Source organism: Polypterus senegalus, chromosome 1, assembly GCF_016835505.1.
Source record: "Polypterus senegalus isolate Bchr_013 chromosome 1, ASM1683550v1, whole genome shotgun sequence".
NCBI lineage: Eukaryota > Metazoa > Chordata > Cladistia > Polypteriformes > Polypteridae > Polypterus > Polypterus senegalus.
Genome location: NC_053154.1, coordinates 173,032,835 through 173,177,013, shown reverse-complemented (window position 1 = coordinate 173,177,013; position 144,179 = coordinate 173,032,835). Strand labels below are relative to the sequence as shown.

Sequence of the window (144,179 nt, the reverse complement as noted above, 5' to 3'; positions counted from 1 at the left end):
ATATAGTGGACTGGGACCCGGACACAGGCAGATGGACAACATGGTTCCACCACACAGCGTTTATTTATAAGACTTATTTACAATTTTAACGTGCACTACAAACCCCAGTGCCTCCAGCACTGATTCCCCCAATGTCCAGGCCACACAGTTTCTCTGCCTTTCTCCTGGCCGCCTCTAGTCCTCCCTCCAGCTCCGTCCTCTTCCACCCGACTTCTGCCGATGACTAGAGGGAGGCGGCCCCTTAAGTAGGAACCCGGATGGGCTCCAGCTGCTTCCCGGCACTCCCCTTTGGACACACCCCTGTGTGGTGGAAGTGCCGTGGTGTCTCCTGTCTTCTTCCCCCCCAGCACTTCCTGGTGTGGCGGAAGTGCTGGGCTCCAGGGTTCCTCAGGCACCGGGGCGCCGCCTGGCGGTGGCCACAGGCCCCCACAGGGTTGGGCTTCCAATACAGCCAGGGCGATCGTCCCCTTGCGGTCTGGAGGAGGCACAAGCCCTCCTCCGGACCTCCTGGGCGTCCCGGCCGGGTACCACGCGGGATATTCTGGCACCGGGGCGCCGCCTGACGGTGGCCACAGGTCCCTACAGGGCTGGGCTTCCAAGCGGTATATAAAGTATGTGATCTGACACTTTAGATTTAAAAATGGGACTAAGTTACTCAGTTACGGTTTATTCTAATAATCGTTCCACAGAGACTGTCAGCTGCAGCTGCTGTACATAGAAAAAAGAAATACATGTGATGTTCATAATCTGCTTCTTGTTTGTTGCTTAAGTCAGTTTCTCTTTTTAAATCATCCAAGCTTTGCAACTGACTATATAACATTGAACAAGCCAGCATGGACAAAGTTTAACAAATGATATGGCAGTGCCGGGGTTAGCACTGCTGCCCCTTGTGCCCTGGGTCGGAATCTTGCATGGTTTCTATCTGGCTGTCCCCCACACTCCTACCCAAAGCCATGCAGGTTAAATTCAAAACTTATGCAGCATTTAAATACCTCAGAATTAAAAGTAACATTTTAGTTTAAGTATTGCAAAAGTCGTCTACAGTATTATTCATTTACTGTTATGTAACAAGTCTCAGTAACACTTACAAAGCATCAGTAAAGTTGCAGTGGGACCCGCTAAGGTAACATCACTTTGGAATGGTCAGAGGTGGGAAAAGTGAGACGTATTTCTCTTGATAAAACTTACTTCAGTATGTGACCTGTGAATCCATCATATTCACAAATAATTTTACAGGCATATCAAAAAGCTTTTAATATACAACTCCTAGCTCACTGGGGGCAATGTAAAGTAGTGACATTTAAAATCCTTCATGAAGGCCTGGGATGTGACAGGATTTTGGAGGCCTTCAGTGACTCAGGGGCTTAGCAGAAGCATGCAACATTTTCCAAATTGTTTTTACTCAGTGAATATATATTTTTTTAACAATCCCTCATTTTTCCTTAATAAAGTAGATCACATAATTTGAAACTAAAGGTTGTTCAGATATGATTTTTAAAAAAAGTAATGTACAGTAAATGATTAATCAGTCTCATAAATTCAAAAATGATTTTTATATAGCATTTCCATTTTGTAATGTTTTAGCCAGCGTTTCTTCCCTGGATTGTTTATATTCCTTTTCCTTGTTGTTTCCATTCATTTTTCAGTACAGTTTATTGGTAATGATAGTTTTTGTTAACATTGTTGTCTCCAGCTATTATTTAATAGATAGGTTTAATATTTTATTGCTTTTGTTTTGTTTACATATAGTTATATATTGTCTTTTTAAATGTGGTGGAACTCCAAGAAGCATGGCTGTAAATTCCATCACTGGTAGGTATCATGATTTAGACTGAAATTTGAGATTTTACTGCCTTTTTTTGTTTTGGAAGCCATTTTGTATACTGTTGTCAGGAGGGTGGTCTCTGGGGTCGTGACCTTCAATTAATCAGCAGACAGGATTAAAGGTCAACCTTTTGAATGAGTCTTATCCATTCTGTGGATAAAACCTTAGTTTAAATTTTAACTTCTCATGTGAATTTTCTTCTTTTCTTGCCTGGTTTTCAACATCTTGACTGTTATTTGACCTTCATTTTTGCCACTCGTATGGGTTTCAGTCACATCGTTTTATTTTTAATTCCTTTTAGTTTGCCTTTTGCGTGCATCTACTGGTTTACTCTAGGAACTTTATCTGTTTTCCTGACGAGTCAGGACACGAGGGACCACCTACAGCCTGTTAAAGCAGGTTGGTCAGTGAGTCCTGTGTGGTTCATTGTTGAGGGTAGTTTGGAGATGGTTTGTGTAAGTATTGCTTGTTTCTTCGATTTTCATGTTTGCCTCTCGATTCTGCCTTTGGTTTGTTGGTTACCATTTGTTCAATAAGGTTTGCCTTTTAGGTGACTTTTTTCTGCTCATTTAAGTATTTCTGCTGATTTTCTTGTTTTGTGTTTTTTGTATTTTGTTAAAAAAAACACTTTGTAAGAAACTTGTCTAGAAATTATCTTACAGCTATTTTATTTTCTTACTGTTTCTCCCCCTGTAAGATATGGTTGATCTTCTTATATATTTCAGGACATTTCTAATTATTTCCTCAAAGCTTATTTTTTCGTAGTGTCTGGCTTCCCTAATTTTGGGCAGGTATTTTGGATCCTGGCCTGCTTTCTATGGGTATTTTTGAAGCCCTCAGAAAATTTAGTCTAGTTTGGTGCATGAATGACAACACACTGCAGAAAGAGTTTGAAAACTTTAATGATGTGTCAAGTGCTTTATCTCGTCCTTCACAGTCTAACCCTTTACTGAAATTGGTCACTATATTGTAAGATTCATCCACTAAGGTGCCATCACTAATAATACCTCTTGTTTTGTACAAGTCTGGGGGAGAAAATGTCAATTGAGGTAATAATGAAAAAATTGCTGGTTGGTAGAATTCATATTTTTCTACAATGAAACTTTGAATTCTCAGAATGCCCTATGAAACAGTAAGCCTTTCATGAGAAAGTTTTAGATATGAAAATTTTTCATCTCACAACTTGTTTCTATATAGGATAATAAATATACTGGTCAAATGTTTTAGAACACTTTAGTTTTTCCATTTTTTCTCCAAATTTAATCAGTCGAAATGCAATGAATGGCCTAAAATGGTGAACAGGTAAGCAGTAAAATGCCAGAGGTTTAAATTTAAAGTTTAGGTTAACAAAAACTGAAAAAAAGAAATATCAGAACACTACAAATAGGCCTTCCTCATGAACAACTAATAGGTTACAAACTACAGATGTTTTGCAGCAATTAAAGTATATTAAGCCTTGTAAGTTGAAGCAAACAATTTGCACCAGTGACCCAACTTCTACTGATTACTTAAAAACCCTCTATCTGCCTTAAAGCACAGTTGGAACAGACTGTGTTACTACAGCCTCTGAAGTATTACTTGGACAATATTACACTGGCATAGGACAAATAAACAATGGCAAATAAAAAAAAATGTCAAGGTGTCATTAAGTGTACAAAAATTATTTCAGATTTTTGATTCATCAAAGTATCCATCCACCTTTTGCTGATATAACAGCCAGTCACACATGTGGCATTCTTTCGATAAGAGAAATCAAATATTGGTCAGAAACATCTTCCCAGCACTGTTGCAGGAGTTCCAAACAAATGGGTTGAACTTGTAGGTTGCTTTACCTTTCACCCTTCTGTCCAGTTCATCCCAAACTAACACAATGGTGTTTAATCTGGAGACTGTGCTGGCCATTCCATGTTTTGAAGTGTACCTTCTTGTTCTTTTCGTTTAACGTATATTTCTATAGTTCTATAAGTAAGCTATAGTTCTGACATAGCCTTGAGGTATGTTTTGGGTTATTGTCTTGCTAACGGATGAACCCCTGACCTACTAGATGCAGACCAGAAGGTATTGTGTAGAGCTGCAAAATGCTGTGGTAACCCTTTTAATTCAGAATGCCAGTCACTCTGTGCAAGTCACCAACTCTGCCTCCAGCAATAGAACTCCAGACCATCACACATGTTTGACAGCTTGTGTCACATACTGAGGAACCATCCTTTCACAAATTAGATGGTGCACAAACACCCTGCATGATGAAACAAAGATTTCAAATTTTGATTCACTGGTCCGTGAGACTTTCTTCCAGTCAGCAGTAGTCCACAGCTGGTATTTCAAGGCCCTATTTTATCCTTTAAAGAATGGCTTTCTTACTGCCATTTGCCCTGTCAAACCTGCAACACAAAGTCTCCTCTTCACAGTAGAAACTAAGACTTGCTTTATCTGACCACTGTTAAGCTGTTGTGCTGTGAGGCACCTATCACACCAGCTCGTGACCCACAGGAACTTGTCTTCTTATTGGGTTGTGACTTTGGGTCAGCCAGATCTGTTCCTATTAGAGTTTCTTTCAGTTTCAAATTGCTTTTGGATTGTTTAGAAGACTGTACTCACTGACACTGGGTTTTTTTTGCAATTTTTCTAAATGAAAGGCCTACACTTCTAAGGGTAGTAATGTCTCATTTCATTTGTTAATTATTGCCATTATCTCTGGAATTTTCAACTTTAGACTGTGTAATTTTGTCCAAGTAGTACTTCAGAAGGTATAGTAGCACAATCTGTTTCAACTCTCCTTTAGACAGACAGAGCTGTTAATAGTAATCAACAGAAGTTGGGACACGTACAAATTGTTTGCTTCAACTTGCAAGGCTTAATTAACTTTAATTACTGCAAAACATGTTTAGGTTGTAACCAATTAGTTGTTCCCTGAGGAAAGCCCATTTATTATATTCTGCTATTGTCTTTTTTCAGTTTTTGCTAACGTAAACTTTAAATTTAAACCTCTGGCATTTTACTGCTTACCTTTTCACCATTTTCAGTAAGTCATTGCATTTTAACAGATTAAATCTGAAGAAAAACTGGAAAAACTGAAGTGTTCTAAACCTTGTGACCAGTAGCGTATTTCAGTTATGAAAATGGTTACATTTTTTAATTCTAATACATTTATAAAAGTTTATTTTTATGGCTATATTTTTTGTGAATATTTTGTTTCATTTTTAAAAAAATTAATTACGGAGTGCGCCTTGTGGCACGCGGCTGGGGTGGTACCCAGCCGGGACACCCAGGAGGACCGGAGGACGGCTTGTGCCTCCTCCAGACCACGAGGGGGCAACTGCCCTGGTTGTGTTGCGGGCCATGGGTACAGAGCTGGGAAGCTCAACCCTGTAGGGGCCCGTGCTTACCACCAGGGGGCACCCCAATGCCTTGGGAGACCTGGACCTCAGCACTTCCGCCACACCTGGAAGTGCTGGGGGGAAGAGGATCAAAGACACCCGGAGGGCTTCCGGGTACACAGTCGGTGCTTCCTCCACATGGGGGTGTGTCGGCGGAGCCTTATCTGAAAGCACCTGGAGCACATCCGGGGGTGAATAAAAGAGGCCGCCTCCCTTCATTTGGGGCTGGAGTCGGGTGGAAGAGGACAGAGCTCGGAGGAGAGGAGTGGAGGCGGGCTGAAGACTGTGAAAGGCATTGTGTTGGGCAGGACTTAAAGGGGTAATTGGTGCTGAGGCACTGGGGTTGTGCTCACTTAATTATAAATAATAACTGTAAGTAAACGTGTGTGTGGTGAAACAACATGTCTGCCTGCCTGTGTCCGGGCTGTACCCCACAGCCTCAATAAAATAGCACTGGAGATCTGGCTGGGTGTTAATAAAACCCAACTCTATTTATAGGCACCTATAGCACTGACAAAGCAGGCATTGTGTTGGGCCAGTTGCTTGTCTCACAGTGCAATGTATATGCCATTGAAATATTGTTAGCATTAAGTCACACAGACATTGTCTGTTCAAACCAGCCTGCAAATGAGGAAAACATTGAGGCGGAACGGCAATTATGGCAGGCAAAAATGAAAAGATCTGACAACATCAGTATCTTTCCAAGGAGAATGACAAATATAAAGCCATGGTCCACAATCTTCCAACTCAAAAACATCAAGTACACGTTAAATAAAAAGGCTGTAGCATACAAATAAATAATATGAACACATTCGATATTTATTATGGAACGAAACACACATGCAGCAGAATCAGAAAAATAAAAAGCACCCATTAGATATTTGAATATGAAAATGTCCTAAATTATATACTTTCTGTGGATCAATGTCTAAATACTTGATTTAACAAAAATGAGTACAAATGTTATTTTTATTAATAAACAATATATAAACATAGAACCAACAAATCATTTACAGCACACAATCTCAGCTGAAATCTGTCTGCATGTGGTTAACACTACATTTCATGATTTATTTCACTCAGGCTTTTCATAATGCAAGGAAAATGCAAAAAGAGTTTTTCAAGGTGGGGAATTGCTGGAACTAACAGATCTATTCAATTGGGCAACGCCTGAGCTCTGAAATGCATTGTGTGTATTTTTTTTCATGTGAATCATTTTTTTTTTTCATGTGAGCCATTTATTAAGGATTTATTATTGGCAGATTCCCCTTTCCCTGCTTATTAGGAAATAACAGAAATGAAGGACAGCAAGTTTTGTGAGTCGAGTGGAGATTCAAGGATTTGCAAATATGGTGTCTCAGTAGGTAAAAGCCACCTGGTCTCTGTTGGGTTGCTCCTTCCACTTTAATGTTTTGTTTTTTTACACATATTTTGGCCAGGTTCACAATGCACTCTGCTTGCACCAATTTGTTTGAAGCGAATTGGGACAACAAGCTGTAAATCCTGTCTTTGTCAATGACTATGTTAAAAGCTCTGATTACTTTGCTACATCTTTCTTCTCCTAAAGGTGCATTACAGTCAATTAGGCCATTGGTACTCCAAAGGATTTTACCATATTGCTTCTAATAATATAACTTTGCTTTAATCAAAATATGTTAGCATATAATGGGTAAACATGTCTAACAGGACGACCACAAATCTGAACCAGCAATCCCATAGTCCTTTGTCTTTCTTTGAGTCTTTCTTAGTCTCTGCCACATCTTCTGCATCTATGAATATCTGCTGGTCTGCACCCCCTTGATTGTCCTGGCTGTACATTTGTTGTTTGGATTATTTATTTGTCTGCCTGTTTTTTATATGAACCAATCTACAATTTCTGGTTTGTAATGGGGCCAATGTCAGATACCATTTTTAGGACAATTGTAAAATAACCTTCCACAAATTCTGCTTCTTCAGATATCAAATCTTAGCATCCCAAGAAGAACTGACACCATGGTGTCAGCTACCTGAGGCTTTTTTGACATTTCAGTGTCATGACCACAGCCAAAACTCCAGGAGCAGAAAACTAATGGTAAGCACAGTAATTTGCTTTGTGCAGTAATGTAGATGATTCTGACATTTGTGAAACTATTTCCATAAATTATATTCACATTTACCATTTGGGAAATGGCCCCATCATGCCCTCGATGGACTTCAACGCCCCTGGAATTCTGTTAGTCATGTTTGATTACCCCTTGACATGTGCTGGTAGTTGATAATTGTGAACTTTGTAACTCACTTTGAAGTATGCTAAATCTGCACATAAATGTATAAGCACTGGCATAGCTAGGGGGCATGGAGGGGGCGGTCCAACCAGGGTGGCACATTTTTAGGGGCAGAACTTTGTAATATACTTTAGTATTAGATGTTTTAGATTTTTTGACAATTTTGTTTGAAAGGGCACACAATTTGTGACACAATTTTATTGTTTAAAAATTGTTACAAATACATATATTACAAAGTTATATTTTACAAATTAAAATTTTGACCAGTTTACTGAAGACTCTCTCCATCGACTTATTCCGACCGAAAGGGATAAATCATTCAATCTCATCTCTCTATTATAAAAAAAAACTTGGGAGGAGACTTTTTTCCTGTGACGAGACGTGATCTTTTGAAGAGAGGCAGAGAGACACTTTAATGTCCCGTGAGACATGCAAGTCATGTCACGCTTACAACCTTTGGAAACAAGTCCCATGAAACACATGCAGAGCAGGTTAGCGATAACGGAAGTAGGCAAATTCAAAAGTCTCAAAAAATGAGAGTAAAGATCACATTAGCGCAAACAAACGGATAATATTATTCAGTGTAATAACAGAACAGTGAAAAGAGATTAAAAATTGTTTTTGTGGATGTCTGGGGGGAAGAAAGAGAAGGCAGTGACTTTAAAATGTTCGAAGCACCACATTAAATTCAGAGCATGGGAGCAACAGCAAACCAGCTGCTGATTGAGCACAGAGGAGGTAAAAAAAAAACTGTTATTTGATTCCCATTGAATCACCATTAAAGAGGGGTTTCGGATGAGCGACTGCATTCCATCGGGGTGTGTTCAGCCCCTCACGGTGGCATGTAGCGCTTGGTGGTGGGGAGGGGTTGGCAAGCAAAGCGAGCAGGGGGCAAAGCATCCCAGTCGTTAATATTTTATTATTCTCTGAATCTCAAAATGAAGCGAACAAAAGAGAGCATTGCTGCTTTTAGAAAAAAAAAACATGAGGGAAGAAGTATTAAAAAAGAATGAGGAGGAATTATTGAAATACCTCAATTGTAATTAATGATTAAAGATGTAGTTAGAATTTTAGTTGTTTTCATTTTTTTTTGTGATATGTATTATGTTTAATGTTGTAAGTGTGGGGATGCCTGGCAAACTCAAAGACCGCCCCGGGCAGCACAAACTCTAGCTAAGCCACTGAGTATAAAAGTATTCCCCATTCAATTTTACATTTTGTACCTTTTTTTTTAACCCATCATTGTTTTTTTGATTTTGTGTGGTAAACATGGTCAACACTTTAGATATTTTATATTAAATTTGTAAATGAATACACAAATCTGTGCTTGTAAAAGGAAATTGCGTTCTGTAACTAGAAATTGAATCTGTATGTGCAGTCTGGAATACAGTTGACTGCCAAATTCATTTTTTGTTATAGTTAAAGGCTTGAGTTGCTGTGAGGCATTGTTTGTGTAGACCAGAAATACTGTAGAGATGATGTGTAGTGAAAGCAGTTTTGTATTTATTCATTCTGTATTAGTACAGTTAGAGGAGCAGATTGTGAATTTGAGTGAAAACAAAAATATCAGAAGAAATGGGACCCCCATTTATTACCTGTACTTAACTGTGTATTAATATATCAGTTCATTTATTATATAAGACTAGAGTTCCAGCAGGCCTTGCTCCCCTCTTTTCAGAAGAGCTCACCAGTTTCCCCATATATATGACTTATTACCTACTCCACCCATTGAGTGTGTGGTGCACTTTACAAATAATTACACTGAATGACAACTTTATCAGGTAGGTGGTCCTTATTTAACCTTATAACATCCCAAATTACACTCTGAAAAATAATGGTTCTTTAATGGCCTTCTATTGTTCTTCGTGAGAATCACTGTTTGACAAAGCACTATTTCATTCTGAGAAGGGTTCTTTAAATATGAAGTTGGTTTTTGGTGTTTTGAAAAGCTTCCTAATATTTAAAACTATAACTGAAATCTTTAGTGTATGGTAGGCAACCTAGCCAGACACTAACAGGTTAAGAGAACTTGGACTTAGCTTGTGGTACTATTATGTGTAGAAAGAGTCCTTTTAAAATGATGACCCATTGATATTTCAGGAATCTGATACCATCTATTCGTGGTTATTTGCTGTATAGACCCTGTTACTTATCTAAATAAATAAAGTTTCTTTCTGGATCCTTCATGTGGATGGGTGTTTTGGGAACCAAAAAGAGTTCTGCAGTGGCGTCGTTCTGAGGAATCACTCTAGCATCTTTATTCTTAAGAGTGAAGTCCACCATTGACGCAGCAAGAAGTCAAAGCACCGGCTCAGAAATGCTGGCCCATAGTGTAAACAGGGCCCCTCTGATTAGCTGGTGGTCGACTCGGCTCTAAACAGTTTCATGACTGGATTGAGATCTGCTGACTAAACTCAACTACAAGCACATTTCTATGAACCATCCCAGCACGTTCACCACCATTGTGTAAAAAAGTTTGGAATAATGGTTCATTTAAAATATGTGCGGTATAGCGAGTCCAAGGCTCAGAAGAAAAGCCCAGTTTTTAAAAAGATAATTGCGGCTTATACAGGTAGAGGGGGCGTGGTAGTGTGGCTGGAGCGATTCTTGGATGGTGTGTGATGCGGGCATTTCCTCGCTTAAGTTCACAGGTGAGGAGTCGCCCGTAATTGAAGCCAGGAACTGCGAATCGCCACACCTGAGCAATGTACCCATTATATATAGTAGGAGCATGAGTGTGGAAGAGGGATAAAAAAAGAAAGAAAAAAAAAGATCGGAAAGAGAGAATGGAGGTTAAAGGAGGAAGAAAGGGAGGCAGGAAAAGAAGGAGCCAGTGTGAGCAAGTGAGAGCAGGCTCCCCGCATCAGGCCGAGGAAGGCAGCAGGAGTCAGATTTGGGATCAGAAACCCAGCTTGAGTGCCCTGGCCATTGGTGGAACCCAAGTCTTGGCCCGGGTAGTGGTGCCGTACAGATCCTGAGGACGAAAGGCAACCGGACGGAAGGACAGCTGCAGGTAGGGCGACTAGGTGCACAACCCGGATGGAGAAGCAGGGAAGCCGCTTTGTTTTGTTTTTAAAAGGACTGCTTCCATCCAGCTATTTTAACCTTGTTTTTATTGGAATTATTTTAACCTCCACATTCCACTTGCTCATCTGGTTATTGACGGTGTTGGGTTTGAGAGGCTCCCTGAAAAGTAAGAAGGGAGCAAGGAGCTGAAGCCACATCTTCACAATGTGATCCTGATGTGGTCCTAGTAATGAGGTGAAAGATAAAACCTGAGTTGAGCTCACAGCTTTAGTGATTCTCCTGTTTAATCCAAAATAAAAGCTCATTTCAAGTTTCTGCTGCCTGATAAATACAGCAGGTCCGTAAGCAGCCACTTGTCTCTAAAGCATCATCAAGTAGAATAAAGAGACTGTAACAGTCAGTTAATATACAAAAATGAACACAGTACATGCAAACCTCTCTGAAAACATGTTGTAACTTTGTCATTATGGGTTATTGAGGGTGGCTTGATGGGCACAAATGTATCCATTTAAAGTTAAATCAACAACACAATAAAGTGTGCATAAAGTGAAGGGCTCTGAATACTTTATGGATTCACTGTATGTTAACAGTAAATAGGAAGATTAAAAAGTTTGGAATTTAATACCACACTGCCTTTTAATAACAAATGTAAACTCCGAACTGAGTTTTGATTAAATTAGCTATTTCCAAACTTGGTTCATTAATATTTAATGTACGGCTTGAAGCCAGATTTCTGTTAAGTGCTTTGCAGGTCGTATTTAGTGGACAGTTGACGTGAAGTGGGGTGCTAGAGGGGCCCATGAGGCTGATGGCTTCTGTAACATGCAACTTCAGAGATTCGATTTGGTTTAGATTAAAATGTTTCCTTATTTAAATGTGCTGTTTTGATGCATCTCTGCTTGGGAATTCTGCTACTTGTGGCACAAAAAATACACAGAAGATGTTTCTATGTGCTGCACTTTAGATTTAGATTTTTTTTTCTTTCTGAATATCTTTAAGAAATCACTTCATAATGAACTGTCATTGGTTAATAAAATGATGATTTAATGGCACATCTTTTTTGTCCTGTTGTATATACATTAACTAAACAGCTTCTTTATTAAAAAAAAAAAAAAAAAGAAAGAAAAGAAAGCAAGATCTAAAATGACAATTGAAGTAACAAGTGGTTAAAGCTTTAAATTTCAGTCCCCCTGATTCGTAAGTCTGTGCCTGTGCTCCTGCTATAGACTAAATGCATGGTAAACTTCATCTTTATATATTACATAAATACAAGCTATGCTACCCATCCTAGACAGGTTGAAATCTACATAACAAACATATAACTGAGAGTTAACATTTGCAGTGCATCATGGAATTCCTATTGTGATAGATAAGGAGTCCCCAGACCACATAAACAACTAACAAACAGACAGTCCTGGGTTCAAAAACAATTATAAAATACCTCACAACAGGTTTCTTGGTCACACAAGCACAAATACACAGTACAGTCTTCTTCTTTCTTCCCTCTAGCGAGTGTTGCCTTCTTTCCTCTCAGCTCTGACTCTCTGGATGAGGCCTGACGGCTTCCTTTTATGTCAGACCTGAGAGTACTTCTGGTGCCAGGGCATAGCGCAAAGGAAGCAGAGGGCCAAAAAGTAAGGATCTCAAATTCTTACAGCAACCCCATAGTGACTTGCATGGGATCCAGTAGGGCTGACTCTTCCATCCTGCCCCGCTCAGTTTCACATGGTTACAATGGTCCTGGGATGTTTCCATCTAGCAGTTGTGGGATGAAAATATTCATATTTTAGAAGCTTTCCTCCACTGTTTGCATATCTAGTCCGTCCATCTGAGTAAGGGTCTCATATTCATCCCGTCCGGGATGCCAGCTAATCTTGGTTGGTACTTACAATATATCTCTGTTATTTGCCACTTAGCATGAGATTAATAAAAGCAGTGTTTATGCTTGTGAGGGACCATCTGTTGGAATGACAAGTGCAATGCATTTTATTACTAAAAGCATTTTCTGATGCACCATCTTTGAAATGGCAAAACATGGCAACTTGACGAACACACAGCTAGACAGGGATCCCTTTTATTAAGGGGGATGTATGTCTGTATGTTCCTTATACAATCCTAAACCCTTTCACCAATCTGGATTAAATTTTGCATAGTTACTCTCTACAACAACAACATTTATTTATGTAGCACATCTTCATACAATTAATATAGCCCAAAGTGCTATACAAGACTAGAAAAAGATAGTTATATGAAATGAAAAATAAAAAAAAGATTTGGCCATAATACTAAAGAATAAGTAACAAAAGAAAAAGGTAAGGTCAAATAGGATCATATGGGCAACATACGTTACCATGACACCTGAGCATCCCACCACCTTCCCCTGATTTCATCTCCTTGATGCGTGAGTACTGTAGGTAATGTTTCTTTATTAACTGATTTCAACCAAAATTGGTACCTGGGTTTCTTCTGAGTTGCAGATTACAAATCTGTAATTGTTTTTTCTAAATTCAAGATGGCAGATCCAATATGGCAGACCAAACTCTTTCCACATTAAAAATGTAGGAACTGTATTGGGCGGGGGGCACTACTTATTTTATTTTCTTTTTTAATTTAAACACTATTTCATAGATGTGGTTCTTTCATAAAGTGTTTTTCAATCCACACTGCCCCAAAAAATGTTAAAAACATGTTGTCTGTTGGGGTCTCTTCTCCATACCACCGACTTCACACTGCTGTTTAAAATGCACCCAAAGGTTCACTTCATTACTGATTCTTAACATTTGGATGTAGGTGACATTCAGATCACTGATGCTTCTGTCTATAACACCTCTGGGCACTTCCCTCCACTTCTCACCATGCTTCTCAGCTCCCACCACTTGGCATAGACTGAAAGCTTTGGGGCTGTTGGAGGCTAATAAGGGAAAACCAAAAATATTATACTTCGCAAGCAACTGATTAAGCAATTAGCCATATTGCAATAATACATATATTTAGTTAGTACAGAAGAACAAAATAATACACTACATGAATTTGTAAATGAAACATCACAAATTCCTGTTAATATGTTATTGTTTCGTTTTCACATTTCCACAAATGCTAATACTCCAGATCTAATCAAACAAATCACCAGGACCAGATAATATTTATCCTTGTGTTCTTAAGGAGGCTAGTGAGGACATATATAAACCCTTGACACATATTTTTAAGAAGTCACTGTACACTGGAGAGATTCCGAAGGACTGGAAAATGGCAAATATCTTCCCATTATATAAAAAGGGTGACAGGGCAGATCCAAGCAACTATAGACCAGTAAGCTTAACATGCATCACAGGAAAATCACTGGAAGGAATTATTAAGGATAAGATTGAGCAACACATGGCAAGGACAGGAGTTATTCTGAACAGTCAGCATGGGTTCAGAAGGTGAAGGGCATGTTTTACTAACTGTGACAGATTAGGGCTTTCTCCGCACCCTTGTACCCTCAGACCACACGTCAGACACCAGATAAAAGTCCAAATAATTGATTTATTATTATAAATAAGTGCACAAAGCACACACCTCTCCACAATTCTCAATAAACAATACCCCAAAATCACAATCCTCCTCTCCCAGACGTTTACCCACCCTGCCTCCCAACTCAGCTCGTCTGTCTGGGACCTCCCACAGTCCTTTACACTCCTCGACCCGGAAGCGTTTCACCCTCTCTGTCCATATGACCTGGAACACTTCCGGGTCAGATAAAAAATCCTTTTTTCTTCACCCAGGAAGCACATCATTCTCTTTGTCCGTGTGACTGTGATGTACTTCCTTAGCGTAAGGCAAATAGTCTCTGGGCCTCCCTGCAGTGACTCCTGGCGGCCCCAATGGTATCCAGCAGGGCTGTGAATAAAGACTCCAATGTCCATAATGCCCTGCTGGTCTTCGGGGCACCTCCATACTGCAGGGAGGGCTCCACCTGGCGGCGTGGGGGTATTGGCCAGGATGAACAGCCGGCCATACATCACATAACATACTGGAATTCTATGAGGAGGCAACAAAAGGATACGATCAAAGTGGAGCATATGATATTATTTAACTGGACTTTCAGAAAGCATTTGATAAGGTGCCACATGAGAGGTTGGGCATCAAATTAAAAGAAGTGGAGTTCAGGGTGATGGTTTTAAATGGGTGCAGAATTGGCTCAGACACAGGAAGCAGAGAGTGATGGTGCAAGGAACCTCATCAGAATTGGACAATGTTAAGTGTGGTGATCCACAGGGGTCAGTGCTAGGGCCGCTGCTATTTTTAATATATATAAATGATTTAGATAGGAATATAAGTAACAAGCTGGTTAAGTTTGCAGATGATACCAAGATAGGTGGATTAGCAGATAATTTGGAATCTCTTATATCATTACAGAAGAACTTGGATAGCATACAGGCTTGGGCAGATTTGTGGCAGATGAAATTTAATGTCAGTAAATGTAAAGTATTACACATAGGAAGTAAAAATATTAGGTTTGAATACACAATGGGCGGTTGGAAAATCGAGAGTACACCCTATGAGAAGGATTTAGGAGTCATAGTGGACTCTAAGCTATCAACTTCCCGACAGTGTTCAGAAGCCATTAAGGAGTCTAACAGAATGTTAGGATATATAGCACGATCTGTGGAGTACAAGTCCAAGGAGGTTATGCTCAACCTTTATAATGCACTGGTGAGGCCTCATCTTGAGTACTGTGTGCAGTTTTGGTCTCCAGGCTACAAAAAGGACATAGCAGCGCTAGAAAATGTCCAGAGAAGAGTGACTAGGGTGATTCCAGGTCTACAGGGGTTGAATTATGAGGAAAGATTAAAAGAGCTGAGTCTTTACAGTTTAAGCAAAAGAAGATTAAGAGGTGACACGATTGAAGTGTTTAAAATTATGAAGGGAATTAGTACAGTGGATCGAGACTTGTATTTTAAAATGAGTTCATCAAGAACACGGGAACACAGTTGGAAACTTGTTAAGGGTAAATTTTGCACAAACATTAGGAAGTTTTTCTTTACACAAAGAACAATAGACACTTGGAATAAGCTACCAAGTAGTGTGGTAGACAGTAAGATGTTAGGGACTTTCAAAACTCGACTTGATGTTTTCTTGGAGGAAATAAGTGGAGAGGACTGGCGAGCTTTGTTGGGCTGAATGGCCTGTTCTCGTCTAGAGTGTTCTGATGTTCTAAGAAGCCCAGACAATGCCAGATAGTTTAAGCTAATAGAACATACCCATTGTTTGTTTATGTCACGGAGATAAGTTAGAAAGAGCTCACACTAAGATTTGTCACCCTGGCTTGCTTATTTTAGTGTTTTTAATTTAGCAATAACAACAAAGGAACCAGCAGTTCTCCATATAACTTGTTGCCATTTATATCTGTGTGTACTCAGCATCAGATTGAATCAAATATTTGTAAGGAAATTCTAGAGAAAAAAGTGAAGGACTGAGAATTATACATCTGTTTAAGGCTTCAAACCATTTGGATGATATCCTTGGAAAGGAGAAAACTGAGATATAAGAATGACCTGACATGGCAGATTTAAAACAGTAACAAGCCATGAAATAAAATAAGATCTGTTATTGGCAAGGATTGTTTTCTAATTATCAGCTGGGCTGGAACAAAAACCTGTAGTCACGTTGAAACAAGGACTGACGTTGCTCACAACTGTTAGAACATGGGTCAATATTCTGTATATACTACTGAATGTAAATGCTCTTCTAGACCCTCACCACAGAACTCTTACTATGTATGTCCTGTTGCCTGTTTTAAACACTTGCTTTTGAGGATTCTCAATTAAATTGCTTGTTTAAATTTAGAAAAGGAGTTTGTAATCATGAGTAGCATGTGTACTCAGTCGCAATGCAGCATCATAACACTTGAACTCTTAATCCGATTCCCAGCTCGGTGTTTCCTGTATGTGCACTGGTGTAGTAATGGATTGTGCAAATTGTGCAAAGCACAAGGCCCTACAAGCTTGGGGGGCCAGTCAGGGCTGTATAGATTTTTTTTTTTATTTTAATTACTTAACTAAAACAGCGGTTTCACAGACTCAATGCAGTGGCTTCAACATTCCATGCCTTGTTACCATCAACTCTGACCTGAATGGCTGACAACAAACTGTATGGTGCTGCCGATCTTCTCATTGAACGCTATAACACCAACTTTTCATTTTCTGCTCGATTGTTGTTGTTAGAATAGAATCGGGGCCACGCTATGGGGATGCCTAAGGGGTCCTAGATGGCCCAAGCTCCCTCCCCATTCAGAAGCTTGACCCACCCAAATCATGAGTCATTGTTAACTGAATACTGACAACTAATAATATTAAAAGAGCTAGTAAAGTTACAATGGCTGATCCTGCACTCTGACCTCCAAAGGTCATACGAAAAGACCATTTCCCCACGGGGATTAATAAAGTATACCAAATCAAAATCAAAAAGTCAAACTGTTGGTGGTCCAACTCCACACGCAACTCAGAAACATTGGAAACTTGATGTTCTTAGTTCAACTCAGCCATTCCAATGTGGCAGCACTGGACAAACAAGCCGCATAATCAAGGCTGGTAAAATTTCTACTTAACATAATATTTGGAAAATCCTTCAGTTTTTCTTCTTTCTGGTATTTTAAGTATGACTGACTGCAATACATGGGTAGAAAAGCAGTATATTGCAAATTGTTGTGGCCAGGAAGCCTCCTCTCTGGGGCAGAGAGCATGCAAAGGGCATTACTTCCCTTGGAGTCCTAGATGACAGCCCCCATGTGGTGCAATGATGTTACAAAATCCCACAGGGCTTCATGGGATTTAGAGTTTGGCACAGCCCTGTTGGATTACGTGGGTGCCGCCAGGGGTTGCTGCAGGGACTGTAGAGCCCTACTTTGTCGGGCTTCTGCCTCACCCAGAAGTGTTTCCGGATCACGCTAACACCGGTGCTGGATAAAAGAAGACCGTTGCCACTGTCCCAGGAGCCAGAGTCGGGAGGGAAAAGGCAAAGTTTGCTGGAGGAGGAGTGGAGGCAGACAATGAGACAAGAAGAAACAGTGATGGAGAAGAGAAAGGCATTGCTCTGTGCTATATTGAATTTTGTACTGTGCTGTGGGAAACTTTTGGGAAGAGTTTCTCACTGAATAAAGGCAGTGTGTGTTGCTGAACTTGTGTCTGCGTCTGTCTGTGTCAGGTTTGCGGAGCTGGTGTGCTCACTGCAGGCCACACTGTGTAGACATTTTCCCTGAGATAAACAGTGGTAAGCAAACTGCATTCATGAAAGATGGATTCAGAGATTAGAAACATCTCTAGGTTAGTAAAAGGCACATGGATGTGCAAGCAAGTTTTGATGCAAGGATCAAGCACAATTTTAATTCAACTTCAAAGATATTGTCAGCTATTTTGTACTAACTGGTTAGCAGTGGTTCACCGTTTTTATAATGTGCTTTTAACAAGAGTTCTACAACTTCATTCTGTGGTTGTAATTTGTGGCTTGCCCACCCAGTTGTTTCCAGGGCCCTCCAATTTGCAATTTGTGGCTTCATCTCTGGATTGAATAAGCTTCTTAAGTAAACGTAGTCACCACGATCTTCGTTAAACATATCGCATGGCCCAGGGACGAGTTTGTGAAAACTGCTGTAAATGTAAGGAATGAGTTAATCTGGGCTAAAGATACAAACTAAACAAAATAAAAATGGTTCTGGGCCCTTCTGTGTTAGCGAAACCACCCAACACAGCAACTGCTGACAAACAATTGCAATGTGGTGCTTCTTTGCACTCAGTTAAGAATCTGCTTTGCTTCCCAGAAACCATCCTGTCTATAACTAACTTTCTGAAAGTACTTGTGCTGAAGCAGAAGCCATCCCCAAGCTGTTGAGTAAGAGACACCATTCACACACACCGGCATGAGTCATGCAGGACTAAAGAGATAGTGCACGGCCCGTGGAAGATGAAATCTCACCAATAACATCTCCCAGTGGGCAGAACAGGCAGGCTTTACAAGTTTAAAAAAAAAGCTCATTCATCATCACGCTGAAGCTGCAGGCAGCGTAGCAGTGGGCTTTCGGCATGTCACTTTCAGCCTGGTGCGTGGGTTTTCCCTGAGTACTCCAGTTAACCTCCCACATCCCAGAGATGTGAATGAGAGGTTAATGGCTGACTCAGAAATGGCCTGCTATGAACACGTGTAGGTGTGGGCTCGGCAGTGGGCTGGCATCCCACCCAGGGTTGGTTCCATCCTTGTCTCTGATGCTGGCTCTCACTGAGTAAAAATGGATAGATGACTGATACCACATTTGACATCCAAAGCCATTCAGTGGCAATTTTTATTGTCACTCTGTAAAAAATAATAGAGTGTTTAACCCTGAGGCATACTTGGAAAATGCTGCAAACTGAATTGATAGTTATGACAAGACACAATAAGGTATAATAGGAGAAAATAAAGTAAGTAAGTAATATAAGTCAGGTACTGACGGATATGTAGACAGCTGCAGAGGCTGACATTTTTCCAGTACTTCTCCTTATGATAATGACAATAATAATAATAATTCTTTACATTTATATAGCTTTTTTCTCACTGCTCAAAGCACTTTACATAGCGAGGCACTGGATGATGCAACAGCAGCAATTCTGCACCAGTAGCTCACCACACATTAGCTTTTAGGTGGTGAAGGGGTGAGAGACAGTTAGCGAATTAAAGACAGGGGATGATTAGGGGGCCAGAATGACTGGGCCATGGTGGGCAATCTAACCAGAACATCAGGATACACCCTACTCTTTAGGAATGACCACAGACAGTCAGAACCTCGATTTTACATCTCTCCTAAAGGATGACACCATTTTTGCAGCACAGTGTTCCTGACACTGTTTGGCTCCCACATTCAGGCCTCAGGGTAAGCGCCTGCTGGCCTCTCCCAAGTTTTCCTTGGTTGGTACTGGCCGGGCCTGAATATGCTTAACTTCAAGTGGATTACGTGTTTTGAAGTGCATGTGGTATGGCTGCTGCCTATAATAGCAATAACAATACGTTTTATTTATATTGCATCTTTCATACAGTCTTGCAACTCAAAGCACTTATTACAAAAAGGAGTAGGGTTATTAACAATAGATAAATAAAAAAAACATAAGAAGCATAAAATTACCATATATACTCACATAGAAGTCGGGTCTTGAAACCCAAAAAATCGATCATAATAATCAGACCCTGACTTATACGCCCATTCAAAAATGCGACACTTATTTATTTTTTTTACATCTTCGTGCTTCCTCCAGTCTCGCACCAGTTTCTCCGACACATTGAATTTTGTTGCAGCAGTGCAACTACCAATTCCTTTCACCACTTCAATGACTTTTAATTTAAAATCAGCTTCATGTTTTCTTCTGATTGAACACTCCATCGTAGATAAGGGATGCTTTACAATAAAAGTGTATGAGGGTGTGAGATACAAAAAACACAAAACAGTGCAAACGTCGCTTTGGAATAATTTGGGTATTACCGTGTGGTCACGTGGGCACCATACATTGAAAAAAGGCAATGTGCTCCGTGGTTACTCTCTCGTTCGCCAGGAGCTTTGTTGGGTTGGACTGGCGAGCTATGTTACGCTGAATGGCCTGTTATCGTCTAGATTGGTCTAATGGTCTAATCTCTTGGACCAATAGCGTGAGTTTTCCGTATTTGACTTATACGACCAACATTGTAAAATACTGGAAATTATATGGTAAAATCAAGCCCTGACTTATCTGCGGGAGAACTTAAACACGAGTATATACGGTAAGAATGAATAATGTAACAGTGAGCCAGTGGAATGAGGCTATTGACTGAATGAATTGGTGCACATCAGAAGCATAGCCAGGAATTAAAGTCAGGGAGATCAGAAAGCGCAGGAATCCTAATTCCCTCTGATCAATCATTTGGAACTGTCATAAAATATACATCAAGGATTTAAACCTGGAATTCCCCACCCAGGCTACACTTATGGTACACACCAATACATTTATTTGGTATATTAGCAGGTCCTCCTTGTGCTTTTCATAGATTGGCAGCCTCCTGGTCTGCAGAGATTTGACTTGCTGAACTGAAGAACGTTCCTAAAGCCCAGGAAGGCACTGCTTCTTCAGTATGAAGAGGCAACCAACCAATGCTATGGATTTGTTCTGTGAGTATAAATATCTAAAAATAATTTTATCACTTTAAAGGGTGTCTGAAATGGATAGTTCAAAATCGATGCATTTACAGTTACTCATATTGTATGTCATTTCTCTCCAAAGCAGTAGAGGTCAAGATAAGGAGTCTAACGAGTACTTTGAAGGAACTGTTACAGGAAAGGGTGACAAATGAACCTTTTTCGCACATGAAGAGCTCATAAACACAAGTGATTAAAAAAAACAAAACAAACAACTCTCATCTACAGTCACATGGCATCTCCTATTTCTTGTGCATCATGTAATGCACATTTATCCACTAGAGGGGTGTTTGCTGTTGCTGCTGCCACACAGCTCGACTGCCAGGCTGGTCCCTCACTGCCCCGTGGGGTATTTGCATGTTCTTCCCATAGCTAAATTGTTCTCCCTCCCTCATCCAAAAGATGTGCAGTTTGGATGAAGTGGCAGCCCTAATGTGCTGTGAGCATCTTCTCACAGTCCTGACAAGCAGATTCAGGAAAATGGGTGGAGGAAATTTTTAAATGAATTAATACTGATTTTAGGAAATGGTAAGCATTTTATGAACACTATCAAATCACTTCATGTCTTTTTTATGCATCCACTCTTGCCTCGTGAAAATCCCCATATTTGATATACCATTTGACCCATCTTGATGTCTGGTTATGTGGATCAGTAAAATTTGAACATGGAGCGTCATTTTGAGGTTGCTGGTCACAAAAACGATAATATTTTTGATATTTGATTCCTTTTCTAGTGGACCTAATACTTACTCCCAAAAGGTTAAAAATTTCAAACTTAAGCATGTGGGGTATCATTTTAGACTACTCCCAGGTTAATGATTATGAATTATGAATATTATTTTTAATTTTTGATCCTCTACTAGAGGTATAGATCTTATGGATCTTCATCAGAAGGTGGAAAATTACAGATTTCTATTAAAATTGAGATTTTTTTTTTTTTACTTTTGAAGTGAATCAATACAATATTATGAACACCCTGAATTAGGGTGGGTAACAATAATTCCCAGTTTTATTACATTGTAGATAAGTATTTTTGATTGTGAATTCTCTCTGAACTACAAGATACTGCCTTGTCTCTGATGCTGGCTCTCACTGAGTAAAAATGGATGGATGACTGATACCACATTTGACATCCAAAGCCATTCAGTGGCAATTTTTATTGTCACTCTGTAAGAAATAATAGAGTGTTCAACCCTGAGGCATACTTGGAAAATGCGCGTGATTTAAAGGTCTTGGACAGGCAGTTGGTTCTCCTATTTTTTTGGTATTTCATTATCATGTCCATGTCCAGATCTCAGGTACATTTTGTATTTATTCATTCCCTAATAGGACAGTTGCAATATATGATTACTTATCAGTAGTGTTCATAAAAATGGGAATGCAGCAGTTTGGGAGCATGTTATGTGTATATGGGGGCTACGACATTTGTGCCTCCCTCTCCTTCATTGTGCATTGCAGTTTCCTGCCGGCTCTGAGATATGAGAGATTCCCGTTTTGTCACCAATGTCATCTCCTAAAAATACCCTGAAATCTAAGCTGAGGAGATGGAGAACCACTAAGTTGTTGTGTTTACTTCACCAGCCTCAGATTAATCCTAAAGTTTGGTCATTTTATTTACTGCAGACACACTGGAAATTTGTCTGATCAGTTCATGGAGCTTCAAATTGGATCAATTGTTACAGCAGGTGCAGTGGAAGAAAAAGATGATCCAAAGAGTTAAAACTGTCGCCACTTGTGATACATTAGCAGTGCTCAGGAGTGTTGCTATCGAGTCCTAAATACGCAGCATTATCAAGTCACAGCAGACATTTATCATCCTCCACACTCATCCAGTCAGTACAGAAGCCATGCATGACAATTCTTTAAAATCTTTCAATGCACTAATCATTCAGGCCAGTTAAACCTTTTGTAAAAGCAGGCACCACATTTCTCTTTTCTCGTACAGTCATTTGAATATGTGTATAATATTTCTGTTTTCTAGTGATTCACTTGTTCCTTTTCAACCTGTCACCCCCGTCCTGCCTATCTCTCCTGTTAAAAATGTCTTGTTTAGAAACATTAGGCGTCATCCAAACACCCCAGAGATCCATTTGTGGACAGATGGCCCCAGGTGCAGAGAAAATCCAATTAATGCAACAAGGAAAAGGTTTGGTTAAAAGCGACGCCACAATGTACTGCTGAGCGAGGCAGAGGTCACAGAGCACGGATGTCTTCTGCTAGTGAGCCATGTGTGTTGTCTTAAAATAAGCAATCAATGCACAAAATCTTCATTAAATCAGCATAAAAGCAGTAATGGGAGTAAACAAAAAGCAGAACAATCTAATAAAGATAGGCACAGAAATGCTCACGGCAACTCTAAAAAGTGACTGACAGCATCCTCATCAGAAATCTGGAAAGTGATAGACATCACTCAGTTCAGGAAATTTCAGTGAGTTATGTTATATGATTGGAATCCAAATATTTGTTGAATTGTAATTGGTGCTTTGAGGAGCCACTCCTATCCATCAAAAGCATAGTGTACTTATTCCCCAAGTTTCCAGTCTTTAGAGATATCGGAGAGTGATTACTGATGACTTGTGTTAATTGATGAAATTCGCCAAAGCATTTTTCACAGTGAATAAGCTGTGTTCACCAGTGACCTTGGAGCAATGGCCGTTGTTTTTTTTTTCTCAATTGCATGAATTTTATCATCTAAACGCATCTCATTGAAGGACAAAATCTTATGATATTTGACAATGAAAGGAAAGGACCAATTAGAAACATGCACTGCCAGTAGGGGGCGGAGCCTAGGCACAGAACAGATGTGATAAATACAGCAATGATAGTAAAGGAAAACTAGCAGCTTTTTGGAAAAAGAAGAATTACAGCAGAACAGATAGAGAATAGGAAAAGACAGCATGATTTAAGACAGCTAAAGTAAAGTATTCTTGAAGGAAGGAAGCTGCCTGAGTATTCCCTTAGTGGTAGGGTGAACTGTTTTTATTCTTTCATTACCTGGACAAATACCATCAATCTACGTAGACTTCTCTGCTATTCCATATTTCCAATAATTCTGTGGATTTATCAGACTTGTTCCTAATTAATTTTGACAATTTCACTAAGGATTGTTTGCTTTTGGCCGTGTGTTGTATTTTTGTGGTCTTTTTGTATTTGTTAAGTATTGGTGTGAGTGTCGCTTGAGAGGTATTTGCTCTAAGGTTTGTTATTTTATTTTCATTCTTGCAACTCAAATATTTAGAATCAGCTTTTTTTGTAGTTACAGTTTGTGTGGTATGATCTGTGCTGTTGTGTTGGTTGCCTGTTCTAGTTAATATTTGTTTGTTTTTTTATATATAATCATATCGTTTAAGGATCAGCACAACCTCATTTGTCAAATATTTGCCTGGAAATTTGCTGTGTGGCAAGCCTAATGGAACTTTTTTTTTTTTCTCAGCACCCCATACCTCAAGATGATGTGCAAGGACAGCATGACATCAGAAAGCTATAGCTGCCAATGTTGAATAGATCAGCCCCCCCAACCATATAACACTAATGTTAGAAGTGGGCTGAAGATGAGCAGAAAACTGCAAATACATTTAAACACAACACGCACATGAAGGAAGCTGGAAATGTTTTGATCTATTTGTGTCCTTAAGGTAATGCTTTTTTGTACGTGACCTGTGTGTGTGAGCCTTTCCCTTTAATAATATATACCCAGAGTGCTATGCAGTTGATACAAACAGGAAAGAGTGAACAATACACATGCTTATTTAGTAGCAGTGTCAGTGAACAAGTAAAGGCATCAAACAAACATGCTTTTCAATTTGAGAGAGAGGTAAGTACCTTCTATCAAATCTGTAGTGGGCAAGTCTTAGTGTATCCATGCTTCCTATTGTCAAAACATTTTACTGATCATTAACTGTATTCATTTTATCTCAGGGAGGTGCCATGCCACAGTGGTTAGCATTGTTGTCCCACAGCTCAGGTTAAATTTGTGGCTGCAATAATCAGTCCAGCATGGTTGGCAGATGCTTCTCTAGCTGTCAGAGACAATTAAAAGACCATGGCTCCATTACAAATCCACTCAAAACCAATTCACTTTCCCCTTCTCCATTGACTTTGATACTTTCCATTGAGTTTGGTCAAGTTCCTGAACATTTATGTGATTTTGACAATCACAAGGTGAAGCAAATTCAGTGGAGTCATTAAAGGTCCAGGGATGGGGGAGACAGTTGTTGGAGAGGTATGTGGAGTAAGCCTGGGGTCACAGGTTACCTTCTGAGCCAGCAACATTGGAACAGACAGATATGAGAATCCCCTGGGATTTTCTACAAACACCTCCTTTCCCTTTGCACACACATTTTATTAGATCCACCAGTGATTCCCATGCAACTGACTGATCAGTAATGGGTGCAGACAATGATGCTTAAAAGTGGTAGACAAGTACCAGTGCATTGTCTTGTGTGGAGAATGTGCAAAAGTAAACACTGAACGGCCTTTTAGTGGAACAGGCCAACGGGCATGTGGTATGTTCGCATGTGTGTATCGGGAATAGCTGGCCTATTGATCATCACCATGGAGAGCTCCATATTAACACTTGTCAATAACAATCATCTTCGAAATGCACAGCCAACTCCTCCCCCACCTCTTAAATGGTGCCCAGCTTCCAGCATCTAAGACTACATTCACACTTGTTTAGGTGGATGCTGTAATGTCACACAGCATTCAAGTTTTAAGTACTTTAACTTTTGTTGGAATCCAGATGTGGAATAATATTTATAAAAAAGAGACAAGGTTTTTGTGTGAGGCCCCTTCTGTATTGATAGGAAACAAGGCATCTTTCAGAGTAGCAGTCCAACTTCAATATTTTTCTTCATTTTCCTGCATTAGGCCAGTCCAGGTATCACCAAATTAAAAAAAATCACTGCAATGCTTGCACATAAATGATTGTTTTCATTTCAATGTTCCTCAATACATTTGTCTAAAAACTGCAGTCGGTCCTGTGCTAAGTTTCATTGTGCTGGCCCCAGCCACCCAGTGAGTGGCTGCACTTGTTCTTATTCGTATGTGTTGGTGTACAGATGCAAATTGGGATCATCCATGTGACAGTTTAGCGGGAAGAGCTCATAAAATGGCATCTGAGGAAATGCAGTCACTATGGCTGCACTAGTTCTTCTTTGTATGTGCCACAACGCAAATTGTGGGCATCCATTGCGACAGTTCTGAGGTGGGGTCATAAATTGGTATCTGGGGAAACACCGTCACTAACTACCTCTTCCTTTTCACCTGCAGCCTTGGACCATGAAGCCCACTGACACCACTTCCATGCAGACCCAGAAGGTTCCAGCTGTTATGTCAAAAATTAAATTTAAAAACCAAAAGTAATGGAAGTTAACATTTAACATTTAATTGGTTAAGAGAGGGGATGGAGCTCCAAGAGACGGAACAGAAAAAACTTAGGAAAAGGCAACACCGGACGGGCAATGCCCACAATTCCTTTTGTTTATTTGGATAACAATTTTTTATTTTGCCTCAAAATTACCTAGCTCATTCAAACAGATAATTTTATTTTTACCTTGATTCTTACTTCAGTAGTGCGGAGTTCGGTTCTCTATTAATTTGTTCAAACATATTATTATTATTTTTGCAGTCCATTTCTTATTACGGAGCCCCATATTTTTTTCCTGGCATACAGTTCAGTGAAGTGTAAATGAATTTGGAAGACCACCACGGTTAAAACGGTTCTTTTGAGGAATCTGGAAATGAGTTTCAAACACAGGAGAAGTTATAAGAATTAATGTATGGAATTTTCTCCAAGAATGTGATATTCTGGAATCAGTGGTGGAAATATTAATAGAAGAAAAGGTAACTTTCAAATTTAGCTAATACCATGAGAGGCACTGAACAGTGTAGAATAGACTGAAAATATTGGCTTGCAATATACTCTTCCGATTCTGGCTCACTAAACGGCATGCCAGGAAAATTAAAATAAAATAAGAAAAAAATGAAAAAAATCCATTTGAACAAATTACATAATTCAACAAATGAGTTACTTAAGTTGTTCAAACAGATTTTTCTTTTTTGCCTGACACCTACAGAGCCCAGTAGATCCCCATCCATACATCATTACCTTATTATAGTGTTTATATGTACAGAAAAAGAGAAAGACAGTTCATTGATAAGGATTTCTTTGCTATCACTAAATTAGACCAGATACATCCTCCCTTATGTAACTTAAGTGCAGCGGAAGAAAACAATTTCATATGAAGAAATCACTTAGAGATGTTGAGACAGTCAGAATGTGAGAACTGCCTCAGCATGCGCAGTTAATTTTAGAGAACTTAGAAAAAAATTTACCAAATTCTAAAGTGTTCCTCCAAATGTCCGTGTATTTCTTCTAATATTAAAACATCAGCTATCAAAGAATAGGCACATTCCTAAAACTTGTGACTCATGTGGCTGACAACAGTGGATGGTGCAATTTTGACCGCAAAAGATTTAGAGACATGTACTTTCTAAAATGCAGTTTGTAGGAATTTTCGTAAAATGTGGAGGATGGAATATGGTAGAAACAAATTAACAAGCATTAACACATTTTATCAAGTCTGCGTTATTCATTTATAGGAAGAAAAGAAAAGGAATATTAATCTGTTCAATAACATAGCAGTGCCAACATTTTTCTCTATAAACTCAAACTGAACCAGTATTTAGTTGTACAAAGGATGTTCAAAATGTTTCTGCACTTTTATTTAACTCGTTAGTTTATTAAGAACTAGCAAAATACCCACACTTCGCAGCGGAGAAGTAGTGTGTTAAAGAAGTTATGAAAAAGAAAAGGAAACATTTTAAAAATAACGTAACATGATTGTCAATGTAATTGTTTTGTCACTGTTATGAGTGTTGCTGTCATCAAGGATTTGATTATCATTATTTCTTTCAATCAGGTTCGTCTTTGGAGGATGTGTTGCGTTCAAGTTACATTCCGTGTTTGTCAACCATTGTAAAGATAACAGGTTTCATTCATCGAAGTGTTCACTACCCAAATTGGTAATCGTGAATCTAAGATGTTTAACAGGCATTCCCTGTATTAAGTTGTGGATTTGCCTGCGAATATTTAGTGACAGTGTCTCTATGAACTTGTGGATCTGCCTGCGAATATTTAGCAACAGCATCTCTATTAACTTGTGGATTTTTCTGCGAGTATTTGGTGGAAGCATCACAAAGTTGTTTCCGTCTAGCTGCATCAGAAAATGTACCACGACGTCTGACACACCTCTTTTTTACTGTTTTCTCACAGCTTGGATTGCTGCTGTCATAATCGGTTTGAGTTTCATGGTTTGTTTCAATTACGTTAGTATTTGCAGGACTTGTGTTGAAGTGACATTCGGCATCTGTCAAGCGTTGTAAGCATACAACCGGCTTCATCGATAACTTTGCATCCAGCTTTTGAGAGTTGAAACATTCATAACCATCAAAGTGTCCACTACTGAAATCCTCACCTGTGAATCTAAGATGTTTAAGAGGCATTGGCAGTTCTCCAAAGGTGTAAAATATTTGGCCATTTCGGTACACTTGAATGCGACAACCGAACAATTCAGCGGCAGCCATCATCTCACATGCAGATCCATAGGTGAAGGGCTTAAGCATTTCACTCTTCTAGTGCTCCTGTGTAGTATAATTATCTCCTGTACTGTCATCAGTCCACACTTCGAACCTGTCCCAGTCATTCAATACATTCAATGTTCCTCCGGATATCAAGATTGAGCCTGATATGGCCGTGCAATATGTAACACAGAGAATGGAAAAGGTAGGTGCCATCTCCGGGCATGGTATCCACTCGGTAAGTGACAGTTCTTTGATCGATGGTGATCACCACAAAAGACATGTTAATGGGGGTATGGTTGGAACGTTAAAAGAAATGGGTACCTGAACAATGTAAACTAAGTCTAAAATACCTACACAATAACTATAAGCGTAATAAACGAAAAATAAAACAGCGGAAAAGCCGTGGATTAAATAAAAAGGCAGCAGTTATCAGCAAGGAGACATGAATACTGCGGCGAAGCAAGGAAGGGAATGAAGAGACCAGAGCGACGGACAGCCTTATATGGGCAGGCAGCCAATTACGTGGGAGGCGTGGGGATGGGGGACACAACTCCGCCTCACACGGTGACCGAGCTGCAGGCTATGGACATATATATGTAAGTAAGTAGGATTCAGTTATGACCATTATGTGTAGAATTTCGAAATGAAACCTGCTTAACCTTTGTAAGTAAGCTGTAAGGAATGAGCCTGCCAAATTTCAGCCTTCTACCTACACGGGAAGTAGGAGAATTAGTGATGAGTGAGTCAGTGAGGGTTTTGCCTTTTATTAGTATAGATTACAAAAAAAATTACGAGTACTTTTCTACGTAGTCACCTTCATATGCGATGCAATTTTCCCAGCATAATACCAACTTTTTAATACTACTTTTCCCGCCTTCACCGTTTCCAGTGAAAAAGTGCTGAATCTTTTTGAGTATAACCTCGTATCTATTTTTCCTCTTCTGCTTATGGAAAACTCTTCAAGTATTCTTATACAGTATATTCAAACTGATCCATGATCCCTGGTATACAGTAAATAGGCCAAACACTGTAGTATGAAAAACATCTGCACACCATGACTTTTGCACCACCATGCCTCATTGGCTTGAATTCAGAACCCGGGGGTCATCTGACATACTGTCAAACACAAAAAGAACAGTTTTACTCTCACAGAATGTTACACCATTTCTCTTTGAACCAATCAATGTGTTCGTGGGGAAATTTTAAACAATTCTGCACATCCCGGCTTTTTAACCATGGTGCATTATGGGGGCTTCTTTCTAATAGATTAGTTTCGATTAAACATCTTTTGACTGTAACAGTACTTACAGGTAATTTTTGATTATCTTTCTGGCCAAGGGGTCGCCCACGTAACACCTGGCTGCGGCAGATAGGGGGTCATTTCCAGAGGGTGGGACTGGACCGTGTGTCTGCCTGGGGGGTTGCAAACCGGGATCCCGAGTTGTTTCGCCGTGTAGTGGGTGCAGTAACGCACTGTACCAGTGCATGCTCCCCAACTGGACTTGACTTTCTGGAGGTGATATTGGCAGAATCTTAGCCATTCTGACTTTTCTTCTATCTATTTTACTAGTAGTTGCTAATTTCCTTCCACGTGTTTTGGGTTTTTGTTGCCATTTAAAAGCATTTGAGTTAATTTTAGCTGAGCATCACATAATTTGCTGCATTTCTTTATATGTTTTCCCCTTTCCAATCAACTTTATAATCAACTTCCATTGTTCCACTGAACGATGTTTGGAATGGCCTATTTTACTTAGCAGTTCAGAAGGAGACGTAGTGTATTTTATAACAATGTGTCTGTGAAGCATTTGCTTCCCTTCTTCCTTAATAAAGGACAATTAATGACACCTGTTTTTTTCACAGAATGATGAATTCTCTAATTAAACTCCACACTGCTATTATTTTGGAACAATGAACGAGTCGATTACTCAGATCAAGCAGCGTGCACTTCATGACAGTTGGATGTGTTGTTTTTCTACTACACTAGTAAATTATTTGCCATGCGGAAATATCACGACTACTAATAACAGTGGTTCATCAAGTTGCTGATGTTGTACTGATATTTTTTAACACAACTGCATATGCAACTTTTTTATTTTATTTTGCTTCCTTTAATTTAATAACTCAGTTTTGATTATTGGTGCCGCTTCATTTGGTATATAACTGAGTACTCCAGCCCATTTTATCCTCCTTTTTAGGATGGTACTGATATGGTGCCTTCAGTAAGTATTCATATCCTTTCACTTACTGCACCCTTTATTGTGTTGTAGGTTTATTTTTAAATGGATTCATTTACATTTTTGCCCAACAAGCTGTACTCAGTAACCCATAATGACAAAGTAAGCCAGGCTGTTTTTAAAAACAGCTTTACAAATTTATTAAAAATCAAACACTTAAATGTCTCATTTATATACGTATTCAAAACCTTAGCTGTGGCATTCCAAATTGTGGTCAGGTGCATCCTGTTTCCTTTAATTATCCCTGAGATGTTTCTAGAACTTGATTGGAGTCCACTTGTGGCAAATTGAATTGATTGACTATCATTTAGAAAGGCACACACCTGTTTATATAATTCACACTGCTCTTCAGGACAAAAAAACAAACCATGAAGTCTCAAGGAACTCTGTGTAGACCTCTGTGATCAAACTGTGGTGAGGCTTAGATCAGAGCAAGAGGAGACCATTTCTCAAGCTTTGAGTGTTCCTAGAAGCACAGTGGCCTCAATAATTCTGAAATGGAAGGCGTTTAGGGCCACCAGGACTCTTTCTTCATTTGGCTGCCTGGCCAAACTGAGTAATCAAGTAAGAAGGGTATTTAGGGAGATGGCCAAGAACAGAATGAACAGTCATGCTAACTAGGCTTCAGGAGTCGTCTGCTGAGGTGGGAGAAACTACTGGAAATATTAGCATCTTGGCAGCACTCCATCAATTACGCATTTATGGTAGAATGGCTGAACAGAAAAGGCATATAGCAGCTGGTTTGGAGTTTACCAAATGGAGCTTAAAGGCCTCTGGGAGCATGACAGAAAAAATTCACTAGCCTGATGATGACACAAAAAAAACTGCTAAGAACAAAACTTAACTTTTAGGGACCAGACAATATTGTGACGAACCTCCATAGCAGGAATGTGGCACATTCCTCTAAGCTGACATTTGTTGCCACACAGTTCTGTTACCCTAAACCGGAGGCCTGACATTATATGTGCAGACACAGCATCATCCAACTTCTGATTTAAGTAGGCTGAATACTTTGATGGATTCCCTCTGTGACATTAATTACAATTTAGCATTCATTGTGGCTGATAAAAACAGAGGGAGTTATCTGCAGAGATTAAGACAATGAATTTGGCATACTGACAATGTGGTGCTTGTATTCCACTAAAGTTTTCCATTTTTACTTAGTTTCCTCTTTTCTCATTAGAATGGCACGACGGTGCAGCAGTTAGCATTGCTGTTCCCAGGCATGTCCGCTAATGGAATGGTGCAATGTTAACTCCTACCTTCAGCCTCTTGCCACTAGGGAAGGCTTTAATATTCCTGCACCCTAGTTCTTGAGGAATTCTAATTCATGAATTTCCTTTTTTGTATTCTGTACCTTCTGCGTTCAAGCCTACTTATATCTTCATCAAAAACTGCTCCTCTTGGAATTATTTTGCAATTTAAAGGAAAAAAAAACATTAGCTGTTCACTTTAGTGAGTGATGTAATCAAAAGTGACCTCTTATAGTGCTATTACGTGGTCAGCACACCCTTCAAAATTCTGCCAGGGCACAATGCCCATACTGAACATGAGGGCTGCTGTGCATTCATTCTGCACTTTCCAGCCAACAAAGTGTGGTTAAGGCAAAGTCATTTTTATCATTTGTGGAGTAACATTCAGATTTCTCAGGCTCAGGACACTTTGGTTTTATAATCCAGGTCTCCTATTCTTGGATAGCCAAATGCCACATTAAAACTGTACAAATCAGTAAATAATTGCTGAATTGATTCAAAATGGATAACATTTCTGCAGCTGGGGTCTGTTAATGCTTGTCTGTTAATTTAATACTGCCTTGGAGGTCAAGAAGTGGGCATGATGGCACAGAGCTTCAGAATTCATATGACCCCAGTGGAAAAGTGCACATCTACTACTTGCTGAAAGTGCTTTGTGTATACTACCATTCCTACAAGCAAACGTAATCAAAGTCAGAATAGACTGTTGAAGACTAGGTAAGGTGGAACAATCCAGAGCTACAAATCGTCAGCAAAAGAAGAGGGACTGCAATAGGAAAGGCCGTCCCACGGATGCGATAGCAAGCAGGCACCCAGTCATCAGGAAACAACAAGTGAGAGAAGAAAACTTTAAATCTGTAAATACTTTAATAAAAATGCATTTCTGTAGCTTAGAATCAGAGTTAAGATGATGTGCCATTAAAGGAGAATTTCAGAGTGTTTTGCCTTACTGGATGATAAAGCTTCTGAACAGTGGAAGGTTTTTTATTTTTTTAATTCCAGTTTTGATTCACCTAAAACTCATTTTAAAAAAATCTGTGCAAGGCTCAAATTTTTTATTAAAAATTTAAGTGGAGAAAAAAAATAAAAGGAGTAACTCATATCCATTGCAGTAGCCAAAAGGTCTCAAAACCGCTTCAGGGTCAAGGTGGGTACAATACATTCTTCACCGGACAAGGGGAGCAGCATGTGGAGTAGCACCTCAAGAGTGATGTTTTGGCTGTTTAACTGCTTTGGATATTTTACCAAATACCAAAGGTCCACCCAGCATTACTAAACAATTCTAGAATATTTCCTTAAATTAGGACAACTTTTTTAATTTGAAATGGCTATCAACAAACCTTGACTTTCAGAAAAGCCATCATCTACACCAGACATTAGGAGAAACTTTGGTATTACTTTAGATTAGGTGTCCCTAATTATGCTGTACCTTACCATGTAATCAGCTGTATAATTACAAAGTAACTAGGTGTTATTACCTTGTATTTACTGTGTAATACAATGTAATGCTGTGGTTAAGCACTCAATTGAAATTGTTATTCCACAATTTATACACATACATACTTATAAAAAATGTGGAATAACAATTACCTTAAATACTTAATTATAGTATTACAATGGATTATATAGTAAGTAATAACAGTTACTCTGTAATTATGCAGGTAATTACATGGTAAGTACAATGTCATTAGGGATGCTTAATCTAAAGTGATACCGAAACTTTAATATGCAGCCAAGGAAACATCAGCTTGGGCTGGACGTATCCAGGAGGCGAGAGGATTAGGATATACTGCATGTTTAGTGGCCCCTTTATTAGGGAAACCTGTAAATAGCCAATCACGTGGCTGCAACCCAATACAAGGCCAAGAAGTTTCATTGTCATTGACCCAAACATTAAAATGGAGGGGGTGCATGATTGTGATATGATTGTTGGTTCCAGAAGTGGTGATCACAGCATCTCAGAAGCAGGCACTACAGTCATTGTGGGAGGGTGAGAAGGCTGGGAACACAATGTTTTAATGCTTTTAATGATAAGTTTGGTAATTTTCAAGTTGAAGTTATTTCTTCACAGACATGCTGTATATATGTGTTCTAAAGTTAATTTCTTTTTTCAAAATTTAAAAAAATATCTCGCCTGCATCAGTACCTAGGCTGTGGAGCATGGAGGGAAATCTTACCAAATATGTCAATTTTCCAAGCCAAGACAGCTATCAGTATTGATCATGTCTTGCAATTACACACACACTAATATGGTTATGACTTTAGGTCATTTTAAAATAAAGCCAGCCATTCGTGATTTCTTAGCACTTAGTCTTCCTGTGCAACAAAACCCCCCCCAACCTTCCCCCCTGCCCTCCCCATCTTGGTTTGGTTACTTCTCCAGAGATCAAATTACAGTGAACATTTGGTAACACTTCAGTTTAGGTACTTCAAAAATGCATTCATCACTTATGTATTCCACTTGGATTGTGTCTCTCAAGGTATTTTGTTAGATAGATTAGCCTCTGTTGAAATCAGTGCTGTTTCCTACAGTTGATTCGCTTCATATCTCTCTGGTCGTTCAAAGTTTGTTCAACTTAAGAATTTTAGTTCACTGTCCACCCGTCACTAGTGGTGTTCCTCAAGGCTCTGTTTTGGGCCCTCTTTCATTTCTTTTATTCATTATCCACCTTCTACCACTTGGCAATATTTTTAGGAGATTTTTGTGCCAAGCCTAATTCTGTCCTTCCTCCCTTCATCCTCTCCGATTGCCTTACTGAAGTAAAAGCGTGGTTCTACACCAATTTTTTCTAAATTAATAATGATAAAACTGAGGTTCTCTTCATTGGTACTAACTCTGCTCTTGCTAGACTTGACAGTTTCTGTTTGATAATTGATGGTTCTACTATTTCTCATTCTACTCAGGATAAGAGCTTGTGTGTCATCCTTGAAAGCATTTTATCTTTCCAAGCACACATTAAAAATATTACCCGGTCTACATAATAATAAACCATCTTCGTTCATTTCTTACACCTAATGGTAATGCTAACCTTGCACATGCTCTGCTAACATCTCGTATAGAGATTCTATACGGGTTGGCCTTCCTCACAAGCTTTTGCATTGGCTTCCGCTGGCTCAGAATTCTGCTATTCATGTTATTACCAGAACCACCTCCATAGAACACATTGCTCCAGTTCTATTTGAATTCCACAGGCTTTCTGGTCAAAATCATATTGATTTCAAGATTTTGCTATTAACACATAACCTGGCACCCCAATATCTCTTGGATCTGTTACATATACGCCCGCTTGTACTCTTAGATCTTCTAATTCAAACCTCCTTGTTATGCTGTCTGATCATTTATCTATCATGGGGTAAAGATCCTTTAGCTTCATTGCTTTTTGTCTTTGGAACTTCCTCCCTCAGTGCATCCACAGCTTTGCTTAATAATAATAATAATAATAATACATTTTATTTAATAAGCGCCATTCTTAGCACTCAAGGTCACCTTACAAAGAAATTAAACAACATTATTAAAATAAAAACAAAGAGAATGATCAATCAAAATGCAATAATTAGCAAACAAACTAAGATAACAGGCAGTAACAGTGGAAAATTTACAATTTGTATGCCAGTTTGAAAAGTTAAGTTTTGAGGATAGTTTTGAAATGTGTTATTGAATCGAGCTGATGTATATGAGAGAGAAGAGAATTCCCGAGTTGAGGAGCACAATGAGATATGCTCGAGCTCCCATAGCACAGAGTTTGATGTGTGGTACAGAAAGTACAGCTGCAGATGAGAATCTGAGTGAGCGAGAGGATTGTCAGTCTGTAGGAGATCAGTGAGGTTGTGGAGAGCTGTAAATGTTAAGAGCGGTATTTAGTATTGTATTCTGTAGTTAACAGGGAACCAGTGAAGTTGAGAGAGAATAGGTGTAATATGTTCAGTGGATTTAGAACAGCAGGTTATTACCCTGGCAGCAGAATTTTGAAGAAGTTGTAAGCGATGGATGCATTTTTGTGGGATGCCAGATAGAACAGCATTACAGTAATCTATACATGAGGTGACGCGGGCATTAACCATTACTTCAGTATTGTGTTGCATAAAAACAGGATGAAGTCTAGAAATGTATCGGAGATGGAAGAAGGCAGCCTGAGAAATGTTACTTATATGGAAAGAAAAAGAGAGAGTAATGTCAAGAATGACGCCCAGGCTCTTCACCTGGGTAGAGATGTTTGTGTTAATATTGTTAATTAAAATAGAAGAATGGTTAACCTTAGCAAGTGTGGATTTAGAACCAATGAGGAGCACCTCAGTTTTATTGCTGTTTATGTCTTGGAGACATGCCATAAGAGTATCTGGAGGAAAAACAGAAGTGGATTTAGTGGATAAATATAGCTGCATGTCATCAGCGTAACAATGAAATTTAATACCATGATGCCGGAAGACATTACCTATTGGGAAGATATACCGTATTTTTCGGACCATAAGACGCACTTTTTTCCCCCCAGAATTGGGGAAAAGTCCCGCGCCTTATGGTCCAATATAGCCTAAACATGTGCTGTAAAAAAATTTTCAACTTGCCCGGCTCTGTGCTCCATTCCGCCGCGGCGCCCGCCCCGCCACTGGAGTCAGGCGCTGCTGCTGCCCTGTGGTAGTAGTAGTACCGTACCTGCTTCCATGATCATTCCTGCTGGCTGCAATGCTCCATTCCCGCCCCCGCACCGCTCACTGGAGTCAGGGGACTGGACTCTAACTGGTACAGTGTAGTGTACGGTGACGGTCCCTTCCTTGATCCTGCAGTCTGCATGCATCATCATTCATCGATTCCCATCCGCCTCAGCTGGTGTCCGCCCGCTTCGGGATCGGAACCAGCGTGAGCGCTATGTGACCTCCCTCCTGTGAGAACACAGGCGCCTCACGCTGGTTCCAATCCCGGAAGCGGGCGGACACCAGCTGAGGCAGGACAGGAGTTGCGAGTCGAGCGCCACCACCGCACACACCAGTGAAATACGAATAGAGGTAAATGACAAGTGAAATGACTGAGTGAAGGTAAAAGCGCAAGAATATGCATACAAATAGAAACCCTAATACAATTAAAAATACAACTGAATATGCATAAATAGAAACCCTTAGGCCTTGTTCACACGGGTGTTAAAATCGAGCGTTTTTTTGTCAGTGGCGTCCGTGAGCGGATCAAGCACCGAGTGTTTTCTACACGTAGGAGTCAATGAGAGTGTTCACATGGGCTTTGGTGACGTGCGCTTGTCAGGCAGCGCGTTTATACGGCATCAAAAACGTTGCATGCAGCTTTTCTTGGCGCTCAAAACCCAACGAACGCAAGGAAACCGCTTCTAGTTCGCTTTTCTGCGCTTATTTTACGCTTCGGAGGACCGGATATATATAAGTTTACATGTTGTATATGAAAAAATATTAATATTTTTATGTTTTCATATACAACATATATATATTCATATTGCTTATTTTATTTTATTGTCTCATGTAATTTGTAAACCATGAACCTATTAATTTATGTTCTAATATAATATTTGATAACGATTATGTAGGGGGCAATCCATTGCTGAGGGGCATTTCAGTGCATAACACCGGTGTAAGCGCACACTCGACTACTGTTTCCTTACCTCAAAGTGACAAGCAGTCTCTCTTGGGCTAACACCAAGTCGCATATTGTTGATCGGCGTGCAATGTGGCATTGCACCAGCTGCAGCAGACAATCAAAAGTGGAAACCGACATCCGACAGTAATTAAAAAACTTGCGCGGAAATTTTCGCATTTCTTCATAAAGCACAAAAAAACTTCCTTTAACCCAGGGTTTCTCAAATAGTGGGGGCGCCCCCGTGGCTCCGTCAAGGGGGTCGCGTTTGACCTCGGGGAACATGCTTTTTATTTTTCTTTTAAATTTTTTTTGGAATTTAGAATGCACTTTAAATCTTTTCTGTTACATTTAATAAAGCTATTCTTTGTTGTAAATTGGTCCATATTTCTTTCTTTTTTTATTCTCTTATACGTTAATAAGGATACAGTGTTATGCAGAGGTGTACTTATAACAATTTTATAGACAAATGATACTATTTATAGTCGCGGGGGCGAGATGTTTTCTTCTTCCTAGGGGGGGCATGACAGAAAATAATTGAGAAGCACTGCTTTAACCCGACGTTGTGCAGTCAGAGGATGAACCCAGTAGCGGCGGCGATTTTTCTCTCCCTACGCCAGATTACGAGTATTTTTAAAACAAGAAGATTAATATCTAACATAGCAAAATGGTCCATATTGAAAGGAGGCACCTCAAATAAAACGACAAGGGCTTTCATATCCAGTTCCCGACACTGCCTCCACAGGTTAACACACAAACTACAATTTGGGCTGCAGGCTGGCGTTAGACAGAGACAAACAAACGCCGGTGTAGAAGTCAATCGATCGCCACCACAAAATGCAACATAAACGTCTAGGACGTTTAGAGCAAGTTCGTTTATCCAAAAACTTAACGCCCGTGTGAACAAGGCCTAATACAATTAAAAATACAACTGAGACAAATTCAGAACTAGTAGTGACAGACTGTCACAGTCTCAGTCAGCCTGAGCCTGGAACAAAATGACCATACATATCATGGCAAATAACACTGAACTTTGCTGACAGCTTTTAGCCTTGTGAGAGGCTGGAAAGTGTTTTACACTGTGGGACAGTACCGTAAATGTTACCGCTATGGTAAATCACAGAAAGTCTCTGCATACAGTATACGGGCAATATTGTGAACTACGGTACAGCTTGCCCCCCACTATACTGGTAACAGTGTTTAGGCCTGATAGTAATAAAATGTGTGTGTGTGTGTGTGGGGGGGGGGAGATATGAGAGCACTGGATGGAATATGGGGGAATTAAAAGACACTGTATTGGTATTACTGACAGTTCTTTAATTACGATTTTGAAGGTTTTGCAGAAATACTGTACCAGTACCACCTCCTCACTAAGATGTCCAAGCAGAAGAGATGCACATATAAAGTTGGTTTCAAACTGGAAGTTATAAAATATGCCAAGGAACATGGCAACAGAGCAGCAGAGAGACACTTTGGACCACCTCCCTCTGAAAAGATGATTAGAGAGTGGCGGAAACAGGAGGATCAGCTGCAAAAGTTGGACAAAAGTAAGCAAACTTTACGTGGGCATGCTGCAAAGTGGCCAGAGTTGGAGGTGGACATAAAGGAGTGGATCACACATCACCGTGAAAATGGCTTCTCAGTCTCCACAAAATGATCATGAATAAAGCCAGACTCATTGCTGTAGAAAAAGGAATTCAAGATTTCACTGGCTCACCATCATGGTGCTACAGATTCATGAAGTGATCTGGCCTTGCTATGCGCACAAAACAAAAATTGCTCAAAAAATGCCCAACGAATACGAAGAAAAGATTTTGTCTTTTCACAAATTCGTCATTGATGCCAGAAAGAAGAATCAATTTGAACTAAGCCAGATTGGAAATATGGATGAAGTCCCGCTTACTTTTGATGTACCATCCAATAGAACAGTAGACCACAAAGGAGCAAAAACTATAACCGTTAAAACCTCAGGGCATGAGAAAACCCATTACACTCTTGTGTTGTCCTGCTGTGCAGATGGTACTAAATTGCCACCAATGCTCATCTTCAAAAGGAAAACTTTTCCAAAGAAGCAATTCCTCGGAGTCGTGGTGCATGTCCATGACAAAGGATGGATGGACGAAAAGGAATGAGGCTCTGGATTGAAAAGTATGGTCCAAACGTCCTGGTGGGCTTTTAAAAACCATCCTTGTTAGTGCTTGACCAGTTCAGAGCACATATCGCGACACTACAAAAAAGAACTTTAAAGAAGTCAAAACTCATTTAGCTGTAATTCCCGGTGGTCTTACCAGCCAGCTGCAACCTCTGGACGTGTCCATCAACAAACCATTTAAAGTGTTTATGAGGGAAGAGTGGAACAAATGGATGGCTGCTGGTAATCATGATCTTACACCTACTGGAAGAATGAAAAGGCCCACTATTACCCAAGTTTGTGAGTGGGTGAAAACCTCATGGGACTCAGTTAAGGATGAGATCATTGTACATTCCTTCAAAAAATGTGGCATCAGCAATGCCTTAGATGGGACTGAAGATGATATGTTATATGAAAATACCGGTACCAGCACCAGTAGTGACGAAAGTCCTGTTAGTGATTGTGAGGATCTGAGCTTTCTAGATTCTGACTCTAGCGATGAGGAGTTCTTGGGGTTCTCATAAAACAAGCAGAACCTAAAAGAGTGTAACTGTTCAACTTTATTCTATTTTATTACTGAAGTCTCTCGTTATTGTGTTTTACAGTAATTTTGTCTTTTGCTGACTGTATTTGTTAATAATGGTTCTAAATGCTGCTGTTCACTTTACAGGGTTGATTACATGTGTTTATGACTGTGATGTTGGGTTTTAATGCACATAAAATGTTTTAAGACATCAGAATCTTTTTTTTCTTCATTTCCCTTCTCTAAAAACTGGTGCGTCTTATGGTCCGGTGCGTCTTATGGTCCGAAAAATACGGCAAATGAGAAAAAGAAGTGGCCCCAAAGCAGAACCTAATGGGACTCCCTGAGTAACGACTGCATTCTCAGATTTAAAGCCCTTAATTTGAACAAATACACATCCCAATTTCAAATTCAGAATTAAAACTTACCTTTTTAGACTTGTCTACCTCACTGATTTTGCTCCTTGACTATATGGTTTTTGCATGTTTGTTATTATATTTACATACAATTAGGTCCATAAATATTTGGACAGAGACAACTTTTTTCTAATTGTGGTTCTGTACATTACCACAATTAATTTTAAATGAAACAACTCAAATGCAGTTGAAGTTCAGACTTTCAGCTTTAATTCAGTGGGTTGAACAAAACGATTGCATACAAAATGTGAGGCAACTAAAGCATTTTTAACACAATCCCTTAATTTCAGCGGCTCAAAAGTAATTGGACAATTGACTTAAAGGCTATTTCATGGGCAGGAGTGGGCAAGTCCATCATTATGTCATTATCAATTAAGCAGATAAAAGGCCTAGAGTTGATTTGAGATGTGGTGCTTGCATGTGGAAGATTTTGCTGTGAACAGACAACATGCAGTCAAAGGAGCTCTCCATGCAGGTGAAAGAAGCCATCCTTAAGCTGCGAAAACAGAAAAAACCCATCTGAGAAATTGCTAAAAAATTACAAGTGGCAAAATCTACAGTTTGGTGCATCCTGAGAAAGAAAGCAAGCACTGGTGAGCTCAGCAACGCAAAAAGACCTGGACGTCCACGGAAGACAACAGTGGTGGATGATCGCAGAATCCTTTCCATGGTGAAGAGAAACCCCTTCACAACAGCCAACCAAGTGGACAACACTCTCCAGGGGGTAGGCGTATCGAAATCCAAGTCTACCATAAAGAGAAGACTGCATGAAAGTAAATACAGATGGTGTACTGCAAGGTGCAAGCCACTCATAAGACTCAAGAATAGAAAGGCTAGATTGAACTTTGCTAAAGAATATCTAAAAAAGCCAGCAAAGTTCTGGAAAAACATTATTTGGACAGATGAAACCAAGATCAACCTCTACCAGAATGATGGCAAGAAAAAAGTATGGAGAAGGCGTGGAACACCTCATTATCTAAAGCATACCACAGCAGATGTAAAACACGGTGGAGGCAGTGTGATGGCTTGGGCGTGCATGGCTGCCAGTGGCACTGATACACTAGTGTTTATTGATGATGTGACTCAGGACAGAAGCAGCCGAATGAATTCTGAGGTGTTCAGAGAAATACTGTCTGCTCAAATCCAGCTAAATGCAGTCAAATTGATTGGACAGCGTTTCATGATACAGATGGACAATGACCCAAAACATACAGCCAAAGCAACCGAGTAGTTTATTAAAGCAAAGAAGTGGAAAATTCTTGAATTCCAAGTCAGTCACCCGATCTTAACCCAATTGAGCATGCATTTCACTTGTTGAAGACTAAACTTCGGACAGAAAGGCCCACAAACAAGCAGTGACTGAAAGCCACTGCAGTAAAGGCCTGGCAGAGCATTAAAAAGGAGGAAACCCAGCATCTGGTGATGTCCATGAGTTCAAGACTTCAGGCTGTCACTGTCAGCAAAGGGTTTTCAACCAAGTATTAGAAATGAACATTTTTATTTCCAGTTATTTAATCTGTCCAATTACTTTTGAGCCCCTGAAACAAAGGGATTGTGTTAAAAAAATACTTTAGTTGCCTCACATTTTTATGCAATCTGTTTTTTCATCCCACTGAATTAAAGCTGAAAGTCTGCACTTCAACTGCATCTGAGTTGTTTCATTTAAAATTCATTGTGGTAATGTACAGAACCAAAATTAGAAAAAAGTTGTCTCTGTCCAAATATTTATGGACCTAACTGTAGTGTTATTTTGATTGTTTTTATTGTATTGTTTTATTTTACTTTTGTAAGGTGTCCTCGAGTGCAATGAAAAGCACCTTTAAATAAAATGAATTATTATTATTATTATGAGGGACGTTTAAAAGGTTTCAGCACTTTTTTTAAAACTCTATTTATTAAGCATTTTAAAAACAAATTACATCACTTTCCTACATAGTCACCTTCCTTTGCGATATCATTTTCCCCAGCCTCGTACCAACTTTTAAATGTCATCAGCAAAAATATTTTTAGTTGAACGCGTAGCCACTGCTGCTTTCACATCATCATCACATGAAAATCTTCTTCCCGTTAAAGCTCTGCATCCGTCACACTAGTACGGCCATTTTCGAACATTTCAATTCACTCAGACGACTCTACGAGCGAGAACTTTATCCCCATACTGAGCACACATGTGGAGATGAATTTACGCTCCCGGCACACCTTCTGCTCACAAAAAGCATATGACAGAACGCTGTTCCTCCTTGGTGGAATTCTATAAGTTTCACAGCCATCTTCACCGCAGGATGACAACTCTTATACTAAACTGCAAGTCAGCCAGCTTGCCGGGCAGAACTAGTCACATGACACTCTCAGACACAACAAATTACCATTAAAATATAAAAGTGCAGAAACTTTTTGAATGTCCCTCGCATTATGATTATTATGTAACAAGACCTTTTGGTGCTTACTGTACAAAGCAGCAATGATTTTACCAGCATTTCAAATGCCATACACAAGTGAGACGAACAGCCACTTACTGATGCCACATAACCATAATGAAGACTAAAAGAAGCCTTTGTTCAGGTCTTGTTACATTATAGTAAATGAGTAATAGATGTATTTTTGCAGTACCTAAACTAAAGTGCTACAAATGTTTTGTGCCACATAGTTCTGGTTATGTTCTGCTTTACGTCCATATTCAACAAAAGAGAATAGAAAACGTATCCTCACCCTAAGAAAAACAGCACCGGGAATATGCAATAAAATGAGGATTTTCAGATCCTTTTGTTGTCACAACAGTGTCAGAAACACAGAAGGCGCGGATTAATATTCAACAACTGTCTTGGCTTGAAAACGTTTTTAAGCTCTATCTCTGTGCTACATACCCTTCAGTGTAAAGCGTCAGACTGGGCAAGAGAATCTTTGAAATTTATAGAAACAAAGCACTTCATTTTTTTAACACAATTTTGCAGTGTAAATTCATATGTGAAACTTTGACTTGAAAAATACCGAACTTCACTGCAAAAAATACATATGCAAAAACTAGACAAAAAAAAACTTTAAACTGGAGTTGTTTTGCTTATATTTAGCAAAAACAAAATCTGGCAATGTTGTAAGCAAAATCCACTCGACAAGATTTCTTAAAGTAAGCTAAACAATTGTAGATAGAAAGTTTTTATAAGTCAATAATTCTTACAATAAGGAAAACAAGATTTAATGTTATAACATCAATACTTTTCCACTTGCTTAGATTTCATTTTTTGCAGTGTTGTCCATTAAGCAGATGGGCTATAGCAACAGACCACCATGTTGGGGCAGGTAACAAGAACAAGAAGATGTGACTACTGTCATACGGCAGTTAAAATGACATTGTGCATTTCCAATGTGCTTTACGGTAGACATGGGGGAGTAACCAAAGACGGGCTCTAGGTGGGGTTGTGTGTGTACGCTGCAAGCACATGCTGGTACCTGTTGCTATTAAACACTGTTGAAATTCAGTGAAGCCTCTCTGGTCATTTCACAGCTACAAGCTGGATGACTAAACATTGGAAAAACGTTGGCTGTTCTAATAAAAAGTCCATTTTTGCTGCAATACTCAGGTGGAGTGTGAATTTGACAGCAGGAATCCCTGCCTCCATCCTTGTGTCGACGATACCGGCTGGCAGTGTTTGGATGAAGGGAATGCTCTTCACACATCAAGGCTCTTCGTACATCTGAATTCTGAGTGGACCAAGGCATTGATGCAGACCATAGGCCTCCCCTTGAGTTCACAGCAGACCCCTATTTCAAATTTGACACTTTAAGCAGAATAACGACACGATATGTCACAATATGCATCATCTCAAGTGGACCGAGACCTTAGTTTACTCCTCCACATCCTAATTCAGTAGAACATCTTGGAGATAAGGCAGGACAGGAGGTTTGCAGCATGAATGTGTGGTCACAAAAACTGTAGAGCAGTATGATGCTATCAAGATAGCAGGGGTGAAAAGCCCTAAGGAATGCTTTTAGGAGCTCATTGAATCCATGACTCAAAGAATTTGTCTCATTCTGAAGGGTATAAAGGGGGTCCTACCAAGTACTAGAGGAGGTCTGCGCACTAAAGTGGCTGCTGACAGTATTTGTGAGAGAGAGCAAAGGCCAGTAAATGTTCTCCATTTGAGAACGCTTCATTTTTGACACTACTACAAGCTCTTATGGCTGATGGATGATTTTTTTCCCCTTGATGAGGTTTATTTGTATCTGAATGCCTGATAAAAACTTTATTAACCAACCCATCTCCATGGAGCCCTCTTTCAAGATTGACGGAGATTGTGGCAGTCAGACAGGCACCACGGCCTAGACGCATGAAGTGTCACACTGTGCACATTTAAAGACAAATCTCATTCAAGCGTGGCTTTATCACAACACACCAAGGTGTTAAAGATGAAGCCAAAGGAGCCATCTAGGAGCCACAATGACCTCTCATTATTCCTTGACACTTGCACAGGCCTCAGGGGTTGATTTCTTTGGCATTGCTTAATGGCAGCCAAAGTTCACAGAAGACAGGCCTCTTCTGACCCCTCCACGCTTTGTTTTCCGTTTCAGACTGTAGAGTTTAGGCTTAAAAGCGCCATGCTGAGACAGCAAAACAAATTTACTGCCTTTCATTCCGCACCAAGTGAGCTCCATACAAAGGGTCCTCAAAGAAAAACTTTCAAAATGTAGCAAATGTTAATGCCTGAAGATCCAATAATGCGCACACAAGCAGATGAGATAAACTGGTTCTAATGCAGAATTTGGATCAAATTCATTTTCTTCAACTGAAAGCAATCCATAAAACTGAAGAAAATCCCCAAGTTTCCAAAAAAAGCCTTTCACAGATGGCAATATTTATTCTATTTAAACACTGCATGCCAGAATTTGAAGTGCTAGATAATCTAAGAAGTGGCCTGGAAATACATTTTGATGGAGCTGCTCCTCCTAGACTGAGAAAGTGGCCTTCAATTTGTCCGTGGAGTGGATTATATTAGTGTGTGATAGAAATTATGAAGTCCATGAAATTATTTGATTGGACCCCATTTAGTATTGCTGGGAAAAATGGGGTAAACAGTTAAAATAAATAACAGAACACCAGTCCACAGTGCCCTCCCCAAGACAATTTAGTATTGAGAATAAAGAGGAAAAAATGGAGGTCCCAAAGGAAACACTGAGACACCATGAGATTTAAACGTGGTTTGGAAACCATGGGAGTGACATCAAGTCAAAAAGTGAAAACTCACTTGAAGTTTGGTTTAAGCCAGTAAGTGAGTAGCATTTGTGCTCCATTGACTCGGGCCTTGTGCCGACAGTGCAGACCACGTGTGTGCATTATGTATGATAAACCCCAGTGATGACGTTACCAGCCATTGTCTTCTAGCTGGAATGACTAATTTACTTGCTTTCTATGAAAAGCAGGGAGGTTAAAGTAACCACAAGGATCAGTTTAAATCCCAGAGGGTGAATGTGCTTCCCGGCCATTCAGGAGAAATCCATGAGGTGCAAATCTCACAAAAAGTTGCACCTTCAATGGAAAGGGAGCTTACAGTTGGCTAATAAAAAAGAAACAAAATCAATCTGCATAAAGCAAGAGGACTAACATCCTGCCTGGCAGAATAAACATCACAGTCTAGAAATGGGAACAAACTGGAGTACAGTAGAAAGGGAGTCTATGAACTCCACCGGCTCTCATAAGGATCTGCCAGATAAATGTAAGCTGTATAATTCCAAATCTTACAAACTCCTTTAAGATACTGACATATTCTGATTACATTGTCCTGCTAAATATTTAATGAAAGCCTGCATCACCTGCACTCCGCAAAGATAAGACGTTCAAGTTTCCACTCTCTCCACTAATGATGGCTCTGTACTCGCAGTGAGCTCAAGGACATAAGCATGGCGCATTCTATTCTTTCACTTTTTTATGACTTGATTGTTTCTATCCTTCACCCTTTCACATGAGTTTAATGGCAAAGCTCATCCTTGTGTAACGATTCTCCACACCCCAGGAGCACACAACTTGCTTGGGAATTCAGAGAAACACTACAGCAGGCATTTATTTCTCTGGAGACATTTTCCCCTCCCAGGTTCGTTTCTTCATATGTCTAATGATTTAATTTGGACATCAAGAAAAAAAAAAAAATGGCCAGTAGATATGGGAGGGAAAAGAAAACAAATCTAAGTTGCAGGTTTAATGCTGGGTGAGGATCAATGTCTAGGGCGAGTGGTATGTGTACCATAAAAAAAAAAAAAAGAATTCAGATAACAAGTAAAAAGTAAATTAGGATTACTTTGAGTATATACTGTATGTGTAAATGTGTGCATGTATATATAATATATATATATTATACACAGTACAATTGTTAATATATACTGTATGTGTGCATTTATGTGTGTGTGTGTATATAATATATATACAGTAGAGTCTCGTTTATCCGACATAAACGGGCCGGTAGAACGCCGGATAAGCGAAAATGTTGGATAATGGCAGATATTAAGAAAAAGCCTATCAAACGTCAAACTATGTTATAATTTTACACATTACGAACCTAATAGTCATGTTTTACAACAACAGAATAAATTAACTTAGTTACAGAATTGTCTGAAGTTAAATACAGTATGTATTGTACTTAAAAAGTTCAGTCCTGTGATGATTTAAAGACATTTTTGATCGTAGTCTGCTTTCCTGACGAGTGCCGTTTCTTCGCTGTGAAGTCTTGCCATCTTTGCAGCATCATTATGTCGTTTCCTGTAGCTTCTTCTTGTTGTTCAATGTAATTAATTGCAGTTTCTAGAGCCTTAACTCCATCACTCATATAGTCAACATCCATACGAGCGTATACTGTATTGTACAACATTGTGACTGCGTGTGTGTGTGTCTGTGCTGTGACGTTCGAGTACCTGTCTTGCACCCGAAAACACGAAGCTGAGACTCAATACTTTAGCAACTCCAGCTTTATTAAGCTTGAAACAGCAATAGCGTGGTTATTTATTGTAGCGGGATCTGCCATTCTCCTATACACAGATTCGCTTTTATGGCAAACTGCTACAGCGCTTGGAGCCTGCGGTTGCTTCAGGATGCTCTTCTGCGTGTCGTCCCGTTGGGTTGAATCCCACAAGAGTTTAGAAACTCACTCACACCAGCCATGATTCTTTTCAAAGGTACAGTGCAGGTTCATTTGCTTTATGTATTTTTACTTTATATTTTGTATTAATCATTTTTATATGAATAGTTTTGTGTTGTGGAACAAATCATCTGAGTTTCCATTATTTCTTATGGGGAAATTCGCATTGATATACTGTACAAGTGCTTTGGACTGCGAGCACATTTCCAGAACAAATTATCCTCACAAACTAAGGTTCCATTGTAATTAGCTGCGGTAGAGTCGGGAGCAACAAAAACTAGACTACGCTCACGCTCGCAACTTGCAGTTCTTGTTGCTGATTGATGCGTTTTTTTTTTTTTTTGCGGTGGGACGTCGGATAATACGGAATGTTGAATAAGTGAAGGTAGGATAAGCGAGACTCTACTGTATATAGATATATATATAAAATTTATATGTATAAAAATTCTTGTTTTACATTTATCTATTACAAAAAAAAAACTAAACACTTTTAAAAATGTCTTACTCAGCCAATAAGTATCACATGAATATGTTGTCTAATCCTACTGGTTAAGGAACCCTCACATTTTTTCTTAATCTTACTAAATATGCCCAATTTCAGTTATGTATACAGTTGCATTTGTGTAGCCTTTTCTAAACACTTCAGCCAACCCCAAATGTGTAGCATCCAGCTGGATTATGTGAGGAGAGCCATTCTTTTGTAAGTTCTTAGGTCGTGGGTGGGAGGTGAGAGAGATAGTTAGCCAATAAGGTGTGAGGGATAGCCTGTGCCCTTAACTGGCCAGGATGCCCTCTTGATGGAAGAACCTGGGGAGACAGCATGCACAGGGCATTATATCCCCTAGAGTGGTAGATGACAGCCCCCCTTGGTTGTAATGGTGCCTTGGATTTCCACAAGGCAGCATGGGAAATAGAAGTCTTCGATTCAGCCCTGTTTGGTTCCATGGGTGCCACCAAGGGGTGCTGCAGAGACTGGGGAGCCCTACTTCATAGGGTTTCCATCTCTCTCAGAACTGCTTTCAGACCACATCTATGGAGAACCAGAAGAGGGAGAAAAAAGGAGCTGCCTGCCACACATGGATAAGTCAAGAGTCAGGAGGATGGTGGAAAACACTTACGAGGAGGAGGCAGTGACAGAGAGGAAGAAGACAAGGACTTGTACCTGCGATTTATTGTCCTTCTGGCTGTAGTGGTGAGAAACGCTTTGGGTGTTTGGAGAGTCACAATTGTACAGGACCTGATTAGAGGGTCAGAATGACCAGGCCATGGTGTTCAGTTCAACCAGGACATCAGGATATACACCCTACTCTTTGTCAAAGGATGCCCAGGGATCTATTATGACCACAGAGACTTAGAGGGCCTCTCATTCGAAGGACGGCAACATTTCTTGAGCACTATGTTCCTGTCACTGCACTGAGACATTGGGATGCACCCAGAGACCATAGAGAAAGCACCAACTGTTGGCCTCATCAACATCTCCTTCAGCAGCAACCCAAGCTTTCTTGGATGGTCTCTCATCCAAGTACTGGCCAGGCCTAACACGCTTAGCTTCAGATGGACCACCTGTTCTGAACCGCAGCTGATAATCAGGAAATTGATCTTCATGGAGGCTTCTATCTGTGGCTGCTAAAAGTGTTTGTGAAGCTAGGCAGGCATACAAAGAGCAGCGGACAGGCACATACTACAGAATCCTTAATTGTAACATAGTTAAAGGTTTACATGGCCACCAAACCTATGAACATTATTAACCCGGTTTCCCTAATCAGAAAATGGGTTTTCCTTGTCATTTTGGAAACCAGGTTTCTGTGAATAACTGGGTTATTAATGGTGCATGTAAACACACTGACTGATGAGAGGTCTCCACCATAAGATAAATCTAAGTCCATGTTAGGACAAAATAACACCAAAATGTACCATGAACACGGGCTCATAGATATTAAATTATAAAGTTTACAAGGTTTCTGACCAGTATTATTTACCAGAATAAAACATTTAAGGTTATTTCAAGAGGTTTGGATCCCTAAGAGAAGGTTAATGGATGTAGTGAACGAGGACATATGGAAAAGATGATCCACTGTGGCAACCCCTAATGGGAGCAGCCGAAAGAAGAAGAAGAATCTAGTGAGCCAAGTGAGAATACTCCGATTAGCATTTTAGAGCAGGGAGACTCTTCAGAAAAGCAACCTATTTTACTCCTATTGTGTTCGTTACTTGTGTCTTTTTTTTTTTGCCTTTTAAGAAAAAATGTATCAAATGCATTAATAAGGTACAACTCTCTGAATAACTACAAGAGCTTGCAAATCCACTGACCACAAGGCACCATTTAAACCTTCTAAATCTTTGGAACAGTTTACTGTTTAAGTGTCTCTTCAGTGCATTATGGGTCAAACACTCAGACCTTTAATCATCTCAGAGCATTAACATAAATAAAGAAAAAAAATAACCATCCAGATTACTATTATTTAATTAAAAATGCATTTAAAACTTTGAAAACTTAATACAAGGGAATTGTTTAGCAGCTTCTCTGTATGAACTTGCATTTTCTCCAAATGAAAACAACAATGGTACAAACTAAAATTGGATTTGGAAAGAGAGTCCATAGAAGAAAAAGGAAAAACAAAAAAAGAGGTCAATGGGCCACACTTTCACAAAGTCCATTTGCTTTTCGCAGTTCATGTCACAACAGGATCAAATGCATAAAAGCAACAGGGGATATAAACACCCCAAAAGGAAGACTAGATCATATCATTTTTCTTTCAATCAAAATATTCTTCAGTGTAGACAAATCTGAAATTTTGGAAGTATGCTGGTGTCCCACAAACCTCACCATCATGGCAAACCTGTGAACGTTTGGTAATTTTTTTAATGATGTTAATAGTGAACAATTAAAACAGGAGCATAGAAAGATATTAACAAGTTGGGCTGCAGTTTGTGCCAATTGGGAATGTGTAAAACAACTTAGAAAGAAAAAAGGCAAAAGGACATATTTGTCCCAAATCAACAAACACGTGGCATTAAAAAGAAAAGGTGAAATCTGTCTATGAAGCCAATTCATTTGGGTTTTTCTACTTAAACCTCAAAGAAAACTGTGAAGGCTAAACTCTGCATAGTTCTACAGTTCTTAAATGAAGGCATCGCTTACAAAAATAAATAAAGTCCACCATTCATTCCTTGCAGAGACTTCTGCTGGCACAAGTTCACTTCTCTTCACCTGTCTAGTTACCAAATGTCAATGACCCGCTATTTTAAAGATCAGGCCAGGTCCAGAAGTAGATTTTTGATTGCCAGAACAAATCCTTTTTGAATAGTGTCAACTGCAAGGCAGGACAGAAGCCGCTGATACCCACCGTGTGAAGGTCTGATCAGATGTGACACCGCTGGCGTAATTGTTTAAATCACACATTGTTGTGGGGCTGAAGCAGACAGCAGCATTGTGTTTAACATCTAAAAATGGCTCAGTGTCACAACTCTACACCTCCTTCTGTGAAGAAATCAAGTAATCAATGACATTTCTATCCCAAAGCCAAGCCAAGCCACTGTGAAAGTGTTACAGCATTATAGCCATGAGAGAAAGTGGCATCTCTGGCACCGTGAATCGTTACATTTCAATGACATTTTAGGACTGTAAAAAAATATAAAAATCAAAGTAATTGCAGCTTGATAACATTCTGCTTTGCGTGAACTCAGCACTGATGGCCAGTTTCCTTTCAGGGCCAAAGAAATGTAACGGCTTCCATCAGAATTGTCCACCTCTGAAGATTACAATGACTGAAGCTGCATTTACAATCAACAGCAACATAAAAGACAAGTTCAGTGCAACACTTTTTTTTTTTTTTTCATTTCTGTAAACTACAAGCTTCCAAATGTTTCAAGCAATATCATCCCTTATGTATTTGGTGACGCAACTCAATGCTGGAAATATTTGTTTACAAGTTCCAAGTTCTCCAGTTAAAGAGGAAAAAAAAAAAAAACAACAAAATAAATACAATTAATTGCATCCTGAAAAATTTTAAGAATGCATCTTCGTGCCTTCAGGTAATCTAAGCAGTTAAAAAAAAAAATAAAATCTAATGTTATATGACCATCATCATTGAAAACAAACTTGCAACAAGTCAAATAAAACTGAAATCTAATGATTGTTGACACAGTTAAAACCAAAAAGACACAATATACTCAGAAAGATTGTTTTGACATCATTTTCTCGTATTCGGCGTTAAATCTGTGTGGAAACATGGTTTGTGAATACTGCAATACTTGAAGCAGTAACTGGCTGCACCAACTCAGACATGATGAGACGTCTGCACTTGGCTATTTCACATGATTTGGAAGTGAAAACATCAAATGGGTGCACATCAAAATTCAGCATCAGGCTTAACTTACAGATCTATACGTCCCCTGAAAATCTCAACTCACCAAGTGTTTTGCTGTAAATGTGAAAAGAACAAAATATTGAGAAGGTGATCCTCCTAGCGCTTCTTAAGCATGCAGTCAACCGATCTTTAGCATCTTACACATCAGATAGCATCCTTAAGAAGGAGCACCATCTCAAAGAAATAGTTGGAGGGCCTACTTTGCTACACGTTACTGGAAGCAAAATATGGGCACCCACTACTATGCTAAAGAAAAACAAAACTGTGGCGTTTCGCCTAATGCGCTATGTGCACTAGTATATCTAATCTGTTTTAATAAGTCCTTTACTAGTCAAAGATGGCCTACTGTGCAACTAAATACTTTATCCTTCCTGACTAGCAAAGCAAATGATCTCTCAATTTTTACCTTTTCTTTTACAAATATTTAACTGTATGGAATAAAGCCGATATAAATCTGAATACTGTGAAAAAGTATGGTGAGGAGCAAGCTTTTGAAGAGATCTGCACATTCAAAATAAAAAAGCATACATTAGGAAAAAAATAAATAAAACAGTATCAGTGGCGGCTCAGCTCACGAGAGGGGCGACAGAACTGTTTAACACATCTGATCATTAGACTAATCATTTTTAAAAAGTGCAAGTTGTGCTTCAAACTACATTGAGAAGCAAATTCAGAGCAAACTTGACAATGGTAACTTCTTCACTGGAGTGAAAACATAAATAAAAAGCAAATGGGGATCGCCATTAACTAGAAAAACAGGCAAAATGGTTTGGCAACAAAACACAATGTTATGGGCAAAGGTTTGGGTTGTCATCGCAGTGGACGGAAAACAGCAGTATTAGATTCTACTACAGGGTAAAAATAAATAAATAAAAATTAGAAGGAAGGTTGGCAAAAGTATATTAATACCTACTGAGGGAGTGTATTTAAATGTGTGTGATTCTGCAAAAAAACAGCCTCTTTTGTTAAAAAGCTGTTTGATACTCTTTATGAGTCGTTACTCAGTGTGCACAACCTTTACGGCTTCTCTTCATCAAAGAATAACAACCTACTGACTGTGGCCTCATCAACTGGGTGACAGTCCAAAATGTGCGACCTTTATGTCCTTAGGCCTGCCACCGGTTTTCAATAAAGAGTATTTGATAGGTTGCTTTCAGTGTAATTTATTGGTCACTATCCAAAAGTCTCTCTTTGGTACATTCCAGTCAATCCATTATAGAAAGGTGGCTGATGACTTCATCACATTATGATTTTTGAACCCTGAATTCTCTCTATGCAAAACAGTGTTTCCCTATCCAAAACTGTGAGCCTTGTCCCATGATGCTTGGTGGGTAGCAGCCTTTAATTCTTCAACACTAACAGTTTTAGAAGCAGGAAATGTCTGCCATTTTTTTCACCACACTGTAGTCAGATTGCGGAGCTTCACATTCATTGCTTAAATGTTACAAAAAGGGGGGCATGTTAATGGGAAGAAATTCAAAAGGCAATGAGATTTGTAATACATTCTGTTTTGGAGAAAGATTGGAAAGAATAGCACTTTTCATAATGTTCCACAATCTGCTTACTTCTCCCACACTGAATCTGCTCTCCAGTTCACAGCAGTATCTCCGCTTCTATTACATTCACCAGTGATCAAAGATTTGTCAGCGGCAGCCCCACTGGGCATTGAACAAAGTCAAACTGGTGCAACTTTTAAAGCAAGCGGTGCCACAGCTCCCCACGTCACCCAGGGAGTCAGGCCGCTATCTCTGTCTGCTTGGCTCAAAAACTGCAGTAATCAACAGCTACGTTTCCACACAATTATTGTTTACAAGGTACAATCCACATTAGTTTTTTTCTATCATTTCCCTCCATTCTTCTGTGGCGTTTTGTTCTCTGTGCTGTGATTTTAAAAAGTGCTCCTCTCAGACACAGAAAGGCAATCAGGTATTTAAAAAGATTAAAAAATATTAATCGTCATCATCCTCCCATAAAATGGGAAAAGTAACACAGCATTTGGAAGGATTGAGTGGTAAAAACTGTGCAACCCAAGGTACTGAAAGACAGACAGTCGGAGAAAGAAAGAAAGAAAGAAAGAAAGAAAGAAAGAAAGAAAGAAAGAAAGGAGTGAGGCTGACTAGACCTTCTCCCGATTACGAGATTTTAGATCAAAAATGACAGCTCTCACTATTCAGTAGTCAGCAATTTCCTCTTCACCGACTGCTTTTGTTGTTTTGTTTTCAAGAGGTGGATGTTGTGAGAAAATAGGAACAGTCAAGAGGACATGACAAGCAGGCCAAGTGGACCACACTATTTAGGAATGAGACTTTTTTAATGTAACACTACCAGATATTAGCAAGTGGTGCCAGTGGAGATGACCTTTAAGAGAAGCCAAGTGGTACCTGATGTCAATTTTTTTTTAATCCGGTCACACAGCTGTTTGGCTGTGACAGTAAACCTGTCATGCCATCTCCTCCCCAGTAGACATACTAAGTAAGAGCTGCAGGAGGCTGAAATTGGAAGTACAGTAACACGTTGGCCACACTCTCTTTACAGATGACCATGGGACTCACTTTGCACTTGTTGTCCACTCTTCTTGGCAACATTTATTTTAGAAGTAGCACAAACAATAGATAGCAGACTTATAAGAGGAACTCTGGAGAGCTTCTCCCATCTTTCATGCCTAAAATGGTATTGTCCGTCATGGATATTCTTATCACCTGTCGGCCAGGGAATATTGATCTTGGAGGCTAACTAGACACTGCAATTATAAAATGTCTGTTGGACAAGCCCATGCAGACAGCATCTGTTGCTAATTTGTGGCATTTCACAGTATTCCCCAACGTGCAACTCGAGAAGTGATCACCACTAATAAACTTAGAATGACTCAGATGGTCACCAGATGGTTGTGCACTCAAAGTCCCATGGGACATCACGATTTAGTATGGGAGACAGAACCCCAGTCTCTCCTCTTTAGGAAGTGCAGTGGATTTTCTTATGTTCAAAAGAGGTCCTTCCTGACAGACTCAAGGATCTCAACCACATTTGTAAGCACTGATGTCCTTTTTGGATGATAGCCTGTAGGCAAGATTACAGTTTTAGACTGTCAGGTTTGGTTTTTTTTTTGTTTAGTCTGCACTTTTATAAGTAAAAAGGCTGGGGCAGCCAAGCTACATAAACATATTTACTAGTAATTTTATGAAAGTTAAAAGCTTTACTTTAAAAAAAAAAGCCGCTGCATGTGCTGCATCTCAAACACTACACATCAGAAAGTCCTCAGCATTTCTAAATCCTTTTTTTCTAGCCATAATGGTTAAAGAAAAGTTAAAAAGACTTTCAAAAAATGACTAGAAATTATTACAAAATATAGCTGATGGTCCAGCATGATGTAAACTAGGGTGTATTAGAATATAACACCATTAACCTCTGCTACATGTAAATTAAATTCAAAATACTGTTGTTGCACATAGTAAACATTTAAAAAAAAAAAACACAGAGAAAGCAAGACGACTGAATACAACTGGCTAACAGTGTTTGTGATTTTAAAATAAAAAAAAGAGAGATGACTAGCTAAGAACAAATATACAGTACCTTGGATTGCACATCAGAAAAAGACAGATATAAGGAGTGCAAGAAAGAGAGAGAAAGAGAGAAAAGTAGGCCATGAGGCAGAGTGCCCTTGTGTCTGTTTTGTTTTTCTTTTTTTGTCCCTTTTCACTACATCATACTTTTCCTATAATGACTCTGGTGGGGGCTCTTAAGCTTTCCTCTCACTGGTGAGAGAGGCTGGGTCTTGTCCAGGTCCATTTGCCGATACAAAGCCCTCAGTTCTTTCACCTCCTCCAGAACATCTTTCGCCTGACCCCAGTTAGAGGCGGCCTCTTGAAGAAGCCTTTCTGCCTCTAGACGGCTGCTTTCACAGTCCAATGCCTTACTCGCTGGCAAGTCCTTGGCTTTTCCTTTCCGTCCATGTTCCTGCACTTTTATCTCGGCAAGCAGCTCCTGAGTCCTCTCCAGTTTCTGATCAATAAGTTCCTGCAGTAGTTTCAGAGGTGCGGTGGTAGTACTCCCCGTATGCACACCCGAGTCGTTTTGTGAGAGAATCTCCTCTAATGAGGCACATCTATTTTTCTCAGTTGGGCAAGGTTTTTTAACTACTTGCGGGGTATATGGTCTGCTTTCACCCTGTTTTTTTTCCCAGGAAATTTCATTCTTCCGTAGTAGGCCATCCAACTTCACTACACTGGCATCACTTCCTTCGGCAAGTGGTTTGGAGCTTTCACTGTCTGATCTTCGTCGCACTGATGCCATCTTGCCTACTGACTTGTCAAGGTCCACCCGGAAGCTTTGTTCACATGTTCCATGGTCCTCAGAGGAAGAATCTTCTTCCTGGATGAGGTCTAAGGTCAACATGCCATCTGACGTTGAGGTAGATGCCTACATATAACAAACAGGAATAGAACACAAGAGCACATATAAAGTGAATGTCTGTCCTCAGAGGAGGATATTGAGCTATTCAGACCAAAAATATTACTAATCCTATGAAATTAATATAAAAGAAAAAAATGTTTCAATAGAATACAAATTCATAAGAATTAAAACGTATCTTAACAGATTTAAAAGCCATCTCTTTAAAAGTTACACTGTTAATGTTTTGTTTATAGTTCATATAACCAAAGATTACAAATCAGTATGCAAAAGGCAGCATTACCTTAAATCGGATTCTAGTTGGGGTTCAACTTGTACAGTGAAGTGGCCACAATGAACTGGGCAAATGTTAATAAACATTTGTGGATGAGTAATCCACAATGGACTGGTGTTGCAAACAAGCTGGAGATTCTCAGACATTCCCAATACAGGAGAAAGTGGCTCTAACATAGGGTTGGATTACAACAAAAAATACGTCTAGAAAACGAAAGCTGTGTTGTATGGTCAAATTTTGAACTTTTAAAAATGTGTGTATGGCAGCTATCCTGAAGAAGAGGACACACATACCACAGCCATGAGGTGCCCCCGAGTGGGTGGGCGTCTGATGTGCTGGATCTTGGCGCGGTCCCTGGTTGGATGGGCGAGGTAGCTGTCCTCTTCTACAGTGACCTGCCGAGTTAGAAACATCATCACCACACAAGTCATACAAGTATAACATATTATTACTTCACAAACTTCACTGATAAGATTGTTTTTTATCAAAAACAATTAAGGCGTTAAACATTTTCTTACATTCCTTTGAAGGACTTACAAACCTGTGAAAAAGGTATTTCATCTGAATTTCTGCATGACTTCATCTTTTTCATAGTGAATGCTATGAAGACCAAACATTACATATGAGAGAAACCAAGTAAGATAAATTTTTCATATTTAATTGAAGTCATTTGTTAAATAATGTTATGTTATAACCAGTGCCGTGTGTAAAAATTTAATTACAAATAATTATTGATTGTGAAAGTCTGTGGAGGGAAAGCCAACCTCTACTCTGATGAAATCTTTGGGGAATCATGCATCAAAACCTCTCTCTGAAGATCCCTAAATTTTGTTCTAGGGTTCTTTTTGACATTATTGATTATTTTACACCTACATTTTGGTGACTCCTATAAAGTCTGTTGCAACCTTTTTCCATTTGGACAATTTGGCCATGACTATTGTCTATTGTAACCCATAACCTTAGTCTATGTCCACATTACCCCCAGCTTTTTTAACCCTGAAAAATGAAGAATTTTGAAAACTCTCTTTAGTGCTGTATAACCTTGAAAATGTTGGCTTGGTACTGCAATGTTGACAGGTGAAAAGAGAGACTTTTGAAAGCATAGACTCTAATCACCTCTGATTTTTTTTTGTTTATTATGTAGCCCTTTTCTGATTGGATCCAGCTCATTACAATATCCAATCCCTTGACTAGTGACCCTTCATGAAAGAAACGTATATTCAAACATAGCAGATAAAGAACAGTTGCTTTCCATAGCACTTGTTGTGTTGCTTACCTGTATGCATGTAAATTGTGTTCTGTACAGTTTCAATGCTGCATACAATTGCAAAAGGCAAATAATTTATATTGGTCAGTACAGTTTTGTAATAAATTCCATGGCCGGTGTCATTTTGACCCATCAAGGATATTTCCCTTCAATGATTTTTCTGGCCAATGGATGCATGTAAGTGAACGTCTGCGTCATAAGCATTTTCGATCACTTAAAAATTGTAAAAACAATAATATGGATGGAGATCATTTTCATTTAAAAACAAATCTTTGAAATAAAAGCATAGTATTGTGGATGTAGTGTTAGAAACGATTCTGTAAATCTTTGCAGATTCCAGACAGAAAGGCATCAATAAACTTTTTCAAGAATCTTATTTGTGCCTTTTGAACTTTTGTGCTAACATTTTCATTCTGATGGTAAGGACCAAATCATGAAACGGAGAGTACCAATGTAAATTTGATCTGAATGTGATATTTAAATGAAATAGCTATGCAGCTGACATATTTTATAAATGAGCTGCAGGGGCACAATAACTAATCAGATTTCTGTGACCGTGTAAACCAATAAATGAAACAGACATTAAGAGTTTTCTCTCCCTCAGGCTTTCTCACCTGTTTTTACAAATCCAAAATGACACCTGGCCACTTCAAAAAATATGCAAATCTGAAGCAAGCAAACACTTTTTCCCAGTCTTATATTTGCAATAACAATGCTCCACTCACTGAAAATGCAAAAAGAACATAGCCGACCTCACAAACACATAGGCTGAAATGCTGTCTTATTTTAGCACTCACTTCATGACAATGTAATATAAAGAAACTTGGCATACAAGTCGCCGGCCAGTCATGAGTCTCCACCTTTATTATGCAGCTTTGCATAAGAAATCAAGCATCTTATCTAAAAACAATATGTGTTAAAGGAAAACACGTGAGAGGAGGAGGAGGAAAATTCTATTCAGAAAACCATCCATCATGTTCCTGTATTGCCAACTAAGAACTGAGGATATTGACCAAAAGGAGACATTGTCCAAGTCTGTTTTGCTGATTTGACTACGAGGTAAACTCCTAGGGTAATGTGACAAATTTTCCAGCAGTTTAAACAGCATCACCACAAATACAGTAAATGTTTAGCAAGAAAGTAATTTGGAATAAATACATCCCAAGCCCAGTCCTCCTTCTGTAACCATCAATCTCAGAGGTATCATAAAAAAGTTACCACAGAGTCAATGAAATTAAGTAGCGATATAATCACCTTATTATTATTATTATTATAACAAAAAGGTAAGTGCCAAGTTACACAGCTGGTCACACAGGGTTACCCTACCAGGCTAAGCAGCAGGGCTTCCATCAAAACAAATGTGTTTCTAGCACAGTACTGTTCTTAAGGCAGCTGAATTTTAAATCAGCCCAACAATGCAGCCTTCCTATTTCATTTTCTGCACTCCACTACTCCTTGAGGTGCACCAAAAATCCTTACGGTGTCCTTTCCCTGGTTTGGAGTATAATAAGCAGGCTTCATAGAAAAAAAGTCCATGTCAAAAAATACTGCTTATGGTTTAACCTGCAGTAAAAAAAATTGCAAATAGGTCTTCCAGTCCATTCACAGGTTAGGTAAAGGTTTGTACATATAAATATTCACAATATTTTTGACAAAAGTCACTATCCAATAATTACAAGGGAACAACTGCAAGTAAAAAGCTGTTGCTGAATTAAGCCACATGAAAACCACACAACTACTATAGTCAATAATAATAAGACTATTTCTCTTCCAACTGGAGTTATGAGAAAAGAGACGTTACCTTACTTAATTAATTAAAGAGTCTGCTGCCATACAGAGGACTGGTAAAACAGCTTTATTAAAAAGGTACAGTGTTTCCATACATAAGTAAAATGTGAATATTTTGTTAAATTATTTCTATTTTTTGGGTTGTCTAATACAATCATGTTTTGGTTTTATTTTTAGTAAGATGACTCAATTCTCTTGTTACACTTGTTTTAAATTGTGTCATATGGTAATGTGAAGTGATTAATCTGGATCGTGTCATATTTTAATACGTAACAATATAATTAAAATATGAAATCTATCCTTATCACACATTTCTACTTCTCAGACTAAATATTAATCAAGTAAATGTAGAAGTGGCATCCAAATAGTGTGCTATCAAATACTTTATTTGGACATTTTTGAAGTTACAGACTGACAAACAGCGTATTACTTTACATTTAAAATCTTGCCATTGTCACCTATTCAGTCTGAGATTTTAAAAGCACTACAGAATTAGACATCAGTACTTACTTCATCAAAGATGCGGTTCTTGGCTCTTGTGATTGCTCCATTCAAAGCATTAATCCAGGACTCTTTTTCTTCAGGACTGACAGCCAAAAAAACCAAGTTAGGGACCTGCACAGGTTCAATGAGACAGAATGAGAAAACAAACATGAAAGAAATTTTCTCATCATAAACACACTTTACATGAGGATGCAAAGTCCTAGAAATTTTCAGCAGTTAATATCCCTGTGGAAGCACCCTCAATAACCGCACAGGCAAATACATTTTCATTCAATGTAAAAGGTGGGCATCCAGATTTGACCAACTACTGTGGTATTACTGCTGCCCACTGCTATTATATTTTCAGTAAAAGGAAAATGAAAGGAAATTTGAGAAGAGTTAAAAGGATAATTCCGTCCCCTTTTGGTGTGTGAGGCTATCTTTTCATTTTATAAAATTAGCTGCACTGCTAAAATCAAGAGAACACAGCTTGATTAAAGGATCAGAAAATCAAATTCTCAGCTTTAATGAGCAGAAAGATGCCTGAAATGTACTGTACTGTCATACCAGGCAGAAAAGCATGCGGCTAGTAGATGCAAGTGACTGCTATGCTGTTGACAAATGCAAGGAGGGAAACGTTCAATGGCAGAAAACATGTTTTTAATTCAAACCGTGACCACTGCAAGGCTTTGTCCAGCGTGGAGAAGATCTGAGCTGTCAGCACAAGCCTATCACTTTTTTAGAAGGACTGGAATGCTGCATGAAAAATAGCAACAAAGGTTAGGTGGGGAATAATGTGTATTTCTTCCAAAAGTCTTTAGTAATGAGAGATTCTTATCCAACAAACTCTAAAGACTCGGCACTATGATACAGTTGTACCTTTGATATAGGCTTATAAATCATAGCAGAAGAATTTTTTCAAAGGACTTGTTCCTTGAAGAAAGTGACTCATCAGTATCTGGCTATTTTCAGAATGTTCACTCTAAGAAAAAAACATCGCTTTCTACTTACTTATTTTTTAAAATTACCAGGTGCTTATTAATAAAACACTGTCTAGAGTTTCCTTCCTACACATTACTGGTATATGTTAAGACTGCACTTACAGAATCAGAGTCAAGGAGACAACTGAAAAAAAGAAATGAGACCACAGAGACATGACGAGTGCTGGGTATACAGTGAACAGGACTTAGGTAACGAAATGTAACGCTTAATCAATAGCACACTTCTGAGCTTGACCCTTCAACTTACAAGAATCAGTTACTACTTTCCTTTATATCTGCTTAATTATTTTAAAATATTACAGGTTTCAGTGTTCTGCAAGTGAAAATTTTCAATAGTTAAATATAAGGACACATTGCTTTTAGAGGAAAACCCAAAATACAGCCACAGCAAAAAGGATTCTGCACTCATACGCAAAATAATATTCCCTCTTCTCTTCAGTACATCACAGTTTCTTCACAAACTGACTGGGTGCTAATTCTGATAACAAATTGCTACCCTCTGTCAAATTTTGCAAATATGACACCATTGTTGCTTCTGATCATGCTTCACTTATCCTGAAACTAAGAATACCAAGCACTACTAATGAAGGTATAATCTGTGACTTAATTATTATTACCAGACTTTTTGGAATGAAGTCCCACGAGACGAAGACTTTTAGTGAGAGATTCTTTCAAGTCACACCCTACTTACAACTATTTTCAAACAAGACCACGGTCATCTATCCTCAGTTGTGTGAATGCTTTTGGCAGACACACTTCCTGTTGTCTCAGCTCTTATACATTTTATCAGGACAATAATTTTATACGTTCTAGATGACACGTCAATGACTAAGCGAAGAAGAAAGAGCATGGACAAACATTAGAAAAAGTTGGTTTATTTATTAGAGAGAAAGAAACGATATTCACTCACGGGCAGTTATACATTGCATTGTCACGATGCAAGTCCAAACACGGAATCAAAATTCAATGCGATCTTGAAGAAAAGTTAATTCCAAATATTGTTTTTACTGAAGTTTTAAAGCAAAAGTGAAAATAATGCATATGTAACAATTCACATGAAAATAACAATCTCTTTAAATTGTATATCTGGTTAACCAAACCCGAGGGTGTGCGGGTGAATTGAGCAGGGGGCGGAGCCCCCTAGTATATTTAAAATGTACGTTTACCAAAATAATCTTAAGTTAAACACAAAAAATAAACAGCAAAGCAGAAGGGCAACAGAGTTAATTAGGCATATCTTCAAAATCAAAGATGATTATGCAAGATTGCCACCTCTTCTAAACTGCATTTTCTTCTAATTTAATCAACTAATCAGTTTAATATATTCTTCAATAAGTGATTATTAAAATATTTGTTTGGTGCAGCATTTGATAAGGATGCAAACAATGGAACATCATTGCTTAGTGAACAACCTATTGTGATAGCTTACATGATGATGGCATATCTTATCTTATTCAACTGTAAGAATCCTGACCCACTTGGTATCACACTTTCCTTAAATTAAAAAACAAATCACTTTCTCAGGAGCCCTTCAAAAGTTTTCTTTTTAAAGCTTGCAGGCATTTGTTAATTAAGTCCTCTTTTAGCTGAGCATAATGAACCATAGCAAACCTTTTGTATACTTCAGTATCTTTTGAGTGATAATTGACAACTTCACTTTAAGTGTTCTCCTTTTTCTACTTTTTGGGGAAGCATTACCAGCTTATCTGGTTGGATAAGATGTAATATTTTATATTTTACTTACTTATAATTTTCTTCCTACAATACAGTCCTTAAAAATCAATAAAATACTGTATATTTGAAATAAAATGAAGTGCAGTAACAATAATTTCAGCATTAACCCTTCTTTGAAAGGTGATCCCAAGATCACAAAAGAACTTGTAGACAAAAGGCAGGAAACAGTTATGGAGGACTGTTGTGCTGAATGAGAGCTTTCTGAAGGTTCCTGAATGCGAGGTACTGCAGTTGTCACAATGGCTGCTTCGTATTGTAGAATTAGTTATTATTGGGCACATATGTATATGTCATTATCCTGTATTTTCTTCCCATTTTTGTCTTTCTTGAAAATGTTTATCTTTTGTTAGTTGTTTTTAATATGTAATCATCAATATCCTCCAGTATGAAGGCTGCAGGTTTCAGGATATCTGTCCCCATTGCCAAGGGATGTGGTCACAATTCTTGACACTGAACAAGGCTCATACACCCACACTAATTGCACTGCATTGCTTTGCAAGTTACTGCCAGATTTCTCAACACTAGATGGATGTTCCAGGACCTGAGCCAAAATGGGTTTTGATTTTTCGTTTTAATTGTTTTGATCACAGTTGTATTCTAAAGTTTCCCTGAGCAAAACTCTTCTTTTTGTTGAGGTGACTACTGCTCTAGATCTGTGGTCTACATTTTTCTCCTTCACTTTTTTAAAGAGGTTTTTCACAATTTATGAGCCCTTATACAATCTGCAGAGTCTGCTAGACTAACTTATTCTTTAGGCCCAAAGGATATTTAGAGTAAAATACGGAGTATTCTGATGAGGTGCAATGTGCTAAAAGGAATGAAGTTTTGTTAAGGCTAGCACTACATTAGTTTATCTGTGTATTCAACAAAACACTTACAAGTCTCCTAAATCAGAAGTTCAGTGCAGAAACTGCCTGCATGGATCTTAATGAACATTATGGGGTCTGTGCTTAGTGATGCAAGACTTTATACAGAAACGAGGTAACAGACTTGACAACGTAGTTAGACATCCATCTCAACCCCGAACGCCACATTAACAAAAACTTCTGAAATAGCAGCCTGCACAAAACTATCGAAAACAACAGAGCAGCACAGTATCAGAACTGTGACTATCTATAATATGTTCACACTAAACAACATCAGATTCTCATGCTATTGCAACATAAACATAAAACAATACATATTTTAACTACTTTGTGATTTAAATGAAATGGATTTTTCAAAAATATCACAGTTTACATATTTTGATTACTCCAGAGTTCAGTTACAATTTTTAAAATGCTCCTAAACAATATTAAACATTGTTGTTTGTTTAATGTTAACAGTTTAAATTTCACCTTAATTATAGTCTTGTTAACTATGAAAACAGGGTCAACTTGATTTTGGGATCAGCAAACGTGCAGTCCCCCCTTCTCAACCATGCCCCCAAAATCTATAGGAAGCAGGGGGAGACAGAAATATACACTTTTGTGCAACTAAGTGTGAACCAGAAGTTAATTTAAAGGGCGCATTTCAGGGTGAAATGATGGAAAATAAAACTCATTCTAATACAATGTGAAAAATATGAAAGTCATTAATGATGCTTAACAAATACCAAACTATTTAATAATCCATCTTTATTAAATAGTGCATCTTTTACATTGCACATTAGATAACCATGGAAAAAAAAATTATGAAGCCACTGCTTCATTTTTTGTATCAAAAAAGACCATGTTAGTAATCACTGTATATGAATGATACTCATGGGTTTAAGGAAAATTATGATTAATGTTTCAATCAATATCTGGCTTATCTGAGCTCATGAATCAGTAATAAAAAAAAAATTCAAAAAATGTATCCTTTGTTAGTGCAAAACACTGAATTAAGTGTGTAACAAAAACAGATGGAATTAGGGGATACCATGCACATAATACAGCATTTACAGTATTAACAACTCTCTAATTACTTGCAGCAGTTTATTTCAAAATATACTGACAGGCACCCTGGGAGTAAACTCCTTTTCAAGTAAGGCATTTTATTAATTGGCAGCTGAATAAATACAGGTCTCAGTGAAGCATGGAGGATTATTGGAATCAAGTGTAATATACAACTTCAACTTCATACTGCAGTAGTTTCCTTATAAAAAAAAAAAAACACTTAAAATACTATATATATATATATATATATATATATATATATATATATATATATATATATATATATATATATATAAAAGAGTTTTTTAAAATTACTCAGAATTTTCATTTTTTGCTTTCTCTCTGTCAGCGGAAATATGTTAATAGTCTTTCTGTGATTATAGAAGTGTCGTGCAGATTACTAGGTTGCCATCTTTCTCAGATTTCTTCACATTTACTGTTTCTAATTAAAATAAACAAATAGTTGATTCCAGCTGCTCCAGTGATTTATGATTAATCTTATTCAATTGTTTCTGCTTTGCAGCTGTGGCTCATAATGAACTTATTTTCAATATACAACAAACCAAACTGGCAGGGCTTTTTTTAGTGCATGTCTGCTTAAAAATGTGGGAGCTGACTTTTGCATGAAGTGGTGTAGTTTTACTACAAAAGCACGTCACATCAGTTCTGGTGCAAGAGATGCCCAGGTCAACTGGGACGTGTGTGTCAAGGAGCAATACAGGCATGTTAAGATATACTGCTTTCATCTTGGGAATTGAAAGCACGTTTAATATCCAGCAATCACTCCAACAAATGAATAATAATATATTAATACTGGTTACTGCGGTGGGCTGGCGTCCTGCCTGGGGTTTGTTTCCTGCCTTGCACACTGTGTTGGCTGGGGTTGGCTCTGGCAGACCCTCGTGACTCTCTAGTTAGGATATAGCGGGTTGAATAATGGCTGGATAATACCGGTTAATCAGTTACCAATGGCAATTTCATTTATGAAATACACTAATTTACTTTTGAATTTGTTTATGCATTTTTCCCCAAACATTTCTAATTTTTAAATGGATATTTGCATAATTGTATGGCGTTTATAAGCTTGTTCGGGGTAATCTCATTTTAACAGACTGTGTGAATTTCTGCATGGTTGCCAAACCTGCTTTATAATTAGAACCTAATTTCTTTGCAAATGCACTTTCTCTCTCACTCACTCACACACACACACACACACACACACACACCAGTGTAGAAGGGTTTGCCCACTCTGGCAGAATTAATGCTAGATTTACAGACTAATGTCTTCCTACAGGTCCCTTGAGAGGAATCTGCTTGATACAGTATGTCATTTCAGAAGACGGGAATCCCCCTTACAAAAACCACCTTGTCATTTTATGCAATCAGATGAGCATCTGCTTGAATTGTGATGGCCTTAGGGAAAGGGTACAGGGCAGTTATGATTTGTCATCTGCCATTGTTTTAATACATTCAATGTTTACCAATTTCTTACATCTAGGTAAAATAAATAATATGCAGAGGAGAGATGCTGGGTATATTGGGAGAAGGATAGAGCTGCCAGGGAAGAGGAAAAGAGGAAGGCCTAAGCGAAAGTTTATGGATGTGGTGAGAGAGGACATGCAGGTGATGTGTGTAACAGAACAAGATGCAGAGGACAGAAAGATATGGAAGAAGATGATCTGCTATGGCAACCCCTAACGGGAGCAGCCGAAAGAAGAAGAAGAAGTGAATTAATAACCATGTGACAGTTGTCATAATACTCACTCAGACATTTTACAGTATAGGTGAATGTCAAACTAGGCAAGCCATTGAGTGTCATTCTGGGGAAGATCACATTAAAATGTCAGGCTTGTCTAAAAAGGTAGTGTGTGATCACATTTACAAAACATGCAAAAAGGCAAAGGAAGCCATTAGCACTTGAGGAGACACCCTAAGAATTGATTTTAGGACACCAGGAAGCACAGGCCGGAAATTATCACATACTTACTTCGCAAAAATGCAACAGTTTTATAAGTATCCATCCTAAACAATGGCACCCTACTCTCTTTCTCTGGTACATTCAGTGTAACTTATCTTTTGCCATCCCATTACTTTGCACAGAAAATTAACCTACTGTAGCTGTACTGGACAAAGAAGATCAATATGTGAATGCTATAAGGTAATTAGAGCAGACAAGTGGTGCTACACAATCTGACCTGGGCATTGCTAAACAATTTTGAATGAATCAGCAGGTAGAGCATCTTAGCACAAGGTCATGATGCTATTAAAAAATTAAGCTCTTTATTTTGATTGATCACGTTGAAACAAGGGTAATAAAAGTAATAATGTCTTTTCAGGTATTACCTGGATCAAACAAGCTCAAGCTCAAGAATACCAGACATACAAGAAAAAAAATATAATGGAAAATAAAGGAAACTTAAAAGCAAAAACTGATCATCAAACACAAACATGTCAAATGGTCAATGAATGTGTCATTTAGTCATTTAACGGGTAGTTTCATTCTGGCACAAAACAGCAACCATGAAGATTTAAGTGTTAAGCAGTGCACCACACACCATTACACACCCAATGAAAAAAGATCAAATTGTAATTGTCAAATCAGGCAAATCAGGGTGAAGAGCACGGAGCAGAACACACAGTAAGTAATACAATAAAGGCTCACAAAATTCACTGAATGATTTGAGAGCCATAAGCTTCAGTGTTTAAAAATGGACATTAAACGCTCATCAATTTTGAAGTGTAAAATCAATCAACACAGAAAAGCAATGGTGAATCTATACTGGATGCTACAATCGCTCGCTACGCAATTATTACAGATAAAGATACTGGACCAGACAGCACATTCAAAGAATCTGTTAAATCCAATAAACCTGTGATACAGTTGCAGCATACCTGAAGATTACCAGTCAAACAATAAAGGGAAATTTTTGAGCTCTGTGAACTCATAGTGCAGAATTTACAATTTATCAATAATTTCATATAGACTCTTTAGGTTTCAACTGAACCTTGTTTTCAGTAATGTAGCAGAATTATTTTAAATTGCCTGTAATTTTAAGTTATTCAAAGTAAATTACTCTAATAGGCAGGCCTTATGAATTCTCTTTCAAGCCCTTTCAAAAGGAAAGATATTTTTATACTGAGGCTTTGTTAACTAGGCTCTTCACACTGGCAGGCAGAGTTTAGTATATACGGTGAAATGTTGCCCAAGAAAATGAAAAAAAAAATTGCGAACAGAACACATAAGGTTGCTCTAGAGCAGAGGGCTATAAACAGATTTTTCACAGAGAAATTAAAGGATTCTACCGATTGCGTCCTGTCTTGTGAATGAACTTTGTCTCCATGGCAAAGCTCAAAAAGATGATTTGATTAGACAGAGCAGCATTTCACTAGGTGTTAAGGTGAGGCAAGTGGACCATTGAAAATGCTTACTCTAACAGCCACTTCATTTCCTGACTAAAGCATATGTGCGGTATTGATAATTGTTCAAAGCAGCCATGGCTATAGTTTAACTTCTGTAGTCGGTCCATAAACACCACATCTGATTGGATTCAATTTTTGCCATTATACCTTGACGCACAATGAATAGTATTTGATTTTAGCCCCAATGGTATAAAAACTATTAACAGTGCAACAACAGCATAGCACATGGTGCAGTCTACTTAGTGGGACAGACAGAGATTACTAAACAAAAGCTATGACCATAAATAGAACCAATATATTACTACAATTACTAGGACTACTATCAATAAATATGATTGTATAGAATTGTTCAGCACTCACCAGACAGGACAGGTACATAGAAGGCACAAATAACTGGCCTAAAGACAATCAGTAACTTTGTATCTGTTGTGTATATTGACTCCTCACACAATAGTCTCTTGTTGACAGGTCAATGAGATAACTATATGTGTGTTAACATTTTAACTGCTTGGGGATAATAACTGTTTGTGAGTCTGCTGGTACAGCGTCTTAAGTTTTGATGTCGCACTGGGATTGGTGAAGAGATGGCAAAGAGTTTACTGCTAGGGTAATTGGGGTCTGGCACAATGGCACTTGTTTTCATAACACCTTGTCATACATTTTATTGGAATGATGGGAGCTTGGCTTGGATTTTCATCACCTGTTGCCATACTAAGCTACCACTATGCTTTCTAATGATCATCAGAATCCAGAGAGAGCAGACTGACCTTTCTTAGCCATCACAAAAAATGAAGATGCTTTTGAACCATATTTCTTTATCTTTTAATTGTGAAAAGAGTGGAGACATCACTAATCTAGCGCTGTGTTGGGGGAACAACTCAAAACACCTAGAATCAACTCTGTTGTGATGGACTAAGCTATGCATAGTGAGCCCATACCCTTAACAGCCTCATTGATTTTTTGGTTTCTGGGTTCTTCCCCCAACTCAATACTAGACCATGATGTCACTGGACCACTGTTTTTGATGATTTATGTGAAAACAGCTGCATTGCATTATGCTGTCTTTTTTACAAACATCTGTATTAAACAGTACTTTCTACTACTAATAATTAAAAAATGTTGACTGGTCAAAAGCCACCATACCATGACAGGGACTGTGGGACCATTCAAGATACACACTGCTGTGAACTATTAAGTACCTAAAGCCACTCACGCTTTCAATCCCAACAGCATTCATAAGTATGTGACCACATCCAGTTCTACTGACAGAATGTTCAAAGTGAGAATGTTACATGTGGATTAACTAAATCTGCAAAAGTGAGATCTACTAATTGTGATGTCCTGGATTCAGTTACACAGGGCGGTGTTCAGTCTAAGGGCTTCAGTGGGATGATGATCAATGCCAAAGTAAATTCAATGAATAGCACTCTCTCACGAGTTTTCAGGACGGTTTAGTGCTCCATCTAGGTTTATATGACAGGTAAACAGGTAAGAATCCAGTTTATGGTATACAAACATGGCAAGGATGAATGCCACAGGTTAGTTGTATAGTAGCACATGTGATTGCAGGTTTCTCTGGCAGAAACTTATTACAAATGTCACAGAAAATGATCACCAGCTGATCAACACATTTTCTATTGATGTCATCGGGTCTTGCAGGTTTTTGTGTGTATACTTTCTTCACCCTCTGTGTTGTTTGACTCAAAATTAGCACATGATGTTAAGCTCTTTGTTTTGATTGCTTGAAAACATTAACCAACATGTCTTTGGTCCAAAATGCTACCAAAATACTTTCCTAGCTAAGCTGGGAAATTGTGTTTTGTGGCTTTAATACCAGCTGGGTTGTTCCAAGCTGCTCTTTGCAACTTCATGTTATTCCGTTTAAATACTGCATCACTGTTCACACTGTTTCTTCATGGTTTCAGATTAGGTGGTGTCTTTATTTCTCTCTCAGAACATTTCCTGATATAATCAGTTAAGGAGAAGGAATATTCTTCTGTGTCCCATTGGCAGCTATTGCTTTCAATATACTTTATTCAAAAAACACAAGACACCCATGTCTGCTTGTACTGTATGTGTAGGCTGGTTTAAACGGACAGTAGAGATGCTATCCAGTTGTAGAATACAATCTGCTATTCCTTTATAAAGCCAGGCTTTTATAAATATTGAAATATAGCAGTCATATTCAACAATGTACAGAATGACTTGGCCTGTGCTCATGCATTTAACTTTTTTAGCAAATAAATTTTAGTGAGAGCTCTAGGCAATGGCAGTCTTTCAGAACTGTCCACTAAAATCACTTGTAGCTCTGCAGACTTTTTACCTCCTTCACAAGAGTATTCTCTTCATCTTAACCTTTCTGAAATGAAATGTCCTCCATTTTCAAAAATAAATACATACATTTTACATTGCTGTTATTTCTTTATAGTGCCCAAAACTGTATTTTGTATTTTTGTTTGAAAGACACCTTAAAAATGTACAGTATATCATTCAACTATTCATTGTTTTATTTTTGGATTCAAACATGTAAACATTCAATAACAAAGCAAAAGCATTGAAGTGAGCATGAAGACTGTGATGGTTATGGCCATAAATAAGAGTACAGTGCCTGAGATGGCAGAAGTCAGTATATGTGCTGAAGACATCATGAAGAACAGAAAGAGAGAGAAACACTAAACTCTGACAGTATCAAACAGCAGAAAACCAGGCCTTGTAAACAACAACAACACATATCCTTCTCCCCTGCAGTATTTCGGTCATCAAGAAGGACAATGGGGCAATTAGCTGATTAACACTCATTGCACAACAAGAACACACCACTTGTGCTCTATCTGTAGAGCTTCTAAGCTTTAAAAAATATCGAGAATTTGATTTTACTGGCCTAGTGCTCTCACATTTCAGGTCAACATCTCTTTCTCCTAAATCTACCAGGGTCTAAAAAGATTTGAACACAAAGACAGGGCCCTGTTTTTGCCCTTGCCAAACATGGTTTCAAAACCTCAATCCTAAATCATGCACTCTCAGTTTTTCATAAAACCTCTTTCACATGGCCATGCCACCACTCTCAAATTTTTCCATACACTGACTATAATCATACCAGCAACTCACAGTGTTTCCAGGCTGTTTTGATCTTAGTAAAGTAAACTTGCTATGATTCTTTTTGCTTCGGCTCTTGGATTTCCGTAGCTCTTCGGACTTTTCATAGTCTGACAGGTCAAACACCTCCTGGATTTTCTTCTCATCTTTGACCTGTGAAGAGATGAGATTCCAAATTAAAGATCCACTCTGTAAAGCACAGCCAAACCCCAAGATCAGAGAAACATTCATTACCAAGCTTTTGTAGTAATATTCATCTTAAAAGAGAAGTATAAGAATATTTTAGTTTAAAACACCATTCCATACCTACCTGTACAGGTCACGTTTTAATGAATCAGAACATGCGTTCAAGACTGATATGTAATTCAAAATTGGCTCAATGATATTCTTAGTTAAATGTGTTATGCAGATGGATCTCAAAAAATTCCAGTTTATGGTGTCTTAAAAGGATGTTAGCTTAAGCTGAGGGTCCAAAAGCTATGAAAAAGCAAACCAAACAGATTAACCAAGTGGGGAGTCCTCCAGTATCATTCCATTCATCTGCCGATACAAGGTGCCATCATGCTCAGATCCTAAGTGCAGCCTGCCACTTTCATTCCATGAAGGGAAAAGCGTCAGGTAAATTCTTATCTATGTAACTAGTGTATATACTACTGTAAATGCCACACGGCAGCAAAGTAGGCACAACTAAGGGCAGCATACTAAGATTTTGCTTTGGATAAATTAAATTCAAACAGTATAAGATGGAAGGAAAAAAAATTCCCAACTGAATACGAAAATGTTATAACAGCATTAGTCATGGGGTAAAAAAACGGCAGGAGAACACAGGCTTTAAGAATCTACACCACATGAACTGCTAAAGCTTCACTTCATCTAGTCAGCGAAGCAGAAAGCCACTGGTGAATAAGAACATCTGCTCTTTTACATTTATTGTAGATAAAGCATCAATAGGTTCAGGAGCTTTAGTTCTAGCAAGCTCAGCAGTTCTGTGCATGTATATGCTGTTTTATTCTGGGATTTTGGAGGCTTTAGGATGTCATCAGAGCTCACCCTATTGTTTTATTCAGAACAGAAGCTAATAAAAATATGAAAAATGCAGTCCCCAAAGCTTTCTATTGCTACACAAAAATCTGGGACAATAGTATCAACCACTTTATACACCCTAAATATTGCTATATCTGTAGCAACTGGGATTTCCTCTTAAAACTTGACTCTACCAGTTCACTATACTCCATCATTATGAATGTATAATTCCTTACATTTCCATCATTAAATTTCACTTTAGTTTAACCTCCTAAATAACATGCAGAGAGATAAAAGGAGGCTAGCGTTAGCTATTTAACATTAACTTTAATTTACTGATAGACAATCATGTCTATACATTTTGCAATGAGAAATAAGGAAGCAGATTCTCTCCCCTCTTTTTTATTCTATTTATTTTTATTCACTTATTAATGTATCTATTTACTTATTTTTACTAGTTTCAAATTTTACTCTCCTGGCCTAGCTCTCTTTCTCATGGGTGGGGGTTGATTTGTTTTGAAAATAGTTTTGTTAAACTTAACTTGCTTGTATGGAATGCTATTTGATTTTATTAAGATCTATAAAAAAGTTAAAAAAAAAAGGATTTTCACAAAGACACCAAACAGTAAAATATCATCTATGGGCACTGCAGCACTTTGTTGCATCAGACTGCATATCCATTTGTTGGTCAGGACAAAAGTGATGTATAACATAAGGATAGAACAACTCCTTTGTGAATCCACGCTACTGTCCAAAATTGGATAATTAGTCAAATGATTTAGATTTATCTGGGCTCTCAACCTAAAATAGAATTCTTAAGAAAGTGAAACATGTACTATACAGAATATATGTTTTGTTACATAAACACTCTACTGCCCAGCCTACTCATTAGTACTGTCCAACATTTCCATCCAGGAGCAAAGCATTTGGTAGAAATGATGCAAAGAGCTTGAGATTTCAATATGTCGTAATATGTCTATAATCTGGTTTACCCTGGAATTTATCTTATGCACCACTAGATCATTTATCTGAATAGTGAAGTATACACACAGTGCTGGTTTTGGAAATGGGACTTGTCCTTCAAGAAATGAACCAAATCAAGCTATTAAAGGTAATACATAAAATAACACATCTTCTGCTGATCTTGGCTCACATAAGCTTGCACATCTACTCATTTAACACACATGCAAAGAGCACAAGATTCCCATTTAATAAATGCCATACAATAATTGTACCTTTAAGTTCATCTCCACATAGCCGTATTCCCCAATTCTTAATATGAAAACATCCAATACACCTACCACTTAGTCATGTGTAGCACACACCAAAGCCACCATTATAGTGCCTGTAGTGGCCAAGGTTACTATAAAATAATCTCAAAACTCCAGACACGTTTGAGGGAGACTTAGCTGGGGAATGAATGTTATGGCAATTATTTGAAATTGCTTTATACAGTATAATGTAGGTAAAATATGTGGCAAAATAATATGTAAAATAAGGGAAAGGAGCTGGATCAATGGGCACATGAAATAACTTTATGACAAAAATAAGTAAAATTCTTAATAAAAACTAAATACATATACACATCCTGTAATGAACAGCAACCAAGCCGCCATAGCTAAAGAGTAGCTTTAAAAGAGGAGCGGATTTGATCTGGGAGTGAGGGGAGGTGGACATTGTGACGTATAGTTATAAAAATCGTCATGATGTTCTTAACCATAAACTTTATTTGCTAGATGCTGATGTATGCAAGTCCTTGTGAGAATAACATTTTTAACTACATTTTCCTAAAAATGACAGCTGACCATACATTTTAGTCATAAATTTAAGTATGTCATGCTGTATGCTTTTAAAGAAAAAAAAAGGTAAATAAAAAACATAGTTTCTTTAAACCATTCAATTAATTCAAAGCCACGTGTCTATTTGATGTTATCACTATACAATAACAATCCCTCCACTGCAAAAGACAGATACATCATGCTGAGCAGGAGATTTTGCTATTCACCATTATGTGTCACTTAATGTAAAATCTGACAAATGGTAATCTAACAGACATTTTGTTGTAGGATAGATAATTTGTGCACGGTGAGGGTACAAAGTAAACAATACAACCCAATACATACTGAAAACATATCTACAAAAGCAGCAGCATAGTTAATCTGTCAAGTCTAGAATCTGGGCTGCTACTATCAAATACACTGAACTTAAGAAGAAAGCACTAACATGGGATGATCCATTTGGAATCGTCTGCATCATGAACACTATCTTTCAAGCTAACAGTTGATACTAGTTGTAATTTGAGAGAATGGGCATATTGAAAGTAAACACTCAAAGCCATATACCTACAGTATATGGAGAACAGCTTTAGTGCAAGGCCAGCCTTCTCCATTTATCCAGGTCTAAAGCAGGCTTTTGGGCACAGTTGCGTACAGAGTGCCGTTAAGATTCAACCCCACCCCCCACATAAACAACACAAATTGGATATCAGGCCAGCTTTTGGATTTAAATAGCAGCTTTCCTCCCTCTTAAGCACATTAACATGCCAGCCTGCATTGATCTTTCGGTTACAAGAGCTGTTTGAGGCCTGCAGCTTGAAAGCCGTTGAGCCCCATGATTTTAACACTGCTTAATTTTATCCCCGTTTCTGCCTCAAATTTACTAACTCTTATTTCTTCAACATGGTACCAAAACCCTAGAAGCAATATTAGAGCAGAAATGGAGAAGCTTGTTTTTGTACATGGCAGGAACCCGAATGGGCTCATCGGCAGTGCATGCGCACGTAACAATCTTCATCCAACAATTAGCTTACATATGCAGCATTTGAAAGACTTTAAAATAAAATAAAAATAAAAACTGGGAGAGCATGCACAAATCATTTCAAAGGCATCTAAGAACACATCTCATAAGGCTTACCTTTGGTTTTTCACACTTTTGAAATCTACTTGCTTACTAATGTTTGGTTTTGGTGGGGAGAAATCTAACACTGACATAGGACTCAAAGTTGGCAGAGCCTCAGACATAAAACAAACAAATAAAGATAATAATTCACAAACCAAAAAATGTGCACACACCTGTGAGGTATCTGTTAACAAATGGATTACTAACGCTTCTTCATCTAAATGAGCACAAGCAATCTAAATGACTAAGTTATGAAAGGATGCTTCCTGCTATTCTAAATGTAGTGACTATTCATTTTTCAAGTGGCGTTTGGGGAACACTTGTCTTTGAGTGCAGTGTTCAAATATTAATAATTATTCAACTTGCAAGCTATTATAATTAGAGAGGTCTGTATCCATTACTAGAACAAATCATTAGCAGTGTATTGTAACATATACTGTTTTGCTCCAACATTTTTTTAAAGTATGCAGTGGGTTGGCACCCTGCCTGGGATTGGTCCCTGCCTTGTGCCCTGTGTTGGCTGGGATTGGCTCCAGCAGACACCCGTGACCCTGTGTTTGGTTTCAGCGGGTTGGAAAATGGAAAGTAAGACTGAAAAAAATAAAAACTTATAGCTTATTATGATCATGCAGATAGCAAAACAATTTCTTATCAAGATAATCTGGAATCTAAAAGTAATAATAATAATTTCAATTTCAATTAACACAATTAATTATAATTCTCACATGAAGTATAGCCTGCATGTTCTCCTCATGTCTTCCTGGGATTTTCTCTTGGTTTCCTTTTGTTATGGACATATACATGAATGTGCCCTGGAAATGGTTGGTTGGTGGGTTCCTCCCCTGAACCCTATGATGCCCAATAAGGTACCAGCCCTGAATTGGATAAGCAGATTAAAAAATTGGATGGATGGATGGAGGTCTCCACTTCAAGACATAAACTTTCCTACTAGTTGTGCCAGGCTTGTTAAAGAAATCATAACCCTTAATTTAATTAGATATTGGCAGTGAACACTAGCCATTTATCCTGCAAACCTGGGTAAAGAGGTTGGTCTCTCACTCTCCTCATTATTTGTCAGCTACAGAGCTACATCAGCTACAGAGACAGGACTGTGATATGCATCCTAGACCCAAAATATACCATATTATAATTTTCTGTTCTTTCTCCTAATTAGATGAAAAGAGTTTTGTGGACCATTCTAAATTTTAGCTTTTTATCTTAAAAAACAAATTACAAAACAGAGTTTGCCATTTTTTCCTCAATCATTTCTCTTTCCCTGTCTTACAAGTTCCCAGCTACTCTTTCATTCATGCCCCCATGTCAAAGCTCTGTTTAGTTACAATCAGCTCTCCTAAGCCATTTGGTAGGTGTATGTGTGTGACAACAGCCAGCACTCAACTAGGATGTATCCTTTATACGGAAAGTCCAAATTTCATTTCAATTTATTCATTTAAAGAACTTCAGTAAATAGCCAAATTTCCCCCTGGGTCAAATTAGGGATTTCCTAAAATCCTGTTTCTGTTTCTATGGGGTGCTCATATAAGAGGGAATATTCAGCCATTATTGTTTTAGATGAGAATAAAAAATGTTTCAGCTACTGTAGAGACTGACCTTATCACATTTTTATTGATGAAAGTTAATCGACAGTATTCCACATAAGACATCTTAACTGCAAGGGTTAAAGGTGCCCTTTTTGTAAAAGAAAACCCAAGTCCAGATGTCAGTAAATGTCCTGTAACTGTAGGAGATAAGATGTACTCACACACAATACAATACAGTATTACAGCCACTAAAAGCAGGTTACCATAACAACAAAACCACTGAACAGAATTCAACTGAAGAGGAAAAAAATAAAGTGTTCTGATAAGCAGATACATGTAAATCTTAGCTACATGGAAGAGGCCACTCTATACTTCCCTAATTGCAGCCACAAAAAGGACAGGTTAACAATACATGTAAAAGCCACAGTAAGTTAAAGCACAAATAAGTAACTAAAAATGCAAAACTGACATTGCTTTGTAACAGCTGAAAGACAGGAAAGCTAGTGGCAGAGCACTGACATGAAATAGTAACAGCCACCAGTACAGAATGTTTGTTCTGAGGGAAAGATGAGGGTAGCCCAGAGGGTCATACAAATAAAAGAAGAATACTGTTAGGACTGCATACAGTTCATTTTACTGCTGTAACAATGTCACTTACACATACAGGTGCTGGTCATAAAATTAGAGTATCATGACAAAGTTGATTTATTTCAGTAATTCCATTCAAAAAGTGAAACTTGTATATTAGATTCATTCATTACACACAGACTGATGTATTTCAAATGTTTCTTTTAATTTTGATGATTATAACTGACAACTAATGAAAGTCCCAAATTCAATATCTCAGAAAATTAGAATATTGTGAAAAGGTTCAGAATTGGACACCTAGTGCCACACTCTAATCAGCTAATTAACTCAAAACACCTGCAAAAGCCTTTAAATGGTCTCTCAGTCTAGTTCTGTAGGCTACACAATCATGGGGAAGACTGCTGACTTGACAGTTGTCCAAAAGATGACCATTGACACCTTGCACAAGGAGGGCAAGACACAAAAGGTTATTGCTAAAGAGGCTGGCTGTTCACAGAGCTCTGTGTCCAAGCACATTAATAGAGAGGCAAAGGGAAGGACAAGAAGTGGTAGAATAAAGTGTACAAGCAATAGGGATAACCGCACCCTGGAGAGGATTGTGAAACAAAACCCATTCAAAACTGTGGGGGAGATTCACAAAGAGTGGACTGCAGCTGGAGTCAGTGCTTCAAGAACCACCACGCACAGATGTATGCAAGACATGGGTTTCAGCTGTCGCATTCCTTGTGTCAGGCCACTCTTGAACAAGAGACAGCGTCAGAAGCATCTCGACTGGACTGCTGCTGTGTGGTCCAAAGTTATGTTCTCTGATGAAAATAAATTTTGCATTTCCTTTGGAAATCAAGGTCCCAGAGTCTGGAGGAAGAGAGGAGAGGCACAGAATCCACGATGCTCGAGGTCCAGTGTAAAGTTTCCACAGTCAGTGATGGTTTGGGGTGCCATGTTATCTGCTGGTGTTGGTCCATTGTGTTTTCTGAGGTCCAAGGTCAACGCAGCCGTCTACCAGGAAGTTTTAGAGCACTTCATGCTTCCTACTGCTGACGAAATTTATGGAGATGCAGATTTTATTTTCCAACAGGACCTGGCACCAGCACACAGTGCCAAAACTACCAGTACCTGGTTTAAGGACCATCGTATCCCTGTTCTTGATTGGCCAGCAAATTCGCCTGACCTTAACCCCATAGAAAATCTATGGGGTATTGTGAAGAGGAAGACCCAACAATTCAGAAGAGCTGAAGGCCACTATCAGAACAACATGGGCTCTCATAACACCTGAGCAATGCCACAGACTGATCGACTCCATGCCACACTGCATTGCTGCAGTAATCCAGGCCAAAGGAGCCCCAACTAAATATTGCGTGCTGTACATGCTCATAGTTTTCATGCTCATACCTTTCAGTTGGCCAACATTTCTAAAAATCCTTTTTTTGCATTGGTCTTAATTGATATTCTAAGATTCCGAGATACTGAATTTGGGACTTTCATTAGTTGTCAGTTATAATCATCAAAATTAAAAGAAATAAACATTTGAAATACATCAGTCTGTGTGTAATGAATGAATCTAATATACAAGTTTCACTTTTTGAATGGAATTACTGAAATAAATCAACTTTGTCATGATATTCTAATTTTATGACCGGCACCTGTACAGTGAAATTTTCAATCAGTAACAGTGGTACAGTAGTTAGGACTCTAGTCCCTCTGTGCTTGCATCTGGTCATTATGGAGTTAGTCTGCTCATCATAAAGACTTGCAAGTTTGATTAACTGGCAACTGGCTAGCACTTCACCCCAAACTCCAACAAAATTAAGCAAGTTTGAGAATGTTATGTTTATGTTGTTATATTTTGAATAATCCATAATCTATAATCCTTAAACAGTGTACAAACAGCCAACTGAACAAAAAACAAGAAAACAACACATTAGCTTCTCATTTCACCATCAATCACTCTTTGTGACCACTGTTTTAGACTGTTTAGAAATCTGACATTGTATTTATAACATATTGCCTGAATTACAATTTATGTTGTGTCCAAACCTTTTTCAAATGGATGTAATGCACACTCATTGAGGGCAAGAATTTTGAGTTGTCCATCTTCATCATCCATTTGCTCCTTTAATCTAACATATTTAGTTTGGATGATTTCCTTATGCTTTGGAGTTCACACCATAACACAAGTGTTATTTACTTTTGTTTTCGTTTTTCTATTTTAAAGAGGCTTTTTATAATAAATGCTGAATATCATAGTCAAATTCAGATAAATAGGGAGGAAGGAAAGGAGAGTTTTGTGTAAAGTGTAAAAATGAGAAAATAAACTAAAGAAAGGAAAATCAATAGAAAGACTGGAAAGCAAATCAAACATCCTAGAATCCTAGAAAATCAAACATCACGTACAGCCCCCAATTTATTAAGTGATTTAACTGAAAGGAACTGACTCAAATTAAAAAATGAAGACTTAAGAGAGAAAAAAACAAACATATGCATGAAAAACATGGAAAATACACTACAAAGTGTCCTGGAGTCAATGAACAGGCAGTGAGACAACAGCATGAAATACCTTTAACAATATCCTGCTTATTCATTTCAGGGTGTCATTTTTCACCTAATCATTTAGAAATTTATAATGCACATACATGTTTATTTCCCTACAACTTTTAATCATTAAGTGATGAGCAAGTGCATCTCCATTGGAGATCTGTTGATGCAAAATAAAGAACAGCACTGTTAATAGACATTCATCCATCCATGCTTTGTGCAAGTCTCACTGTTTTAAACCGTTTCCAAATTTTGTTGTTGTTTTAATTTTTTTTCATTAACCTTTGTTAAGACACAAAGACGATCATCCAATTTGATCATGTTTTATTTTCCTCCAAATGCTGATTCATTACAAATGCTAAACTCTTAATAAGCCAAAGAAGGGAGTCTTTCAAATAAAGCTCACAAACAAAAAGAAACAATGCCCCTTTGTCCATGGAGCTCCAATTTTCAGCTATAAAAGGCTGGTAAGAACCATGTTGAGTTTTAATCTCAATTTACCTAATATTTTCTGTGCCCCACCTCTGTTCAGGCTTGCTTACTGCACAAACAAGGAGATCATTCAAAATAAAAAATAAACTGTCCATTGTTATAAATTTCTAACAGCGCAAAAAAAGCACTGCATGCAATGCTTTATACTTCACAAAGCATTAAAAATAAATCTCCTTATTTCCAGAAACTTTAAGCACACATTTTTGGTGTCTTGAAAAACTAAGTAATGCCACAAAACTCCCAGATAAAAATAACTGGTGCCACAAACGGAAATTCTCAAGCACTTGTACATTGGTACAGTAGGGATGTGTAACACATCAACAGCTAGTGGATTCAGATCTGAAGGGACATCAGATGTGCAGGGCAGTATGGCTTAATGGTGTGCCAGTAAAGAACCACCACCAGATTACCCTGGCTAGTGTGCCCATCTGAGCACACTGAAGCTTTAACTAGGTGCATACTCGGGAATTCTACTGCATTTCTACTGAAGGAATTGTTACTAAATCCTGTGGCAGAACTTTTGTGGAACCACCAGGTTCATCGGCATTCAACACAGAGCTACTTCTCTCCTAAAACATTACATTTATTTTAGACTTAAGATTTTTGAAGATGGAATTACGGTCAAGCAAAATACAACTTGCTGTTAAAAGGTCCAACAAAATGTTAAGTCAAAGACTAATATATTATATTACACTAGAAGAGAGATTTGAATTTCACAAAACTAAGTCTTAGATGTCAGTAGAAAGCATAAATACTAGGTAATCAACTATTGCTGGTGGGCCTCTCTGTACATTTATATTATTAGTAATCTGGATGAGAAGTCACATGAAAGCATGATATATAAAAACAAAACAGCCCGTGTGGAGCCAGAGCGTGGTACTTTGGCCTTAAGATATAAAGTGGTACCTTGTCTTTATTATGACCACTGTGCAACATACTAATGTCAAATCAAGTGAAATCAGCTAATCCCACTAACAACACACAAGTGACCAAAAGTGTCTAATATTCCAATCTCCCTTCTCTCTGACAAAGTCTTCCTCACTATTCTCTGTTTACAGGACGTTTGGAGCAAAAAACAGACATGGGCTAGCTCAACTACTGTAATATCTTCTGTAAAGGAGCAATACAACTAAATTACCATAAAGCTTAGAAAAGCAGATGCTGAAACTATTTTTTTTTTCTTGTGAGCGGCCAATCTGTTGATCACAGAGTCTTTCTGTAAAGAAAACTGTCTAGATTTAAATCAGCGGCCGATCAACTGGTGCACCCCATCCTTACTCTTTGCACAGTATGATGGGTAAGTTATAATTGGGTTACAAAAGTTGCACTTGTGTCACAATATGCTTCCTTTTTCACTTATGAAAACTATAAATGATTAATGTTTTCTTGTTTCTTACAGATTCTCCTGAGGTAATGAAGGAACTGAAACAGGAACCTAAAACCAAAGTGCAAACCTCAAAATTTCTGAACCATTGCTTAGTTAGTACAATTACAGACTGGTCCATAGATAGAAATTTCTAATGAAAAAAAGAGTTAAAATAACTGACATTTCCGAAAAGACTTTTATATTTACCGAACAACCATCCTCTTTATGTGCAATAAAGGTTCTCACAAAAGGTCATGCATGGAAAAAAAAAAAGTATTGAGTGACGTGCTTTAATTCATTTTTCATAGAGAAAGTAGAATGATGGGGTGGCACAGTGGTAGCGCTGCTGCCTCACAGTTAGGAGACCCGGATTTGCTTCCCGGGTTCTCCCTGCGTGGAGTTTGCATGTTCACCCCGTGTCTGCGTGGGTTTCCTTCGGGAGCTCCGGTTTCCTCCCACAGTCCAAAGAAAAGCAGGTTAGGTGGACTTGCGATGCTAAATTGTCCCTAGTGTGTGTGTGTGTGTGTGCCATGTGGTGGGCTGGCGCCCTGCCCAGGGTTTGTTTCCTGCCTTGCGTTGTTGGCTGGGATTGGCTCCAGCAGACCCCTGTGACTCTGTAGTTAGGATATAGCGGGTTGGATAATGGATGGATGGATGGATGAAGTAGAATGATGCAGAATAACACTGAGGAAGAAACATCTCCAAAGAAAAGGAAGAGGACAGACTGAGTGCTCAAAAACTGCTTGCTTTGTCCCACTCAACAGACACTAACGGACTTGCACAACCACTGCTTTTTAAGCTGAAATTTCTATAGACATTGTACTGCGTATTACTAAATATACAAGGTACACGCAAAAATAATTTAAACTGTGCCAAGGGTGCAGCATGTATGACACCAGAGATGATGTTAAGATGTTGGTACATATATCTATAATTATTTTCTAAGTACCAGTTTAGTGTATTTGTTACAAGTAAGACACATTAGACTTTCTAAAAGAACATGTCAAGCATATCACACAGAGCAACACAACATAGTGTCAGTGGGCCTTGTGAGACAGCAGACCCCATATCTGCTACCTGCATCCTGAAACATGTTAAAACTGTGAAAGAGCTTTCACTGAGATGTACGCAAGACGTCATCATGATGCACCATTAAAGTAATGATATTGCACACATTCGCACCAACAATCACCTTGTACACTTCTTGCACAGTGGTCTTCCTCAAAAATCTGCTTAAAAGACACCAACACTGTGTTCTTTTAAATAATGTTAAACATCTGAAGCACTAAACTGTAATTCTGTAACTAATCCTAGACATGTGGAACTACAATAACAGCATTACTAGTAATCATTCATCTTGTCACAGGCACCATCTCTACCATGCAGTCTGCAAAGTTATTTTATTTTGATGATATTTTGTATATTATATATATAAATCTCTATGTTTGGAAAAAGAAAATTAAAAACTACTTCAACAATGCAGCTGCAAAACATTAGCAATTGTGTCCAACATTAAATTCCAGCATTCATGACATAAAAACATAACGTCTACTATAATAATAATACCTAATTGAACAAGTTACCCATGTATCTGTAATAAATAAGAGCACAATACAAACCCTTCAAGACAACAGGGAAATTCTCTGTTAACGTCAATGTCAGCATTCTACCCAAGCTGCTTATCCTGTGGTCTCTTGTCTCCATTGTAGATCTTTCCATATCCATCTATGCAACAGTTTTAGCTTTGTCCTGCATTTCTAGTGAAGTATACAACTTCATTTTGTCTCTAAGAACTACAGAATTACAGTGTAGTAAATGTTAAATGATAATGTCAATTTTAAAGGACAAAAAAGTGAACTAGTTGCCATAGAAAAAAATATTAGATGTCTATTTACAAAACCTCTCACAGTTTAGGCAGCTTGAGTTTATTACAAGTAACAGCTGACCAAACAATGGGAAAAACCAAAGCAATTGCCACAGCCATGGCACTCTCTTGGCCACCATACATAACTTTCAAAACACAGCGAAATTTGCTAAAGCACTACTCAATCATGAATGACATGATGCTATGGCCCTGATGTTCTTAGGAATGAACTGTGGAAAGATAAAAGTCAGACATACTGTTCACCAGGCAACAGTTTTTATCACTGAGGAGTGTGGGCTTACCGCATGTCTCTCATTGTGGAGGATTAAGCCTCACTAATGCAATTAAAATTAGAGGTGGGTCACAAGAAAGCCAAGCCTGAACATAGCAAAACTACACCTGTGCTAACAAAGGAATGACTTCTTTTCTCTTAGAAAACAAAGCAGGAAATCCGCAGTCATGTTATGTTTACTGCAAAGAACACTACTCTTTCACAACAGGAAGAGTCCTAACATTTTCCCAAGCTACAATTACTTAAAGGAAGAAAAAAAAAACCCGGATATCTTTCATTCATTTATATATAAAACCATAAAATAATATGAATATATTAATAATACAGTATTTGCTATATATTTACATATTTATATATATATATATATATATATATATATATATATATATATATATATATATATATACATACATGCACACACCCACACAGACACATTTATTTATTTTATATCTATTTATATAACAGTTTTTAAATTGGCGATAAACTTTACAATCTCTTTTGAAGGTGTAGTGTGACCTGAAATCTCTGGCCTTTGTTATTGCTGTTGTTATTCTTCTAGAATTCTGAAAAAGGGATGAGATCATGGGTAGAAATGAAACATGAAACTGTGACACTTATGTCAATAAAAAAGTTAACACAGGTTTGGCAAACATGAAAAGGAAAGTAAAAATCAAAGTAAAACTTTTGAATCCCAAACACACAGTGGTACGCCATGTAACCTCTACGTCACCAATAACAAAAGAAATGAAAAAGTTAAATATAATGCTGCAAATAGCTAAAACTGACTTCTGGTAACTATAGAAACCAATACATGCTGTTCTGTACAGAGTTTCAGTAGAATGGCACCCGGATTATTCTGTTACCTAGACTTGATACAAATAATTCTGCAATGTATCAAAGCTGTTTTTTTTTTGTTTTTTTTTAACTAAGGCTATTTTCAATTCTTAATGACAACTCAGGTTGGCTTGACACACCATAACAAATTGATAAGTAGAGGTGGTGATCCCTTAAGAGACAGAAGATATTAAGTTCCAGGGAAGCTGTCTTCACTAACTGATCTCTTCAGAAAATGTGATCAAATTAGTCCTTAAGATTTATTGGGCAGCTTTCCAAACAAATAAAAATATGGAATATGAAGGATGCTCCACTGACAGACCAAAAACAAGATAATGCAAGCACAAAGCAAATGCTAACATTTTTCTTGGTTACTATAAAAATTCTGAAAGTTGTCATGAAATGTGATTCACAAGTGGTGACCAAAACCCAAACCCAAAGTCATTTTTCAAGATGTGCATAGCGAGAGAGAGAAAAAAGATGGCGAGTAATTTTCTGACACTTCTCAGTTTTTTGTCTGAGTCAGAAACCAAATCTGAGCGAGACAATAGACCATATCAGCACACTCTCACTCGTATTAGAGCAATTTTGAGTATAACGTAACAAGCACATCCTTCAATTGTGAAAGGAAAACAGAATACATGAAGATTCATGAGAACAAGCAAACTTTTATTTAGAGAAGTCATCCACCTCAGCGTTTCTCAACCTTTCTGGTGTCACGTTCCACTTTTTCCTTTGTAAGGCAAACTAACAAACTATTTTAAAACTTTGTACAGAAATCTGTACAGTCCGATATCTACCTTGAATTCCATAAACATCACAACATGGCTAATGTAAAACACTTATAAAAAGGACTATATACATACAGGGCTGTGGCGTGGGAGCCTAACTAAATGTAAATTGTAATAAGATATGTTAAAATTTAGAATTTCACATACAGTATACTCATTTTTGATAAAAATATGACCTCTTTTAAGTAAGTTTTTTTCTTCTGTTTACTGCTACTCAATGTTTGTAACTTCTTTAATAAATAATAAAAAAGCCACAATGGCAACACTACAGCCTTTTTAAACCCACACTTTAGCAGTTTAGGGTACTAAAAAGTGGACTTATGATTAAAGCAGGCAGTGATGAAATTCCTTGTATCTTTTATATTATGTGCTTTCAAGTCATCATAGTAAATATCCAAATCTAATTACAAACAGAGCAGTCAGAGTCATAGTTGGGGCTACCATAAATTGAGGAGTTGGAGTCGAAGGTTTTGTGTACCGACTCCACAGCCCTGTATAAATAAATTCATTAAACTTTCCAGCTTTAGATCACTTTAACCATCTTCACTATGTAAGCTTTTAATTTAGTTAGCTGATAGCAGAATACTTTGAAAATGTGGTTACAAATTCCAACTCATATATTTACAGTATCTTCAAAACACTTTAGTTTCTAGGTCCCATAATCTGAAAAGGTATTAGTGTTGCCTCATTACCCTCTATGGTTAAATTTGAGTGTTTTTTTTTTTATTCTAAGCACAGTGAAGGCCCATTAAAACTGATAAGGCTGCTCATACTTGCTTTTACAAATTGTGGTAATCATTGATATTTATCTATTATTAAGTCTTCCGCCTTCTTTAGCGCTTCTCAGTGCTCTGGCACTGTAATACTGCAGTGCACTTCATCTTATCCAAAGTATCTGCATTTCTATATAATGTCTTGGAAGGCCACAGGATCATTCTGAATTCACCATCATATTTCTGGAAGCATTCAAGGGCTTTTAAAGACTTCAGGCATGGATGCCTATCCTGATGAAAAAGGCCATTCGCAGGTGGGTGCACTGCTACACTGAGACATGCTAAAGATGCATCAAAAACCACCCCATTTCTACTGAGAGATATTTTTGGCTAAACTATACAGATACTCTTGCAACCACAATCTGGATATAACTCCACTCAAATTAATGGGATTTAAGTGGATCTGGAAATATAAATCTGATTCCATAATCAGAGACAAAATTTTTGTTGCATTGAATTTCGCAATACAAAATATTACCAATGCAAAATGCAGCCTTGTATCATGCATTATATAACATTACCACATGACTGAAATGGGAAAAAAAATAGTAAATAAAAACATCTTTCATCAAATGCAGGGAATTTTAAAATCTGATTAAAAAAAAACAATATGTGATGTTAACAATTTCTATATTGATAAAAATGAGAAACTTATTAGCACATAACGTACACATCACTGTATATAAAAAGTGGGACAGCAGGTTAAGTGCTTCACACACACAATTTAGTGAGCTGCACCCTCAGAAGAGTGTCATAAATCATAAATACACTAATGCACTTACTAGCTTGTTTTCAAATGAAGCTCTATTGAAACCGACTGTAAAGAGCAAACATCATCGTATTGGAACAGTTCTCGTATTACTCAAAGGCTACTTAGGAGCAACAAGCTGCAGTTATCGCAGCTCTCACAAACCAAAGAAGTGAAAACAAGTATGCAAGATAGTAATACACCTTTTACTGATGCTGAAATCTGAAATAGTGGTAGATTACATTGTGTATACACCGATCAGCCACAATTTTAAAACCACTGACAGGTGAAGTGAATAACATTGATTATCTTGTTGAACCTGTCAGGGGGTGGGATATACTAGGCAGCAAGTGAACAATCAGTTCTTGAAGGTGATTACTTGGAAGAAGGTAAAATTGGCAAGCATAAGGAGATGAGTGACACAGATAAGAAACAACTTGTGTTGGCTAGATGACTAGGTCAGAGCATTTCCAAAACAGCAGGTGTTGTTGGGGGTTCCTGAAATGCAGTGGATAGTACCTATCAAAAGTGGCCCAAAGAAGAACAACTGGCGAACTTGTGTTATAGGTGCCCAAGACTCACTGATGCATGTGGAGAGTAAAAGCTAGTCTCTCTGCTACAATCTCAGAGAAGAGCTACTGTAGCACACACTGCTGAAAGAATTAATGTTGGCCATAAAAGAAAGGTGTCAAAACACATAGTGCACTGCAGCTTGCTGCACATGCGTCTGAATAGCCACCGATTGGTCAGAATGCCCATATCGACCACTGTCCACCACCGAAAGCACCTAAGTTGGGCACACGAGCAACAGAACTGGACCACAGAGAAACGGAAAATGGTGTCTTCATCTGATGAATCGGATATTTCCTAAGGGCAGTGGCTTCTTTCAGCAGGATAACTCTCCTTACCACCCTGCAAAAAGTGTTCAGGAATAATTTGAGGAACATCAAATCAAAGAATTCAAGGTGTTCACTTGGCCTCCAAATTCCCCAGATCTCAATCTGATCTATCATATGTGGGATGTTCCTAAAAAGACATGTCCCATCCATGGTAGACCCACCTTGTAACTTATAGGAGTTAGAAGACATGCTGCCAGTTACCATAGGACACTTTCAGAGGTCTTGTGGAGTCAATGCCTCAATGGGTTAAAGCTGTTTTGGTGGCATGAGGATGACCTACACAATATTAGGGAGGTGGTTTTAATGTTGTGACTGATCGATAGCAGTGGATTTTGCATTGTTCTCTTTAGCAGTTCTGTAGGACAGTAGCAAGAAAGTGGCAAAATTCCCAATGCTTGCTTTTCTGGTCAAATCACACATCTGTCCCGGCTACTTCTGGATCCAATGAGTGAGTGTGAGTTTTCAACTGCAGAGGATATTGTCACAGCAGGAAGGTCTCTGCTTCAGGCAGAATGTTGACATTGTCATGTTCCTCAAAAAGACATATCCTTATATTATTTTGCTTGTGTCTGTCTGTTGCCACAACTACTATATTCCTCCACAATAATAGCGGGGAATCCATGTTCCTGCCAGAGTTTTGGTCTTTGGCTTATCTTCAAGTCTGCATTTCTTCAATGTGACCAATTATTGACTGTGGTATTTGACTGTTTATTCGGTCCATACTTTGTTACTGACTGAAACTGCATTATGAGAGTACCATTTTACACCTTCTTTTTCCTTCACTTCAACGTAAGCCTTCCGATAAAATGAAAAGACACATACAGCCTATACTGCCAGGACCGCTGGGAGATGTACGCATTTTTAAGTGGCGCTGCTCCAAGAGTACAGTGAAATTCCTACTTGCATGTGCTAATTAATATGCAATACATCACGTTATTGCAATTCAAATATTTCATGTTAATACTGAAGATTATTTAAAAAAAAAAAAAGAAGCTTGCAAAAATTTACAAAAACTTAAGTATATGCACACTGATTTTAGTTTAGTTTGTTTCTTTATTTATGAATGCCTAAATAATAGGTAACATTAAAAATATTTTTTTTTTTATTTCATGCCGTTATATATCTATATAGTTATATTTAATACAAATCTGTGTTTTATTAACTGTCTTTTGTAATTAACATTTAAAGAACACAATACACAGCTTATTTTGTATTTTTTAAATATTGTGAGACTATATCTACAGGAAATGCACACTGATGGGTGTTTCTCTTATAGGTTATTTTTTTACAGGTAGTCATCATAACATTGTAGAAATATGCATCAGTCACGGTCCACTGCATCCTTGTAATAAACAAAAGCATCTGGAGACATGCATAATGACTACAACAATAAGGAACAGTAGAGGCTTTGTATATACACACTGGACTGATATCAAAAACCAGCATCCCATGTTTTCCCATGGTGAGGTTTTAAAATGGTATAAATGAGAGTATTTAGTAGGGTACATGGAATCTGAATGAAAGAGCATCAGTACAATACTACTGCTACATACATCTTGAGCTGTGAAGCACAAGAGGCAATGTTACCTGTGAGGGTGAGCAACACTTTACAGTGCTATCAAAGGTCTCATCAACAAAAAACAACAAAAAATAGTCATGCCCTAGCAAGAGGTTGGTACTGCCTGAAGGCAGTCACTCAGGAAGGAAACTAGTGACTATTTCAAATATTCATATGCCCACACACTTAACATAAACAGCTTTTAAATTAACTTTGAAGGTAGTTAACTTTAAAAAATGTAAGATCTTTACTGAAAAGGGAAGCAGCATTTTATATACAGTAATTAAATTTACAAAGTTTTCAAACTAATATCAACATTTGTATTATCAACATAATTTGCTTAACAAATAATACATCGACCATGTCTGACCATACCAGACTAAATTTTCTTAATCATATTTGTATGCACTACTTGCATGTTAAGAAATCTAATTTCCAATTCTTTGCTTTCAGGAAGTTAGTCTGCTACTAAAACCAGACAGTAAGTTCATCAATAGTTAAAGCATTCATGGCCCAGCATTCATTCACCTATACCTACAGACTAGCCAGCAGTCAGTCATTCACAAACAAACATAATAGTCAAAATTTGTAAATCACACTTCGTTTATCTGTCTTCAATCCATTATTGGCTCTAAAACTGCCACCAACCTAAAACCAAAGCCTTTTGTCCGCTAACTGAATGATGCTGAGCTGGAAACACTGCTCACATTATCATTTGGCTCATTTAGGATGGATTCTGGACTCACTTGTGTTACATTTCTGTGATAATAAAAATGTAAAAGCTGTATGTTCAGTAACAATAATATGAATCACAAAACATCTGTGATGAAAGGCAGCAAGGATAAAACAGAAATAAAGTATGCCTGCCAACTGATATAACCACAAATGGTCATTAAACACATTTACAGTAAACTGTATCTGGAACAAATACTCCTAAATCACAAACGTTCAGTGTATACTATAAACTGATCTGAAGTGAATCTATGAAAGTTAAAGATGATAAGCTGTATAAGCACACTTCTAAGGTCACAGCAGTGCAACATTTGTTTAAATATTAAAAAAGAAAAACACTGATAGACAAAGTTCAAAGACTAGCTACACTACTAGTCCTATCTCAGGAATACAAGAACAACTTAACATATAGGGACATGGTAAACCAGAACCTATCCAGGCAGCATCAAACTGTAGGCAAGAACCTAAGAGGTAGCAACAATATATTCAAGAGAATTAGGAGATGTTCATCAACAACTCCAGTCAGTGGTCCAAAAGGAGTGGGAGGAACCTCCAGAGGAATGGACAAACTTCACAGAGACCCAGCCCAAATGTGATGTACAGTAAATTATGAGGCCACCGTACTAACACTTTGGTAATTTGATGAAATGGAGAATAAGAGGTGGCTTGACAGAACTGTACACCTGTGATGGTATTTGGGGAAGGGGACGCTAGCTATTACTTTAAAATGAGTTAACACAAGTAAAACAGAGCAGATTTGGATGAGGGTAAATTTCCTTGAAATGTTAGAAATTCTTCACACTGAGGATAACAGATACATGGAAAAAGTTACCAAGTGGTGCATTTGTAAGTGATACTCTTAGGCTATCAAATCTAAACTTTGCATGTCTTGCATGTCACATTAATTAAATCTGGCAGTGTATCTTAGAAAGAATGGCCTATTCCTATTCTCATAGTCAAGTTTTATTTTCTTAAGTCTGATGGCTTATATTGCTCTTTGTGAACCAGTCCCAGCCTAAACTCAAAACACTGATTATTCCACCTCAGCACAGACCACATCTGGACACCAAGTGAAGAAGACAAACTCAAACTGCTCAAAGGTAACAGTTTATCTTATTGTATCTAGCTTTTTGTTATGTGTATGTCTATGCAACAGAAGGCATGTATGAAAAATGAAATATTGTAAACTAAAAAGCAATGTCGACCTTATTCAGATACTTGAAAAGCTTAATCACAATGTCAAAAGTAAAATGAAACATAAAGAAAAATGTAACATTACAGGACTCACAATTGGTGGTAATGCTTTATTACTGAGGTGCTTCCTTTCACATTAGTACTCTTTCAGGACTGCTGCTGATTGAGTCTTTCTATATAAACTGATTAATTATTAAGTATTGACTTACACTGCAATTTCAGAGATCTCGCTTTTACTGCCACTACGTTCACCTGAATACCTTTAACCTCAACACATTAAAGAAAGACAAGGGTACAGAAGTGGGCCTTGCATTCCATTGAACATCAACCCGACTGAATGGTGGAAGAAAACTGTGGTGGTGTTGCCTAGTCTTGCTTCTCTCGCCACAGCCTACCTATTTGTCTTTGCTGCTTTATGGTTAAGAGTATGGTGGTTTTCAACTGTTGGAAAACACTGTAACAGCATACAGTTCTCAGATTCTAGCAGAAAATGCAAATCTGATGGTGGTTCTCAAAAGTTATTTAATGCTTGGGATGGCACTGGAATAACAAAAAAAATTGAATTTGTACAATATTTGAAACTACAGTAAATCTGTGTGTTACACATACTATAACCACTGAGTCCCCAAATCCCAGACATACTGATCAAATTAAGCCCCCAAAACCCCAGCCACAGTAATGCCCAACACAGTTCTGGGTTCAAATATGGGATCTTTTATTGATCACCAATATTTTTTAAAGTGCACACAGCCACATATACATAATTACATGGTAAGTGTTAAGTTTTCTCTCCTTCCATCCTCCTGGTGATTGTTGCCCGCTGCCTCCTGACTCTCTGAGGCAGCAGGCCCCTTTTAAGCAGAACCCAGGAATGTTTCTGGCACCATGGTGTGTCCTACTGGAAGCACCTCCAGGTCACATGGTAAGCAGGGAAGTCCTCCCCCGACAGCGCCCTCTAATAGGGGACCCTGACAGGGCTGCACTTCCATGGACCCCATGTGGGTGTCCAAACTGAAGTGCCTCAAGAGGACCACTGTCATCTCCTGTATGGGAGATGGAACTGCCCCTGGACTCTGGCTTGTGCTGGTCCTTCCCTTATATCCTTCTGGCCAGGGCTGAAGTCTTTCTATCGTTCAGCAATGATGCTCATTTGTCCTCCATGACACTTACACTGTATATTAAGTTATTAAAGCATTCTGTCAAGTATGAATTTCATCTCATATCACTTTCTCCTAGTGAGCACTTTTAAGATTGCTATATTGTATTTACTTTTATTCATTTTCATTACCATGATAATTTAAATTATTGCTTTTTTGGGTACCCTTTAGACTTAATTGTTGATACTGTCACAGTATTGAATATTGTGATTTAAATCAAACTGTAATCACAGCATAACATTAACAATACTAGGAAAGCGGTGAATTTTGCACAACCTCAAGCTGCCCCCTCATGTATCTTTATATGAGTTCCTGACTTTTCCCCAGAAACAGCAATCAAAATATTTTGACGTCCAGGAAAAAAAAAAACTGCCTGAGCATTTGTTTACAGACGTTCACTTGTAATAGACTCACAGTAAAAACAATAATAAAATGATGTATACAGGATTCTGACTATGCAATATGGAAATAATCAGTTATGATAATGAGAAATGAGATAGGAAACTTAATTTCTGTACTTCAGTTGATTCTTAATAAACCCATTTCTGTACACTTGGTAGTATCTGTTTATACTGCAGCAAGAATCAATGAGAAACTTTTGATATATCACATTTATGCATTTTTATGTTATGGCATGATTTGATGCAGCATTTCGTGTATAATGCTTCTTGAGGAACATCAAAATTCTACCATGTCACACTGATTTGTAATTATATCCGCATTTATCAGAGAAAAATTAAAATGCATCAGACCTTTACCTGGAAAAGGCCCATTTCCCCACATCTCATATATACTAATATGATTAGATATGCTAGGAATTCCAGTCTTTCCTCTGGTTGACAAAATGGGCTCACAAAGGATACTTTGAGTGGACACTTTTTTCCAGGTACACTGCCCTTCACATGTAGCCAGTTTCAAAATCAGTGGCAATGTCAAATACAGTATGTATTGAAAATTATGCTTCTTAAAGCAGGAATGCACATACTAGAGCCATTCCATGTCTAAACAACCAATGGCCCACACACTTCGGACTCAAAAAATTCTGGAAAAAATACCAGGTGTACCCCTTGTTAACCAGAAGACACCCTGTACATGTTTTCTGATGCAAGATTAATACTTTCCAAGATAATGCCAGTTTACCGAGGCAAGAGGGTGTCGATTTCATCCGGCCTCATTTTTTCATCAAATTTCCCAAGTCCATAGCTCAAGAACTGAACCAGTCTGAGCAGGCTCACACTTTGCAAGCTGGTACATTAATTCCAATAGTATGTGATAAAATTTAAAAAAAAAGTGGACCAGATGACCCTGCATGAAATTGACCAAAATTTAATTTGGGTTTTTGGCCTAGCTACATTTAGGCCTCCCTCAGAAACACATAATTGTAACCAACACAGACTTTTGATTTTTTTCCTTATTCAGATAACTATATAGGCTTCCTGAAAAAGCAATAAACAGGAAAGTAACTGTATTAAAAGTTTGAACAACAGATCTCTAAAATCCAAAAAATCATTTTGGATTACATTTTCAGATCACCCTGACGGCATGTGGGAATGTGCAGATTATTTAAAAAATATTTTCATTTATTCTGCATTGTCCCTTCTTTATCAAAACACAAATCTTACATTTCTTATGCAAATCTTTCATGTTTATTTTCCACCCTAAATACAGACTGACTGTCCCATGTGTAAATAATGGTAATCATTGAGTTTTCAATCAGTAAGTTATGAAAAAAGGTCAAACATTTGTTCATATCAAATGATGATGTCTTATCTCATGTTGCTGAACAAAGAATGTGATTCTCCATGGCCAAAAGAGTACCTGGTACTCGAGAATACCATTGTTACATCCCTACAGAAGATGGCAAACTCAAAGTCAGCCGGGTGTCTGGTGAAGACAGTCAACTGAATGTCTGAATATTCAACACTGAAGCGGCAGCCGAGATCCTGCCCTCTCATGATCACACTCGTGATGGATCAGCTGTGTCCTTCACATTAGACCATTGTCCTATTGGTGGTTATGTTGGTGCATGTAGGATGAAAACAGTTGGACTGATGTAATTTGTGACAAGAGGAAAGCAGAATCAGACATCCTGATATGTTTCATGCATCCAAACTATCCTGCACTGTCCTTCCATTGGCCACCTAGTGACTATATTTGTTGGGTACCATTACAGTGTGTCATTACACTGCTTAGTGCACCTACAATAGTCAGTGGTAGGCAGCACCATCTTGATCGCTAAGACAAAGATGCCCTACAATCTGAACTTTGATTAAAACATAAATGAAATGGGTCACATTCCTGCTGCTGCAATACCAAAATGTTAACATTTCATTATAACTAGTGTATTTAATGATAAATCAAGCTGCCGTTCTTCGTGTGTTGTGTTTAATGTGCCTTTGGCGATTTATCTGTTTCCATTAATCCTATACCCAAGTTAGTGATGATTATCATTACTGATAAATGGTGTATGGAACTCATGTTTAGAATGGAAAATAAAAATGAAAGATTCATATAAGAAAAGTAAGACTTGTTTTTTCAGAAAGAAGGGACCATATAGGATACAGGGAAAATAATTTTAAAAATGTATGGATATTACCCCAGTGCATTAAGCTGGTCTGAAAATTTGAGCCAAAATGATTTTTTTTTTACATTTGAGAGGTCTGCATGTCAAACCCTGGTGTAGTTCAGCAGGCTGTATCAGTTAGAAGTCTACTTTCTGAAAGCCTAAACATGGCCCAAGTCAAAGATGCAAAATCTTTTGTTCCCCATTTTGGAAGGCCTGCTCTTACCAAGTGGTGTCATCTGGACCAAATATTTTGCTTCTGTTGTCTACTATACCTATAATGGTACCAGTATGCAAAATCTGAGCCTGCTAGGTGGTTTAGTTTTTGAGATATGGCCTTGTGAAATTAATGAAAACATAAAGCCGTGTCAAATTTGACCCCCCCCCCCCCTCTCTCTCCTCACAAAATTGTCTGCATCTTGGGATGTATTGATCTTATATCAAATTAATTTTACAGGGTGTCTTTTGGATAACATGGGTAACCTGGTATTTTTTTCAGAATTTTTTGAGACTGAAGTATGTGGGATTTCTGGAAAATCATGTTGATTTGACATGGAAGGACCCAATGCCACATTGCCAATTCAGAAAAATAAGACACATAGTAGCTGTCACATGCAACTTCATAAATGTAACAGGAATAACAACTATGATTGAATTTACTCTCGTGGGTGTACTGGGAATGAGTCATTACCCAAAAACCTCCAGCCAAACATGGTCCAGTGGTCTGAAAGACTGTTAATGAATGGTGCCAAAGAAGACCAGCACAACTTGTGTTGAGCACTTGAAGAGAATTCTCTTATCAGTATAGGCAAGGTATGGTTTTATTAGGTACGGCCAAAAAACGGTACATCTATTCTGTATAAATCAGTTAGTTCTCACTATACTACTCTCCCACTGTCCTCTGCCAAAATCTGACCACACTTAGCTGAGATACTACAGCTTAAAAAATGGGGCATCTTTCAAGGTTGTGGACAATGTGTTACTTGGCCTCATGTATACAAACAGTGGCACAGTACCTTGCTACAGATGAAACACTTTTCATAATCTGGGGAAAATTTCTTTTAACAGTTTAGTCAGGTATTTTGTTGCAGAGGGCGGCACGGTGGGTAGCACTGCTGCCTCGCAGTTAGGAGTCCTGGGTTCGCTTCCCTGGTTCTCCCTGTGTCTGCGTGGATTTCCTCCGGGTGCTCCAGTTTCCTCCTACAGTCCAAAGACATGCAGGTTAGGTGCATTGGTGATACTAAATTGTCCCTAGTGTGTGCTTGGTGTGTGTGTGCCCTGCGGTGGGCTGGAGCCCTGCCCTGGGTTTGTTTCCTGCCTTGCACCCTGTGTTGGCTGGGATTGGCTCCAGCAGACCCCCGTGACCCTGTAGTTAGGATATAGCGGGTTGGATAATGGATGGATGGATGGATATTGTTGAAGAATAAAAAAAAACATTGACAGGTTACAAAAATACCTCACGTAAATTTGTTGAATATTTACTTCAATATATGAGGATTATACTTGTTGAAATCTGAGGACTGATTATGTCAGAATTCCTAATGACCACGCTATGGAAAAAAAATCCAGTTCAGAAAGCAGACTGAGAGATGCAGCTTCTGCACATCAGGCTGTGGTTCAGGGACTGACCAGTTATCACACTTGTATTTGGTATGATAGTCACCCGTGGACTTCACTGAAAAAGTGGTCTGAAATTATGTGGGCCAATTATGGGGTACTGGGAGTTTTCACATTTGAGAAAAAAATCAGCCCTAAAGTAACTTAAGTTGCAAGTAAGAAAGGGTCATATTTACCTTTCTTTGTAGTTTGACAGTATATTCACACCTAGAAGCAACTTTCTTCAATGGTTGTAGATGAAAGCTATGATAAGACATTCCATTAGGATTAGTTTAACAGTACAGTAAATTCCGGGACTTATTTTTCATAAGTAGTTTTGTTATCTGATATCTATTTACTACAGAAAGAATACAGACAAGTACGGAGGGATGGCGGGGCTCACGCCTTCTGCCACCTCCTTCCTTGTCCATCCTCCATCACTACTACTGAAGTTGCCGGGATTTTCCTTTAACTCCTTCCGTGCACTATCATCCAACCTGTCTACACGGTTGCTCCACCAACTTCTCCTTATATCTCACTTTAGGTGAGAGGCAACATCAAATACCTCACCTTCCCAATAGCCACCAGGTTCGACACGCCCAGGCCAATGGATTTCAGTAGAGGTGAAGCACCACCTAAGCATTTGCAGGTAAGTGCCATCTATCTGCAGCCCCTCTTCCACGCTGTGCACTGGCTTTTTTCATGACTAGGTGCTGCCCCCAATCATTTTACCACATGGTATTTTATTCTCTAGCTTTTACCCTCTTTAAAAAGTGCATTTCAGTTTCATGATGAAATTGTTTTACCTTTCATGGTATTAAATTTATTAATATTAACTAAATTATATTCATTATAAAAATAACCACAGTACTCTTGAAATAATTAAGCACTCATGAAAAACTATCCTGTTTCACAATATGCACAATGTCAGTGACAGATGATGAGCATTCTGTCTAAGAAAGCTGCACAGTGAATACCACAGCACTCTAATAGACTGGTACTTGAATTTGCACATCTGTCATAGCGCATTACAAAGGACTTTCATTCACAGAGGATTTGTTAACTGAAGTATTGCTGTACTTGTCTTAATAAATCTTGATCCCAGAATTACTGATACAAATGTACAACTGAGGAAGTAACAACTGCTGCACAAATGAAAGAGAATGGGGCAGTCAGAGAGATCTGTGATGACCTGGTGTGCCAGACCCTGCCTTTAACTAGCTAGTAATCAAAAATAAATTACAAGAAAGGCAATAGCTCTACCAGGATCTTAGAATTAAGTTTACAATGTCATTTAGAAATGCACACAACAGTATTAAGATTTAAATACAAACAAATCTAATCTAGAGGTGTCTCCCTGTTACTTGCCTTTGTTATGTGAACGGAGATCTATGCTTTTAGCACCCTGATTAAAAAGGTTTATATTCAAAAAAAAGCTCTTTAAAGTGCACTTCCAGGCAATACCCTAAAATAAATTAAAAGTATTTTAGCAACAAGAATCTGTTTCTAACTATCACATTATTACAATAAATCTCTAAAACACTGAGAAAAGAAAAAGTACAACAAATCTAATATTCCATCTTGAATCCACTTAGGAAAGTATCAAGCTCAAGACGTAATCTTTTAAATATTCCTATTGCTGCAGTTTTAGCTATATTTATTAAATGTGTGCACTCTTTCAGACTATCTCAATTTGCTTACATAGCAAGTTCAAGCTTAGAAAGGATGATTGCTAAATAAGAGCTCCTGCAATACAGGAGGTAAATTTAGCAAAGAGTACCAAACAACAGATTAAGCAAATAATCAGGATTACAGTGTCTCGGTTCATCTAGAGATGGCATTTGCCATGTAGTAACCTGCCGAAATGCCGTCTTTTCAAATGGTGCTTGTACCCCATTGTCTTAAATACTATGCATTAAGGGCTATCAATGAACAATTCAAATAAGATCAAAATATGAATCAATAACACTTTGGGGTCCATTTCCTGTAGTAATCAATATCAATTAGATTAAAAAAAGCATTTTATGGAGCAGTCAATTTCACTTAAGACTGAAACAGCACTTCCTACAGAAACCAGTATCAGCTCGTGAGCAGAAGGAACACCTACACCTCCATATTCTCTCAAATCAAATTGGAATACCTGACGTACGAGTTTTAGGTTGAACTAGAAAAGCCTCTATGAATTATTAATGGCTGCAATAAAGTGGGCCCTTGGAGAATCACCATCATCTCTAGTCACAGATCATCTGCTTAATTAGGTGACATTTGATTTGACTAGATGTAATTAATCACAATCATCAGTGCGAGCAGTGAACAAAACATTTTCCACAATAGCAGCAATAATGATTTGTACATGTATATTAAGGTAAAGCAACACATCACTCAAAATATTTTTATATGTTACTTACTCCATGCAGTTTGTTGTAATGTCCAAGAAAATTTTGTAATTGTGTGTTTTCATGGAAAAAAAGAGATAACAAATGTTCTAAGGAATTGGTGTCTGTGGAAACCAATGCCCGACCACAGCAAATGAAAGAACATCCATGAAAAAAATCTTGTGTCATATAATCCACATGTTGTGTCATCCAGTCATATACTCACAATAAGCAAAACATATAACATTTTGTTTCAGCTAAAGCATTGTTACCAAAATACTTAAGGAAAATCTGAGCTTTTGAAAAGAAGACTTGATTCTGCCCCTCATTCACTGGTCAAGAGTCTGGTCTTCAGTTCAAAAGCATGTTCCCATCTGAATGCCTTCCCTCTCTGTGCACTGCTTGGATTCTATCTCTCTGATCTCTATGAAAGCATAACGTAAGGTATTTTTCTCAGGCATCAGTACAAGCTACAAGAGGTGAGTAACATAAAAACAGTATTATTTTTGGGTGGAGTATTCCTTTAAATTGAAACCAGTACAGTCTTTCAAGAGTCTACATATAAAGAACAGTAACAGTTATAGTTAGCTTTAGACTTGTATCTAAAAATAGTTGGTAGACCCATCCATTAGCCAGTGTGTACTGTGCCATTACAGACTCTGGTCTTATATTTGGATTACTCTTGAAATCACATGTGGCAAATTATTTATCAGTTGACTATAACACTGCAGATGTCACAGACAAAATTCCCAAACAATGGAAAAACCAGAGTCAGTTTCCATATTTAATTAAACTTCTCAAGTGTTTGTTATTTACTGTTTTATAGTCAAAGTCTTAAATCTGGCTCTTCCCAAAAAAGAGGAACTTGTCTTTATGTTATTTCATCAGATCTCACCAAACACAAGTTAAAACCAGGCCTGACAAGTTTATATGCTAGCTAGATGAAGAAAGATCATGTGGTTTTTGCAAAGACCTGATATTGAATCAGACTTTATTCTAGTGAAAGCAGAATTTTCTCAATGACATCAGTATATATTTTCTGCCAACTTTATATATTTGTCACTCCAGGGCTAGTGTGACATACAGTATAAACTACTTGTCATTACACCCCGGTAGGCAAACAGAGATATAAAATAGTACAGGAATTCAGAATACTGAATGCTGATATGATTTTACATTTTAAAACCAAACATAGAGGACAAAATACTTACAACACAAGTCTTCATATTTGGTTGCATTATTCTGTAAGAAACATTCTTGACATTGTGGCTTTAAAATATTCTGCCAAAGCAGTCTGGTAATAGCTCAGGGAATAAATGTGTGTTTGAATTAGGGCTTATTTTGCCAAAGTATAATACTGACATTTGGGTTAAGCATGATGAGGAGATGGATGGATAGGTGAATGGATGGATGGACAGAATTATTAACTAAGAAAAAGAACATTTAGGATAAGTTCTCAATAGCATTTCCCCACCTTAAAATTGAGCAAGACAGCATAGCCTACGTGAAATATGCTTTTTTCTTTATAACTACACAATTTATAACATAGATGCTTCTTTTTAATCGCAACCACTTAACCAAATTTAGATACTAAAAAGACTGACTAAACTGTTTTTTTCAGAAACATCCATAAGATTTAAGCTAAACACAAAGTTTAAAACAACAGAATTTACACTGGAGTTCTGTGCCTAAAAGCTGCCTAGCTAATGCACTGTATTTTCAGCATGTAAAATATATGACATAACATTTACTTGAGAGAAAAAAAAAGTTAGTTTAGCTGATAATTTGAACATTAACCTGGTATACTGAGGAATACCTACAGTTTTCTGCAGAATCCACTTATCTGTTTAAAATGCATGGCCCCCAATCCATCTGACAAATTCTGTAAATGCTTTCCCAAAGTCTGGGCTACTTTCCTTTTAACTGCAACAAACCACATAAACCGAAAAGCACAAATGGCTGTCTTTGCTCTCTACAGTGCAACAGGGCTATTCATTTGTTTATTTTTAGCAAGTGGTGGTTCACTCCATTTTCTCAACATCCTTTGCAAAAGGAACAAAAATGTGTTTAAAAGCTGATGCAAAGGGAAATCTTGGCACAAACACCATTACTCCACCAGTTAGAGCAGCTGTAAATAAAATAGTTCAAACTACACTAAGTTGTAAAGGTAATGGAAAGGCAACCAATTTCCATGCCTCTCAATCTGCACATACCATTGGCCTTACTGGCTGTCACTTGTGGTTAAAGTTACTTAGTTAAAGGTTAAAGTCTTAGTTCTTAATGGATCTAAAATATTTAGACCTGTTATTCACTGCATTTGGAGTGACGACCAAGAAAAATGTTTAAATTTGTATCTTCATGGAAAATGGAGATAACAAAATTCCTAATAATAACTTAATTTAACTAACATTAAACATATTGAAACTTAATGAAGAAATTCCAAACTATGCAAGATGCATAGTCCAAACATCAGGTATCAAGTTGCTTGTTCATAAAGTCCCAAACACATGAATTTTGACTAAAATATTGTGAAATAAAGCCTTGCCAGAAAATCGTCACATGCAAAGCAGTGAAGTATGCTTAAATCACGCTTTAAATCTGGCTTATTTTAAAATACAAATATATATGTTTGGTATCATTCTTTTCAGGATTTATTGAACTTTAATGTGAAGTTAGATTTTCAGATGCTTATTCTATTTTTAAATGATAAACTAAAAAAACATCACAAACTCAAGTCCTGCGAGACGAGACTTTGTGCCAACAGATTTAACCATGCGCGGGGCCAGAAATAAAAGACCAAGAGTAGACGACAAAAGCAGCTGCTGTCCAGGCTTTTTAATGTTCGTAGCACCGCGCGAGATGCAGATCACACGGCACGGCATCAAGAAAGCAGCTGATCAAGCAAAGAGGAGGTTAAAAAAAAAAAAACTATTTGTTTCCCATTGTATCACCGATTAACAGGGAGTTTCGGAGGAGCGCCCACGTCTCCTTGGGGTGCATTCAGCCCCCCTCTTCACAACACAAGCGGCAGAGATGCAAACTGGCTGGCATGTAGCGCAGGCCATGGGGGTTGGCAAGCAAAGGGAGCAGGAGGTCAGTCCCCTAGTACATCATAAAGTTTACATTGCCAGACACTTCAGCACTCCATGGGATTTGTAAAACTGGCAATAATGTTTACAGCTCTAACTAACAACCCAACTAACACAGAATCTATAAATCTTTGTAGAAAAGTGGATGATGGCAAAATTGGATACCAACACGAAAAAGCCCCGCCATTCCCTCCAAGAAGTCCTCTCTTGAAGCACTTCTAGCCACGGGCGCATTCCACTATGGTGTGCTAAGAAGTGCCTCTGGGGGTCTTTTCTGTCCACTGCTATCATACAATTCAATGCTTCCAACTGATGTACACATTAAGTTTATTTTTGTTTATTTCTTTACTTATCTATTGATTGACTGGCTGTTACCTGTCCTGCGAGATTGTATCCTTGTTTTTGTTATGTATCTGTTGCGGTATGGATTAATACAGTTTATCTAATCCATCATTTTTATAGTCACAGGAAACCAAACACTAGCCTAACAGCACTACACATAAATCAGGGATCAAACTTGGATGAAATGCAAGTCCACCATCATACAAACTGAGTTCCATCAGGCCATTGCAGAGTAGTCAGCTGACATAGGAGAGAGAAAAAAACAAAACTGACAAAAGGGCAACAAGTAAGCTCCACACAGAGAGTGACATGTCAGAATGTTATTGACAGTATACACTTAACAAAACCCTGCATTGCCAAGACATTCGATATGCTAATGTTGTGCTGTGGCAGAAGCCTTGTTTCTTAGTCTTAAGATTTCAGAAAATATTTTTTCAAATAGCACTCATGCCTCATACTACTGTCTTTAGATGATCTACAAATGTATTGTTAACCAGAAGATTTGTTTAGCTGAAACTGACTTTATTCTACAATGCGGTTTAACCTGGATGGGTGATAAAAAAAAATGATGACTTTCCTTATTCTTATCAATTTCTTTGATGAACATTTGTTGTACACAAAGATATACTTGGGGAGCACTGTGGTACAAAATATGAAAGAATTGCTGGGATCTCACAGAAGGACAGGCTCTGTAATCCTGATAGCTAGCATTGTTGCACCTCAATAAATAGGTTTATTTAAGAAACGGATGCTTTTAAGTCACTGTCAGGGTATAGGACTTCACTACCACCAAGAACTTTCTCCAGACCGCAGTTCTGTGAATGCTCTTAAAGTAAATTCTAAGGCCATATTACAAAAGGTAAACAAGAATGGGCCAACTCTGGGTTTGCTACTGCCTTGCATTCAAATACTGTTACTACAGGTTCCAGTCCCTCCATCATCTTGAATGAGAATATAATGAGAATATACTAAATTAAAAAAAGAGATTATCTGATGCTTTACCTTAGCTGTTGAACCTTTTGGAAGTGTCTTCTTAATATAAGTGCTTACTTTGTATATTTGATCTATCCATTTTCATAGCCAGCTTAGCCTGCTACACTGCCATGTGCAATCATTCCATGTCCTATATTATTAGTAATAGTTTTATTATACTTATGCAACAGTATAAAACTGTACAGTACACATTATTATTCACTAAGCTGATATCTTTACCTAAAGTAACCATATATGTACATGCAAGTATTTATAAAATCAGTCATATACTGCATGCCCTTGGGAAACCCCAATTGAGAAAATATTTACCCAGAATTGCTCAAAATCGATGGATAATGCATGCTATTGTATCTGTACAGTATCATTTAGAAAATGTACTGCTTTTAAAACTTAAAACTTGGCTGTGACTATATCTTACTTATTTTTACCTGCTAAGACATAAATCATATATTAAGCTTTTAAGCCTCTTTATAATGTTAATAATTGTGGGGTTAAACAAATGCACTCTAAGTTCTTATTTACAACAAAATGGCTGGAGCAATGCGACTCTGTCCTGATGCCACCCTGTTTTTTCAATTTTATAATATTGCCATTTAGAAATTTTGACACATACAGTACATGTGCATCATTAGATAATATAACACACATATACCTTCCTTACAAAGGAACTCATTTCAATTGCAATATTAACTGCAGATCTCATCATTAATAAGAGTGTACCAACATATATTTGGTGCAAAAACACTAGTAAATAATGCAGCCTTGCATGCAAATAAAAGTGTATGATGTTAATTGGGTGTAAAAATACTTTAAAACCTTTAATTAAAAATCAATTGAAATTGTATGAATTTTGTGTCTCAAATCTGTGTATTTTTGATAAACACCTCTTAAATTGTACAGCTATCATAAATTAACAAATGAAAACCTTAAAATTGTATGCTAATGCAAGTTATATAAATGGAATGAACATAAATAAAAGTACTTTACTTGAAAAAGGTAAGACCCTATATTAGAGTAACAATTAACCAATTTATTTTTTCAATAAATATGGCCAAGCACTTCATGAACAGGAAGTTGTTAGACACATTGTTTCATTAATTTGTACAGGTACGTACCACGCCAGCACATGGCTGAGAATGTTTCACTGCCTGCCACTTAAAAATTAGATGACTACTCAACTATGTCAATTTTAAACATCAAACTTATAATCAGCAATGGAAATTCACACTACATTTTTTATATACTATTATAGACCCATTATTATTAATCATGTAGTAGTACCAGGCCAGTCAGAAAATCAACGGCTTGAAGAATGGATAGGTGACAGCGACTCAATTTAAATTTCTTACTTGATTTAATACTACAACCCAAACATTTCAGGATCCTGATGAGGGTGCAAAAGCATGACCATATCACCCCAATCCTGAAAACCCTTCACTGGCTCCCTGTCCCACTCAGAATAGAGTACAAGGTCGTTCTCCTCACCAATCAGTGCATTTATGGACATGCCCCCCTTTACTTACAGGAACTCCTTACCCCTCATACCTCCACACGCACCCTCCGCTCTGTACACACTAACACTCTCCAAGTCCCTAGAACCAAGCTTCGCAGTATGGGTGATAGGGCTTTTTCATCTGTGGCGCCGAGACTATGGAACGCCCTCCCTGACTACCTTAGAGCCCCACAGTCGACTGATGTTTTTAAATGGAATCTAAAAACTCATCTTTTTAGAAAGATATTTTGTTAAAGTATAAATAGATTTTCGTGTTTTATCATTTTTATTTTTTACTTTGTAGCACTTTGAGATTGCCAAAATATAAAGTGCAATATACAGTACAGGCCAAAAGTTTGGACACACCTCCTCATTCAATGCGTTTTCTTTATTTTCATGACCATTTACAGCACTCCATCACTCTCCTTCTTGGTCAAATAGCCCTTACACAGCCTGGAGGTGTGTTTGGGGTCATTGTCCTATTGAAAAATAAATGATCGTCCAACTAACCTGACTTCTGCACAACACAACTGCTGGTCCCAACCCCATTAATAAAGCAAGAAATTCCACTAAATAACCCTGATAAGGCACACCTGTGAAGTGAAAACCATTTCAGGTGACTACCTGTTGAAGCTCATCGAGAGAATGCCAAGAGTGTGCAAGCAGTAATCAGAGCAAAGGGTGGCTATTTTAAAGAAACTAGAATATAAAACATGTTTTCAATTATTTCACCTTTTTTTGTTAAGTACATAACTCCACATGTGTTCATTCATAGTTTTAATGCCTTCAGTGAGAATCTACCAATGTAAATGGTCATGAAAATAAAGAAAACACATTGAATGAGGAGGTGTGTCCAAACTTTTGGCCTGTACTGTAAATAAAATGTATTATTATTATTATTATTAGATTAGGTTAACAGGAGACTCAAAATTTGCAAATTATGGATGTTTTTTCTCCATTCAGGGTATTCTGTGCCCCTTTATAGGCTTTATTCCTGCCTTATTCATGATGGTATCATAATAGGCTCCCCACCATGAAACAGAATAATCAACATTGAAAATAGATGGATGAATAAAAATGTTTGTCTTCCCAAAAATGACCTTGACAGAAACTCATAAGCAGAAGCAAATTAAAACCATTTGGGTAATATGCTAGGTATTGGTGAACAGAACAATCTTTACTTATGGATTTAATGTCACAAATTAACTTAATAGCACATACTTGAACTGTCAGAAGAAGTCTGTAGTAGAAATACACACAACTCAGGAAGTACTCAAACTGAGATCTAATCATTTTCCTTCTGCCCCCAATTTATTACTAGTATTTGGTAAATGCTTTTACCCAAGGTGACTATAAGATCAGGATGTTATATATATATTTACTGTATACAATATATTTACAATGGGAGCACAGGATAAGTGTCTTACTCAGGTACAACACAGTTAATCAGAGGCAGGGACTGAATTGACCAAATGATGATTTAAAGTGCAATGTCCTAACCCCTGAAACATTAGCTTTAGGACTTTGGAATGGGAACATACAAACTTTAGCAAAGAAGCATAATAGTCAAAATTCAAATTTAGGTTCAAATGGCATCCAGGGCTTATCTGAAAGTTGAAGTCCATGGAAGGTGGAATTCTGTTTTTACATCACTTCCAGATCCAAATTCGACAGTCAAATATATGACAGAAATGAGGATACAGAATACAAGTCTTAACAGAATAAACATCAAAAAGGTGCAACAGCAAGGCAGACTGAGAGGATGTGGCTTTGCTAAGCTCAAGTACATAAAAGATGACAAGACTATTTTTATATAGGACAAAAATAAATGTATGTGCATTCATTTCTGACTCTAACAATCAATATAAAAAATGCATGTCACCCCTTGCTTATCTCAGGACTTTTCATTATCATTTGCTTTATAACATGCTTCTGTGCAGCATCAAAGAACATCTGTGACAGATTTATATGCATTGCAAATTTCAGGAATTGTTTTATTTAAAAAATGCTGACTAATTTTTAAAAGGCCGTTCGTTAACTGAGCATTTAGCAGCGTGAATAAAGCTATACAAAAAACAAGGTAAATTAAAATGTCTATAAAGTAGAGCAATGATGACCAAAATATGGCAATGACATGTGGCATTTCAGTTGCATCAACAAGTGGTATGCATCTTTTCATGAAAGAAAGATTAGAGAGTTATTTCTAGGTGTACATGAGGGTCACGTTAAAACATACTACTTTTAAACTAGGCCTGATAGCTAGTAATCAGGAAAAAAGATAACCATGGCCCTTAGCTTTCTACATATATTTTTATTAGACTTCAGGTGGAAAAAGTGATCTGAACTGAAGGAGAAAAAGAAAATGCATCAGCCACCTGTGGTTATGTTCAATTTAACAGAAAAAACAATCTGAATGTTAATAGTGGCTTAATATTTACTGTCTTCAACAAACAAAAAAAAAAACAATAGTGGCCTGCAAGGTACAAGTATTATAAACAAGACCTATATAACAGGTCTGTGATACCATTACCATTTAGCCCTAGATGACAGCTTCAAAGTTATGTATAGCAGAACAGAGGAACAGTGAAGGAACAACAAGCATTTCAGCATTACAATGGATGAAGTTGCAAAACTAAACTTATATATTGAAGAAAGAAGAAAGAAACTGATCTTTAACTTAAAGGTTTAAGCCAGTATCAAACTGGTTGCTCTCTCTTACAAAGGTGCATGGTGGCACAATGGTTATCAGTGCTGTCCCAAAGTTCAAGCAAGACTTGATTTGAACCCCGGCTTGTTTGCTGTCAGCTTGCAGTTTGCACATTCTCTCTTTGTCTGCATGGGTTTTTCTCCAGGTAAAGTCAGAGAGGTGAGATTGCGTTGGTTTAGACATGTGCAGAGGAGAGAGGCTGAGTATATTGAGAGAAGGATGCCAAGGATAGAGCTGCCAGGTAAGAGGAAAACAGGAAGGCCTAAGAGGAGGTTTATGGATGTGGTGAGAGAGGACATGCAGGTGATGGGTGTAACAGAACAAAATGCAGAGGACAGAAAGATATGGAAGAAGATGATCCGCTGTGGCAACTCCTAACAGGAGCAGCCGAAAGAAGAAGAAGAAGAAGACGACGATGACTCTGGTTATCCCACTGCATCTTAGAGACATGTCTTTTAGGCTAGTTATGGAATGTAAATTACTTCCTACATTGTGTTCAATGCATCTGGGATACTAGCCTCTGTGATTCTGAAATGGATTATGCATATCCAAAAATGAATGAATGAATGAATGAATGAATGAATGCACCCACATTAGCTGTAGTCATATTTACCATTCCCTTTTGATTGCTAGTCATTGCTACTAGACAGGTAGCACTTCAGACCAACAAGCAAAGAAAGGTGTTATTCAAGCTGCTAAATGAGAAGAAGATAATAAGCAAAAGCACTGTCATCTCACATTATTAAAGATGTGATGAGCAGCTCCAGAGCAGATAGAACAAAAAAGCTCTGCATAACTTTTAAATAGGTCTGAGCAATATATGACCGCTCTTTACCGGTGAAGAATTGTGGAGATGGCAGAGACAATAGCCACATGCTTGCCTGTTTAAACTTGTATTATTTAACATGAACTATGTTAACATTCTAACTCATATTTGGACTGAATTTAGAGATTAAACATATCCAGGCTTTATGACTGTGAACTGTGTGTGACAGAAACAAGTGCCTTTGACAGTGATACATTAACATGCAAAATACCATAAAACACACTTTCCCTGAGCTATCAAGAATATCCATCTATGCATTCATCATCTAAACTTGATTAATCTGGTTCAGGTTCATGAGAAGCTGGGGTGCATTCAAGCAACACTATCCATAAGACAGGTACCAACCTTGCATGCAGATCAGAGTTGGCAGTTGGCCTTATATGCATGTTTTTGTGATGGGTAGAAAGTTAGAGCTACGAAGCATCGGCATTCACAACTGTGCCACCATGCTACTCTCTCTTTAGAATAGAGAAGTGCTTTATATAACACACAACATAATGAGGAAACAGAAAATATAATACAAGAGTGCATTTAAACTTGTCAACAATCAATTCTTAATGCAAAATTACACTTCTGCTAATGTCCAGGCAAGTCTAGATTTTATAATAGGATGCACTGTAACTGACCACTCCTTAGGTTTTTTTTTTATTCAAAAATGATTTTATGCCCTTAGAAGGACACAAATTTTCTAGAAAGAAGCTGTGAATATCTTTTGACCTGTCACTGGCACACATACAGGCCTCAGTAGTGCGCAGGTAAGCGGCCTGCGTTAAGACACCGTTCAGGCACAAGGAGCAGTAGGAGCAAATAAGGTAGTAAAGTTTTATTTATTTGTTTATTTTAGATTAAACAGTCCTTAGCGGTCCAGAGGCAGAACAGTTAAGTGGGCGACAGTGTATTGGTTCATTAATACGGGGGAATACAAACAGTGCGAGTGAAGAGCTTATAAGTAAGAAGAGCGCAAAGCTAGAAGAGACAGAGAAAAGTAAAGTTAACCTCATAGAAAGGCAGGCAGCTGAGAGGGAGAACAGTACAGGAGCTTAAGGGGGAAAAGGTGTAAAATATCTGTAGCAGATCTTAGTGTTACCATTTAAGTTAAGGAGCAGCTGAAAGAAGAAGAAATTTAATTTTAAGAAAAAAAAAAATATATAGTTAAGGCAGCTTAGTAATCCCAAATCAAATTTTAATAATGAGGCCAGTGCAATGCAAGTCCTGTTGGATGTTGGACTTTTAGATGATGGTTTGGAAGAGCCAGTTGTCTATGAGGGCTACATCTGCAAGAGATGCCAGCTGATCCAACACCTCGAGCTCAGGGTCGCTGAACTGGAGGAGGAGTTGGCTGACCTGCGTTGTAATAGAGAATTGGCGGACTTGGCCCAGGTGTCCTTTAGAGAGATAGTGTGCACCCCTAAGGTGGCGCGGGAGGAGATTCCAGACCAGACAGGTAGGAATAGGTGGGTCACGTCGCAAGGCGTAAGGTAAAGGGTGCACACTGTCCGGGGCATCAACCCCAGAATTAGAAGTGTCTAACCGTTATCATGTCCTGGCGGAGCTGGACGGTGACTCTGATAATTCTGAGGTGGTAGGCAGGGTTGAGGAGCCCCAACGGGCCACCTCAAAACCAGTTCCCAAAAAGAGAGAGGTAGTGATAGTTGGGGACTCAATCATTAGGGGGATTGAAGCGCAGGTGTGCTCCAGAGAGAGAGAGTCTCAGACGGTGTGTTGCCTTCCGGGAGCACAGGTGGGAGACCTCCTGGAAGGGTGGATAGGCTCTTGGCCAGAGCGGGGGGATCCAGTTGTCATTGTCCACGTTGGAACAAATGACATACATAAGGGTAGTCTGTCAGTTCTGCGATCCAAATTCAAAGAGTTAGGTACCAAGCTGAGGAGCAGAACTGACAAGGTAGTCTTCTCCGAAGTTCTGCCTGTGCCACGCGCCAGTCCAGGTAAGATTGAGGAGATTAGAAGGCTTAACGCGTGGCTCAAATCTTGGTGCAGGGTAGAAGGGTATAGGTTTATGGGGCATTGGGACTCCTTTTGGAACAGATGGGACCTGTTCCGCCGTGACGGGTTACATCTGAACCGGAGGGGCACCAATGTATTGGGGAGGCGTATGTGTAGGCTAGTCGAGGATTGTTTAAACTAGGGAATGGGGGCAGGGAGTTTAGGACAGGCCAGATTTAGATCTATACATGGAAGAACAAACAATGGTGTAGAAATAAAAATGCATAGTAATGTAAATTTTAAGCAAACACGTAAAGATAGAAGGATTAACACATTAAAAATAGCTTGCCTTAATGCTAGAAGTATCAAAAATAAGGTAAGTGAGTTGGAGTTGTATGTAGCAGAGCACAATTATGATATTATAGCAATAACGGAAACCTGGCTAAATAACAAAGATGGGGATGAGTGTAACATAGAGGGATACACATTTTTTAGGAAGGATAGACAGAACAGAAAAGGAGGTGGGGTTGCTGTTTATGCCAAACAGGAATTAAATGTAAGTCATCTTCAGTTGGATGATGAGCCCCATCTTAGTGAGGACATGTGGCTTCGCCTGGAAAATATTAGGGAAAAGGTCTCATTTTAGGAGTGTGTTATAGACCACCCAATTCAGACAGTAATTTCAACACACATCTTTTAGTAATATCAAAAGGCAAGTTTACAGGGGATATTATAGTCATGGGGGACTTTAATTATCCAAATATTAACTGGGATAACCTTACAGATGGAGGAGCACAAGAGCAGGAGTTTTTAGAAGTAATCGCGACTGTTTTTAACACAGCATGTTAAAGCACCAACAAGGGGTGAAGCCTATCTGGATTTAGTATTCTGTAATAATCAGGATAGAATTGAGGGTGTAGAGGTGATTGAACCACTAGGGTCAAGTGACCATAATGTAATACAATTCTCAGTATTTTGTAAGAGTACAGATGCAAAGACTAAAATTGTTAAGTTGAACTTTAGTAGGGCTAATTTTGAGCAGATGCGACAAAGTCTAAGTAGGATAGACTGGGATAAGCTTTTAAATGTGGAGACAGTCGAGGAGCAGTGGAACAGGTTTAAAATGTTTTACATGTAATGCAGGACAGATACATACCTAAATTTGGAAGTAATAGGAAACTAAAAAATCTCCACGATGGATTAATAAAGATTTAAAAAGAAGTTGCAAAGGAAAAACTGCTGTATAAGGCATATAAGACTAATGACTGCAAAGAGAACCGTAGCGTATGAGAAAATGAGGGCAACCATTAAGAAGGATATCAGAGAGGCTAAAAGACAGTTGGAGAGGAATATAGCAGATAAGGCGAAAGAAGACCCCAAGAGATTCTTTCAGTATTTTAGTAGTAAAAGAACAGTTAAGGAGGAGGTCAAGTTCATCAGGAATAGTAAAGGGAATTAAAAGATACAGACAATGAAATAGCAGATGCCCTAAACTTACATTTTTCTGAGGTGTTTACAAGTGAGCAAGTGGATAACCTGCCAGAGGTAAACACAACTACTAAGGAGGTACTGAGGGATTTGGAAATTGTAGAGGGAGAAGTGCTGCTCAGATTAAATAAGATGAAATCAAACAAATCACCAGGCCCAGATAATATTTATCCTCGTGTTCTTAAGGAGGCTAGTGAGTACATATATAAACCCTTGACACACATTTTTAGGAAGTCACTGTGCACTGGAGAGATTCCAAAGGACTGGAAAATGGCAAATATCATCCCATTATATAAAAAGGGTGACAGGGCAGATCCAAGCAACTATAGGCCAGTAAGCTTAACAAGCATCACAGGAAAATTAATGGAAGGAATTATTAAGGATAAGATTGAGCAACACATGACAAGGACAGGAGTTATTCTGAACAGTCAGCATGGGTTCAGAAGGGGAGGTCGTGTTTTACTAACATGTTGGAATTCTATGAGGAGGCAACAAAAGGATACGATCAAAGTGGAGCTTATGATATTATTTATCTGGACTTTCAGAAAGCATTTGATAAGGTGCCACATGAGAGGTTGGGCATCAAGTTAAAAGAAGTGGGAATTCAGGGTGATGTTTTTAGATGGGTGCAGAATTGGCTCAGACACAGGAAGCAGAGGGTGATGGTGCGAGGAACCTCATCAGAACTGGCGATGTTAAGAGTGGTGTTCCACAGGGGTCAGTGCTAGGGCCGCTGCTATTTTTAATATATATAAATGATTTAGATAGGAATATAAGTAACAAGCTGGTTAAGTTTGCAGATGATACCAAGATAGGTGGATTAGCAGATAATTTGGAATCCGTTATATCATTACAGAAGGACTTGGATAGCATACAGGCTTGGGCAGATTTGTGGCAGATGAAATTTAATGTCAGTAAATGTAAAGTATTACACATAGGAAGTAAAAATATTAGGTTTGAATACACAATGGGCGGTCGAAAAATCGAGAGTACACCTTATGAGAAGGATTTAGGAGTCATAGTGGACTCCAAGCTATCAACTTCCAAACAGTGTTCAGAAGCCATTAAGAAGGCTAACAGAATGTTAGGTTATATAGCACGATCTGTGGAGTACAAGTCCAAGGAGGTTATGCTCAACCTTTATAATGCACTGGTGAGGCCTCATCTTGAGTACTGTGTGCAGTTTTGGTCTCCAGGCTACAAAAAGGACATAGCAGCACTAGAAAAGGTCCAGAGAAGAGCGACTAGGCTGATTCCAGGTCTACAGGGGTTGAATTATGAGGAAAGATTAAAAGAGCTGGGCCTTTACAGTTTAAGCAAAAGAAGATTAAGAGGTGACATGATTGAAGTGTTTAAAATTATGAAGGGAATTAGTACAGTGGATCGAGACTTGTATTTTAAAATGAGCTCATCAAGAACACGGGGACACAGTTGGAAACTTGTTAAGGGTAAATTTCGCACAAACATTAGGAAGTTTTTCTTTACACAAAGAACGATAGACACTTGGAATAAGTTACCAAGTAGTGTGGTAGACAGTAAGACGTTAGGGACTTTCAAAACTCGACTTGATGTTTTCTTGGAGGAAGCAAGTGAATAGGACTGGCGAGCTTTGTTGGGCTGAATGGCCTGTTCTCGTCTAGATTGTTCTAATTGTTCTAATTGTTCTAGTGTTTTTCTAACTCCATTTCAAATGCGAGTCCCTACAGCCATCTAATCTCCTCTCTCTCACCTTTATTTTGACTTGTTTATCTTGGCACCAGAGAGTGACAATGTGTTGCAGACTAGCTGGACATGCAAGTAAGAATTTCACACGTTACAACACTTCTACTAGGATATTTCAAGACAGCTTCCTGCGTTTCCAGTAGGTGACAACACCCACAAAACATCAGTAATATACGCAGATACATAAAGAGGAGCATTGCCCACAGACTGAAATCACATCCTCATTTTTAAAGTGACAATGATAATACTGAAGAATAATATACATTGTGAAGTTCAACCTTAAACACTTGGGCAAATGAAAGGGTGAGTGTTCCTTATGTTTCTTAGTTTTCATAATATAGCTTTGCCACTTTTCAGGGATATCAAAAAATAAATCAGAAATCACAACCTAACATATTTCAGAGTATAAGGAGTCGCCACACACCCACTGCATATCCACAGAAGATAAACTAACACTGAGAGAAGCAGGTGACTGGGGTAGAAGGCTACATTATGTCTTCAAGTTGCCTGCTAGAGTGCAATTGTTTTTTCCTGCGTACAAAAAGAGCATTTTGAACTACAGTAGTGAGCTGTGTCCAGTTTTAACAATACTTAATATTTCTGCATACATAGCAAAATTATGTCAAGGGCACCTTGTTAGAGATTATGAAGTGACTACACAGAGTTGGTGGGTCTCAAAGTTTGGTGGATGAAACCTCATTCGTCTGACTGCTTCCATACCCAAGGTCTGGTTGAAGGTAATAAGGGAGTGGAATGCACAAAATACATTAGGAACTGTACAGACAGCCAAGCAACCTGAAGATTTAGTTTATTAATACAGACTAGCACTGTTGCTTTGTTGATCCACCATCCTAGGTTTGATTGTTCTAGAAATGTCCATGTGCTTTTGGTTCTTCCCTACATCCTAAAGACATGCATTCCAAACAGGTCCATATATGAGTGAGTGTACATTTCAGTGAGCCATGCAATGGACTGGCATCTCATTTTTTTAAATTACGTTAATTGAGCTTAAAGTTCACATAATAATTTATAAAATAAACTTGAATTAAGTTTCAATCAGCACATCATAAAAAATACAACATGTTAAATCACAATTAAAATTACAGTCTAACACCTATCCAGTTTGGTGAGCTATGTGAACAAAAAATCCTTGATACTGTATGTTCCTCATATACATTAAAACAGCTAAAGAAGAACAGAATGTCAACTCATGTTTTATGCCTCATGCTACTGGGAAAGGCCTCAGCTACCCAATACCTGACATGGATTAAATAGCTCTGAAAACAGTATATAAATTTGATACATTTTATTTAAACATTTTTCACTTTTTCTGTACTAAACATTCATAATTCATAAATTAATCCATCCATCCATTTTCTAACCCGCTGAATCCGAATACAGGGTCACGGGGGTCTGCTGGAGCCAGTCCCAGCCAACACAGGGCACAAGGCAGGAACCAATCCTGGGCAGGGTGCCAACCCACCGACATGCATAACTTCCATGTCCTACTACAGGGTCAAGAAGACCAAGCATTCTAATATGACCATTAGGCTTAATGCACTCCCTTGAATTCACAGAAAAGCTTTGTAATGTAGAGGGCGGCACGGTGGCGCAGTGGTAGCGCTGCTGCCTCGCAGTTAGGAGACCCAGGTTCGCTTCCCGGGTCCTCCCTGCGTGGAGTTTGCATGTTCTCCCCGTGTCTGCGTGGGTTTCCTCCGGGCGCGCCGGTTTCCTCCCACAATCCAAAGACATGCAGGTTAGGTGGATTGGCAATTCTAAATTGGCCCTAGTGTGTGCTTGGTGTGTGGGTGTGTTTGTGTGTGTCCTGCGGTGGGTTGGCACCCTGCCCATGATTGGTTCCTGCCTTGTGCCCTGTGTTGGCTGGGATTGGCTCCAGCAGACCCCCGTGACCCTGTATTCGGATTCAGCGGGTTAGAAAATGGATGGATGGATGGCTTTGTAATGTATTTTGTTTAAATCAATAAAATACATGACAAGAATAACCCAACTACTACCCTTAACAAACCCTTCAAAATGGGTTCATTGGCTCCAGAGATAATATTTGAGCGTTTACGACATACAGGTAGACAGACATGGTAGTAAAGTGTAATTTTACTATCATGTCTGTCTACCTGTATGTCGTAAATGCTCAAATATTATCTTTGTTTCAAGAAAACAAACAAATAAATTAAACAACTTAAAAATCCATGAAAGCATTACTCATAGTGTTGTGGTGGTAAATTATGATGTAATGTTAGTATTGGTAGTTTAAGTCAGTATCAACTGGCATGTAATAAAATGGAATATTTCCAACATATCCCAGAAGAGGAAGAAGCAATATTCTAACGTGACAGGCATTTGTCTTTTCTCTTGCAGTAGACAACTTTATTTCTGCTCACAATCCATAAGTGACTAAATAAATACAGACTGTGTTGAAGTAACTAATGTGTAGAAAAAAAACAATCTTTACAAAACCCACTGTGGTACATGACAGAACATAAACATCAATAATAAAATGAAATCAAACATGATAAATTATTAACTGCTCAACATAATGCAGAAATATATTTTTCATTTAAGAAAAAAATAGCAAATTACTGTTCAATGATCAGTTTATAAAATAGATAATGTGCAGAAACATCTATTGTAAAAACATAACCATTTTGCATGGCTGTAAAAGAGCTGAACTTGGTGTAGAGATTGGAAGCATCTATTCAGAATTCTAATCATAAATTTGAACTTGAGGTTTAAGCGGAGTACTGTAGCGTAGCTCAAAACTGAGCAAGAGCTCATTGTTTTATTTTGCCCTGTTTCTAAATGTGGAAAACATTAACTGACATGGTCTTCTCATAATACTCACTTGCTTTCTCTACACTGCTCAAAGTGATAGAAAGTAGCTGTGAGGATACATATTTAACTAAACCAGAAAAGAAAATATTATAGCTGTGTCAGTTAAAGTATTTGAACAGAAAATAAAGTATGCTTCTCTTTGACATTAAATGAATGTGAACAGGATTTATAGAAAAATGGCTAACAACTCTTAATCAGTACAGTACATAGAACTTATAAAGTATATATACACATACAAATTAACTCTGAATTGGAAAATTCAAATATTCTAAAAAAATATTTTTAACATTTATACTAAAAATTTAGTTTTAATGATAAAACCTTATGTTGTGTTTAAATGATTTAGTCATGTCTGACTCTTGGTGATCAGAAGGACGTTTCTATCAATGGTGATGTAGGTAATTGAATTTTTAGTGTGGTGCTTTAGAGGTTCCCATGCTTGTTTTTATTCTTCGTCTACTAGCTACGAAACTTAGTATCAGTACCTCTGGTTAAAGATTACTTTAAAATATTTACCCTCAGTATGAAATTAGGTTTCATAAACCTGGAACTGATCATTTTGCCCCTCTTATAGAATATCATTACGGTGGCACGGTGGTAGTGCTGCTGCCTTGCAGTAAGGAGACCAGGAGTTTGCATGTCCTATCCATAGCTGCATGGGTTTCTTCAGGGTGTTCCGGTTTCCTCATACTGTCCAAAGACATGCAGATTACGTGGATCTGTGATATTAAATTGTTCGTAGTGTATGGCTGGGGTAACGTGCCCTCCACTATTTAATGGCACCCCTTATAAAAATGTTAATTTTAAAAATATTTATTTCTTGATAAGAGCTTTGTTTTTCTTTGAATGAACTTGTTTCAATTAAAAGTCAGATGTTTCTCATTTTTGCAGTGCAAGATGACGGTTCTTCAGCAATCAGGGATTTTTTTTTTTCTAACCCTTCTTACTAATTTTTACAAGGGGTGCCAATAATAGTCCAGGGTTTGTTCCTGTCTTGTGCCCGATGCTACCTCAGATAGGCTCCAGCATGCCTCATGACACTGTTCAGAAGTAAGTGGGTTAGAAGCTGACTGAGTGACAATAATCCTTACCTTCACTGTTCAAAGCTGTTGGTTTTATTTGTTTTCATGGATTCACATTCTCTTGAATATACTATAGACCTCGAAAAATGATTGTTGCATATTGTTCTCAAGTCAATTTCAGCATTTCATCTTTTTCCTATAAAGTCCTATATGCAACTTTAGTACACACAAATAACTGCTACTATTTAACTACTGTCACTTGAACTGCCTTGGTTGTCGTTTAACCATCAGAAGGCCACCATTTTAATTTTCTTTTCTTCTTCTAGATGTTTGCAGAATTTCCTAATTTTCACTTCTTAATGCCATCAGTATAACTAAGCTTATTTATTAGGTTATCCAGAAAAGCTCTGACATCAGTTTTCTGATTCTTCCAAAACAACCTCACTTGTAACATTGGTTTTGTCCTGTTTTGTACTTTTTCTTTCAATTATGTATAACTCTGACTGTGAGTTCATGGTTATCATACACCACAAGAAATTCAGGAGTAGATCAAATGAACTGAAATGTGAACTGAATGTCTTTCAGTGTGTTTCACAATTTGCTACAATCAAAATACTCAAACTCATTCCTTTAATCTAGGAATTAGGAGAAAACCTTTTTGAACTTTTCTGCTTTCTCAATTCTCTAGAAATGTTTCAGTTTCTTCTTGGGACAGCTCTTGACAATATACAAATATATTATTAATAGAAAAAAATTTGAGCTTTACTTTAATGATCTGTATGATCAAGACAACTGTACAATAACTCCAGAATTTTGCAAGACCAGCCTTCCATGATAAAAAGAATAAATCCATACTGACTGACAAGCTAATTTAATCAAATGGAAGAATGCCACTGGTATTCCATCAACTCAAATTGCTTAATTACTGACATGGTAGTACTTGAAAGCATATAATGAAAGATAAAGCAACTTGAACATCATAAGAAAGACCACACCAGAATCTAGTTGAGCATATCCTTTACAGGAAAAAGTTTTATTCTTCTTCTTTAGACTGCTTCCTTTAGGGGTTGCCACAGCGGATCATCTTCTTCCATATCTTTCTGTCCTCTGCATCTTGTTCCGTTACACCCATCACCCACATGTCCTCTCTCACCACGTCCATAAACCTCCTCTTAGGCCTTCCTCTTTTCTTCTTATCTGGCAACTCTGTCCTTAGCATCCTTCTCCCAATATACCCAGCATCTCTCCTCTGCACATGTCCAAACCAATGCAATCTCACCTCTCTGACTTTGTCTCCCAACCGTCCAACTTGAGCTGACCCTCTAATGTACTCATTTCTAATCCTATCCATCCTCTACACACCCAGTGCAAATCTTAGCATCTTCAACTCTGCCACCTCCAGCTCTGTCTCCTGCTTTCTGGTCAGTGCCACCATAACAAAACTGGTCTCACTACCGTTCTTTACAGGAAAAAGTATAGAAACTCAAATACAGTATGTCCACTGAAAAAGGACTAGGATGTATGTAGTAAAGACAAAGAACTTCTAATATTGACATTTCGTATTAAATGGAAGATGGTGATGACAGGCCAGTACAATATGATCTCACCAATATTACATTTACTATACGTAGAAGGTGAACAAATTTAATGTTGAAAATGTCACTAAAAGTCACTTGAAGAGCACGAGAACAAATCAAGAATATCACAACAAAACAAAAAAATCCCAGTCTATTAAATAAAGACTGCTGCTAAGTAGTGACCTAATAAAACACTGAAGAAGAATTGCCTTGCGATAGCCTTTCCAAGTACAATGCTGAGTTTTTCCAACATGCAAGAATTCTGAAAAACCTCTGGTAAAAAAGAACTGTGAAGAAATAGGAGTGAATAATTGAAAGAGGAGTAGAAGGTCAATGGAGCTTAATTTTCACTAAAGAAAAGATCATTGAAAAACAGTGGTGGAAAAAATTTGATACATGAAGACTGAATAAATTTGACAATTTTAAAAAGATACAAAGAACACTTGAATGAAAAAGAAACTCAGTGATGAGTTGGAGATTCAGTTAAAAGAAAAATGGCAACAGCATTAGAAAATGAATGTGGTAGGAAGAACCTAACGGAATAATGCCACATGTGCAGGTGGAAAATCATCAGCATAATTTTAAAATATAAAACTGAATGTAACATGCATTATGAAGGGGAAGGTGACATTGAACTGTTTCAATAAACTGCTAAAAACGTTTGAAAACTTGGTAAATCTGTGGCAAGCCAGTTGTATAAGTAAATAATCAAAAGAGTTTTCACTTAAATGGAATGAAGGAAAAACAATACAAAATCAGCAAAAGTGACATCTTTTAGTTAAAGTCCTCCCAGACATACAAAAACAACTACCTGCAACATAAATGGAACTTTCCTGGCTTTAAGGCATGAAAATGTGTAAAATTCATTTTCATAATACTACCTTATGCTCCTTTCCTGAACTAAATGCATTCTTCCCCTTAACTCCAGTATGAGGTATTGTCTATTTTATATAAAGATTACAAGAGTATGTTACTGCATAGGATTGTCCCAAAACTAAAACTGATTATTTGTTATAAATAATCAAGCTTAGCAAATGATGTAGAAATAAAACTGGAGCCTTAGAAAACAGAGGCTTTTGAAATTACACAATTGCCCTTAATGTGACATTTTAAGAAGGACCCCCCCAAAGCTGAAATGCTCAGACATTACATACCAATCCATTGTCCCATTCCCGAATCTACTATATTCAGTATCTGAGTTACTGGGCCAGAGTGTACTCCAGCAACAACTGAAACAATACAGGGGCCAACAATGGATGGGGCATCAGACCACCACAGGGCATACACATCCCTAACTCTACACTTCCTTACAAAGGGCCAATTCACATTTATCAATTAACCTAATGTGCACTGTGGGAGGAACTTGCTGGTACTTGCATCCATTAACCCTGTCAGCACAGTGAAGATAAAGCATCAATTAAGGAAACTAAATTTATTACTACTATTTAGCCCCAATATCTCATGTGAAGAGAGCTGCAAACCATACAAAAAGCATTTCCTGCCACCTTTATAAATACAAGGCACTGCTTTTGAGCTAACCTTTATATATACACAATGTATCTTAAAATAATCCTTTCTCGGAGACTACAGTGCACTAATACTTCATTAAAGGATTAAAGGAAAACAAGGAAAATGTTCATCATTTTTTTAAATCCATCTATCTAGTTTCTAGCTCCCTCTTAATCCACTTTAAGGGTAGGCGGGGACGTGAAGCATTAGAGACAAAGTAGGGATGGGTTGGCACCTCTACACACACACACACACACACACACACCACACTCTCTCACACACCAAGACAACTGAAAGTGGCCAATCAGATAACATTTAAAAATAATAATGAAAACGCCTCCCTAACAGAATGGGTATGTGGGGAGCTTTGATCTGTAGAAGAGTACTCACGTGTATGAAATGTTACACTGTATTTCTTGAACCTCATAGCAGTTTAAATCCTTCCTTACGCTCTTAATGGATAAGAGTAGTGCCTAACATGTTAAGCCCTATCTGGTCTGCTTTTGGACACCACCTCTTATTGAAAACAATTCTGTCTGTCTGTCTGTGTGTATGTATGTGTGTGTGTGTGTGTGTGTGTGTGTGTGAGCCACGTGAATACTGAATCATGATAAAGATGCAGAGAAAAGGCTTAGCAACAGGGAGGTGTTCTATTTTAAACATGCGATAAGACAGCAGCAAAGGCAGCATGCTGTTTAAGAAGCAGCCTTAAAAAAAAAGACATATTTTAACTCATGTCAACTCACAGATTTCGAAAGCAACATTTCTCTGATCATTTGAGTTCCAAACCTATAATGCAGATTATTATTTTTGGCGAGACCAATAACCAAACTTTTATACTATATTTGAATCTTCTTCTCTGTCATAGCAAATACTCAAACAATTAATACAACTGAAAACCATTTTAACTTTTCCCTGTAAAGACAGACTACTTTGCTAATCATCTCATTGTTTTTAATATGTACAACTACAATGAAATTCAAAACAAAGTCATCAATTCACATTTAAATAATGGATACATAAAGCTGCCTACTAAATTTCAAGCAAAAACAAGTAAAGAAATGTGTGTTCTAAGCATGCAGACTATAAATCAGATTTGGGGCTCATAGGTTGAGTGTTCTTCATGATCTACCAGCTTGTGAATCTCCCAATGAACAATTTAGGTAATTTTTAAACAGAATTAGCATTCTGATATTTTTCCAAATGCAGATGGGAAAACTATCCCGGACAGTTTTTACTGCAGATATAACAATGAATTTACACAAAAAGTCATGGGTATTTCAGAATTTCTTAACCCTTGCTGACAAAGGAATACTGACCTACTGCCACAAATTAAAGATAAAATAAGTTTCCACTGAGGTGGTGGAATTTCTGGAACGTTTCACTGTACAATGAAGCCAGTTGCACATTGCTAAAACACAGCCATTAAAACAACTCACTTGTCGGGTACTTTCAAGCAAATCATAAAACAAATTGGATACAACAAGAGACTCGCTACGCTACTTAATACAAGGCAAAATCCTTAAAATTTCTGTTTGTTGAAAGTGGGCATTATTAGGCAGACAAACAGAAAGAAAATTATTACCTTGACACGGGGATGTATTACAGTTTGCCTGAGGTATGATTTATATCCATATATTTAGAATTACTATTTTTCATTTATAAGTTGATATCTGTATCTGCTGATTGATGGGTTGGGGTAAAACAAATGAGGCAGGGAGGGATGGATTTATAAACGTTTACAAGTTTAAAAAAATATATTAAGGCATAACGGTTAAAAAACAATTATTTATGTATAATGTTGTAGAAACAAGCATATTATCACATAGAGTTACTCTGAAATCAGCTATTAATAACAACCATGGATGGCTACATGCATTTCACATTTACATGTTTAAAAAGTAGCAGAGGATCAGATCACTAAATAAAGTTCAAAACAAACCTCTAAGTGCGACAATCTTACTTTCACAAAAAAAAATTCCACATTCGTCATCAAAGTTAAAAAAATGAACAATGTTGAAACAAAAACCACAAATTGCAACACAAAAGTAGGAACTTCAAAAAAGGGCAGCAAAAGGCTAAAATGCAATTGTCCCAAGGATTCATAAACATTATTTTTAAACGTTTTGTAATCTTACGTTTCTTACAGATTAGTTCATGTTTAACAATACATGGTCACTAAATGATGTAAAGGGGATCCTTCTAGCCACAATTTTCCAAAGTTACTTAATACAATACAAGGGATTGATTTATGGACACTCAGAAACTATCTCGGCATCACTGAGCACAAGGTACACACACCGTCCCCAGTCTTCCAATGCCAGTCCTGTGCAGGACATGTGCAGTGTAACCAGTAAACTTAACACATGCATTTGTAGGATGTGGAAAAGAAAACAGGAGCATGTGGGAAAATGGCCACCTAGAAACAGTCAGGATTTTAAAGTTGGACTCTGGTGCTTCTGTGCCGCACACATACATACATGAAATAACCAGCAAAATCCACGCTCCCCTCCAGTACATTCACAGCGAACAAGGCAACGATCAACCTTACATACAGAGCATTATTAACTCCCCTTTTCACCTTTATGTCTCTATATAATTGACAGTTCTAGCCATTAGGATTTTATCAACATACTGAAAAAAACAGCAGCATATACAGGAGATTCACTAATTATCTCTACCACAACTATACAGTAGTTATAAATTGCCTAATAACGCTGGCAATCACACAGAAATCAATTTAAAGAACTTAGGACATGCAAGTCCTGGTATGAACTGCAACTTGAACAATCTAACAATGGATTAATTTTCTAAAGTCACTTTTGCCACTACAGTCATGGTGAGAAATGACCTCTCTTGGTGGACTCAAGCACTTGGCAACCCTGCAACAGACACCAGTTCATCTAAGGGCATAATTATGGATGCATACATGCATAACACAATTTATGATGCACTTGTTTAGGTGGAAGCTGAAGAAACAAGAGAAACAGAAGCAATCTGCAAACTCCACACAGAGACTGAACAAACTTGGGCTCAAACCAAAGATGTTTGTACTATGAGGTGGCAGCAATGACTACTTTGTCACCAACTAAGCTAGCTACCCAACTAAGAACTATAGAATAAAAAAAAAAATGTAACAAATAAACCAGGTTTAAAATTCACCCTGACAAATCTCTGCAGATGTCACAACTGATGGCAGACAAACTTCACTAAAAGGCAACTCAAGTGTCATAAAGCACATAAGTGGTTAATATAAGCCTGCCTGATCAGAACTGACAGCACAGCTTAGCATCCTGGCTTCTCCAGACAGGAGAGATAAACATAAAATTATAGTTCATACAAAGGACATGAGATGACAAAAAAAAAAACGAACCTCTTTCTCTGAAATGTACAAGTGATCCCCCTTCAACACCACATAGCGGGTTTTCCAGATCTCCCTAAATATCCCTTTGCCACAGTATTTCCGGATCCAGCCGATCTTCTCAGGTTGTGCGGATGGTTGGTTCGCATCTTGGGGACCCTGAAATAAATCATCACTTTAAGTGAGGATGTACGATAAAACAGAAACCTAAAATAAACCTAAATGGTGCGCGGGTACTCCCTTGATCAGATTTTCTTCCATCTACTTCAAGCTCCTTTAAAGATTCTCAAAAAAAAATAAATGTGTGAATGAAGTCGACCGAGGAATGAACCTTATAAAAGGTAACTCCACCCTAAAATTTGTTCCTAAACAAACATGCCTCCTGAGAGATGTGCGGCAGGGCACCCAGAAGCAGATGGGACTGGCGAGCAAAGTGCCATGCAAGTTGCTGACAGGACCCAACTTTACGTAGAAGCACACGAGGATGAGGAGAAAAAAGATGCCCATCGTGCATGGGCAATCTGCTTATGCTCTACGGACTGCAGGCGAGACGGTTGCAGCACAACGGAACCTCCGCTCGTGAGCATCCATTCCACGAAGCAATCTTGCAGCTTTGGGCAATGCTAAAGACGCACCTCGCACCAGCACGGAGATGGCTAGACTAGACACGCTCCAGTGCAAGAAGGCATACACAAAAGAGAAGATCGCGGCACCTCGCCTGGGTGGGTTGGTTCGTTCGCACGCTCGCTAGCTCACCCACCCGCTTCACCGAGTTGTTCTTCTTCATGCTGGGTCCGCGGAAGATCGCTCAGCCTGTGATGCCGCTCTTTGTTGCGCGAGCGAGTCCGACTCAGACAGACAGTGTGCAGTGCATGTGCGCTCGCAGCTCTCCTGTGGGCCGTCGCCACCGCCTTGCAGTCTAGGAAGGAAGGAGGGACAGGGTCGCTTGGAGGTGGAGGGGGGGGACAGTTTCGTTGCCGCTTCTCCTTCTTCTCTTTCTGCCTTTATCCACCGACTCTCTCTTCTGTCGCTGCCTTCACGTTCTTGCTGAGATCAGGCCCCCCCTTCCACCCTTTCTCTTTTCTTTCTCACACACACATAGAACTGAGTGAGCTGGTGCTCTCTGGTTACACGTACGGCTGTATCATTACAGCTCCCCTTCCTTCCTTCCTTCCATGTCAGCCCACCGTCGAGAGGCTTGAGATAAAAGAGCAGTTCAGGGCTGTCGGCTGCACAGCGCCCCCCACAGACTCTCCAGTAACTCGATGAGTGAGTGGGAGCTCCCACACTCCCGGAGTCACGAACAGCTGCAACATCTTTTTGCAACGGTGGTTTTACCAAAAAAGGAAAAATATAAATAAGAAGTACCAGAGTATAAACCAAGTAATGTCACACTTGAATAGGAAGCGACGTGGCTGCACGGCATCTTGCGCATTAGCAGTGTTGTTTACAAATTGACGCGCGAATAACGGTCAAGGTACTGTACAGTTCATAAAAGCATTTGGGTGACCTTTCAATCTAAGCATATCTGTGCCGATGATTTTCATTTACTACAATTTGGAAGTAAAGTGTGGTGGTGTGTATGAATAATCTCTGATCACTCGTAGATGTTCGGGTTGAGCCACAGTAAATGGCAGACAAAAAACTTCAAGGTGTGGTTCAGTACTGTCCCAGCGCAACTAATGGATGGCTATCATCAACCCAGTAACCCATCCCCAATCTTTCAACATCAAGTCTAATATAATAACATTGTTTGACTAATTGACTAATTGTTTCAACTAATTGGGCTTAGTATGAGTCGGGGAGATTGTATGTGTTTTGTGGGGTTTAAAGTGCATTACAGAGCACTTTCACACACACATAAACACATTTACTCATAGTGGGACAAATTCAGACTCATTAAGAAAATTAAAGAAAAAATACTAATACATTATTACTTAAAAATAAAAATAGAGTATTTACAAGAGCATTTTTTACTTAAAAATAAAATATAAATATGTACATTACAACAGACAAACCAATCTATTTAAAAAAAAAATAACCATTTGAAGATACTTATAGATAGGAAAGCATTTTTGAGAGCTCTTTTTATCTAGGCTCATTGGTAAAGTTGGATTGTTAATTGCAACTACTTTCCATTTTAGGGGAAAATAAACCTTTCTCAGATTTGGAATCTTGTCAAAACTGTGCCCATGTAGTCATTTTGCTTTTGGAAGGGATGCAGCTGATCCTTCACACACATTTCTAAAGATCCAAAGCTGACACCGCTACTAGACCAAGGGTTTTTTCTGGATTTTTCTCCTGGACATTTTAAAAAGGTAAAAAGCCAATAATTTTGTATAAAAACATTCTAAATATTTTGTCATCGCTTGTGGTCATGCCCCAACACCATTAAAATTAAAGTCAAAGTTCTTCTATTCCTGAGACCCAAATACATATTATGAGATTATATCAACTGTGGTGAGACACCTTCGGAGCCCTTACAGTATTAAATATTACCATTGGCTGGTCAGTAATTCATCTTAATTATGTGGGCCATTCTACTTTTTGCACTGGAAATCTACTAAGTTGTAATTACTTTACTTTGGCAGTTCAACTGCTGATAGTTATTATTTTGGGTATTTCTTTCCAAGAATAGGTAACTATGTGCTGTTGATATTTACTTTACATTGTGATAAACACAATCATTTTACTAATAAAATCGTTAGAAGATGGTTTCTTACTCTTTCAAACTTTCTATTTCAATTTGAAATGATTTAATTTTATTGTGAAGATCTTGGCAGTTCCAAGCATTATTATATTAGGCTAGTGAATCATATTTAATCAAAGCAAGCAATCTGTTACATTATGATATCAAGTTTGAAATTTTAACTCCGGCAATCTCCATGAGACTCCAGTTGTTCAAATGTCTGAACAACTTAGCAGATGAAATTGTAAATGTAAACCAATACAGGAAATTCCACCACTGCCCACATTGCATAGAGATGGCTCAAATGAATTAAACATTCATTTTTACTTTTTGTGTAATACGAAAAATATTTTTGTGTTCCTTAAAAAAAGTTTTGCAAGATGGAAACAGTAACTGGAATACATTAAAGGGGTAATGATGTCTATAAAATTGCAGCTTTGGTTTTAACACTTGAAGTTCTCCTGTATTTCTGTTTTCAGTACTAAAAATCTTTGAGATAAATTAGTAAAAACTTAAGTGCAAAATGTGTAATTATATTGCATACACAAAAAGGCAGAAAAACACACCTTATTTTCTTACCCTTTCATAGATGTTAATATATTTACACACGGGTTCTAAAAATGTAGGGTACATACATTTTCTTATTATTATTATTAGGGTGATTATCTATCTATTTATTCATTTTCTTAATTTAACACACACACTACACCCAATTTAGCACTGGCAGTCCACTTAACCTGCATGTTTTAGGACTGTGAGAGGAAACCCACATGGGAGAATATGCTGACTTCACAGAGGGAGGACCAGGATGTAAACCCTTATCCACCATTGTGCCACCATGCTGCCCTTAAAGATACTAATACAATGAAATCATTATACTGTAGTTACAATATGACTAACTAGAAAGTAGTATATTGGGAACAGTATTTTTATATTTAAAAGTGTGAAACCCTGTCATTTTTATTCATCGTGACAGAAAAAAAGAGGTTAAACAATTATTAAAAATAATAAAAGCATTGTGACTTTTTAAAAGATTCATCTTAATTCAATACTTTGTTTATCCATGCCAGTAATCTTTTCAAATAAGTCTCAATTTATGTTACATACAGTATCATGTATGAGAAATATCTGCCCATTCCTCCATGCAAATGGCTCTACAGTAGCTCCCTCAAGTAAAATGATTAATAGTAAAAGCCAGCAATTTTGAACCCTTGATACTGATTTTAAAAGGATTAAGGTCAGTTTTATGTCTAGCTTGTACAAGGACATTCAGGACATTCAGTTTCTTCATTTTAATTAATGCTTTGGTTAAATTTCTTACTCAAACACAAACATCTTCAATTTTAGTTAATTTCATTTTTTTAATCCTACACTAGTCCAAAATAATGAGATGTACATGTCCATGCACTTTAAAACGTGCATCACAATGAAATCAACCAGTGGGTCAATTTAAAGGACTCTAGCCTTCAAGCCCCAAGGCAGAACTGAAACATTCAGGTTGCGGAGACGCACACCTGAGAAAAATGTATGTCAAATAACAATGAACTAATGGCTAACTTGAGTTTGCTATAAACATTTTTAAAATCAAGTTGAAACAGGATTATAGTTGGGTCATACAGTATATGTAAACACAATCAAGTCTACACCAAGTCAAGTTGGGGAGCATGCACTGGTACAGTGCATTACCGCACCAACTACACAATGAAACAACTCAGGATCCTGGCTGGCAAACCCCCAGGCAGACACACAGTCCAGTCCCACCTTCCGGAAATGACCCTCTATCTGCCGCAGCCAGGTGTTACGTGGGCGACCCCTTAGCCTGGTCCAGCCACTCGGGTCCTCAACAGTGAGGATTCTGCAACCAGGATCACCATCAGGGAAACGCACCACATAGCCGTAGTGCCTTAACTGACGCAACTTCACAATGCAGGTAATGTGCCTCATTCGGGACTCCGTGAGCAACCACTCATTCGACACAAAGTCAAACTAACGGTACCCAAGGATTTTCCGGAAAGACAAAGTACCAAAGGAGTCCAGTCTTCATCTCAGGTCATTGAATAGCATCCATGTCTCGCAACCATATAGCAAGACAGGAATACACCAGTCTACACCAGAATGGTAAAAAAGAATTGTTAAATTTCCAGATCAAAACCTTACTGAGATACTGTAGCAGGCTCAGAAATGAGCAGTTCATGCTTGAAAATCTACAAATATTATCGAGCTGAACCACATCTGTAAGCAGTACTTAGTCAAAATTTTGCTATGATGCTGTAAGACTGGTTGTTGTTAATGGTGGCATAACCAGTTATTGCGTCCAGTAAGGCAATTATTTTTTGACACTGGATGTTAGGTATTACATAAATCTTTCTTAAAAACAAACACAGTAAGTAAAATTATTTTAAAACTTCATGTAAAAATTCACAGCAGTAGGCAAATACGGTCACGCACCGGTTTATGACCAGGTTGCGACACTTCGTACTTATAGCCAATGTTCTCTCCAATCTTTTTTTTTAACTGATGAGCGAGTGTTAATAAAAAATGAACTGGTACTTTACTTCTTCAATCCTACAGAAGCTCTGTACCACACAATGATAAAAATTATGGGATAATCATTATCTCGTATGTATGTGAAAATATCCCTTAAGTACAGGATACTTTTATGTACGTACTAGATATTCATGTACGTAAGGAATACTTGCATGTACATACAAGATGTTTTCACATACATACTGGATACCCAAAGCGTACTTTTGTATTTTTTTAATCTAACTTTATTTTATGCATATGTGAAAGTATCTCATATGTATGTGAAAACATCTCTTAAATACATAATAATATCCCTATGTATGTAAAGCATCTTGTACATGTCCAATACGTACAAGATATTTTCATGTACATATGAGGTAAGGGCTATCCCATAATTATTATCATTGTGCAGTTCAGAGCTTCTATAAAATCCCACTACCCTATATAAGCTTTCCCCAGTGAAGTATCAATCGATCACTCTGAAGTACCAACAAATGGCCAATGAGATGTATTGAACATTGCAAAGCACCAATGCATGAACTACAAACATGGTGGCGTCCCCCATTGATTGCCACGAAGCACCGACACATGAACAATGAGCAGTTCCCCCATAGAGCTTTGGGGGAGTGTGCGGCGTTATTACAGCTGAGGGGTAGTTCAAAACTGCTGTCCGGAAACATGAAAAAAGGTGCCGAGACTCAATTATCCAGGGCCATCTTTGACCTTTTTTGTTCCCCAGGCAGGAAAATCCCCCTTTCACACCACCACACACAGACACGCATGCACACAATATGCAACTAAAAGAGATTAAATAAGTGTAAATAGAATAATAAAATAATAATATCATAACAATAGAATTCATTTGCATGTAAATTGTGTATGTATTAAAACATACAAAACTTATATAGAACAATAAAATAACAAAATAGAACCACTTTGTATGTAAAGAACTTAACAGACTACAAACTTCATACTGAAAAGGGAAGTACAACAAATGAATAATATTAGAAACATGTCGCAAGTAAGGAGGAACATAACATAGCAAATAAAAGTAATGTTTTAAAATCAGACATGCCTTGACTTTCTTGAAGCAAAATCATTTACAGTATAACATCATCATATGATATATTCCTAGACACGTCTCTGAGGGTGTATGGGTAACCCCAATGTTCCCTGGTTGGCTAACCTAGCACAGGAAGCACTCATGACACCCGTTTTATAAAAGCCTCCCTTTTCCCTGTCATATACAGTATATCTGTGTAGGGGTTAGCACTGCTGCTTTACTTATCCAGTGTCCTGGGTTTAAACACCATGTCCAATTGTTGTCTATGTGGATTTTGAAAGTTCTCTCTGTCTTTGAGCTATCACCTATCATTTCTGTCTCTTCTTTTCTCAGTCATGCAGGTTATGTTAATTGGCGATTCCAAATTGCCATTGTGTGAATGTGTTGACCTTGTGCCCAGTGTTTCCAGGATAGGTTGCAGTAACCTGTGGTCCTTAACTGGATTACTGTAAATAGTTTTGAAAGTTTATGTTATGTAATGTCTCTCTTTCTCATACCCATCCTCTAAACTCAATCTAATTATAAAATCATGAGGAAACTGAATGCAAGCATCAGGGACAAGACTGGAGAAAACTCCTGGGGGTACGACGCTAACCAATTTCAGGGCACACTCACACCAGGCCACTTTAGAGTTCCCAAATAAGTTGCAGGTATTTAGGATGTGGGAGGAAAACCAGAATATCTAGAGAACAATCATACAGACACAGGGGCAAGATCTGGAAATAATTCCCTGAATATGTGAGGTAGCAGTTTTAATCAATGCACTACAGTCTTACCCATAAATACACACTGCATTTATACTACACAATATATATTTTAAAAAAAAAGAAAAGTAACAAAAGAAAACATTCAGTTTTTTTTTTAATTTATTCATTGTTATTGTGAATCAGGCATACACATACAGTATATGGACATGATGGATGAGCAATTCATAATAGAAAAATATGTGAAAACACACAAATATCTTTTAACATCATAAACTTATTATATATTATATTAATAGCTCAGCTTGCTGTTGCTCAATCAATACTTCTCATCGCACAAACAATCGACATAGAGAGCAAAATGCATTATCTGAGTGCATATCTTAACCTCTGAACTCTTGGAATTCACAAGGGCAATTGAGCCAAAGCATAATCATTAATCTAAAATAACTGATTCACACAGCACTGTGTTCAGCTTAACACAAAGAATCATTCTGGTGACCACTTTAGTGGTAGTTCTCTCACATAAGATACCAGCCATACTTTTGCCTTGATTTGCAGTTTGGATTTGCCTGATCACAGTACAGTGCAGCACACTTTGAAGATTTTCATTTGTTCATTAATTTTTGTAATTATGTAATTAATTTAGTAAGCTTAAAAATGCATTTTTATATTTAAGCAAGATCCTTAATCTTGGCTTTAGAGAATAAGTGGCCACAATTTTCCTTTGCAATCAATGAAACATTTTCTTAATTATGCTGTTTCTTCAGTCACTCTGTGAATGTAAAATTCACCAAAACCTGTGAAAAATAGCAACAATGCATAACAACATCATAACATTCAGTCTGTGGGCACTTCATCTCTAGTTAATGCTTTGCTATCTTTTCTAATTGACATTTTTACAAAGTTGTGCCCAGGCTCAGTGTATTAGCTGCTCTTTTGAACAATGCTTTGTATGCAGCAAAGTTTAACTGGAATTGGTCAACTCTTTTAAGCAAGATATTTGACAGCACACACAAATCAGCCTCTGATAAAGAAAGATACATCACAATGAAAAAGCTGCCTGTTCAGGGCCAGTCATGTAGCTTCATGAAGTGTTTTGATATCCAAACTTTCAGTGCCTTTCTGGCAGCCATCAAAGAGAATGTTATACATACTTACTGAATACCATGAGGACTGATTGAGGTCATTTATGTTAGGTGAATGCCTAGAGTGAGCTGGGCGGTCTCGTGGCCTGGAACCCCTGCAGATTTTATTTTTTTCGGTCCTCCCTGGCCATCGGACCTTACTTTTATTCTATGTTAATTAGTGTTCCCTAATTTTAATTATTTATTTTATCTTTTTTATCTTTCTTCATCATGTAAAGCACTTTGAGCTGCATTATTTGTATGAAAATATGCTATATAAATATTGTTGTACTGTATACTGTAGCTTCAGTGTTGTTATAATTTATCCAGAGATCCTTCCCTGACTTTAGTTTCCTTATTTATTTATTTTTCTATTTTTGTGCCTTATTTTGGTGCATATATTATTTTTTTTTTGGTATTTATCAGTTTTGGGCAGCATGGTGGTGCAGTGGGTAGCACTGCTGCCTTGCAGTTAGGAGACCCGGGTTCACTTCCCGGGTCCTCCCTGCGTGGAGTTTGCATGTTCTCCCCGTGTCTGCGTGGGTTTCCTCCCACAGTCCAAAGACATGCAGGTTAGGTGCATTGACAATTCTAAATTGTGTGTGTATGTGCCCTGCAGTGGGCTGGCACCCTGCTCAGGGATTGTTTCCTGCCTTGCGCCTTGTGTTGGCTGGGATTGGCTCCAACAGACCCCCGTGACCCTGTACTTAGGATATAGCAGGTTGGATAATGGATGGATGGATATTTATCTGTTTTTCTTAACGTATTTTTCTGTTTTTTAATCATTTTCTAATTTTTTTTTCCCATTTTGTCAGCTTGTTAATTATCCTGTTTTGTGAGCAAATGGGAAAGTGGGACCCGGACACCGCAGCTGAATTGGTCACTTGTGTGGGCATATTTAGAGGCCAGGCATGGATTTAATGAGTATTGAGGTACGGCAGACGTTCTTGCTTGTGTACTTTGACTCCACTTTATGGATGCACCCTGTGAAATTATTGTTTGGATTTTTTGTTTTTTTGGAAGTTTTGCATCTTTGATTACTGATTTAAGGACATGGTTTACTTATTGCTAAGATAACATAAGTTGTTTGCTCCTTTTAAATTCGGAATGAATGTAGGGTTGTTGGAACTGTAACATACAGTATTTCCCTTATTAATCTTTAAACATTATTATTAAAAGTATTACTGCTTTGCTTCTTTATGCCATGAGTTTATATATTGCTTCCCTTGCATTTCTAAGCCTAAGGCCTATAAAAATACAACACATTGTTTAAATCCATCTCCACACAGCACTTGGATCGCAATTCTTTTGCAATTTATGTGGATTTTCTAATTGATGAGGATTTTCTCTGAGGTTTAAAAAAATGCTTTCATAGGCTATTGCCAGCGAGTCCTTTCTTTTTACCTGTGTTGTTATCTTGTAAATATTATTTTGTAAATTCAGTTGGTGTTTTCTTTCTGTTTATATGAAGGATGTTCAGAACGTTTCTGCACTTTTTTTAAGTCTATTTATTAAAATTTCAGAAACAAATTACATCACTTTTCTATAGTCACCTTCATTTGTGGTGCAATTTTCCCAGCGTCGTACCAACTTTTTAATGCCCAATACTACTCCTCCCGCCTTCAGCATTTCCAATGAAAATATAAAAGTGCAGAAACTTTTTAAATGTCCCTCGTATTCTATAAATTTTTCTATGCATACTATTTTGATTCTTGTTTATAGGCCTCACAAGAGCACAGAGGCCTAGATGTTCCATTAAAGCCTGCAGCAGAGTTTTGTGAGCTGGGCAAATGAGTGTGTGTGCCCTGCAGGTGGCAAGCATGTCCTGCTTCATGCCTTGCATTGAATGCTGCCAAAATAGTACGCAACTCTCAGCAATCCTATAACTAAAAAGCAACTTGAAATATGAATGAATGAGTGTTCAGTTTGAAATTCTACTCTTACAAAGCACATGTAAGAGGCATATTCCTTAGAAATTGATTTGGTGATTGTCTGCTGCAAACAGTTACCATGTACAGTATACAGTAAGAGACCAGTATTAACGTGTCCTACATGCATTTGGGATATGGCAAGACAATACAGGGTGGTCCAGATCTAATTATGCAATTATGAAAAGGCGAACACATCGCACCCGCTGTTCGACTGACAACCGTCTCCCCGCCATTTTGGAATGCAGGGCAGGTGCTGCCATCTATTGGCAACAAAAATAATTTTTTTGTGAATTCTCTATGTAATAAACTTAATAAGTTATAGCGTAATGAAAATTGCATAATTAGATCTGGACCACCCTATACATAAGCACATGCACACCATGCACAAAGGTGACCAGGCTGGGACTCAAAACTCGGGGCTCTGAGAGTATGAGAAAGTAGTGCTAACCACTGTGCCAACCATGAATCAATTTATGTAACAGTGAAAAAGGAGGAAACAGAAACATTCTCACAAAATTACCAAAGTAATAAGGGAAGTTGTTTTTAGATGTTACATGTACATAAGTCAATTTGTGTGAATGTAGGAGACCAAAAAGAAGCTGGGTGTATGTAAACTTTACAGAAATAAAAGGAAACATTGACTAACAGAGGAACAAAATTTCAAACAGTACAGTACAGTTCTTATCAAAACATTCTTATCAGAAAAGTAAATCTGAAAATAACTCAATAGATGTTTTACATAACATATTAAAGTTTTAAGTTTGGACTGTTCGGTAAAAAAATAGGGCTGGACAGCGTGTACTGATGATTTGTTATGAACACCTACAGTATGTAAGTCACTTAAGAGTGACTTGATGCACTAAATAAATTAAACTGAACAAAATCCCAAAAGTGTACACTAGAATACAGAAAAGGTCAAAGCTAGAAATCATTCAACTAGATACTCCATCCATCCATCCTCTTCCACTTATCCGAGGTCGGGTCGCGGGGGCAGCAGCTTGAGCAGAGAGGCCCAGACTTCCCTCTCCCCGGCCACTTCTTCTAGCTCTTCCGGGAGAATCCCAAGGCGTTCCCAGGCTAGCCGGGAGACATAGTCCCTCCAGCGTGTCCTGGGTCCTCCCCAGGGCCTCCTTCTGGTTAGACGTGCCCGGAACACATCACCAGGCAGGTGTCCAGGAGGATCCTGATCAGATGCCTGAGCCACCTCATCTGACTCCTCTCGAAGCTGGCTAAATACACTTATTAATTAATTAATCCAGCAGAAGCAACTATACATTAACCAAGAAGCAAGCAAAATTTAAAATCAGAAAGTCCAGACTGAACAATGTAATTTCAGGAAAACCTAAAGACCAACTTGCGGAGACTGGGGTCTGAAGACAATGTCACAGCAAAGAGCTGGGTAATCAAGCAGTCCTTTTACGTCTCTCACATGACTGCTGCAACTCTTTTCGGCCACAGACCAATTGAAAGCTCTTTTGGTTCCAGACAAAATTGTTAACAATTGATAATGACGGACAAAAGAAACAGGGAGGTGAAAAAAAAGTAAAAAACATTGGAGCATGGGAGAAGACCCCTAAGGAGATCATAAAAGTAACTATCCTGTGCTAGCATTACTATACACAGTGTTAGTTGCATGGGCAATCTGTGAACCTTATAGGAAATGTTCTTAAAGATACACCAGGGAAAACCAATGAGATAATACCATGGACCTTCCTTTTAAACCCACCTCATCTGGTTACTATAACACCTAATTTCCAGGTTTCAAAATATCTTGGTCATTCAGTCAAGTGAGTGAAAAAGGTGCACCAACGTGGCTGATGCACAGGCGTTGAAGAAAACTGTACTTCTCTACGTCCAGCCTTGCAGCAATAAACAGAGACTTCTATCCTACGACCCCAACACTTTTTACATGTCTTTTGTCCCATTTATTTTACAACATATGTACAAAAGTATGTATTTCAATTATAACACATACCTGCAGAAATAAAATTTGTTATAATGAAGATCAGCACAGAATATGGTCTACAAACTTCATGTTGATAGAAGCCTAATAGAATGCTTCATATATTTAAAAAAGTAAATGACAAAATTTATCCTTTATTAACTGTCAAATCCGTCCTGTACCCTAATACTCTATTCAAGGTCTGGCTTAAAGCATTTTCAGTAGCACTGTGAGCCCAGCAGGTTTCAACTCTGGGCGAGATGCCAGACTATCATAAGACACACTCGTGCTCATTTATAAGAGGTAAATTAATGTAACAATTGTGGGTCTGGGATGTGGGTGAAAAACCCACACAAACTGTACACAGAACTGAGGGCTCTGTGAAGCAGAAGAGCTAACCATTGCTCCACCATGTGGCCAAAAAGAGGTCAAAAAGGTAAAATATTTCATAAAATGCAATGCACAAGAATAAAGCCATTTGAGTCTTTTGGTTGTTTTCAAAAACATATGTCCTATTTATTAAATTAATTCTTAGAAGCAGTAGGCATGTAGCGCACAACACATGAGAAAGAAGATTGCAGCCAATATCAGTATGAGCTACATATAGCCTGGGTGTTTCATGAGGGTGTAGCAGGTTTAGAGTAGTCCAGGATATGACTTCAGCACTCACTAACCATCAGCATCCTCAAAAGGATACCAGCATTCATAAGGTGCACAACACATTTCTGAATCGAATAGTAAATGATCATTTGTATAAGACTCTAGTGATCACAGGAGGCTCTCATAACAGAGCTACCGACAAGGAGATAGATTCCCCAGGCTGCATACTAGTAATCTTTTGGAATCGCCTGAGATCTCCCTCAAGTGCTCTCCTTATCTTTTCCGTTAGCAGGTTCATTAGTTCACTAGAAAGTGTTATTCATTTGAATAAAGGCACTGATTTTATTAAAGCAGGGATAAAGTGTGAATCATGGCCAATTGTGAGCAAACCACAGAAGACAGGCTGCTAAACTGTCTTAACCATTATAAAAACAAATAAGTATGTATTTTAGAAATATAATCTAGAACCATTTTGTTCACTTTCAAAATATTTTATATATTTCAGGCAGGAGGGTTTCTTGTGAAAATGTTTAAATAAACAGAGATACAAGACAGATATTTAAACAGTGACATTTATTTTTCAGTGCATAGCTTTGTCTCTCATTCCATTTCTTAAAATGGTATCAAATTATGGTTAATTTCAAAGAAAAATGCAGGCAATGTTATTGTTAATAACTAAACTACATAAATAAATAAAAAGTAATTGTATATTTGAACACATGATTTTATAATACTTTCGTATATATTCACGTATGAGTCTTGAAATCCAAAAAAATTGCTCATAAAATCAGACCCCGAATTACACACCCTTTCAAACATGCGACACTTGATTTTTTTTTTACATCTTCTTGTCTCCTCCAATCTCATATCAGTTTCTCAGACGCATCAAATTTTGTTGCAGCAGTACAGTTACCAATTTCTTTCACTACTTCAACGATGTTTAATTTAAAACCAGCTTCATATTTTCTTCTGATCGAACACTCTATCGTAGATAAGGGATGCTCTTATGATAAAGGTGTATGAGGGTGTGAGATACAAAAAACACAGATTAGTGCAAACTTTGCTTTGGAATAGTTCAGGTATTACCGTGTGGTCACGTAGGCGCAATAGAAAGAGAGAGAGAGGTGAGGAGCAGGCGCTGATACAGCACATTGCCGCACCCACATATAAAAAAAAGGCTGCGTGCTCTGTCGTTACTCTCTAAGGTGGACGTTACCATATCGTAATCTCTTGGACCAATAGCATGAGTTTTCCGCATTCAACTTATACGACCGACATTATAGAATACCAGAAATTATACGATAAAATCAAGTCCCGACTTATCCGCGAGTATATACAGTAAGTACTAATAACATTTGTTATAATGAAATGCTACAGCAGTGTTTCAATGTTGTACTTTTAATTTGACTTCTGCAGGTTTTATTTAAAACTTCTCTTATTTTTGAAGGCTATATAAAATATAGTGAGGCTTTTCCAGATGGCACATTTCTAAACAGCTTATTTATTTCAACAGGTCTCTTTTAACCTGATCTATCAATCATTCAATTTTTATATACATTGTTGTTGTTTTTCAAAATGTTATGACTCATTTATGTATACATATTGTGGTGGATGGCTGGGGCTCTTGGAAGGACCAGGACAGAGACAATACCTCAGCCGGGACACGAGAGGGCAGCCCGCCTGGTTTGCTTCGGGGCCATGGGATTGGAGCTGGACATTTGTGTAGTCCTAGATGGCAGCACTTCCACCATACTCGGAAGTGCTGCCAGAAGAAGATCCAAGGACTCCCGGAGTACTTCCATTTGCCCATGCAGCACTTCCACCACACCCAGGAATGCTGCCAGAAGCTAATGGGAGTGCACCTGGAGCATTTCTGGGTGTACTATAAATGAAGAGAGCCAGAATCGAGAGGTGGAGGACAGAACTTGCGAACAGAGGAGTGGAGGCGGAAAAAGAAAAAAGAAAGAAAGAGAAAAGGAGAGAAAAGTACTAATCATTACTTGTGGGAGAACTGTGCGCATTGTGTATTGTGAAAAGAAAAGAAAAGGAAATGTTACAATAGTATACTGCATCACAAATACATGACACTTTTCTTTCTCTTTTCTTTCTCCTTATTCTTCTGCCTCCACTCCTCTCCTCTCCTTGCAAGCTCTGCCCTCTACCTCCTGACTCCGGCTCCTCGAATGGAGTGAGGCGGCCCCTTTTATGTTGCTCCATGCGCACCCTGATTCTCTTTCAACAGCACTTCCTGGTGTGCTGCAGTCCAGGGCTCTGGGATTGTCCAGGCACCCACTGGCCATGACCATGGGCTCCCACAGGGTTGAGCTTCCATGCTCTAAGCTTGTGACCCCGATGTATTGTAGCGGAGCTGCCCTCTTGCACCTATTGCCTCTCTCCCGGCTCTTCCATTCTCCAGCGGTCCACCACAATATATATATATATATACTGTATATTATATACTGCTCAAAAAAATTAAAGGAACACTTTTTAATCAGAGTATACCATCAAGTCAATGAAACTTCTGGGATATTGATCTGGCCAGTTAAGTAGCAGAGGGGGTTGTTAATCAGTTTCAGCTGCTTTGGTGTTAATGAAATTAACAACAGGTGAAGTAGAGGGGCTAAAATGAGATGACCCCGAAAAAGGAAGGGTTTAACAGGAGGAGGCCACTGACATTTTTCCTTCCTCATCTTATCTGACTGTTTTAGCAATAGTTTTGCATTTGGATACGGTAAGTGTCACTACTGGTACCATGATGCGATACCTGGACCCAACAGAGGTTGCACAGGTAGTCCAACTTCTCCAGGATGGCACATCAATGCATACCATTGTCAGAAGGTTTGTTGTGTCTTTCCAGCACAGTCTCATGGGCATGGAGGAGATTCCAGGAGGCAGGCAGTTACTCTAAGACAGCTGGACAGGGCCGTCGAAGGCCCTTAACCCATCAGCAGGACTGGTATCTGCTCCTTTGTGCAAGGAGGAACAGGATGAGCACTGCAAGAGCCCTACAAAATCTACAAAATGACCTGCAGCAGGCCACTAGTGTTAATGTCTCTGACCAAACAATCAGAAACAGACTTCTTGAGGGTGGCCTCAGGGCCCGACGTCCTCTAGTGGGCCCTGTGCTCACTGCCCAGCAACGTGGAGCTCAATTGGCATTTGCCATAGAATACCAGAATTGGCAGGTCCACCACTGGCACCCTGTGCTTTTCACAGACGAGAGCAGGTTCACCCTGAGCACATGTGACAGACGTGAAAGGGTCTGTAGAAGCTATGGGGAACGTTATGCTGCCTGTAACATCATTTAGGTTGACTGTGATGGCCTGGGGAGGCATATCCATGGAGGGATGCACAGATCTCTACAGGCTAGACAACAGCACCTTGACTGCCATTAGGTATCGGGATGAAATCCTTGGACCCATTGTCAGACCATATGCTGGTGCAGTGTGTCCTGGGTTCCTCCTGGTGCACGACAATTCCTGGAGGATGAAGGAATTGATACCACTGATTGACCCCCATGCTCGCCTGACCTAAATCCAATAGAACACTTCTGGGACATTATGTTTCAGTCCATCCAATGCCGCCAGGTTGCACCTCAGACTGTACAGGATCTCAGTGATGCCCTGGTCCAGATCTGGGAGGATATCCCCCCAGGACATCATTCGTCTTCTCATTATAAGCATGTCCACCCTGACATTGTCAGGCATGCATACAAACTACTGAGTACGATTTGGAGTTGCTGCAATAATATTTCGACAAAATGGACTAGCTTGCCACTAGCTAGCCTTGATTTTTGGGGTGTCTTTGAATTCAGCCCTCTGTAGGTTGATAATTTTCATTTCCTTCAAACGATATGGCATCCTTTCGTTCCTAACACATTTTTTTTCCATTGAGGTCCGGTGTGTTTTCAAAGTGTTCCTTTAATTTTTTTGAGCAGTTTATACATACAGTATGTCACTGCACTTTTCCATGTGATTATTTCATAATTAAGTTTTTATTTATCTCATTCTTTTTTTCTCTCCTGGCAATTTTGAAAAACTATTGGTAGCTTCAAAGGCACCATCATGAGTAAAGAAGCTGATTCATGCTGACTACACGTTTTCAAGCTTGTATGTACAGGGTGGTCCAGATCTAATTATGCAGATCCAGATCGTCTGGATGACTTTGATTTATGAGGGGACGATTCTAGTTCGGCGCGAAGATGATTCTTCATGTTGTCAGTTCACACATTTCTCGATGGTCTGTGATTTTTCGGGTGATTTTCTATGTAATAAATTTAATAAGTTATAGCGTAATGAAAATTGCATAATTAGATCTGGACCACCCAATATAGTATGCATAGTGGGTTAAATGTCTGTTTTTTTAAATAAAAGTAAAAGGTATTTCACAAATACTACATGCTTATTATGTTTTATTTTTTGGACCACTAGCAGTTTGGATTAGGTCAAATGACCTACCTAAACTATACACATCTATGCCCTGAAGAAGAAACTAGTATGCAATCTGTCTTTCTGTCAGTGTCATTCTCTGGGAGTAGAAAACAGCTCAGGTACAGTGGTGAGGTTCATATCCAGACTGAAAGGATCCTGGAAGTTTTTAGAATTTGCATGGATTTCATGTTTCCCTGCAATGTGTCCAAAGTGACTAATCTTTATGTTGGGCATCAGGAAAAAAATACAAGAAGAAATGGATGGTTAAAGATTACAAAATATGGGGCCATCAGTAAGATTATCGTGCTTTGGCAGAGATAATGGAAATAAGGAGTGTGTATGATTTACTAGATTGAACAGGCCTGGCAGAATTTAGATTTCTAAGATAAATAAAACTAAACAGACAAACTGAGAGCTGAAATTTCTTATGACTTCAAGGATGCATAAAAAAACAGATTTGTAGCAAAGTGTAAAGGCAGTAGTTGGAAAACCAGAATTTGGAAAATGAATGACATAAACAGCAACACTTGGATGAAGTTAACCTTTCCAATAAAATTTAAAATGTTCAGTTTTTTGTTTACCAAATCTGTCAGGTTGCGACAAAACCAGTCATACTAATCAGCCTAACCTGCACATCTTTGGGGTGTGAGGGAAAAAAATACTCTTGAAGAACATTCAGATTTCAAATAGACAGTGACTTCAGGATAAACTTAGATAAACAGAGTCACATTGGAATTCAAAGAAATGCAAGGTGTTTTGCCCGAAAGGATTTTTAAGGATTTGATTGGGAGAGAAGGTGTTTTGAGACTGTAAACTGAGTTAAGACTATCCATCCATCCATTTTCCATCCCGCTGAATCCGAACACAGGGTCACGGGGGTCTGCTGGAGCCAATCCCAGCCAACACAGGGCACAAGGTAGGAACCAATCTCAGGCAGGGTGCCAACCCACCAAAGGAAACATACAAACACACCAAGCACTAGGGTTAATTTAGAATCGCCAATCCACCTAACCTGCATGTCTTTGGACTGTGGGAGGAAACCGGAGCAAACCCACGCAGACACAGGGAGGACATGCAAACTCCACGTAGGGAGGACCCGGGAAACGAACCCGGGTCTCCTAACTGCGAGGCAGCAGCGCTACCACTGCGCCACCATGCTGCCCGAGTCAAGACTATCTTTCATGAAAACCACAGAGTGAAACAAAGATCTTATTCAAAAAGTAAAGAAATAAAAGCCTTGAACCAGAAAAAACCAACATAAATACTCCTAGAATATTCACTGTTTTTATCCAATCTCGGATGCTAGGAAGTGCATGAAGCTGACCTTTATACCCTTGACTCCTAACCTAATGACATGCTCACCATAACCCTGGACATCACCACTAGCAAAGTAACTACTACAACAAATGACAGAAAATGGTGTGGCAACATAATTGGTAAAAATTGAAAACTCTGAACTTTCGGGAAAAAAAAACAAATGCCACAATTGGACTACTTGGGTTTATAAACCCCACAATAGACACCAAACAGAAGGAAATTACATTTTTTCCTTTTCTGGTAAAGTAGCCATTGTTAATGATTATTATGTTTATTTGATGCATAACGGAAAATGCTTAATATCATTTGGGGGTCAACCCAATATTTTTAGCCTTAGAACTTAACAGAGATTCAGAGATATGTTCAGAAGTAATGGATCAAAGCAACCTAAATTGTGACCCATTTTGTCCAGCTGCTCTTAAACAGCAGGGTGGAGCTGAGCAGGATTACCACCTGCATTGTGAAGGGTGATACAATGCCAGTCAGATAAGAGGATAAAATGGGGCAGATCTAGGTATACTAGACCTTGGCAAAGAAAACTGGGATGCAGAACTAACTGACTGGGAAGAGCTAGAAATTCATGGAGAAGGTCAAATAACAAAGGTGAGACATAGTTGGACTCACCTCTGCACTTCACATTAGTTCTGGAAAAAGATTCTTGAATAAAAATCATCACTTTCCTACTCTGGAAAGGCCCAGATGGATTTGGGGATAATGACAAGCTCCTGTCAGGGTGCAGGTCAGCTAGAGTAGACTTCAGTGGGCAAGAGGGTCACATCAATGCAACTTAGAGATGAACAGAGAAAAACTTTGACTGTTGGTTTTATGTCTGCATCAAACAACTATTTGCAGAGACATTGAGTACCACCTAATGATACTGTGGTGCTACCAGAAAACAACTCTCATGCGTGAAAAATGAAATGAAGTGGCTGGGAGGAATGGCCTCATCAATAAGAATTTCAGCAGTGAGTTGTTTTTGGATTTCTTTGCTATTTATGAATTATCCATAACAAATACCACATTGGAACACAAGGTTTCTTATACAGTAAGTGTACCTGGATTCAGCAGGACAGAGACACTTGAATGCTGTAACGTTAATGTCATTTGCACGCTTACAAGGCAATCATATATTCTTACCATCTCTAAAGTACACATCACTTATCATACAGAATACGTTCAAGTGTTGGAACCTTCCGATATCTGCATATTGATAACAATTTACCCTTTTATCAAAACATTTCTCTAAGTTCATGAATGTTAGACACTTACTGTAGTTACAACAAAGATACTAGTATTATTTGCAAACTATATGAAACCATGAGTGTGAGGACTTAAGCAATACAGAAGCACCTCAGAGTCCACTGCTTGACTGCAATTCAGAAACAATTACAGTAGTTGAGGTGTTTTGGGTATGAATTTTAGAAGCCCCCTAGGTTATGTGAGGAAAAGAACTTAGGGAGACATGGGGCAAACTGAAGATATTATATCTCTTGACTGTTTGGGGGAATGTCAGAGAATTCCAGAGAAAGAGGTGGAAAGAACTGCTAAGCACAACCAGAACTAGCTTGGCGATCTAGTCATGTTTCCAATACAAATTACACAAAGATAAAATGAATTAAAGTAAGAGTGGAGGAATTTAGCAATTAGTGGATCTTATCTGCACAGGGAATACTTATTTGTAAGGAAAAAAAAGGTCACTGCGAGAAATTATTTATGAGAAATGTAACTACCATGAAGCACAGGACCATAAGCAGAGTTGTGCCTACTTATTAACCCATCATTGGATTAGAGCCATCCTTAAAGAGGCAGAATATGTGTAAATGGTTCACAA

The 144,179-nt window shown here is 38.2% G+C and overlaps 1 protein-coding gene and 1 long non-coding RNA gene across 2 annotated transcripts; one reads left to right on the top strand and one right to left on the bottom strand.

The window, feature by feature from the left end:
• Positions 1–55,098: 55,098 nt before the first annotated feature.
• LOC120535356 (pleckstrin homology domain-containing family O member 1-like) lies at positions 55,099–125,172 on the bottom strand. Its single transcript, XM_039763143.1, has 6 exons — positions 124,780–125,172; positions 124,032–124,178; positions 71,291–71,431; positions 60,139–60,243; positions 56,867–56,968; positions 55,099–56,308 (listed from the first exon to the last, which is right to left on the bottom strand). Exons 1-6 carry the CDS (start codon positions 124,804–124,806, stop codon positions 55,589–55,591), a joined length of 1,242 nt encoding a protein of 413 aa, XP_039619077.1. The 5' UTR covers positions 124,807–125,172; the 3' UTR covers positions 55,099–55,588.
• Positions 125,173–125,287: 115 nt separating this feature from the next.
• On the top strand, positions 125,288–133,067 carry LOC120518679. Its single transcript, XR_005631270.1, has 3 exons — positions 125,288–125,496; positions 126,164–126,337; positions 132,944–133,067. It is a non-coding gene; the product is annotated as an uncharacterized LOC120518679 (long non-coding RNA).
• Positions 133,068–144,179: the final 11,112 nt, after the last annotated feature.

Excerpts from the sequence above, each read along its gene's own strand:
- LOC120535356 (XM_039763143.1), bottom strand. The coding sequence starts at position 124,806 with ATGAAGAAGAACAACTCGGTGAAGCGG. Across the intron at positions 71,432-124,031 it reads TGTACATTTCAGAGAAAGAG|GTCAAAGATGAGAAGAAAAT; the intron begins GTTCGTTTTTTT and ends ATCTCTTCACAG. Across the intron at positions 56,969-60,138 it reads AGAACCGCATCTTTGATGAA|GTCACTGTAGAAGAGGACAG; the intron begins GTAAGTACTGAT and ends CTAACTCGGCAG.